The following is a 110,651-nucleotide window of genomic DNA, read 5'->3' as shown; positions in this document are numbered from 1 at the left end:
TCTTCCATTCCACCCGCTATCGGGCCGTTATTGGACCACCCAATTTCTACTATCACGCACAAGATGTCTATACCTCGGCGTGAAGGGGGTGTGTTGGAAGTCCCACATCGACTAGAGATAAGGCCAATTCATAGTTTATAATTTGGTGCAAACCTCACCATACAAGTCGGTTTTGTGGGATTGAATTAGACTTAAACTCACTTTCTAATACTCACCATAGATTCTACTATAGATCAAATCACACACTCTAACACATGTTTAAAAAAAAGATTTTTTTTTAAAATTTTTTTACACTAATTATTTTCTCTTTACTAGAAATATTATTAATATTATGTTGTAACCTGAATTTACAAATCGAAATTGATTTTGAATTAAAATAATTTTAATTCGTATAAACATTTTCCTTTGGTTAAAAGATAAACTTTCTGATAAGATAAACTTTCTGATACTAGGGGTTCATGGAGTATTTTTCGTGTAACTTTTACACCTCCACACATTTTTTTAGTTTTGAGATGAAAAGGTTGAATTTGTATAGATTTTCAATGTGTATCAAAGCATACTACAAATATATTTTTTCATTGAATAGAACAAAAATCAAATATTCTCTGATCATAGAATTATTCTTAAAAAGATTAAATTTTATTTTACAAAATAAAAAAGTTATAACATTAAAACAAAAAAACAACTAAAATATTTGTTTTAAAGTAATCATAAAAGATAATTCTATATATATATATATATATATATTAGACGGAAAAAATACATTTATCATAAATTTTGCAACTGTAACTGAACAAGTGAATGATGTCACTTAACAGGGTGTCAATTCAACTTCAACGGTCCTCTGTAAGGAAAAAACAGTGTAGAAAAAACTTTTTGAGGCTAATATGGTAATTTCATTCAAGTAACATCGATTTTCGAACGACAAGTATGTGTTTGATAGCGTCACTATGTTGCCGTTTGTCAATGTTGCTTGAAATCCCGGTTTTGCCCTCATATTTTTTCCACAGTTCCAAAAAATCCACCCTTTCTTTTGATATTCAAAGAAGAATGATGGTCCTTCCTTCAATGAGTTGGTATCCAAACAACAACAACCTTGGATCCTGTCCCAAAGCACTCACCTGTCTTTGGAAGCCATTGAAGCTCGTCTGCTGAACCCGATTTCTAAGCATTCATTGCAACTTAACCTTTTTTTTCCTTTTGGTCCGTGAAGCCTGTTTTTTCAAGCAAAGCTTGCCTTTTTGAGTCACCAAAGTCTAACCCCACTTTGGAACTTTGCTTTTTCCTTTTTGGGTATGTGAGCTTAGCTTCACTTTAGAGTCTCGTTCGTGATCCCTGAGAAAGCAAAACCCAGTTTCTGGTTTGGTTTTGGTCTCTTAAAATGAACTCTTCTACAAGGTTGGATTCAGTTATGTTTCAGCTCACACCAACTAGAACCAGGTAACAATACTGTTACCTCATTCATCAATATACTTTACCATCTTCTTGTTGTTTCTTTTACCATTCTGTGCCATTTCTTACCCACCCTAAATAGAAAACAAGAACTACGGGGAATAAGTTTGTTGGTTTTGTGTTTTTTAAGCACTTGGGTGTTGACAGTCCCAGTAGTGTTACCCCATTCATCAATATTTTTTACCATTTTATTGTTCTTGTTTTCTTTTTACCACTTGTGACATTTCTCACCCTAAATAGAGAACAAAAACCAATGAATAAGTTTCTTGGTTGTGTTTTTTCAAGTGCATGGGGTATATGACATCTTAATAAGTTTGTTTATTTTGTGTTTTCTTTTCTGCACTTGGGATATTTGATAGTCCTAATAAAATGAATTAAAATGCAAATGACTTGTTGATTACCTTTTTTAGAAGCAATGATAATTTTGGAGGACTGTACTTAGTTTAACAGTCTCATGGATTCAGTTCAGTTTTACCCTTTTTGATTTTTGCAACTGGAGTATTGTCTTGCACTTATTTTGCAAATGTTGTAGCTGATGACTCTGCAGTTTCTTTTGTTTAAATTTGCTGGTTAATTTGTTATGTGATCAAAATTGCTGTCATGGGTTGACGGGTGGTAGGGGATTAGTTTGGTCATGCTTTCTAGTTACTCAGAAACACATGTTGATCGTAAGCTTCAGTACGAGAAGGACCTGATTTTAAGAAGTGGCTATCTACTGAGAGAGTAGTGTCTGTAGTTTTTGCTAGTGATTTTTTGGTTGTTCGAATACATGGTTCATAGAAGATATTTCACGAAAAAGTTTGTGTAAGAGTAGTAGGTCACTAATTGATCTATGCAAATAGTTCATTCAAAACAATGATTGTAGGAATTTCTCTTTTGGTAACATGATTGTAGATATTAGCTGCCTGACTTTTTGCTTTGATTTTTTATCCTCATCTGTAATTCAGATTTGACTTGGTTATAACTGTGAATGGAAAGAAGGAGAAAGTTGCATCAGGGTTGCTCAACCCATTTCTATCCCACTTGAAGGCAGCTCAAGATCAAATAGCAAAGGGTGGTTATTCAATTGTTCTTGTGCCTGGGCTTGACAGTGATGCCTCATGGTTTACCAAGGGAACAATTGAAAGGTGTGGCTTGTTATCATAATATTTTTTTATTAATTATTTTTATCAATGTATGTTCGAATCTGATTTGAAACTGATCAGTCATGCTTATTCAAGGTTATCATTTCTTCCAGTACTCAACTCAACATGGATCTAGTATGCTGTTTTGGAAGTCCTGTTTTTCATGTAATATGTACTCCAAAATTCCATTTATATTTTTTGTGTTCTTACACTTTCGAAAGTAGAGGGAATACTGGGATTCCTTTGAAAGTTAAACACACAGACTACATGAATTGTAACTCTAAGGTTGTAAGCTCAAAGTTTGTCCTCTTACAAATGATTCTAGGTTGACATTTAATTTCACATAGATTTGCATGCTGAACTAATTTCCTCTGCTTCTTTAGGTTTGTTCGCTTTGTGAGCACTCCAGAGATATTGGAACGTGTTTATACTATAGAATCCGAAATTGCACAAATTGAAGAGGCAATTGCAATTCAAGGAAATAATTCTGTAGGGATGAGCTTTGTAAGTAAATATCTAGCAATTTTTAAATTCAATGGCATCAAGTAAAGGTCTGTTTAATTTAACTTGTATATCTGCAGGTAGAGGAAAACCAAATAAAACATGTGGAAAGCACTGAAGGGAATTTTGAAAGAACAGGTACATGTATTTCATATGGTTATCCTTTGAAACTATTAACTAACTTGTATTCAACAAAAATGGATATATATATATATATATATATATATATATATATATATATATATATATATATATATATATATATATATATATATATATATATATATATAAAGCTTTGCTGAAATTTATAATTGCTGTATCTAAGAAGATCTGTTGGCTTTGCTCAGGCAGGAAGACTCAGCAGGATACAAATGAGGACAAAGCTATTGTACTTTACAAGGTTAGGAAAGTCTTGAATATCCTAATCTTATAGATTTATTATTTTCTTATCTGTTTGTGTGGATACATACCAGTCTGATACACAGCCACTTGATACGAATGGAGGCACCAAATCAGAAGGAAACCCAAAGTAAGTTCTAAATACTTTTTTCTTCTTTTCTATGGTCATCCCTCAGTAGGAAACTTTATATGATGATTGCTTCTGATTAATATAAAATGATTTAAGTGCCTATTGCCTGGATATCACTCAAAACAATTTTGTAATATGGTCAGAGCAGATAGAGCAAACTGCTATTGCAGTTAATTTTAGAAACAATTATGAATCAGATAGAACTGATAATTCTGAGTAAAGAAGGAAAGGACTTGTAGGGATCTTATGCCAGCTTGACCATCTATTTTTTTACCCTTTGAGGATAATCCGTTATCCAGTACCATCTCCACCAGTCTATTCATAAATAACAATTTCACATTACAGTCAGTGAATTTTTTAAGAAAATATAGGCTTCTTTTAAATTGTCGGAATGTAGAAGGTTTATTCCAGGAATCTATGGTAAATTAAATTTTTTTAACAGTTGTTTCTACATTGCCATTTTGTACTTGGGATTTGTAACATTTGTTAATGCATGAATTGCAGTTGGAAAAACTGATTTCTTATTGACTAAGTCCTACCCTTGTTTATTTTCCTTGTATTGCCATATAAAGCTGACGATTTTCTAGTAGATTATTCTAATAACTTCTATTGTAAAATTTACATCACCACCCTTCCCCTAGAGTTATGAATATACTGACTAGATAATATGCTATCTAGAAATCTTCAGGTGAAGTCTGATTTTTGTGGATACTATCATTTCCAACTTTTTCTCTGGCAAACATAAGAATTTTCTCTCTTTTTTTGGGATTGACCTTCCACACTAACTTTTCCTCTGAGTTTGTTCACAATTCAGCAAAAAGACTCCTCCTTGTTGAATTTAATGGACTAATGTCCAGACTGTTCTCAACTTATGGTGAATGAAATGACACTTAGTGAATTTTTGTTATAAAATTAAGCTAACACGGAGACCTGATTGTGTGGTGTGCATTATGTATAAGTGGTTCTACTTCAAGTGTTGTTATATTCATTGAACTTTAGTACACTAAAAAATTGTTTGTTAACGTATATCCTACTGTATTTCCTTCTGTATGTATTGTTTTAGAGTTCAGCTTTTGAAAGTCCTGGAGACACGTAAATCTGTGCTGCAGAAAGAGCAAGGAATGGCATTTGCACGTGCTGCTGCTGCTGGTTTTGACATTGACTACATGCCAGCTTTGATGGCATTTGCCGAATGCTTTGAAGCATCACGCTTGATGTAAAAATAATTAACTTAACTATTTTTTAATAGTGAGATTTTGGATACTTGGCCAATTGGCTGATAGCACGCACACACACATGTCTGTATGTGTATGTGTGTGTGATTTCTGGATGATCTTTCTGATTCTAACTTTGTTGCATTTCAGGGATGGTTGTAGAAATTTTATATCTCTATGGAAAAGAAAGCATGAAAGTGGCCAATGGCTTGAAATTGAAGCTACTGAAGTCACACCCAATCGTGCTGACACCTGTGCAATTAATGCTTCTGGCATAGTGATTTCTAATATGGTTACTACATCCCAAACTGAGTTGGACTCAGAAAGTAACGGGAAAACGAATTCAGGTAACTAACATCTTCAGCACATCTTGGACTTGCATATTCATGCACTGTTTTGCCTTAGAGGTCAGTGAAGAGATTATTATTATGGGTTTCTTGGGTGGACTAATAATAGGGTTTTATTAAATCAAATATTTAGTGCTGACTGACTGACAACGGTTCTAGATATGAGAAAAATAGTAAAGTTCCTGATTTCTATTTTCCCTAAATGTACTAACATTATTGTTTACAAATTTATTGATGTGTGTTCAGCGGACAGACAACCAACTGCAGGTTACCAAGATAATGTTCAAGGTCATTTTCCAAATGGTGGCTTCTCCTCTTGGCCTGTTCATTCTCCCCCAGGTGCTTTACCCATGTTTCAGACTTATCCAGTGCAAGGGATACCCTACTATCAGAGTTATCCTGGCAACAGCCCATTTGTGCAGCCAGTTTCCTCACCTATGGATGACTCCAGACTAAATGCTAATCCAAATTTGAATAGAAGGCATTCAATGGATAATGGAAAGTATACTGCATATGAAACTATGAATGAAATGGCTATGGAAAGGGAAGGTTCACTGACTGGAGAACGATGTAAGAAGGATGGCCGATCAGGCAGACACAGATCTGGTATGGTGGTCATTCGGAACATCAATTACATAACAAAGACAGAAAGATCTTCTGGAAGTGGATCATGTTCAGATTATTCCTCTGAAACTGATGAAGATAAAGAGGTTCAGGCATCTGTCAAGACATCAAAAAGAAGAGGATCCAGTGACAAATCCTTGAAACGGCTGAATTTATCTGATAAGGAAGTAACACACTCTGGGAAAGATGCAGATGGAGGACAGTGGCTAGCGTTCCAAAATTGTTTACTGAGAGGCGTAGATGAAGATAGGCATGTTGTTGATCAAGACAAGTTTGATGAAGTGAGAAGAAAAAAACTTGTTGCAAGGAATGATCCTATAGATTTTACTGAGCGTAATATGCATGAAGTTCAAGGTAGTGGAGCCTTAGATATGCAGAGAATTAGCAATGGATTGACCCATATGCCTAGGTCATCATCTAATGATGGTTTCTTGTTATCAAGAAGCTCGGGACAGTCTGTTAATGGTAGGTCTGTGGATGCTATGCAGTCTTTAGAAATAGATGGAAGGATTGGTTGTAGAAGAGGGGCAAATGATAATTTTATTAATGGACTAGGTTATTCAAGCAATAAATTGGAAAGGAAGTTATTTCATGATATGAACGATGACTCCTATGTAGTCAGAGTCAATGATTCAGGAAATCTAGAGAGAAATGCTATTGATATGGACTCAGAGTTCCCAAAGGTACACAAGAAGGAAGAAAATAATTCCAATTATCAGCCAGATGAATTGAGTCTGATGCCTGAACGCCGAGTAGAAAAGGGGTTAATGGATTATGATCGTGCCTTAGACTATGAAATGCAGGCTCAGACAGGGGGTGGTGCTTTGCAAGATAAAAAGAACAAAGGTCTGAAACCAAGATCCAAGATGATGGATAAAGATCTGAAATCAAATCCTACACCAAATAGTTCTTATCTAAAAAAGACTGTTGGGCCAGTAAGGAGAGGAAAGACTAGTAAACCGAGTCCATTGGATGAAGCACGAGCACGTGCTGAAAGACTACGAAACTACAAAGCTGATCTCCAGAAAATGAAGAAAGAGAAGGTATTCTATATTTCCCTTACTAAAATTCGGGTTTCATGTTTGTATTGCACATGCTTAGCATACAATTGAAGCACATTGCATTTAGTAGGTTTAAAATTTTGATTAGTGAGAGATTCATGTTTTCAAGTTTGTTCATCTTTTTCTCAAATCTATTTATTTCTTATTTACAATGCCGATCTCCAAAAAATGAACAAAGAGAAGGTAATCTACATTCCCATAATTACTAAAACTCCCATTTCATGTTTGTATTGCACTTGTTTAACATACAATTGAAGTACATTGCTTTGAGTATGTTTAAATTAGTGAGAGATTCATGTTTTGAAGGTTGTTCATAAGCTTCTCAAATCTATTTATTTCTTCTTTCTTATTTGTGATAATAACTAGGAAGAGGAAGAGGTAAGACGCCTCAATGCTTTAAAGATGGAGAGGCAAAGGAGAATTGCTGCCAAGAGTAATTCAATGGCTACCAAGTCATCCACGCCACCACAGCAAACGAAGAAACAGATTCCCGCAAAGCTTTCTCCTAGTTCTTATAAAGGGTCTAAATTTAGTGATTCGGAGCCAGGTTCATCCTCACCCTTCCAAAGATTTCCACTCAGAACTGCTTCTGTTGGATCCAATGATTCTTCCAAAGCCCCAAAAACCAGCAGATTGAATACGAACAAATTAAGTCGATCGGCGCCTTCTCTGCCTGAATCCAAGCGAGAGAAGGGTGATGGTACCACTGATACTAAGGCATCAATTACTAGAATTAGAAGATTGTCAGAACCTAAAATGAGTACCATTCGTCATACTTCTTCAATATCTGTTAAACCAAGAGGTGCTAGGACAAGTTCAATTACTAAAGCAACTAATGAGACTGATATCAGAAAGATTTCTGCTATTGTGAATCATGATAAAAGCAAGACTACAACTCTCCCTGAACTAAGAATCGGAACATCTAAAACAAGTGACATTGGATCGTCAGTTAAAGAGAGGACACAGAAGCTGAATATTAACAACTCTTTGAATTTAGAAGGCACCTTGCTGAAGAAAAATGAATTTGAAATCTCACCTATTGACGATGAAGATGACAATCCTATTATTGAGAAGACTGTTGTAATGCTTGAACGTGATAAACCCTGTGCTCCCAATAGTAATGATGGCAAGGCAAAAGAAAAAACAAGGATACTGAAGGGACAGTATGAGAATGATAAAGTAATGGAGAAAACTGAAACAGTACCAAGTAATGTTGCTCTTCACACATCAGTTTCGGTAGATACAGAAACCTCAGACAATAAATCACGTGTGAAACCTGGATCATCCAAGGTGTGTTTTCATAAATTTAATAATAGTTAACCGTTGTAATCAGTATGCATGAAAGAAAATAAATGTGAACATGATGATGTAAAGTAGGCAATACATGCCTGCACTCTCCAGGTATAAATTGTAGGAAACATATTAGCAGCAGTTTCAAGCCTCCCACATGATAACATGTTCCTGGAAGGCTAAGTTGATTTTTCTCAAAGATCATACACTGCCAGCCAGACAGAATATTCATAAATGGCGAAGTGCTAACATGTATGGCCTACTTTACATCCTAATTGTTAGTTGTGAATAATAACAACATAAGAAACAGGTACAGATTTGAGAATTTTGCTTTTCCTCAAATGCTAACTTATGGTTTTCAGATCTTCTGTAGGGGAAGATAAGTCTATGTTCAATTATCGGGAAATTTGCGGATATTTGATAATTAATTTGAGGAGTGATGTGTTATTTTACCTGTTGCTTACATGCCTGTGTACTAGTTGTTTATCTGAATTCTCCATGCATGAAAGAACTTCTTATACATCCGTTTTGAATGTATTTTCTTCCAAAATCAGGTTACAATGAATGATATAGAGAAAGAGCCTACAAAATCGTCTAGCATTCATATTACTGATAAAACATATCACTCCCCTCATGTTCGAGTTTCTTCTTTGGAAGATTGTAGTACACAAAGCTCTGAGTTCGGTAAAGCACCTTCTGCAAGCTTTGACAGTGCATCAATTGGTATGGAGACTTTTAGATCACGAGTGTCTGATTCCAGAAATTCAACTCTTGAGAAGATTCCTGAGGTGATTGAGAAGCCTCAGGTAAAGGAATCATCTAAGGGGTTGAGACGGCTGTTAAAATTTGGAAAAAAGAACCATGACTCGCCACCTGCTGCTGGGCGCAACAGTATTGACGGCTCCGAAGCAAATGAGATTGGAAAGAATGGTTCCCCCAATGAAGGTAGCATGATTCTAACAAAACCTTGAGTTCCTATAAGTTTGTTGAAACCTAAAATCTAAAATTATCAAACACAACTTTAATGTGTCTTTTAAGAACTAAACTCAACACAGACACACTCTCCTACCTGCTCACTTTTAGTCAATATATATCAATTTTGGTAGCTCAAGCTATAGCTTTGAAGACTTCCATGGCTTGTTTTCTGATTTTATTTTCAGTGGATGTATTTTCTGTAATAATTACATAATGACCCATTTTAGCTGTTTTGTGTTCAATTTTTTAGAACTTGCATATGAAGCATCATTTAATTGTTCTCATCAGTTCCATTGTTCTTGAAATCGCTGAAACAAAATGAAAATATATTAACCCAAGATGAAAAAGAAAACACAACAGTTCCCAAACTGTTTTATTTTCTTTAACCAGCGTATATAATCCTTATGATGATTGCCTAGTAAATATGAGTGCCATTGGACAATTTGAAAGAAGGCCAAACCATATTTGTATTTCATTTGTAAGATGACTAATATATATACTCAAGCTTATCATGATATTGGTATTTTCTATGCTGTCATAGTTCATACTCTGAAGAATTTGCTCTCTCGAGATGAAACTCCCCCAAGTGCAACTCCTAAAAAGTGTAAGTGACTTTGAATGAACTCTTGCTTCATCTTATCTAGATTCAAATTAATATTAATGAACACATTATTCTTATGCAGCTTCTCGCTCTTTCTCCTTGTTATCACCCTTTCGAAGCAACAAAGGAAAAAAGATAATGATGTCTTGACAGAATTTATACTGTTCTTGCCAATTGATTCTTTCCCTTTTTATCTTATTGTGTTATATTTGTCTTAGCTCAGATTATTTTGTTGATTCTGTTAACCAAAAGGAATTTTGGCCCTCTTTTTGACAGTTCTTTTGAGCTTCAAAACCTCGACAAATTATTTGAAAATCTAAATGGGAAATTGATTCTGAATCCTTAAGGATTTGGTTCAGCATGTGATGATGTAAATTTTGTTTAGATAACAGGAAAATCAATTATTGTATTTTTTTTTTCATGAAAAACAGACATCTCAATGTAACATTATGGGTGACATTAATTTGGAGATACATTTCATTTACTCAATTAATCTTATTCAACTATAAAATAAATGGGTCTTGACATTATTATATCGAATGGAATCATGAATACTTCAGGTGGCATTTGCTCTTAAGCTAATCATCAATCTTTAGTTCAAAGAATACTATTTTTTAGTTAGGCCAAGTACATAACTTTTTATTAAACTTTTGTAATCATTGAAAAAAAAAAAAAACAACTTAGTTAAGATTTTAATTTTGGCACTTTTTTTTTTTAAATTCTCAACTTATTAGAAATCATTATAAACAGAACACCTGGAAAATTACTATAAAATTAAATTATTATCTTAAAAATAGTGAGCCTCTTTGAGCTAACTTTTTCACACAAGAATGTGAAAACAAATAAATTTATCCATAATTGTATAAAAGTTTAAAGAAACTAAGTAAGAAAGTTTCTACAAATTAATTGACCAAATAACCCAATATATATATGAATGTAATTGAATAGTAGTGTGAAAATAATTTATATGTATAGTACATTTTAATTAAATTATTTAATTACTTTCAAAGGCCTCTTGAAGAATTTTTATCAACAAATTCCATCAAGTGATTAATTAATGCAATAACAACAATGTTAAATAAAAGGCACACAATTTGGTCATTATTAAATAAGGGACATTAAATGTTTGTTTCAAGACGTAGTGAGTGTTTAAAATTGAATATTATCAAAGCACAGTTCTAGCTTTAAAAGCTTACTTTATTCAATGTAGTAAATGACTTTATATAGCCAATACAGTAACTAATATAAAAGAAAGAGATAACAGGTAAATAGAGCATAACTCAACGTGGTTGAACATAATTGAACGTAGCTAATTTTATGGAACAGATAAACTAAGCATCTATTTTTAGGGGATAATATTTATTAACAAATAACTAAAAGGATTGAGTCAAAACGTGGCTGACATTCCTCCCTTAAACTGAACTGTTATTTTAGTAAATACAGTCAATTTATCTCCTCAATATGGCATATACCAAGTCTTTCTCTTAACTTCATAAATGCTTCCAACTTCAAGGCTTTGGTCATGATGTCAGCTAGTTGATGCTTAGTTCCGCAGTATACTAATTCAACTTCTCCTTGGTTTGTCAACTTCCGAAGAAAGTGAAATAGAACATGAATATGCTTACTTCGACCATGCATGACTGGATTCTTTGAGAGTTTAATTATTGAGCTGTTATCACAATAAATGATACATTTATTTTGCTTAATCCCCAAATTCTCAAGTACACGCTTCATCCAAATACTCTGAGTAGCACAAGCTGCTGCAGAGATATATTCAGCTTCGGTGGTGGACAATGATACCACAGGTTGCTTCTTAGAACTCCAAGCAACCAATCCATTTGACATCTTAAAAACATACCCTGAGGTACTCCTTCGGTCATCACAATCTCCAACATAGTCACTATCACAGAGTGCTACCAACTTCCCTCTTCCTTCTCTTTTGTAAAACAAACCTAGTTCAGTAGTTCCTCTCAAATAGTGTATGACCTTTTTTATTGCTTGTTGATGCATGGCAGTTGGTGCTTTCATGAAACGAGCCACTTAACTTACACTATACATTAAGTCTGGCCTAGTGACAGTTAAATACATAAGGCTTCCCACCATTTGCTTATATGTAGTAGCATCAACCTTCAATCCTCTAGCATCCTTTATGAGCTTACACCCTGGAACAATTGGATTTTTTTACAGCTGAACAATTTTTGAAACCAAATCTTTCAAGTATTTGGTTAGCATATTTTCTCTGACAAATAAAAATGCCATTTGAAGTATGCGTGACTTCCACACCAAGAAAATATCTCATCCTGCCCAAATTGGTCATCTCAAATTCCTTTTTCATTGAGTTTCTGAATTTTTGGAACATTTTTTCACTATTTCCTGTAAAGATAAGATCATCTACATACACGTTCACAATAAGAACATCTATTGCTCCTTCTTTCTTTGTAAATAACGTGTGATCACTCGTGCTTCTTTCAAAACCTTCCTTGAGGAAGTATGATTCTATCTTTTTTGAACCATGCTCTAGGTGCCTGTCTCAACCCATAGAGAGCTTTCTTCAGTTTATACACCTTGTCTTCTTCACCGATTACCTCATATCCCTTTGGTTGTTCCACATACACATCTTCTGCTAACTCTCCGTGTAGGAATGCACTTTTGACATCTAGTTGATAAACTGTCCAACCTCGACTGGCTGCAATGGATAAAGTCAATCGAATGGTATCCCATCTTGCCACAGGTGCAAATACTTCAGTGTAATCAATTCCAGCTTCTTGAGCATACCCTTTTGCTACAAGACGAGCCTTATATTTGTCTACTTCTCCTTTTTCGTTTATCTTGGTCTTAAATACCCACTTCACACCAATTTTCTTTGCTCCTGTCGGTAATGTTGTTAGTTCCCACGTTCCATTTTTGTTGATTGCTGCAATCTCATTCTCCATTGCATCCCTCTATATCTGACTTTTGGATGCTTCCTTAAAGGTGGTGGGATCAATCAAATCATATGATGTGAACATGGCAAGTTGCTGCATCTCTTGAGTGAGTTGTTCCACTTCCTGTGCCATTCCTTCTTCGTCTTCTTCTTCTGACAGTCCAGCTCCAGATTCATAGTCCCTCATCCATACTGGTGGTTGTCTTCTCCTTTCTGGGAGTTTGGTTCTTTCATCTTCTGTACTTTCTTCTGCATGCTTATTATCTTCTTGATTTGTCACTGCTGAATCTTTATTTCCCTTATTTTCTTCCTCTTCTTCACACTTTATTTCAAGAGAATTAACTCCTTTTGACTTCTTCCAGTCCCACTTTTCCGTTTCATCAAAAACTACATCTCGGCTAATAATAATTCTCTTTGTTTCTGGATCATACATTCGGAAAGCTTTGGACTCTTCACTGACTCCCATATATACACACTTGATGCTTTTTTCATCCAGCTTCTTCCTTGTAGCATCAGGAACGTGAACATATCTTATACATCCAAACACCTTGAGATGTGTGACTGAAGGTTTTCTCTCTTTCCAAGCTTCTTCATGTGTCATATTTGGAAGGACTGAGGTTGGACATCTATTCAAAATATGAGTGGCCAGGTTTGCTGCTTCAGGCCAATATTTCTTTGGAACATCTCGTGCTATGAGCATGCATCTCACCATATTCATCAAGGTTCGGTTTCTTCTTTCTGCCACTCCATTCTGTTGTGGTGAGTAAGGCGCAGTGAGTTGTCTTGTGATTCCATTATTCCTACAATAGTCATTGAATTATGATGAGTTGAACTCTCCTCCTCTATCAGTGCACAAACATGTTATGTTGTATCCTGTTGCTTTTTCAATCAATGATTTAAACCTTTTGAATGTATCAAAGGCTTCATGCTTGGCATGTAAGAAATAAGACCACATTTTTCGACTATAATCATCTATAAAGGTAAGGATATACCTTTTATGACTGTGAGATTCAGGAGTAATTGGACCACATATATATGAATGAATGAGTTGTAGAGGTTTAGAAGCTCTCCAAGTGCTTTTCTATGGAAAGGAAAGTCGTTGTTGTTTTCCAGTCATGCATATGGAGCACAAATTGGATTGATTCTTCAATATTGGCAGGCCTTGAACCATCTTCCTATATGCAAGAGTCCGTAGTCCTTTCATGTTTAGGTGACCAAACCTCTGATGCCACAAGCTTGTAATATTTTCAGAAGTTACATTTAAACATGTTGCCTTTGATATATTAGTATCAACAATAGGGATAGATGCCATAAGTACAAACATACGATTTGCAGATATCATGGTTCTTATAATCAGACCTTCAGTATCATGATAAATGTTACAACATCCATTCTTAATTAGTATAGACAAATTTCGTTCTTGAAGCTCACCAATGCTAAGCAAATTTGTTTTGAGATCAGGAATGTAAAATACCTCTGTGATGGTCACAGTTCGTCCTTCTAACTTCATTCGAACATTGCCTTTTCCCATGACATTCAATTTGAAGTCATTTCCTAGTTTAACACTATGTCTGAATGATTGATCAAGTTCAATAAACCATTTCTTGTCTCCACTCATGTGATTGCTACATCCAGAGTCCAGAAACCACATTTCATCTTGTTTGACTCCTTGCATTTCCACATATGACATAAGTAACATCTCCTTTCCTTCATCCAACTCTGTGTGTTCTGCATAGTTGGCATATGTGGGACATTCATATTGAAAATGTCCCAGTTTGTGACATCGATAACACTCAACTGTAGATTTATCAAAAGCTCTACCTCTGCCTCTTCCTCTACCTTTGTATCTGCCTCGCCCTCTACCTCTATTACTGAGATGTTCAGTAACTTGTGGAGCAGAGTAGTCTCCTGTGACTTTCAATGCTTGTTCAATTATTTCTTGCCTTTTTATCTTATGTTCATGTATAAGTAATGAACTCTGCAACTCATCTATCGTCATTTCATTGATATCCTTAGATTCTTCGATTGAGCATACAATATAATTATATTTTTCAGATAATGTACGCAAAATCTTTTCAACAATATGTTCATCCTCCATGGTCTCTCCTGCTCCTCTCATGTCATTTGCAATGATCATGACTCTAGAAATGTAATCATTCACGCATTCACCATTTTGCATTTCTAGAATTTCAAACTCCCTTCGAAGTCGTTGAAGTTGCGCGCGTTGAACTCGAGCATTCCCTTGATACTTTTGCTTCATTGAATCCCAAAGTGCTTTGGAAGTAGCTTTGTTGGTGATGGTTTTCAAAATATTCTTGTTAATGGATTGAAACAGATAGTTCTTTGCTCGTAGATCGTTCAGTTTCTGCTCTTCCAGAGTTCTACGTTTTGCTCCTGTGAGTGACTCCAGTATTTTGGGTTCTTCATAGCCTTGCTCCACCACGCTCCAATATTCCTTGGATCTCAACAAATTTTCCATTAGCATGGACCAATGATCATAGTCTCCATCAAACTTTGGAATGCTAAGGAAGTTATTGTCGTCAGTCATATGTTTCTGCTCACCTCTTTTCTCTCGTGTTTTGCTAATATATGTATCAGGCCCGTGAGTGAGCTCTGATACCAGTGTTTAAAATTGAATATTATCAAAGCACAGTTCTAGCTTTAAAAACTTACTTTATTCAATGTAGTAAATGACTTTATATAGCCAATACAATAACTAATATAAAAGAAAGAGATACCACGTAAACAGAACATAACTGAACGTGGTTGAACATAATTGAACGTGGCTAATTTTATGGAACAGAAAAACTAAGCATCCTATTTTTAGGGGATAATATTTATTAACAAATAACTAAAAGGATTGAATCAAAACGTGGCTGACAGCGAGGGTAAATGTTGTACATAGGACAACTCAAAGGACGTGTCACGTTAATAAATTTTGCATAACAAAAACTGTAAAAAATTATGTTGAGTACAAAAACATTATGTTCACACTCCTTAGGTTTGTTGATAATTCAAGGAATTTTCCTATTTTTTAATGTTTACAATAGTCTTCTTTTTGTAATCTATAGTTCACTAAAACAATTAAAGGAATTAATAAGATGAACTAGAAATATGAGCTTAATGTTTTTAAATAATTGAAGGATTAATGTAGGGGTAAAATAGAAGTATGAAGAAAAAATATTTGACAAAACTTAATACTATGTTAACGTAGTTTTTCGATTAGTATGAGAAATGAGAATTGTAAATATAAATCATGAATTAATTAATTCATATTTAGATAATCAAAATGAAAAAACAAAATGTAACTGTGAAGTGGTACCCAAGAAGCAATTTTTGTGATATTATAATCTATTTATGGTTGTATGATTCATATTTTGTGAATCTAGAGCATAGAACTATACACAGATATTGTTTGAAAATTAATATTATGTGAGAACTTAAAAGTCATATTGAATGAGAGTCGTACAATTGCAATGTAAACCAAATTAGCTCAGAAAAAAATCAGTGATAGAAAAAGAAATGAACAACCTTTGTGAACATTAGTGCAAATCACTTAGGAATTACAGAATAAAATACTTAATTTTGTCATCACCATGTTGTTCTATTTTTGTTGAGTTTTGGCATGATGAAAGTACAAACAGCTAGATAATCTAGTTGTGTGTTGAACTCATCAAGTTCTCTATCCATATCTTGAAGTCTGATAAGTAAGTTTGTTGGCTACAATTGCTGCAACTAGGACACACCAATTATGGTGGCATGATTCAACAAAGCTCAAGGTTACACCCTTAAGGTGAAGAATCAGTCAAAGCGAATGACTAAGCATGAAATTTTGCTTCTGCTCATCCTGATCAAAGCTTCCTTTGCCAAGCACTCAGCTGCTTCTTGTGGATCTTCTATGTGTCTTATGAGACTCACAGCCTCTTGGTTCTTCATCACCTGCTAACACAATATTAGCAAGTACATTTGTTTGAAAAAAAGAATAAGAAAAAAAAAATGATGAATATTTTTCTTTTGAAACCTTAAGTTTACGTGTTTTCTTTCTTTCTTATACAGTGTTTAATTTTATAAAAATGTGAGATTTAAACTCATACTAATTATTTTCAACAAAATTCATGATTCGTTGTTTTTTCGTGAACAAGCATTAAAAGTTACTCAGTAATGTGGGACTTACCTCCCATATGCCATTGCTTGCAAGGATCAAAAATTCAGTATCACAGTCGATTCTATCACCTCCCACCACAAGTTCTGAGCCTTTAGAATGCTTTGTACCTGTTGTGTTGCCTGATTCACAAGATATCATGCGTACTTTTTGTGCACATGCATAGCATTCATTATGAGATGTGTGAACAAAAACAAGCGAACACTTAAGGATGAAAAACAGAAACAAAAATTGGACACTTGTGCAACTGAAATCTCAATTGAATTCCTAACAGGAAAATATAATGCAGTGATGTGGAACATTTTTACTGTATTAAATGAACTTTAAACCTAATTCAACACTACAAAATCGATTATTAAAGTGAAATTTTCATTTAATAAGGTAATCTGTCTTATTTTTATTTGATGTAAGATCTCTAACATTCTTATTGACGTCTAGATATATCTCGATGTAAAAATAAATATTAATGGACGATCCGATAATGATCTTACCATAAATAACACTAGGTCCAACGAACAATAAATTTTACTACGACAGATTTCAGATGACTCTGATATCATCTTAAGAAATTGACTTTAAATCTAATTTAACTATACAAAATCAGCTAATAAAGTGAATTTGTACTCACTGATTTGTTTTATCTTTAGTTAATGTTTCAAATAATAATGAAAAAAAGATGAGAGTGATTGATACCTGAAAAGAGTCTGCTATACCAATTTCTCTTGGCTGAATGACTGTGTCTGCCAGTTGTCTGATAAGCGACACCATTTCTGCACAAAACAGTTCTGTAATCTCCCATGTTGGCTATCACTAGCTTTTCTCCATTTATCACCATCACTGATGTTGAACCTATTCTGAATATCTCCTCTTCTGGCTTCAGTGCCTCTCTGATCTTTGTTCTTACACCTAGATAAGCTCTCTTCAGTGTTTCTTTGCCTTTTCTCCTCATATGACACTAACATGTAATTGAAACTATCAGAAACACAGAAGAGACCAAAAATATGAATGAAAATAAGGAATTTATGGGATCATTTTAGAACAATTATTTGGCTTAATTGCATATATTACCATCAGTTTTTTTCCACACATTTTACTGGTTGGTTAAGTTTCTCAGGAGTGATGACATGACATGAAAAAAAATTGTAAGCAAAAACAAAACAAGATCAAAAGAATATCATTTGCAAAAGTTGATGATATAAATGACGTGGTTTTACCTTTTCTTGTGATATGCTATCATCACTCCTTTAATAGGTAGACTGTACGAAAGTTGAAAAATTTGACAGTAAAATGCATGAAAAAAAATAGTAATATAATGATAATTGAGTACTAAGTGTAAGATTAAGCCTGGCTGTTTATGATGATCTGCAATCTAAATTGAAGTTTTATCTTGTATGGTCTGTGACAACTTTAATGCACTTTTGTCCATGATGAAATTTCAATTTTAGTAGAAGAACAACATTCAATGTTGCTAGAAGAACAACACTAAAAAATTCATAGCAGTGTATTTAAGTTTTGCTATCTACCTCTCTGACAATGAATTTGTAAATTTGAGAAATGAGAATATGCCAAGGGTGAATTTATGCCTCTAATAAACCATTGATGAGCATTATAACTTTGGTTGAGCAAAGTACAGATTGTAGCTGAGAGAAGTTAACATAACATTGATTTCTGACCTCTTTGAGCTTCTTGCCAAAGAAATGGGACTGCACAAACTTTGTAACTCCATCTCCAACAACAGCATCAAAGATTCCAAAATACCACAGTTCTGTGTGATCCATCTGCTCCCTCTGTATCACAACTGAATCAAACTCTGAGTCATCAGAACCACCTTTGATCACATGATGCTCCACCACATGATGGCCATGTGATATTGGAATCATCCATGAAGGCTTGTTTCCTCTCCATTTGTTTCTCCTTCTTCCAAAGAAAAAACGTTTCACCCTGAATGCCTGCTCAAGTCAATGAAAACATTGGTTATTCATATCAGTTACTATTCATTCATTCATATGAACAAGCATTTACCAAAAGATCAGAACTCAGATACTTTTGGTTTTGTTTCTTCAACCATGATTAGAGCTTCATCTCACTAGTTTGCACTATAAAAGATTCATAGAATATAAAAAAAGAAGAAGAAATATTAACACTGTGAAACCCCGATTCTGATTCAGTAACAGCATGAAAACATACATGGACAACTATATCTAAAGTTTTTTTCTCAGCTGCATGAAAATGTCAAAAGGGTCATGATCAGTTTTTTCCTAGTAACATGTTCTTTACACCCTTGTAATAGCCCTATTATCACATACAAGTCAGATATATGCATTATTTCTGATGAACTTCTAAGAACCTCAATGGAACAGTGAAATAGGGACATACATACCTTAAGCTTGATATGGAAGTCTCTTATTCCCATTTTCTTTGTATAAGGATTTGATCAGATACTATGAAATCAATATTTTCTGAGGGAAAAAAAGATGTGTCTCCATTTATTCTTTTGGCTCTGTGGTTGCATATTCAATAGAGGTGTTGTGTCAGGTAGAAGAAGTAGCTGCTCTATTGAAAAAATTAATTGGTTTTGATTATCTGTTAGGAGAAACTTTTGAATATGAAGTAACCATCCGTTCTACTTTCTTAAGTTTTAAACCAGAACAAAAGACAAAAAACAACTAAAAATATTGTCTTTTCTCCTTAATATTTAGTTTAAAATATGTTACAAAAAGATAATAATACAATATGAAATGTCTTCATTCTTATAGAATAAAGACATTGCTTTCTTTCACTTACACATTTATTCATTTTAGAAGAAGAAAATCTTTATATGATTTATGATTTCTACACTCTGTTTTCTTTATTTGCTGAAACGAAATTAGCATCGGACAACCTTAGCACTGGTAAAAAAGTTCATTATTGATTGTTGCATACTAAGAAATAGTACGAGTTTTGATGCTTTTACTCAGATGCAACCATTCAACATTCATTGTGTGATGTGCTCTTCTTACCTCAACTTTTAATGTACAATGTAACTGATTCTCATAATTATCTTCATGTTACCCATGCAGAAGTTTTGAGATAATCCTCACTTTTTACTTTATACAAAATAAACCAATTAAAAATCTAAGTGTTCATTAAATAAGAACAAGAAAATTATATATATATTTCTAATATCGGTCGTTTTAAGAATTTTTTTTAGTATAAGTTGCTTTAAGATTATAAACTTGGTTTTACCTTCAGCTATACATTTGAGATAAAAGTTAGATTTAAAAAAAAAATATATGAAAATAAAAACTTAAAAACAAGACTCTAAAAAAACAATTGGATTGAATTAATTATGCATTTTATTACTTATAAAATTGAGTTGGGACAGAGACGTACATTTAATTTAATTTTTTTCTTGTGGCGTGGCTGGTGCCATGATTCTTGCCAAAATTAAGAACTTAACAGAGCTTATATCCCTACAAAAATAGAAAAAACAAAATGAAAGGACAGTGGTGTTGAATTATAGTGTTAGCAATTAGAATGACGTGGTACATCAATATTCATGTTTTTTCAGAAACTTATAACAATATACTTTAATATCTACCTATACATACTTTAATTTTTTTAATTATTATTTTAGGTGCAACCATTTCTTTCATTTGTTTTTTTCGAGTTAATACTTAGTTGATCCCACATAATTTCATTCACTGAAAATATTAAGCAAATTTGAGCATAAATAATAATTATTAAATATTAATAAAAAATATAAATAAAATTACCTTCTTTTGTCTTTTATGTTAAATACAAGTTTTTTTATAGCCACCACATTTTCAAATTTCACATAAAACACCAATGAGATTTGTGCAAACACAAAAAATAATAAATAATATAATTAAAAATAAAATAAAACAAATATGCTATTTTAAAAAGTTGTCACAATTTAAAAAAATCAAACACGTAAGAGAGGTAAAAGACTATTGTCATCTAGGTAGAAGTATTTGTTCTAACTACCTACTAAAATTGTCTCCTAACAATTAAATATTTTCCAACCCAATTTAATTAGATTCATAATAGATTAAAAAAATTATAACAAATATATAACTAGTAAACAAAACTTGATTGGCAGTGAATATAAATTTGAAGGTGAAGGTACAATTAGAATTATTAAATATGAAAATGAACATTGTAGAATTATAAAGTTCTTTTTAAGAATTATTTTAATTACTCCTGTTAATAATTTTTCAATTGACAAGTTATCTGTGCATGGGGACAAAAACATTCATACAATGAAAAGATTATTTAAAATTGAAAAAGAAAAACCAAGATTCGTTAAAAATAATTTATATTATTGAAGTGTGACCATGCTAAGACAGAACAAAACTTATATAACTCGGCACAAGTTTGATTTTGAAAGTCTTATCTAAAGATTTTTTTTTTTTAGTTTTGATAGGAAGAAATAGTATTATGTTTTAGTTATCTAACAAAATGACTTAGTGTCATCAATTTGCAAAAGTGAGTGATTAATTGAACGTTTTAGATATTTTATGAAAGCATTTATGAACATACATATTATTTTTAGTTATTCTTGATGTGTTATATTTTCTCAATGCTAGTTTCCATTGTTTGTTTCCATAGTCCAAGAGTTTAGAATTAACCAGCATAATCTTAGTGTATTTCTTTCTCATTAGATGATTTATGCTAAAGAGTTTACTGCTTATACGAAAATGTTTAAATACTCAATTCAATCTCTTTATAAAATTAATAAATCTTAAAGAAATATATTAAATATAAAGTACGAAGAAAATTATAAAAACAAATAAAACAATCAACACATAACAAAAAATAATACAAACAAAGATCAATTACCTTAGTAAAGATAAATCAACATAGAGATTAAAAAAACAAAATATTAAAATAAAAACACTAATTCTGAACCAAAAAGACAAAAAGCTTAAAGGAGACAAAAACTTATAACACTCCAACAACATCAATTTACTGCAAAATATATATAAACGATACAAATATTTAAAAGTATACAAATAATTTACATAATGATAATAGATTTTATTTGTAAAATTAGAGGTTTAAAGTGATTCTGAAAAAAATACATATTTATAAGACTCTTTTTACAAATTCAAATACTAAATCATATGATAATTACCCTATAACATTTTATAATAATTGTTTAACAAACATTACCATATAACAACTACCATATTTGTACATAAAAATATCAATTAATCATGTAGATTGACACTTCACATTAATCACGTTCAAAAAAAAAATTAAATAATGGCAGTAGACAAACAAAAACCAGTCCGAATTGTTCAAGAAAAAGTTAAATTAATGAAAGTAGACAAACAAAAACCAGTCCGAAAAATCATCGAGTACAATTAGCTTGATATTATTGCTACGAAAAATTCACATAATTTCATACAAATCATATTTTTAAGATTAAAATTCATGAACTTTTTATACCAAATTTATTGGCCCAATAGATTTTTCTAAATAGCTCTAATAAACAATAGGCCATGTACAATTCAATAAAAATACATCTTCGTTTTAAAATTATGTTTTGATATCTATAATCGTTAAGCGGACAACATATTTGTGATTTAATTTCACAAAAATGATCTGGAACATTTAATGCATTTGAAATAAAAACCAATCTCCACTTTTTTTGAAGACAATGTTATTCTATTTTGATGGTTGGAAATATTGAATAATTGAAAATTTTGGTAAAAAAATATAATTTTGAATCAATCAAGCTTAACTTCTACAAAGCTCGTTCTAGATACCACAATCATGAATATCTAATTACCAAGGAAAACAGAGACATGAAAATTTAGAACGATACAAGAGAAAATACTAATGAGAAAATTAAAAGAAGTTCCTGCTTACATTTGCATTGTAGCACAAGATTTTTTAATCAAATGTCAAAAAACCAATAATCAAACAAGTGCAAACAAAAAGCAAAAGCAAAAAGAGGCAAACCTCATTCTAACCATGAGATTTGGGAGAACTGGCATCAATTCATCAGTAACACAAGATCTCAAAAATAAACATTTCTAGGAAATCTGTCAATGATACATAATAAAAACTCATGTAATAAAAGTAAACTAAGAAAGAAATTCATAGCAAAATTTGGAAATTGCACATGAAATTAGGTCTAAGAAGCACTCTTTTTCAGCTTGGCAAGCTCTTGCCTAACAACTGCTGCCCTCTGCAGAAGTTGAAAATAAAAAAATTGTAAGTTAACTTCAAAGCCAAAACATAAAACCACTACATCATCATATGTCAACGCACTAGAACAGGCTCCTGGCTTTTCTTATACATAAAAGCCATTTGATATTAGAAGAGTAATACCAAAACTAAAAGTGTGAGAATAGAGATGTAGGATGAAACCAACCTTGATCTTTGCCAACATAATCTTGAACCTGTCAAAGTCATTGAGGGATGCCCTTCTCTTTTGCACAATCAGTTTTCTGCCCCATGAACTTTTCTCCCACCTGTTCTTAACATCTGTTCAGTAAGGAAACAAACTCATCAACAAAAGGAATGCTTTCAATTTAATAAAAAATTGCCCTAAAAAATGAGTACCAACCAGCGGCGTCCATGGCTTGAATGAGATCCTTCTTCTTTGGGACCCTCTTGATATCAATCTTAATGTCAGTGAGTGACAGCCTCTTGAAGTTCACTTGGGACCTCACCATATCGGGAGCATCCACAAGAGCCTATCAACACATGAAGGAAAGTTATGCTAATATTTCAAAGTCCAATATCTAAAAGCTGTAAAAAGCACATCCAATTTATCTTAATGGCCTTTGATTCTATTTCATGCCAAATTGATAACAAGAACCAAAAAGATAGCACATTCTTTCATTTAGTTGACGCTACTCAAACACAGATATACAAAGCCTATATGATCCAATTAAAATGCACACATTAAAGTTACCAGCAGGCTTGACTGTTCTAACTACTCTTAAAAGGAAGTTGATATTGTATATTCTCACAAACCAAACGGATACAAAGACTCCAAATTTAGTTGATGCTACAAAAATACAATATACAACAAAGCCTTAAGTGCTATGACCCAGAGTTTAAATACAATTAAAAAGATAAATAAACTTAACAAAAGAGATAGAAATAAAACAACCAAGAATAAATCATCCATCAAACTAACAGGGTAAAAGACTCTAACCCCTTCGGTAGAATTTGGCATTATCGAATACTAAATTGATACCAAGACCCTAAATTCAGTTGAAGCTCTGAGGCACAAAATAGCGAAAGCCTTGCGACCCAACATAAAACTATGCAGAACAAACAACCTCAACAAAGCAAAAAACCTAAATCCACGGATCAGAACATATATTCCAGCAACGAAATTCAAGCCGAAATTTATCAACACCAAGATCAAAGAATAGAGCTTTTTTTTTTTTTACGCCAAACCTCACAAAAAACCAAAATAAACATTAGGGCACGCACTCCATGAATCTAATCCAACCAAAAAACACCAAATTAAAGAAAGAAAAACAAAAGGACATACTCTGTTCTGGTCAATGACGTCGACAATGACTACTAGCCTCCCATACTCTTTGCCGTAGTTGATCTGAGCAACCCTTCCAATCTCAACGTACCTCTTGAATGGCTGCGACAGAGATCCGAAAAGAAAAACAAAGAAACATTTTTTTCATCAAAACCATAAAACCCAGATGCAGAAATACGCAAGGTAGATAGAAAGTGTTAAAGGGTTGGTCAATGGAAACTCACCATTTTCGGCTACGAGGATTCTGTGACTGCCGAAGTGATGAAAGGAGGAGTGAAGGCTTGGAGTTAGGGTTTTGTTGAATTGCAATTATAAAGAAAGGAACATGTGTTGTGATGAGCGATACGAATGGGCCAAAACCCACATATGTTTCTGTCCTAAAAGAATGCTCGGTTTTGAAAAACAAAAACGGAATGGGCTATGATCGAAGCCCGTATGGCTCTTTAAAATTTCAGGCCTGGGTGTTGCTCCGTTCACCACCCCAAATTTTACTATTTTTTTTATTTTAAAAATACCTTACATCTCTTCACTATTCTCAACTATCTCTCTTTTTCTCTCTTTCTATTGATGGAACATGGCAATTTCACATAACCATTTCCTAGTTATGTGAAAAAATAAATTACATGTATATAGTATAATTAATTATGAAGCAACGAGAGAGACAGAGTTTTTGACATTTCGGTAGCACTAAGAATTTTGTATATTTTTTGAACATGATGTGCTATAGGTTTACCTTTTCGTGGCAATACATTAACCAGAAAGTGGGGTAGGCCACAGATGCCACTGCCTTTTGTGATGTGCTTGCGACTGTTAGTGTTTCAATTCTACAATCCTAACTAAACACAAAAGAGCACCTTATTTGTTTAAGTGTTTCTTTTGTTCATTAGACTTGTTAACATACCAAGTCTTTCAAAACGGGTGCTTGATCAAGAAATTAAACAATGAAAGTGATTGATAGGGAGGAAACATTAATGTTAGGAAAAGTGAAGATTGGTGTATTCTAAGGCGCAAAAGCATAGAAAATGAAACGAAAATGCTTATGGTAAATGAATAAGTGGTGATTGTAATGGTGAGAAGGTGGAGTTAAAGTGAGGATGGCTTCCATTTATGCACAGAAAAAAAGAGAGAGATTGTTGAGAATAATGGAAAAGTGTATGTATTTTTAAAATAAAAGAAAATAGTAGAGAGATGTAAAAGCATTTGGGGTGCTCGAATGAGTAACACTCTCCATAATTTACTAGATTTTATAATTATTATCTATATTTTAAAAATTGAACGAGAAAAAAATATATGTACATGATTTAAAAGATTTTAAACTCGTGCAAGTATTTATTTAAATTAAATTTTTAAATAATTCAATTTAAAGTATATGTATAGATGTAAACTTAATAATAAAATATTCTATAACACATCAATTATAATTATAATTTTTTATTTATACCTATATAGAGATTACATTTTTCTTCCAATTTTGCCTTTTAAATAACAATTATTTTAAAGTAAAATAATCATATTTTCATCCTTACCCTTACAATTAATCTTAATTTAATTATTTTATAAATAAATTAAAATAATTACTTGACCTTTTTATCTTTTTTAATAACTTTTTTTTTCATTTCAAATAATTATTCATACAAAATTATATTTAATAACAAAAAATTATACAAACGATTCATTTTTATAATTATTTTTAATAATAATAATTTTACAATTTAATAAATTTTTGTTAAGAATAAAAAAAATAAAAACGCATGAGTCTAACATGTCCTTCCACTCGTAGTACAATAAAAAGAGTTAATTATCAACTTTCATTATACACTCAATACAATCACTTTATATTTACTTTTTAAGGATAATATAATCATTTAATTAAGTAAAAATTAATATAAATAAAGAAAAAAGAGATGAATGGTGGAAAAGTGAATGTGAGATAGATATAAAAAGTTATAAACGGTAGAACATCTCAGTATTAGTTCGTCTACCATGGTTGTTGTTATGCATAGCAGGTTTAACTACTACATTACAAAGTTGAAGAATAGTGTCAAAGTTAGACAATGAGTTTTGTAGTTTTGTTTTGTTTTTTTACGAGGTTCGATCTCAATCTAATCCCTTCCTTACATTTTAAAATTTCCATCTTTACCTTATTTTGTATTCATTTTCTACCACAGAATGTATTATTGCTGTTTCGAATGTAGGGTTAAGAATTTCTACAAAACACGTCTTCACGTTTTATTTCAAGATAGATTAGACAATCCTATGTGTCTTTATCCAAAATCTTTTTTTATTCGCGTTCCAAATTGTTCGGAATACCTATGAAAGCCACTTTGACACTTAAGTTATAATAATTAATTTGATCTAGTTAGAATGAAGTCTTAAATTCACAATAAACAAATTCACCTACCTTATTACTTTTGACTTTTATAGGTTTCGAGATGGACCTTAGATTAGTGAAATTCTAATCACGACTCAATCATGGCCAAAAATTCACTACGTAATATTTAACCGTAATCTTGATTTGATGTGGTGTTTAGGAATGATGTTAGAGAGCATCCGCTTGGTCTTCCATCCTTCTCGCCGCTCGATTGATGTGAATTGTGATTATTTGACCGATCGAGCTTTTCTAATGATACAGTCGATTTTATCGTATGACCGTGTAGTCATACAATACAATTAGCAATGAGAACTACCATAGAATAAAATAATAAAGACGTTTGTAAAATATACACATGTGAACTAGGAAATTGTTATATTATGTAAATAATATTTAAAGTAATTGCATACCCCGTGCTTTACTCTTACTTAGCGTTTTGATCGACGACTAATTATAATATAATTCAGCTGTAAAACGCATGGGACGTGAAATATACTATTGCATTGTTCAACATTGGATATTTCTTTCAATAGTTTGATATATAATATTGTTATGCAATAATTGATTATAAATTATTAATTAAACTATCATATCGTAGAAGCAATGGAGCCACATCATTATTGAGTATAGGTGTACCAATTAGCAGTTTTAGGTTTATTTATGTCGGTCTTTTCTATAACTTTATATCTAACCATTCAAAGTTTCCAATTGACTGTAAAACACGGTTAATTTGAAATATATATAAATATGCAGTGGTAGATGAAAAGAACAACAACTCATCGTGTTTATGTGATGAGGCAAACAGTAAACGGTTTAAATAATACGGTAAAGTATTAATATATTGGAAGCTGAGATAAGAGTTCAGAAGACAAGAAGCTCATAACATTTGTTTATGTAATGACAAAAGCACATGCACAATTTAGATAACATCTTCTTACGTGTTTCAATTTAGTGGCTTTTAAGGTTACGTGTTACCCCTCGCTTTAACATTATCCCCCTCAGAACGATTAAAAGCATAAAAAAATCTCAACACGTTTGCCATTTAATATTACAATAATAAAGTTAGATGAAGCCAACAGAAAGGACATGCAGCGCCGATAACATTTACAAGGCTGGTTTGTTTTTACATGATAGATGATACTTGTCACGTGCTTTGCGTACAGCTAAGTGTATTCGTGGCAGTTTCCAATACTGAGTAAGGATTCTCACTCCAACAGTATAAATAGGTGCCATGCAGAGGAATGTAAGCATCCCGAAATCAAATCTATCTCTCTCTTGCACTCTTTATACCTACCTTACTCTCTCTTCTGTGTTAAGAAACATGTCAAGCCGTCCTTACATCGATGCTGCATTTCGTTCATCAAGAGAATATGAAGTGTATTTCTTCGCCAAGAACAAGTATGTGCGGTTGCATTACACTCCCGGGCAAACAGAAGATAAGATTTTGACTAATCTGCGTTCGATTAGTAGTGGTTTTCCATCACTTGCAGGAACTCCATTTGCAGAAGCTGGAATAGACTGTTCCTTTGACACTGAAGCGAGTGAAGCATATGTGTTCTCCGGCAACCTCTGTGCCTACATAGACTATGCTCCAGGTACAACAAATGACAAGATACTCGCAGGTCCTACCACAATTGCTGAAATGTTTCCTGTGCTCAGAGACACGGTGTTTGCTGATGGCATAGACTCTGCATTTAGATCAACCAGAGGAAAAGAAGTTTACTTATTCAAGGGCAATAAGTATGTTCGCATAGCCTATGATTCGAAGCAGCTTGTTGGCAACATTCGCAACATAGGTGATGGCTTTCCTGTCCTGAAAGGTACCGTCTTTGAAAGTGGAATTGATGCGTGTTTTGCTTCTCATAAGGAACCTGAAGCTTACCTTTTCAAAGGAGATAAGTATGTGAGAATCAATTTCACCCCAGGTAAAACTGATGACACTCTTGTCGGTGATGTCAGGCCTATCCTTGATGGTTGGCCAGTTCTTCGAGGCATTTTGCCTGTGAGCTAAACTAGCCTTCACTCTCATGCATCAACCACCTTAGCCTCGTCACACTCAATGAGGCTCTCAATAAGGCTTTCGCCTCGTCACATTCAATAAGGCTTTCATTTCCAACTTTTGTTTTCTTTCTCTTTAATGTAACATTAGGATTGGAAGCATGTTTCCTTTCCTAATGTAACAAGTCTGAATGTTTGTCTTTCCTTTCCTGTATGTGGATGTTTCTTTCATATCGTCATGTCATTTGTGCACTTAATAAAAGTGGGTGGTTTAGTTTGATAGAATGATTGTTATAGATTTAGTTCAATCCGTAAAATTATTTATTTTATGACTTTATGGATAATTCTTACCAAAAGGTAAATATTCTTCTGATCTTTGCTACAAAAGGAGAGTCTCTGTAATTGTAAGGACCTCGTATTCTTTTACAAAAGAAATGTAGTGGAGGTGGGCCTCATGTGGACAGCTGATTCACGTGAAGATGGTGTATGGATCAAGGGTATGCTAATAATTGGTGTGGTGGGGGCGTCCTTTGATGATTGGTATGGTAGGGAAGGGCTTCACGAGGGAACATGATTTGCAAATGGTTTGAGAGAAACATTCTTGCTGCTACAGAGTAAAACTCACGGCTGCCACATTTGCTTGGAATTCTTCAAGAAAGAAGATCAAATGGAGAAGAGTGGCCGTGACATCTCGGCATGGCGGCAGTGGCATTGAGGAAGGAGAAGCTACCGAGAGATAGAGAGTGAACAACAGCCACCACTTGCCACTTATTTTGGAGAATGATGGGGATGTGTTGAAGCAGCTCCAGCAGAGTACAGAGAGGGTCACGGATGAAGGCAGCAGAAAGCATGTCCAACAAGCATGTCCAGCAAGCAGAGAACTGGGACGTTTGGGACCAGCTGCAACGTGATTGCACGGTGAAGCAAGGAAGATGAAGTGGTGTCATGATAGAAACTTGACAAATGAAGCTACGGTGGTGATGAATGGAAGAAGATGGCACGCTGATAAGAATGGAGGGCCCTCCTCCATGTACAATGTGGTGATTAATTAATTGAATGAAGTCACTAGAGACAAAACTGTATTGAAGCTGAGTACATTTTATTAAAATATTGGAGCATGGAATGCGGGAAAAGAATGTATCAGAGCATGACCCACACACACATTCTCGTTCCAGTGGGCAACAAAGAAGGAGCGTTGATTGAAGAAAATGTGCTGAAGATAAATGAAGGAGAGGTCACGGGAAGCAATTAGGAAGTCACGAGAGTTGTCTTTTTGGAAGTGGGGAGCAAGAAAACGTCCGTGATACTCTTGTGTTTGGCACCATGCAAGCTTGAAAGATAAAAGGAGGTACTGGTTTCTGAAATGGAGAAGAAGCCTTGCTACCTTGCTGCCATTTTTGTGAGAGAAGGAGAAGTTCAAAGCTTGGTGGAATTGCTTGGAGCTGCAAGTTTTGGAAGAGTTAGACTCAAAGAATTCACAAAGGAAGTCTTCAAGAGGTAAGGGGTGCTAGATTTTTCGTTTTGATTAGTTAATCTTACTGTTTTTGTAGAAATCTAAAAGCTTTAGAGTTAAAAATGGAGGTTTTCTGGTTTTCTGGAAAACCTGCGATTCTGCAGATTCTGCAGAATCGCGTTCGTCCAATTTGGTTTCAAATTGGACGTTCGTCCAATTTGGTTTCAAATTGGACGTTCGTCCAAGACTAGACAGAACGTTCGTTCAAGTTGATTTGAACGCTCGTTTTCTTTAGCCTGACGAGCGTTCGCTCATGCGTTGCTCATGCGTTCATCCATTGTAGCTTGGTTTGGACGAGCGTTGACGAGCGGGGGATTTATAGTGGAAAGGTGTAATTGTGTACGTCTGTGAACGTTCGCCATTTTCCAGGTAAGGGAAGCTTATTTGATTTAATTCATGTGGTGTGCCTAGTATGAACGTTCGTTAATTTACTGCATGAAATTAATGCATGATGTATGATACGTATGAAATGTTTGAACGATCGTTATTTGCTGGATGAATATAATGTATGATGTTAATGTGCTTGAGATGCATGAACGTTCGTTAATTTGGTAAAATGAAATATATGAATTTACGTGATATAAGTCGTATGAAATGTGAAAGTTAATGATGATATGAACTGGAATGAGAATGGATTGTAAGAGAATTTCCCATAAATATGTACGTTCCTACTGCACGGTCATTGACCGTTCGGTTTTCCAGTAAGTAACAGTGAAATGTTGATTCTCTCATTTAAATAGTAATCTAGTGGAGGACGAGCGTCCTCGTGTCAAAATACTCTGATTGAGCGTTCGTCCTTTAGGGTGCTCGGTTTTTATGATGAGCGCTCGTCCTAATTGGTGTTCGGTCTCATACCGAACGTTCGCTTTAATTGGTGCTCACCTTGAGCGTTCGTCCTAATGGTGCTCGGTTTAGAAAGGAGCGTTCGTCCTAAAAATGAGGCTCGGTCTTACACTGAGCGCTCGCTCAAAAAAATGGTGTTTTGTTTTATTGAAAAAGCGTACGTCCAACTTCAGATTTGCCACGTTCGGTTATTGATTTAAAATTCACGAGCGTCCGTTCATTTAACTGATTCCACGTTCGTCCAAATAGCCATTCACGTTCGTCCAAATGAACAGTGTACATTTGAAATTCAGCCAGCGAACGTCATTGAAATTCAGCCGTTCGTACTCTGATTCGAACGAGCGTCCTTTGGTCTCGCTCACAGCGTTCGTCCTCGGTTTTATTGGGGACAGAACGTTCGTTTTGATGGTTTTCTTAAGAATGATGAAAATGATGATGGAATGATGAATAATGAATGATGAATAGTTTATGAGATGAAATGAAAATATGAATACATGATGAAAAATGAATGATGAAGAGTATATGAGATGAATGGAAAGTTATGATTTTTGAAAGAGCGTTCCGGGGAGGAACGACTCAGAATTTGATTATTGAGATTCGTAAAGTATGACTGTGGGAAGTTAATGCTGGCTGTTCGATCCTGATGTTCCGTGAGTGCTTGTCCTCAAGTAGAGGGCGCACGTCATGCGTGGGAACGGCAGGAGGTCGTCGTCCTTAGAGGTACTTTGGACGGACGTACTAACCTCGGGTGGCAGCTGATGAGGATGCCAGTTACCACACCACCCGGGTGCGCGAACGCCTGTAACTACGCAGATTTCATACAGTCCGGACAGTCAGTCGTGTTGAGTTTTATTTAGTGAGTACGTTTAAGTGGGTTGTTATGTAATGAATATGTATGTTGAAATATGCATGTATGATGAATTGTTTACTTGAAATTCTATGTTGATGCATGAGTTAAATTATATAAGCTTACCCTTTCGTTTTCCTTGTGTTGTCCATTGTATTTGTACGTCCGTCTTGTCATTGCAATGATCATCCGTGTGGATGTGAGCAGAGGGAGATGAACGTTTGGAAGATGCGTTAAACGAAGAGAACCTGGTTGATGCCGAAGTGAAGATCGAGCAGTGAGACCGCTCGACCAGCATTGTATTTTGTTGAACTAAGTGGTCGTTCGACCATCTCTTGTTTTCTTTTAAGATTATTTTCGACCGTTCGGTAATTGTTCTGTGTAAACCGTTCGGTCAAGTTTTTATTTGTGCGTTCGACTTCAGATTGTGATTCGTGTTGTAAGGAGTACGGCTTGGCTTTTGTTTTTAGTGAAAAACTGTACTGAATTATTATTAAATGTGATTTTTCTGAATCTATAGTGCTGACTGTATTTTTGGAATGTCACAGTAATCAAATTCTATATAACAGAATAAATAAACTACGTTTTGCAGGAGCAACAAACCATAATATTTCAAGGACTACAATTTATGAAAAAGGTATTTGTGATAAAATCATCAAATCTGAAAGATATATAAACTCTTTCTCTCAATGCGACCCAATTTGCATTCAAAATTTCAACTTAAAATAACTTCTTAAGTTTGAATACCTATTCATTTTTCTAAGCTAGGTTAAATAAAGAAATATAAATTAAATACATTATTTTAACGTGTGAACGTGAATGGAAAAGATAGATGTGATGAAATTTATGAATGTCAATATGAATAAAAAAGACTTATGGGAGAGATTTATATAGAAAGTGGAAAAGAAACTCTGGATTAATAATCTACGGTTCTTTTGTATTGTATTTATGATATGCAACGGTTTGAAATTTATTTTAAGGTTACGATGTTAGTCTCTCTGCACTTTTTATCCGTATCCAGAGTGGGCAATGGTTTAGTCGTTTTGTTATTTTGTTGAGGCTCATAATGTTAGATTTCTTGCATCCCTAATGTATGCGACTATCATATTCTTTTGTAAAAGGATAATAACACTCCCCAATGCTCTACTATATTAATTAATTAATTTTTTGTTGATAACAAAAATATGATTCTTATTCATTGTGATAAATGGAACACGATTATTATTTTATCAGCAACAATAGGCACGAATTCTTAGCATTTTGCATTGTGTTAGAGTTATTCTATTAAGGTCTAATATTAAACGGACTCCACTTCGACACAAATAAAAATATTTTTTTATTAGAAAATTAAAAATAAATTCACATAATGTTTTTTTTCAGAAAAAAAAACATTTTTTTCTTCATGTTAGAGTAAACTAAATAAACCTTAAGAAATTAATTTTTATTTTTCTTGTAATAGAAAGTGATATATTAAGTTATGATACATAAAAGATGATAACGACTAAAACAATTTACAATGTTTGTTTGGCATTTGGAAGGCAGAATCCTAATAATTATAAAGATAAATTTTTTAATCATTTAAAAAGTTGATATATATATATATATATATATATATATATATATATATATATATATATATTGTGGTAACCTAAATCGTGGTAAGATGAAAAAAATATATATAAACAGAAGTTTTTGAAGTTTTGGAGTTGTTATCATTATTTATTCTAATAAATTTTGAAAAAAACTATAAAAAAGTGATCATATTCAACTAAGTTGACCACATAAAGAATTTATTAAACAAACGAAGTCCTGTATCAACTTAGTTACAAATTTGAAAAGTAAAATAATCCAGTTATTTATGGGATCGAAGAGCTAAACACTAAATAGTTACCCTACTTATTTATATAATATTGTTTATTAGAGGAATGTAACAATAAAATTCAGAATATTTTGTTTTATATGTTTCTTCTAATAAAATAGGGACTAGAAATCACGAAAACTAATTTATACCACGTCCATGCCATGTCCTTTTCTTATTTTTATGTCATCTAATCCAATTCGTCTCAACCTAAAATCAGATCATACCAATTGTGACGTAGAGATATGAACCTTCTCACCAATTTTTTTATCTTATTATATTTACACTTAGCATCCTTCACCGGCAATTACTTAGGCTTGAAAACGTAGTTTAAATTATTTTACAGTTCAAGACACAACCTTTTCTTTCTTCCCTCAATTAGTACTACCTTATTTACTTGGATGGTATGTAACCACGTGTTACTACAAGAAAAACAGGTATTATTGATAGTCAAAATCCGTCAAAAAAATTAAATATTTGTTAATAATGACTTTTTTTTTATAGATTAAGACATATCAAAATTCTTTGATAATATTTACTGACAAATATATTCGCCGGTAATTATCAACAGAAATATTCGTTGATAACTATAAAAAATATCTGTTAGTAACTGACGAAAAAATATGTCAGTGAATCCATGGATAAATATCGCGATTTAGTTCATCTTCTTCCTCTATCCCCTCTTCTTTCCTTTATTTTTTCCAATCTACAAAAGCGAATACATTACAAACGAATGTTATATAGATTCATACAATTTTATGCACAAAATTTCATCATCCAACTTTTATTCATTATCATGTTTTGTTTGTTCCATAATTTTATTATCACCCAATTACCAATACAACAATTTCATACAATTTTGTAACCTACACAAAATTATATTCAACTAGCAAATCACTTCACCACAAACACAAAGCAAAAAGAGAAAAAAGAATAAAGGGATTTGGCTAGCTTTAAATCCATCACTGTCCAACGATGATGCGCAATGGAGGGAGTGCATGGCACGACGACAATGATTGCGCCCTTGCATGTGTTAGAGAAAAAGAAGATGGAGCAGAATACCCCAAACTCGACGACGTAAGTGGCGATGGAGACGACGACTTGGCTCAACGAAGATGGAGGGACGTCAAAGAGATATGTAGTTGTGGTGATCTAAGTTGAGATGGAAAAAATGGGAAAGATGAGGACTACCCTCACGAAAGAGAAAAGAAGATGAAGAGGGTTTTGAAAATAGAGAAAAAGTGAAGTTTGAGTATGTAAAACGAGAAGAGAAATAGGCCTAGAATGAGAGAGAGAGAAAGAGTAGGTGGGAAATTTCTCGATTTTTTAACGGATGAAATTTTCTTTTGGTAAATGAAATATGTATTATCTATTGATTTATCGAGTAAATAAAATATGTATTACCTACATATTTATCAAGAAATTTTTCCTTCAATAAATAGAATATGTTTTACCGACGAATTTATTAACCAATTTTTCCATTAAATAAAATATGCATTACTAATAGATATATTCAACGATAATTAAAATTTAAAATTTGTTGATAAAATTCATTATGAAGATTTATTTTTCTTGGTAAAATTATGTCAGTAATTTCAATAATTTTTGTTGTGGTATCGTGGTCCCATGCAAAGGTCAACAAAGCTAGTAAGTAGTAACCGATCAAGGTCCTATATTACGATTACCATATACATCCATAAAAAATAAAATGATGTGATTGTTGTTATTAAAGAAATAATGAACAAGCTAGACTAACAAACTTAAACAGTAGCAAACCACTAAGCTAAAAGGCCCGCGCTTAAGTTGAAGAGAAGAGCACTGGACCAAACAAAAGATCGTTAGTGTAGGAGCAGAGGTATAGTTTATATATCAACCCCTCAAGCTGGAAATAGATGCCTGAAATGTAGATGTTCGTAAATAATGAGAGATAACGATTTCGTGAAAATGTCAGTTACTTGTTTATTGGAAGAAATTGATAAAAGACCTTTTAGAAGACATGATTTTCTTAACCTCAGTTAAGTTTTAAAGGTGTATCCCAAAACCTCATGGAAATATTTTAGACTTATTTCAAAATTTGCAATATCTTTTGGCTCTCTGTTTTAGAACCTTAGATTGTTTGTTTTTGGGTCATATTTATTTAAGAACTTTTGGCTCTCCATTAGCATACAGTCATGGAATATTTAGTTCATAGATTTCTTGATCCTTATCCTTGGCTTGGTGTCCCAACGTTGATGTAAACATTTTGTTACTCTGAGTTCGAATTAAGATTTTTGTGCTTTGCATTTCTATCTTTTCTCAACATCTACGTAAAAAGAATAATATAGATTCGTTAATTATGTTGATAAAATGGTTGCCAAAATTCTTATTTTAAGCTTTGATCATGTTTGGTAAAGTTTGTCAATAATGTCACGTGACTTCATTAGTTTTATTGTTTTAAGTTTATAGAACCAGTCCGTACTGTTCCGCTTTTATTGGTTAGTTGGCATACAACGTGGTTTTGTTTACCACAAAATATGCAGATACATTTCATTCAGTTTATCCATTCTGTTATTCTCCTAGGCTTATATAAGCCACACTCAATGCATTAATAAAATCAGAGTGTGTTGTTTCCTTCAAGCGTGAGTGTCTTTACTGCATTTAACAATTGGTACCAGAGCTCCAAAAGGGGCCTGATACAGGGGTGAGAGCGTAAAGAGTGGAAACACTGTAGTGCAGACAGTGAACCAGCCATGTCGTCTGAAAAGTTTGCTCAGCCAGCCATTCCAAAGTTTGATGGCCATTATGATTTTTGGGCCATGACAATGGAGAACTTCCTAAGGAGTAAGGAAATGTGGCATCTTATTGAAGAAGGTATTCCAGTCTTTGTACCTGGAACTGTATTGACAGAGGCGCAACAGAAGATTATTGAAGAAGCCAAGCTCAAGGACTTGAAAGTCAAGAATTTCTTGTTTCAAGCTATTGACAGAGAAATTCTTGAAACTATTATTAATAAATCAACTTCAAAAGAAATATGGAGCTCCATGCAGACAAAATATCAAGGGTCCACGCGAGTAAAAAGAGCAAACCTTCAAGCACTAAGAAGAGAGTTTGAATTACATACTATGAAAGAAGGAGAATCAGTTGACAACTACATAGGTAGACTCCTCCATATAGTTACCAAGATGAAATCAAATGGTGAAGAAATGAAAGAGAACACCATTGTCAGCAAAATACTCAGATCTTTGACATCGAAATTCAACTATGTTGTATGTTCGATAGAAGAGTCAAATGACTTGGATGTTTTAACCATAGATGAACTACACGGCAGTCTTTTGGTGCATGAACAGCGCATGCAAGACTTTCAAATAGAAGAACACGTTCTGAAGGTCACACATACAAATGACAATGGATCTTCTAGGGGCAGGGGCGGCAGAGGTGCATTTAGAGGAGGAGGCCGCAACAGAACAGGACGTGGAAGAGGTAGACAATCACTGAATAAATCACTCATTGAGTGCTTTAAATGTCACAAACTGGGTCACTTCCAATATGAGTGTCCAGATTGGGAGAGACAGGCTCATTATGCAGAACTTGATGAAGAAGACGAAGAACTTCTATTAGTGGCATATGAAGAACTTCATCACACCACACATGAGGACGTATGGTTTCTAGATTCCGGCTGCAGCAACCATATGACGGGAAGCAAAGAATGGTTTTCTGATTTTGAGGAAGGACTATGCAAAACTGTGAAACTTGGAAATAATACAACAATGAAAGTAGTTGGAAAAGGATGTATCCGAGTAAAAATACATGGTTTTACTCAGGTAATATCAGATGTTTATCTCGTCCCAGAGTTGAAGAATAATTTACTCAGTTTAGGCCAACTTCAAGAGAAGGGTTTATCCATCTTAATCCAGCAAGGCAGCTGTAAGATATTCCATCCAGAGAAAGGTTTGATTATACACTCTAAAATGAAGAGTAATAGAATGTTTTACGTGACAGCATGTGCAACACCCAAAGAGTCAATGTGTATGCAAACGAATAGCAGTTTCGATCAAGAAACACATCTATGGCACTGTCGGTTTTGTCATCTTAGCTATGGAGGGTTAAACACACTTGCAAGCAAAGAGATGGTCACAGGCCTTCCACCACTAAAATTCCAAAACAGAATTTGTGAAACATGTCTCATTGGCAAACAGCAAAGGGAGCCAATACCAAAGAAATGCTTATGGAGAGCTTCAAAACAACTTCAGCTCATTCATGCTGACATTTGCGGTCCTATCACACCATCCTCGAATAGCAACAAGAGGTACATATTAACCTTCATTGATGATTTTTCTCGCAAAACTTGGATCTACTTTTTGCAAGAAAAATCCGAGGCTTTGACTATGTTCAAAAGATTCAAAGCAAGTGTTGAAAAGGAAGCCGATATGTGCATCACGTGTCTGAGGACCGATCGAGGAGGTGAGTTTACATCAATGGAGTTTGAAGAATTTTGCAAAACTCAAGGAATTTCTAGACAATTAACTGCTGCCTACACGCCTCAGCAAAACGGAGTTGCTGAAAGGAAGAACAAGACAATCATGAATGCAGTACGGGCAACACTGAATGGGAAACAAGTTCCTAAAGCGTTTTGGCCTGAAGTAGCTAGATGGTGTGTGCATGTACAAAATAGAAGTCCAACCTCAGCAGTGGAACAGAAAACTCCCGAAGAAGTCTGGTGTGGTAAAAAGCCAAGAGTAGATTATTTTCGAGTCTTTGGTTGTGTAGCTCATGCTCACATACCCAATCAAAAGCGAAGCAAGCTCGACGACAAAAGCAAGCGCTGCGTGTTCTTGGGTGTTAGTGATGAATCCAAAGCTTACAAATTGTTTGATCCTTTAACAAAGAAGGTCATCATAAGTCGAGATGTCATCTTTGAAGAAGACAAAAGCTGGGACTGGGAAGGACCAAAAGAAACGTCTAGCACTGATGTTCTGGACTGGGATGAACAGATGTTTGAAGCTAGAAAAGAAGATTCAAGATCTGCACAACAGGAAGGAAATGGGAGTATCACGATCGCGGTATCCTCGAGCGATCCAAATGACAACTCAAATGAAACTATTCTTCCACTAGGAGAGGACGTTGATGAACGTGCAACACAAGTCCAAGGGAGGGCAACGCGACAGAGAAGAGAACCAGTTTGGATGGCAGATTACACCCATTTTTCTGAAGAAGCTGATCTCATGGCATTAATGTTGGCTGAACATGGAGGTGATCCTCATTCTTACAAGGAAGCTTCTCAAAGTATAAAATGGAGAGAAGCAATGAATGCAGAGATCCAAGCAATTGAGAAAAACAAAACATGGGAACTCACTGATGCTCCAACATGAATCACACCTATTGGGGTCAAATGGGTTTTTAAAACAAAACTCAATGAACATGGGAATATTGAGAAACACAAGGCTCGGTTGGTAGCAAAAGGGTACTCACAGCAGTATGGCGTGGATTACACTGAAGTTTTTGCTCCCGTAGCAAGGCTTGATACCGTGCGAGTACTTTTAGCCATAGCAGCCCAACATAAATGGGAGGTATTTCAACTAGATGTCAAGAGTGCATTTCTTCATGGTGAGCTCAAAGAAGAAGTGTACATACAACAACCCGAAGGTTTTGTTAAGGAAGGCAAAGAAGATAAAGTATATAGATTGAGAAAGGCATTATATGGTCTTAAACAAGCTCCAAGAGCTTGGTACAGCAGAATTGAGGCATACTTTGTCAAAGAACAGTTTGAAAAATGTCCCAGTGAGCACACCTTGTTTACCAAGAAAAGTGGAGACAACATCCTAATAGTTAGTCTTTATGTAGATGATTTGATTTATACTGGAAGTGATAGAAGCATGTGTGAACAATTTAAAGGCTCAATGATGCTGGAGTTTGATATGACGGACTTGGGAAGAATGAGATACTTTCTCGGCATAGAAGTAATTCAGAGTAAAGCTGGTCTCTTTATTTGTCAACGTAGATATGCTCAAACAATATTGGCACGATTCAACATGGCAAATTGCAATTCAGTAAGAAATCCTATTGTTCCTGGGACAAATCTATCAAAAGATGAGGAAGGCACTAGAGTGGATGCCATGCAGTATAGACAAGCAGTAGGTTGCCTCATGTACTTAACTGTAACTCGCCCAGACTTAATGTTTGGAGTAAGTTTGATCAGCAGGTTTATGGCAGATCCAAAAGAGTCACACTGGTCAGCAATAAAACGACTTCTGCGATATGTAAAAGGGACCACAGAGTATGGGATTTTTTATAAAACAGAAACAGGAAACACAAGTCTTATAGCCTATACGGATAGTAATTATGCAGGGGATCTGGATGATCGCAGAAGCACCTCAGGTCTAGTATTGAAGATTGGATCTGGAGCTATATCATGGGCCTCCAAGAAGCAGCCTATTGTCAGCTTATCCACCACAGAAGCTGAATATATTGCTGCAGCTTCTTGTGCTTGCCAATGTATTTGGATAAGAAGAATTCTAGATCAGCTTGGAACAGAAGAACAAGAAGCAACCAGCACAATTATATTTTGTGACAACAGCTCTACCATTCAGCTGTCTAAGAATCCAGTCTTTCATGGGAAAAGCAAACACATTGCAGTGAGATTCCATTTTCTCAGAGATCTTGTAAGGGATGAAGTTGTGAAGTTAAGTTATTGCAAATCAGAAGATCAAGTTGCAGACATCATGACAAAGCCAGTGAAACTTGACAGGTTTGAGAAGCTCCGAGACATGCTTGGAGTAATGCGAGTCAGTGAAATAAACTAGATGCATATGCATCTAGCTTAAGGGAGGGATTGTCACGTGACTTCATTAGTTTTATTGTTTTAAGTTTATAGAACCAGTCCGTACTGTTCCGCTTTTATTGGTTAGTTGGCATACAACGTGGTTTTGTTTACCACAAAATATGCAGATACATTTCATTCAGTTTATCCATTCTGTTATTCTCCTAGGCTTATATAAGCCACACTCAATGCATTAATAAAATCAGAGTGTGTTGTTTCCTTCAAGCGTGAGTGTCTTTACTGCATTTAACAAATAATAGCTTTTTTTAGAATTTGTTAACAAATATGTTAATGATTGAATTATTTGACAATTTATCAATAATTGAGTTTTTGAAAATTTAACAATCGGTAAAATAGATATCAATTTTCTTGTCAAATCTAATAATATATTCAAAATCATATAGAGATATATGGAAATAAGAAGAGGAGAAGAACCAGCATAAAAGAAAGAATAATTGAAATAGACAACTGTAACGAGAACAACAACAAAAAAATAATGAAAAGTAGGAGTCAAAGACAATCATATATAAAAAGATAATGAAAAATAGGAGTCAAAGACAATCATATATAAAAAATAATGAGAAATAGGAGTCAAAGACAATCATATATGATAAACGTGATAATAGTAACGATAATGGAAGAAAGTAAAAGAAAATCAAATTATGATATTTATCTACAAATTTTATTAATAAAAAAAATTAATAAATAAGATTGCTCATCTAATTTTTAGATTATTTTATAAATACTTTTATACATGACATTCTCCTTTATTTGCTAAACATTTACACTTTTAGACTTGTGGAGATTTTGAAAGATTAAAGTAAACTATCTAGGTTATAAGTAAAATTATAAATAGCTTCATTCATGCTATTATAATATATATATATATATATATATATATATATATATATATATATATATATATATATATATATATATAACTTTTGTAAGTGACACTTAATTTGAAAGCTAAGAAATTGGACCACAAACAAATGTTATCACGTTTAGAATTCGAAGTTCGATTTCATTACGATCTTATCACAAAGGAAACAATCGGACAAAAATTGAACGCTGGTCCCAAACACGTGAGAAAATACAGAAAATATAAAATTATATATATTTTGTATAATTAAATGTTATAAAAATACGGCACATGCACAAGTTAGATAACATTTGTTTACGTGTTCGAATTTATTAGCTTTTATGGTTACATGTCAAACCTCTCTTTAGCCTTATCTCCAAGTGCCAGCCCCAACAACCATTAAAAATATCCAAAATTTTTTAAAACGTTTTCACTTTATTTAAGAGAAAATACTAATTTAACAAACTATTTAAAGAGGACACCGAAAGAATGGTCGCTTTTTATTAGGTTATGTGTAAACCGACGCTTAACCTTTTCCGGAAGAGCCATGTTCTGAACAATGATTCAAAAATCTATTTTTTATGTATAATTCAACAGTAATTTTATGTTATTTCTATAAACATATAACATTCCTGTTTATTTCTTGTTTCTTAAAATTGAAATATAAGAGGTGTATAGTATGACCGGTTAGTTGAATTAGTTGTTGTTAATTTAAAGTTAGTTTTGAAATCTGTAGATACATATTTGAGATAAATAAATAAATAATTTTTTAGTTTGATTGAACAGACCAAACGGTAACAAAGAGAAACATTTAGATTTTGAAGATATATCTAAATCTCGTTAAGATAGACTTAAACATTTAAGAAGAATTTTAAGTCTAACAGTCACACAAAACTAACTTATCACATATAACACATTTGTAACATGGTTTATGAATTAATAAGTGTGGTCATCGTAGTTTCCAATACTGAGTAAGGAAAGAAATAAGCGAAGGATGGAACTCCATGACAGTATAAATAGGTGCGTCGGAGAGGAAGGTAAGCATCCTCAAACTAAATCATATCTCTCTCTTCTACTCCATTTATCTACCTTATTGATCCTTTTGTTAAGTTTCTGAAGAAAAATGTCAATCCCTCCACCAAACGATCCATCCAGAGGATGTTCCTCGGAATTCTCACAGCCTCTGGGGCAACAAGATTTTGCTGAAGCTCGAAATTTGTTGGAGAATGTGAACCGAGTCAACGTTGTTCAAGGAAACTTGACAGGAGTTGAATACAGGACAGGTGACCTAGATCTTGATATCCGTCGGCCTGTGTATCGTTGGGACAGAAGGCCTTATCAAGAGATCTTTGCAAATGGGTTCCAAGCATGGCCACAGGGACAAACTCCCAACAACACTTACTATGATTTGCTTGACTTCATTGAACATGCAGGTGCCCCTCTTGATTCAAACAGGCCTCCAACTACAACACATGTCTTTGTCAGCACCACTCTCGACAATGCATGGCAACCAACCCCTTCCACCCAAGTCCTCCCACCAGGCTCTCAGATTCAATTTTATCGCTATGAAGTATATGCTCCCGGTGGCATTTGGGTTGCTGTCACCCTTGGGGATAGATACTCATACGTTTCTCAAGCTGAAGTTTGCTTTGTTGGAGGCATTGCTCCTCAGTACATTCGATCTTGTCTCATATTCACAGCAACACGTGAAGCCGGATCAAGGTTGGAATATTACATATGTCTCTTGGTATTTTTACAATCAAAAACTCATCTTATCCATCAGTAACAGTAATAACTATTATATTTTGCAGGTATCCGAGATTACGGAGAGAAACAAGATTGGTCATAAACAGGAATTTCAATCCAGAGTCCGCTCCTTACAATCAAGTAGTAATTTATATCCCTGTTTACTACTACAGAGATGAGGACGGTACAAACAGATACCTGCCGGAAGAAACTTATCCGCCTATGAGAGAGAAAAGACAGGCCTTGGAAGCTGATAACGATGCTGCTCTTGAGTGGTATACTACTAAAGTTGTAGAGGTACCAAGTTACATAGATTCTGCATTTCGTTCATCAAGACCAAATGAAGTTTATTTCTTCTTGAAAAATAAGTATGTGCGTGTGTATTACACTCCTGGAGACACAAACGATAAGATTCTCACTGATCTTCGTTTGATTTGTGATGGCTTTCCATCACTTGCTGATACGCCGTTTGGAGAATATGGATTAGACTGTGCCTTCGATACTGAAGCTAGCAAAGCATATATCTTCTCCACCAAACTTTGTGCCTACATTGACTATGCTCCAGGAACTACAAATGACAAGATACTCTCGGGTCCTATGACAATTGCAACCATGTTTCCTGTCTTGAAAAACACTGTGTTTGAGAATGGTATAGACTCTGCATTTAGGTCAACTAAAGGCAAAGAAGTTTACTTATTCAAGAACAATAAGTATGGTCGCATAGCTTATGATTCAAAGCAGCTCATTGGCACCATTCGTAACATCACTGATGGATTTCCTGTTCTGAAAGGCACCATCTTTGAAAGTGGAATTGATGCATGTTTTGCTTCTCATAAGGAAGGTCAAGCTTATCTTTTCAAAGGAGAGAAGTATGTAAGGATCAATTTTACCCCAGGTGATACTCATGACACTCTTGTGGGTGATGTGAGGCCTATCCTTGATGGTTGGCCATGTCTTAAGGGTATTCTTCCTCGTGACAATAAAGGACTTGATGCTCATTCTCACTCTGATCATGAACAACCTTATCCTGATCAACATGATGAGCTTTGATATAAAACAAACAGATGTCATAATATCATAAGAATAAGTCTTCCATAGCCAATGTTTGCTTCCATTTCTTTCATAGTCTAAAATTAGGATTTGATGATGCTTGTTTGTAATAAGTGTGGATGTTTGTTTTCCGTTCTTGTATAAGAAGTGTGTTGTTTCGTGTAACAAAGGATTTCAAACCTTTTTCCCTTTGAAAAATTTATATATTATGGCAGTTATTTTTTAAATTCCAACAAATAACAAAATCAAATGCGTCTACTCATATTTTTCCTAGGTAATTAAAGAGAAAATATAAATTTAATATTTATATTAAATTTCCATCACATATATATATATTATTAAACACAAAAAAAGCTGTGCGACTAAAAATTGAAAATATCTTTCTTCTCTTCCTGACGACACCCTTGGTGCTTCTAATGTTTTCCTGTATTTCAAATAAAACCATTAAATCGTCTACCATGGTTGTTGTTATGCATAGCATGTTTAAGTGCTACAATACAAAGTTGAAGAAGAGTGTCACAGTTACTTTACCTTATACTTTATACAGTATATATTACACTCTAATGGCATGTTGTTTTGAGTTCGACAATGAGTTTTGTAGTTTTGCTTTGTTTTTCGAGGAAGTTCGACCTCAATCTAATCCCTTCCTCACGTTTTAAAATTTCCATCTTTACCTCATTCTGATTTTTTTTATCACAGTATTTAAAAATATATCATTAACAATGAGAACTAACATATGAAATAAAATAATACAGACGTTTATACGATATACACATGTGAACTATGAAATCGTTATATTATATAAATAATATTTAAAGTAATTGCCTACTCCATGTTGTACTCTTACTAAGCGTTTTGATCGAGGACAAATTATAAAATAATACCTAATGTGAAATGCATGGGACGTGAAAATATACTACTGCATTGCAGATGAACATTGGATATTTATTTCAATAATTTGATATATAATATTGTTATGCAATAATTGATTCTATATTATTAATTAAACTATCATATCGTAGAAGCAATGGAGCACATTATTATTGTGTATAGGTGTACCAATGAGCAGTTTTAGGTTTATTTATGTCTCTCTGTTCTATAACTTTATAGCCATTCAAAGTTGTTTCCAATTGAATGTAAAACACGGTTAATTTGTAATATATATAAATTATGTTGTGGTAGTATGAATAGAACGACAACTTATGGTGTTTATGTAATGAGGCAAACAGCAAATGTAAGATCCATAGAAAAATATAAAAACTTTTCTATTTTATTTTATTTTCTGGTTGTGATCCTAAATATTTAAGTGTAGTATGTATTGGTTTGTAGAAAGTATTGAGAAAGTGAATAAAAATTAGTTAATATTAGTTTTTATACTTCATTTTCGAAATTTATATTAAATAAGGCTTAAGTAACATTGTTTGCATTAAATTATCAACAAATTTGAAATGGTGTAGTGGTCAGTGAATATATATTGATGTTAGAGAACATGAGTTCGATTCTTATCTAGACACTTCTTAGCTTTACAATTTCCATTTTTTTATGATTGGTTGACATGTGTGGCCCACATGATGTAGGAAAGAGAAAAAAAAAAGAAATGTTGATCTTGTGAACGTGAATTATGCAGAAGGGGTTGTTCTTCTTTGTTTTTTTTCTTTCTTTCTTGTTTCTTCCATGCATAGTTAGATCTAGAAAAAAATTAAAGTGAGAGTAAGTTAGAATTTTTTTGTAACTCTAGGAATGGTTGTTCACGGAGAAGGTAGTGTATTTGTTTTTTACCTCCTTTAAGGAGTTTGGTATTATGTGCTTTTGCATGGGATTGGAGAGGTGGTTTTGTGAAAAAACAAAACCCGTGTCTGATATGTTTGGGTTTGTAGTGAGCAAAGAAATATTTGTAAAGACTTTGGAGGCATAGGAGGGACTCACCTATTGTTGTTTTGTTGTGGGCATTATTTTTTTTAGTCTGAAGTTGATTAGAAAAGAGAGGAGGAGGGGCTTTTAAATTAGCTTAATTTGTGAGTCAGAAAAAAAAAACATTTGCTACTATTCTTACAAAAAAAACAGAACACTAGTAAGAGAGGTGTAGAGACTTTGTTCTTCTACTCTTAGTAGAGTTTCAAAGAGGATCCAAGAGGGTGGAGTGACTTTGGGGTACATCAAGAGGAGAGAAGCTTGTGGTCATTTCATTAACATCAAAGAAAACTCTAGAAAATTTCTACAACAAGAGGTAAGGGGAGCTTGCCTTGCTTTATTTAGTTGTGATTTGGTGAATGGTGGGAATGGGTATATGTTTTCTTGGGGTATAGCATGATATATGTGTTGCATGGGGTATAACTTTGATATATGCTTTCTTGGGGTATAGCATGATATATGTGTTGCATGGAGTATAACTTTGATATATGTTTTCTTGGGGTATAGCTTGATGTATGTTTTGTATGGGGTATAACTTATATATATATATATATTTTCTTGGTTATAACTTGATATATGGGTTGCATGGGGTATAACTTTAATATATGCTTTCTTGGGGTATAGCATGATATATGTGTTGCATGGAGTATAACTTTGATATATGTTTTCTTGGGGTATAGCTTGATGTATGTTTTGTATGGGGTATAACTTATATATATATATTTTCTTGGTTATAACTTGATATATGGGTTGCATGGGGTATAACTTTAATATATGTTTTCTTGGGGTATAGCATGATATATGTGTTGCATGGGGTATAACTTTGATATATGTTTTCTTGGGATATAGCATGATATATGTGTTGCATGGAGTATAACTTTGATATATGTTTTCTTGGGTATAGCTTGATATATGTTTTGCATGGGGTATAACTTTGATATATATTTTTCTTGGTTATAACTTGATATATGGGTTGCATGGGGTATAACTTTGACATATGTTTTCTTGGGGTATAGCTTGATATGTTTTGCATGAGGTATAGTTTTGCTATATGTTTTGCATGGGGTATACCTTTAATATGTGTTTCCTTGTTATATTTGTAATTTTTCAAGTTATGTTTTTATGTTTTCCATGTGGGGTACCTTCTTACACTCTAAATCTAGAGTGTATGAGGTGTGAAGGGGTAAGTTTTCTCTTCCTTTTAGTGGAAGAAATGAGTGAGTAAGTGGGTTAGGAAGAAGACTGAACTTGGTAATTTCAGGGGTGCGCCAGAAATTTTGTTTTCTGGACAAGGGGTATAAACTTAATAATTTCTGGGGGTGCATCAGAAATTCTGTTTTCTGGACAGGGGGTGTAAATGTGGTAATTTCAGGGGGTGCTCCAGACATTTTGTTTTCTGGACACGGGTATAAACTTAATAATTTCTGGTGCACCAGAAATTCTGTTTTCTGGACAGGAGGTGTAAACTTGGTAATTTTAGGGGGTGCGTCAGAAAGTCTGTTTTCTGGACACGGGGTATAAACTTAATAATTTCTGGGGGTGCATCAGAAATTCTGTTTTCTGGGCAGGGGGTGTGAACTTAGTAATTTCAGGAGGTGCGCCAGAAATTTTAATTTCTGGACAGGGATGTGAAATTAGTAAATTTTGGGATTTAAAAAGAAAAAGTATTTTAAAATATGTTTTGAGAATTGTTGGTTATTTTGTGTGGCCTATATTTCGTTGGTTTTATACACGTTATTGAGAACATGTATCAGATTGTGATCGAGCGCGATTAATTAAGTTCATTGGCAATCATATAGTAGATTAAGTTAATTTACTTGTTCTTTTGTAACAAAAGAAAAGAAAAGGTGTGAGAAATTCGATACGATTATAGATTTGAAGATCAGAAATTTGAGTATCACTTCTTCTACGTGAGAAGGTGATTGTCTCGCCCATGACTTCGGCTCGTGCTGAGTATAGTGCATTTGTACGCGTAGTACCAATGTGTTTACTCGTTAGTCCTTGAGGAGTCAGGGAAGACATGTATGAAGTTACGATGGGAAACGATTTTCATCACCGCTATTGAGAGCAGGTTGTGATGACGAAATGTGAAGAAGGATTGGTTTTCCCCAGAGGATAATCGATTGTTATTGAGAACAGGTGGTGAGGACGAAAATATAAAGAAAACGACATTGAATTATGAAAGGATAGATTGTGGTGATATTTTTCACGTCAATATATGTTATTGTGATTTTTTTTTTGTTGTATGATCTGTGTATAATATGATATTTCTGGTTGCTCACCCTTGCATGTTGTGGTTTTGGTTTCCACCTGCAATGATCGTACTTGTACGGGAGCAGATGATATTGCAGATGTTACTGGAATGGAGTAGCTCAACGAGAGTGCTGGGAAATAAAACTTGTCTGGGATTTTCTTTAAGTTGCTATTTATCGGCGTGTTTAATTTTTATCGTTCTAAAAGACAAATAATATGTGTTTTCAATATGATGTAAGAACATATAATAAGTAATGCTTTGCTTCCGCATTTAAAAAAATAAATAAATCTGTATTTGGACAAGAATGTTTTAAACGTTTGTAGTTTGATCTATTTTAAGTAACATCTTATTAAGGGGCGTTACAGCAAACGGTTTAAATAACACTTAAAGTATTAATGTATTGGAAGCTGCGATAAGAGTGCAGAAGACAAGAAGCTCATAACATTTGTTTATGTAATGACAAAAGCACATGCATAATTTAGATAACATCTTCTTACGTGTTTCAATTTGGTGGCTTTTAAGGTTACGTGTCACCCCTCGCTTTAACATTATCCCCCTCAGAAAGATTAAAAGCATAAAAGAATCTCAACACGTTTGCCATTTAATATTACAATAATAAAGTTAGATGAAGCCAACATAAAGGACATGCACCACCGATTACATTTAATAGGCTGGTTTGTTTTGACATGATTGATGATATTTGTCACGTGCTTTGCGTACAACTCAGTGTATTCGTGGCAGTTTCCAATACTAAGTAAAGATTCTCACTCCAACAGTATAAATAAGTGGCATGGAGAGGAATGTAAGCATACCGAAATCAAATCATATATCTCTCTTGCACTCTTTATATCTACCTTAGTCCCTCTTCTTCTGTTAAGAAAAATGTCAAACCCTCCTTACATCGATGATGCATTTCGTTCATCAAGAGAATATGAAGTGTATTTCTTCGCCAAGAACAAGTATATGAGGTTGCATTACACTCCCGGGAAAACAGATGATAAGATTTTGACTAATCTGCGTTTGATTAGTAGTGGTTTTCCATCACTTGCAGGAACACCATTTGCAGAACCTGGAATAGACTGTTCCTTTGACACTGAAGGGAGTGAAGCATATGTGTTCTCTGGCAACAACTGTGCCTACATAGACTATGCTCCAGGTACAACAAATGACAAGATACTTGCAGGTCCTACCACAATTGCTGAAATGTTTCCTGTGCTCAGAGACACGGTGTTTGCGGATGGCATAGACTCTGCATTTAGATCAACCAGAGGAAAAGAAGTTTACTTATTCAAGGGCAATAAGTATGTTCGCATAGCCTATGATTCGAAGCAGCTTGTTGGCAACATTCGCAACATCGGTGATGGCTTTCCTGTCCTGAAAGGTACCATCTTTGAAAGAGGAATTGATGTATGTTTTGCTTCTCATAAGGAGCCTGAAGCTTACCTTTTCAAAGGAGACAAGTATGTGAGAATCAATTTCAGCCCAGGTAAAACTGATGACACTCTTGTCGGTGATGTCAGGCCTATCCTTGATGGTTGGCCAGTTCTTCGAGGCATTTTGCCTGTGAGCTAAACTAGCCTTCACTCTCATGCATCAACCACCTTAGCCTCGTCACACTCAATAAGGCTTTCATTTCCAACTTTTGTTTTCTTTCTCTTTAATGTAACATTAGGATTGGAAGTATGTTTCCTTTCCTAATGTAACAAGTCTGAATTTTGTCTTTCCTTTTCTGTGCCTGCATGTTTCTTTACTATCGTCATGTCATTTGTGCACTTAATAAAACTGGGTGGTTTAGTTCAATAGAATGATTTTTAATCAGTAAAATTATTTTTCACGACTTTATGGATAATTCTTATGAAAATGTAATTTTAGTAAAGATGCCTCTAAAAAGGAAACTCTCTGTAATCACAATCTATAACAGCGCATGATCTTTAGATATCTTGAAAGTCAGAATAAATAAACTAGTTTTTGGAAACAAGCGATACTTTTATCAAGGACTAAAAGTTATGAAAGGTATTTGTGATAAAATCATCAATTATGAAAGATAACCTCTCTTTCTCGTGACACAATTTGCATTCCAAGTTTCAACTTAAAATCACTTATTAAAATACCTATTCTATTTTTTATGTTAGGTGTGATGAAATTTATAAATGTGAATCTGAATAAAAAAAATGAATGTGAGGAGACTTATTAAAAATGAAAATTGTACAAGAAGATTTGTTATCTTTAAATATGAAACTCTAGATTAATAATATATGGTATCACTAAAAAAAACAATTATTATTGACGACGAAAACGTCCAAAATCCGTCGATAATGTCATTTTTTTATGGCTTACCGACGGAGTTTGATCCGTCGATAATAATATTGTCGGTAATATTTATGGACGGATTATTATGGCCGTCGATAATTATCGGAGGCCAAATTCGACGGTAATTACCACAAAATTCGTCAGTAATTACTGAAGGAAAAAGTCGTTGGTAAACATCTTGATCTGGTTCATCTTCTTCCTCTTTCCCCTTCTTCGGTTTCCTTAGATTTTAATTGTGTTTATCAAACTTTCTTCATTCCTAAGTCAAAACAACAATCGATTCATTCCAAAACCAAAACCAAAGGCTCTACTTAGGTTCTCCAATTGTTTTAGAAACCTAAAATTGGGAAAAATCCCCAATTAGTTTTTGAGCATCCCGACAGCAGCACTACTCCGCATGGTTCTCCCACGGTAGTGTTGGCATTCTCCCATGGCAATGGTGGCGCTCCCCAACAACAGTAGTGACGCTCTCTAACGGTAGCGGTGGCGTTCTGCGTGGTTCTCCCACAGCAGCAGTGGCGTTCTCCCACGACAGCGGTGGCGCTCTCCAATGACAGCGGTGGCATTCTCCAACGACAGCGGTGGTAGTGTGGGAAGATGGTTGCACGAGAGAGAAAAATGGTTGCAGAGAAAGTGAGAAATGGTCTTGAGATGAGAGGAAAGTGATGAGTCAATATTTTGTTCACTACACTTAGCTTATTGTGCTAAAATTAGTTAGGGAATTGTGCTTAATTGTCCAGTATTTTCCTATTTTTCATAATTGTGCTTAATTTGACCGGTAATTCTTATTTTGATTAATTTGAATTATTTATGGTTAAATTATTTACGTTATTAATTCTAGGAAAATTATTGGGTAATAATTTGTCATATTTAGAGGGCTTTATGGTCATTTTACTTTTTGAAAGGGGTGTTTCATTATTAGAAAGGGTGACATCTAGCAAAGTAAAAGATGCTGGAAGCATGCAAGGTACACACGTGAAAGGGCTGCTGTCCAACACGTTCATGGCTTGAGAATGAATGAAGAAGCTGTTATGTTGACATGGAAGAGCACCAAAATACAATTGATAATGGAATGAAAAGGTGGACAACACCTTGCTTTCTTTTCATTATTGTGTGGCATGGAGTGCATGACTCTCACGTAGGATGCAACAACATTCAAAGAATTTCTCACGGCTGAAATAACAAAAGTGGAGGGCCCCTTTACTTGATTTTTATTGAAGGAAGTTTTAGAAGAAAGCATGGGAACAACACACTTCACACAACCTTGTTCTTGGTCCACAAGAGGTGCTCACGGTCTTGCTACACATGAGAGAGGAGAAACAGTCCAGCCACCTTAAGAGCAGTTGCAGCAGCACGTTAAAGAGAAGCCACCAGCTGAACTTTGATTGTTCACACTGATTTCACTTTGGAGTAGAAGCAGAAACGGTGACGAGAGAAGAGCTCTTGGAACCTTGGTGCAGCAGACCTTGGTGCAGCAGCAGACAGTGGGAGCGTCCAACTTAGAGAAGTTCACGGGTAAAAGAATTTGGCACTGTGGAGGGGTCATGCACTTAATTTTTTTTAAGAAGCAAAATGGTTTGATTAAGCACCAGCCGCCCTTTTTGTCAATGGAATGCAACATTATATTTTTGTCCTCTTGTGAGAGTGCATCCATTCTGCTGAAGTGAAGAGAAAGTGGAGGGGCCCTCTTGATTTAATTCTGCACTGAGGAAGGAAAATTGGCTTTTAAAAGGGAAGCTGGACAACAAAATAGGGGGGACGGCCTGAAGGCCTGGAGGGGGGAACCGAGGGCTGTGAGAGAGCTCCAGCATGGGGACTAAGTCCAGAACTGGACAGTAGCAGTTGGACAGTTGGCTGGACAATACGAAAAGGGAAAATCAGGGCAGTACCAGGTTTTACGGTTTAGCACCATAGGTTCCAATTTTATTTGCTGTAATATATTTCAGTTTGATTTAATTTTCTGAATTTCCAATTCTGTTACTATTATATTTTGATTCTGTAATTTAATTTCTACTGTTGTATTTTAATGGTGCTGTAATTTAATTTCTGTTATAATTAAATGTGTGAATTATGTTTTCTACATTAATTTCTTTTTGTTAATTATTTCACTTTAAATTATTTACTATAATTTGGTTTTCTACATTTTGGTGCAGTAATTCTGTTTCTGTTTTCATATTTTACAATTTACTGTTTTACGTATTTTACCGTTTTACTGTATTTCTGTATTCCGTTTTTACTGTTTCTGTATTATTGTTATTTAGATTCTGCAATTCTGTAATTATTATTTTGCTATTATTAATTACTGTTATAATTTTATTTTCTAAAATTTACTGATTTACTGTTTTACTGTTTTGACTGTTTTCTGTATTTTTGTTTTCTGTATTTTCAATTATGGTACTGCAGTTTTTCTATTTCAGATTTACTGTTTTTGTTGTAAAAATTTACTGCTGTAATTTATTTTCTAATTCTACTATTTTCTGTATTTACTATGTACTGTATTTTCCTTTTTTCTGTATTTTCGTTTTCTGTATTTTAGTTTTCTGTTCCAGATTTATTTTTTACTGTTTGACCTTGTTGTATTTTCGTTTTACTGTAGCAAATCGTTTTTACTGTTTAATTTCGTTTTACTGTTTTAATTTCAGTTTTACCATTTTAGTTTTATGTTTACGGTTTATTTTTACTGATGCTTTTATTTTTGTGTTTAATGTTTTACGTTTAGTGTTCCCACGTTAATTTTATTTTGGTGTCTTTTACCGTTCGGTTTTTAATGTTTTGAATGTTACTTCACCGTTTTCACGTTTACTGTTTTAAAGTTAATTTTCAGTTTAATTTAATTTTACCGCATCAAAACAAAAATCACAAAACCCCCCATAATGTGTTGATCCGAAACTGAACCAAATTTGGTCCTTGTGAGACGACCTAGGAGTCACATCCTAGCTATACTGCATTCTTTCTATGCACATCAAATTTGTATGACCGCGACAGTCGTACCAAAATTTTGGCGCCGTTGCCGGGGATCAATTGAGGTTCAGTTTTAGATTGTGTAAATATATGTTTTGTTTTCTATTTTTTTAGTATATGTTGTTTGGTATTTTGTTGTTTTCTGTTATGTGCGTTTTTGTATGCGTGTCGTATGTGTTTTGTTTTTAGTTATTTTGTATGAAAAAAAAAATATATAAAAAATAAAAAATAAATAAAAATAAATAAAAACAAAAACTGTAATTATTAGTTTTTCCCATGTTATGTTGCTATATGTTTGGTTTAATCTTTCTTTGAAGTGAAAGTCCAGGTCTGAGATAAGTTTTGAACTAGAATAGAGAAAATGACAGATTCTCAAGACTGGATGTATGAGATAGTCAAGAGTCTTCCCAAATTCCATGGGTTGGCACATGAAGATCCATACAGGCACCTCAAAGAGTTTTGTTTGGTGTGTTTGTCTATGAGGCCTGCTGGTGTTTCAAAGGAGACAATGTTGATAAAAATGTTTCCCATGTCCCTTCAAGATGAAGCAAGAGACTGGTTCATATACCAGTATCCTTTTAATAGTTGGCAGGAAACACAACAAAAATTCCTCAACAAGTTCTTTCCAGCAGCAAAGGTGAGCAGCATTAGAAGGAAAATCACTGCCATTGAGCAGTTTCAAGAAGAAAGCCTGGCAGATTATTGGGAGAGGTTTAACAGGCTCTGCACAACTTGTTCAAACCACCAAATTCCAGAGCATTTGCTCTTGACTTATTTTTATGAAGGGCTCCTCGACAATGAAAGGATACTTGTGGATGTAGCTATTGGTGGATGTTGGATGGATATAACCCCAACAGAAGCGAGGAAGTTGCTTTGCAAGCTAGCTGGTGAAAATCCAATTGAGGTAGCAAAGGAAGAACCTGAGGAGCCTGTTCTGGATTCTGATACTGATAGCCCTGAGGACGCAGCTGATGACTTAGAGATTGGTAAAGAACTTTTCAATGAACAAAAACAGGTTTATTCTGAACCTGATATTCCAAATACTTTACCTAATTTGCAGACACATTCAAATGCATGTGAATTGACGCACACTGATTCTATAGAGTTTATGACTGATACTGATACAAATTTGATTGCTCATTCTAAAACTTTTAATTCAGTGTCAGCCATTGAACCCATTGGTAAAAGTCGCGTCAATATTGATTTTGAAAGAGAAACTGTGCAATCTGATGACTTTATTGAGTTAGGACTAAACTTTGATTTAACACAGTTTTCTGAAAATTTTGAATGTGACTGTGAATCTGGTTCTTGCTCCATTTGTGCTGAAATTGATTATGCGTTACACCCAGACTCTAAGTTTATTACAGATGCTATTAATTGTGAGTTTGATGACAAGGATGCAGAGTTCAAAAAGAATGCAGGTGCTGACATTAAGGAATGCATGATTAATGAAGAAGAGTATACTGCTACTTCTTTGAGCGAGCCAGAGATAGCTATTCCGGTGTCACACACTCAACAAATGCTAGTGGAAGGAGAGATACTGCTGAAACAAATTGCTAAGAGAAAAATACTGATGAAGCAGTTCTTCCTCAAATTTTCTTTGCTGGATCCTGAGGCGAAGAACATCTCCCTGCTTGTCCAAGTTTGGCAACTGCCACCATAACCAGGGGAGTTTTCCTGTTCATTCTTCCCTTAATTTTCTTGGTTTGCGAATTAGGGGAGAATTCTGATTTTCTTAGTTTATGATTTTTTTTTTAAAAAAATAAAATAAAAAAATAAAAAAATTTTGTGTGTTCTCTTTCAGGTGTGTTATTTTGTTAATGTATGTATTGTAAATATGTTTTTTGTCTGCTATTTTTGACATTACGTTTTGTGTGCTTTGATTTTTTGTGTTCGATATTAGGTCTTTTGTTTTGTTAATTTGTGTTCTGTTTTATTTATTTATTTAGTTTTTCTTAAAAAAAAAAAAATCAACACAAGTGCATAATTAATTTGTAATGGCAGTGGAATATAGTTTGAGCATAGATGCTAATTTAAGTGTTTTTATTAATAATAATAAAAAAAACAACAACAAATATAACAAAAATGCATAAAAGCAAAATAAGGTTGTTCAGGGGTCGATCATTTCTGATGTTAATATTACACACCATAATAAATAAAAGCATAAAAACATAAAAAAAAAATAATTGTTCATATTACAGTCCTCATTAATATTCTGGCCACACTCGGCCAACAAAAACATAAAAAAAAAGGCATAAAATATTAAAAATGAAAGAATTCACGAGCTGGTTGTGGCGGTCTAAGGGAGAGCTCCGTTGAGGGAGCTCTGGTTCGGAATGTGAGAAGCATGGGTGGAGGGATTTGTCTCTCATCTCTATCATCGTCAATGATGATCGGGACGGGGAACAGGTCCAACAGCCTCGGTGCCCTCATTATCACCCAGTTGTATTCTTTCAAAAAAAAAAAAAAATTGTGTTAATAATAGAAGAGGAAAGAAAAAAAAAATCAATAAAAATTGAGAGTTGACGAGAGTTCTTACCGTACATATATAGCGGCAGTTGTGAAAACTGAGTGCCAGTGGGGTCTATCTCTGCTTGCCAGCGCCTGACCCGATTGCCGTGGTTGTTGAACCAGCAGTGCACGTTGTATTCGCTGGCATCTCCGAAGATCCTTAGTCGAGACGTGATCTCGACAACTTGCGCTCTGCTTGGGTGTGTGACCCCAAAGTTGTAGATTCTGGTCATCATCTGGGTCTGATCTTCGGTAGGACGCCACCGCTGACTGGTATATCTCTCTGATTCCATCTCACTCGTCATCTTTCCTCTACTAGTATTCTAAAACATAAAAATAAAAAAAAAAGAAAAAAAAAACATAAAAAAAAAATGTATTAGATTCTTAGTTCAGTGTTTTCTTTATTTGTTCTTGTTTCCTTTTTGATTTATTTTGTCCAGTCTGTATGTGATGTTTCAGTGTCTGGTCTCAGATCTGTTTCACGGTCCTTGCAAAAGGGTCCTAAACGGATCTACGTCCAGTTGTCCTTGTCCATGTTGTTCATGTTATTAAGTTTCTGTGTTTTATTTTTAAGTGGGGTACGTGGCGTTGTTCTACCCGATTGTCTCTGCCATACCTTCAATCGAAGGGAGATTAACGTCTGGTTTCCAGCCGATATACCCCTTAAGTTTTTTTTTTTTTGACAGTGGTGTTTTATGTGTTTTTCTTTTGAAAAAAAAAATAAAGCAGGAAAGCAGGAAAGCAAGAAGGTAATAATAGCAGAAAAAGCGGTAAAGGGAGGAAAGAAAGGAAAGAAGATAGATCGGCAGAAGAAGAAAAATAAAGAAAAGCAGGAAAGCAGGATGGTAATAACAGCAGAGAAGCAGAAAAGGAAGAAATAGAGATCCAAGGTGCAGAGAACTTACCTGGAGTAGTAGGCTGGCAGAGGAGCTCCTCGCTGATCTCGCACTCTTCAGATGGCACGGTGACAGAGCTTCCTCGCAGATCCAGACGCTCGAGAAGAGAGCAGAGAGCAGAGAGAGAAGAGAGAAGAGAGAAGAGAGGAGAGCAGAGAGAGAGGCTAGGTCAGGAAATGGCGCTCTGACGCTGAGGAGGTACCCTTTTATAGCCAAATGCTTTCCACTGTAGCAACAGTTCCGGTCGTTGTCACCGAGACTGTTGTCACAGTACCGGTATCCTTTTCAAAAAAAAAAAAAAATTAATTAGCATCTACTGATGGGTGCTAGGTGATTTCGACATCTGCTGATGGATGTCACTGATAACATCTACTGATGGATGTTACTGAAAATTTCTTCCCTATTTTTCCTACTTTTTATTGCACTTGTCTATATTATTTGATTGCTCTGAAATTGATAATCTGATGATTGTTACACACTGAGGACATTGTGTGATTTAAGTGTGGTCTACTGGGAAGAAATTCTGATTATTCTGTTATTTCTGTTAGTTTCTTTTAGTATGTATTTTGTGTGTTAATTTTTTTGTTTTTGAGTGTTAATAAATTTTACATTTTTCTCTTGATTTCTGGATGATGTCTTAGTTGTAGATTTTTCCTTCACTTACTTAATACTTATAGTTTGTAATCCTTGCTTTTCTCTGCCTGGAAAGATGATTATACGTTTGAGAGGTTGATTTGATTGTGACGAATACCCTGTGTGAGATTTGAGCCACTTAATTTTCTTTCTTGTGTGTGATATGTATCTTGAATGCTTGCACATATGCCTTGGCTTGATTCTTTTTGATATACTTGATTGATATGCATGTTCAGACGTGATAAAGACATTTTTGTTCTTGAGCCTCTTTAGCCAAATAAGCCTACCTTGTTATTATCCTTTGATAACCCCTTTGAGCCTATACTGTATATATTTCTTTGTGTTGAAGCTCATACACTGATCCTAAGTGAAAAACAAATGATTACCTTAACCTTAGGAAAGTCTGAAGCTATAGAAATATTTTGAGAATAAGTGTGGTCTCCTTGGGAATTCTGATGAATTGGCTAGTTGGTTGCTCATCATGTTTTGAAATGATAATTTATATCCTGTTATATATAAAAAAAAAAAAAAGAGAAAATTGAAAAATAATTTTGTGAATAATGGAGTCGAGAAGAGGATTGAATTAGAGGTTTGGGTGAGATTTCACTGTGTTTACATTTTTTTCCTAGTGCACCTCTATTTCTTCTGAGCTATAGCTACTTATCCAAATTTATCCTCTCCTGTCCTTGACCCCATTACAACCCAGTAAAGACCTTTTGATCTAAACGTGCATATGTTTTGAGTGTTGATATTAGAAGCTTGCCAAGTCTACTTGTGTTTGCTTTCTTGAGTGCATTGAGTAACATTGATTTACCTTAAACACTTGAGAGAAACACTGTAGTGCATCTGTGAGGTTTCGTTATTTTTGAATCACCTCTTGAACCGATTAATCATTTTGCTATGTATTGAATTGCTTGGATGATTTCTGTAAGTATGTGCTTTTCCATGATTTAGTGTTGGATATTGTCTACATCTTTTCTCTGACCAGACTTCTTAAGAACTGTGTAAATTCTGTTTGTTTTTCTCGTGAGTCTTGGTTTCTGTCTGCTGAGTTTCTGTGTCATACAGCCTAATGTCCTTTGAACTATTCCCTGATTTGTGTCTTAATTTTGCCCAGGAGTGCAAAAGACTAAGTGTGGTCTATTTTGATGAGTCAATATTTTGTTCACTACACTTAGCTTATTGTGCTAAAATTAGTTAGGGAATTGTGCTTAATTGTCCAGTATTTTCCTATTTTTCATAATTGTGCTTAATTTGACCGGTAATTCTTATTTTGATTAATTTGAATTATTTATGGTTAAATTATTTACGTTATTAATTCTAGGAAAATTATTGGGTAATAATTTGTCATATTTAGAGGGCTTTATGGTCATTTTACTTTTTGAAAGGGGTGTTTCATTATTAGAAAGGGTGACATCTAGCAAAGTAAAAGATGCTGGAAGCATGCAAGGTACACACGTGAAAGGGCTGCTGTCCAACACGTTCATGGCTTGAGAATGAATGAAGAAGCTGCTATGTTGACATGGAAGAGCACCAAAATACAATTGATAATGGAATGAAAAGGTGGACAACACCTTGCTTTCTTTTCATTATTGTGTGGCATGGAGTGCATGACTCTCACGTAGGATGCAACAACATTCAAAGAATTTCTCACGGCTGAAATAACAAAAGTGGAGGGCCCCTTTACTTGATTTTTATTGAAGGAAGTTTTAGAAGAAAGCATGGGAACAACACACTTCACACAACCTTGTTCTTGGTCCACAAGAGGTGCTCACGGTCTTGCTACACATGAGAGAGGAGAAACAGTCCAGCCACCTTAAGAGCAGTTGCAGCAGCACGTTAAAGAGAAGCCACCAGCTGAACTTTGATTGTTCACACTGATTTCACTTTGGAGTAGAAGCAGAAACGGTGACGAGAGAAGAGCTCTTGGAACCTTGGTGCAGCATACCTTGGTGCAGCAGCAGACAGTGGGAGCGTCCAACTTAGAGAAGTTCACGGGTAAAAGAATTTGGCACTGTGGAGGGGTCATGCACTTAATTTTTTTTAAGAAGCAAAATGGTTTGATTAAGCACCAGCCGCCCTTTTTGTCAATGGAATGCAACATTATATTTTTGTCCTCTTGTGAGAGTGCATCCATTCTGCTGAAGTGAAGAGAAAGTGGAGGGGCCCTCTTGATTTAATTCTGCACTGAGGAAGGAAAATTGGCTTTTAAAAGGGAAGTTGGACAACAAAATAGGGGGGACGGCCTGAAGGCCTGGAGGGGGGAACCGAGGGCCGTGAGAGAGCTCCAGCATGGGGACTAAGTCCAGAACTGGACAGTAGCAGTTGGACAGTTGGCTGGACAATACGAAAAGGGAAAATCAGGGCAGTACCAGGTTTTACGGTTTAGCACCATAGGTTCCAATTTTATTTGCTGTAATATATTTCAGTTTGATTTAATTTTCTGAATTTCCAATTCTGTTACTATTATATTTTGATTCTGTAATTTAATTTCTACTGTTGTATTTTAATGGTGCTGTAATTTAATTTCTGTTATAATTAAATGTGTGAATTATGTTTTCTACATTAATTTCTTTTTGTTAATTATTTCACTTTAAATTATTTACTATAATTTGGTTTTCTACATTTTGGTGCAGTAATTCTGTTTCTGTTTTCATATTTTACAATTTACTATTTTATGTATTTTACCGTTTTACTGTATTTCTGTATTCCGTTTTTACTGTTTCTGTATTATTGTTATTTAGATTCTGTAATTCTGTAATTATTATTTTGCTATTATTAATTACTGTTATAATTTTATTTTCTAAAATTTACTGATTTACTGTTTTACTGTTTTGACTGTTTTCTGTATTTTTGTTTTCTGTATTTTCAATTATGGTACTGCAATTTTTCTATTTCAGATTTACTGTTTTTGTTGTAAAAATTTACTGCTGTAATTTATTTTCTAATTCTACTATTTTCTGTATTTACTATGTACTGTATTTTCCTTTTTTCTGTATTTTCGTTTTCTGTATTTTAGTTTTCTGTTCCAGATTTATTTTTTACTGTTTGACCTTGCTGTATTTTCGTTTTACTGTAGCAAATCGTTTTTACTGTTTAATTTCGTTTTACTGTTTTAATTTCAGTTTTACCATTTTAGTTTTATGTTTACGGTTTATTTTTACTGATGCTTTTATTTTTGTGTTTAACGTTTTACGTTTAGTGTTCCCACGTTAATTTTATTTTGGTGTCTTTTACCGTTCGGTTTTTAATGTTTTGAATGTTACTTCACCGTTTTCACGTTTACTGTTTTAAAGTTAATTTTCAGTTTAATTTAATTTTACCGCATCAAAACAAAAATCACAAAACCCCCCATAATGTGTTGATCCGAAACTGAACCAAATTTGGTCCTTGTGAGACGACCTAGGAGTCACATCCTAGCTATACTGCATTCTTTCTATGCACATCAAATTTGTATGACCGCGACAGTCGTACCAGAAAGAAAAAATGACGAAAGTGTTTTGTGAGATAGAAAAATATAGTCTTCTTCGCGCAGAGAGAGAAAAAATGGGCGGGAATTTTGCCGCTCTTTTTACCGACGGATTTAGCGATGGAACTTGTGCGTCAGTAATTATCGAAGGCTTTATCGACGGATTTTGGCCGTCGTTAACTAAAATATGTATTATCGACGTAATTACCAACGGATTTGTCCGTCGGTAATTACCGAAGACTTTACCGACAGATTTTGTCCATCGATAATTACCGAAGGACAAATATCCGTCGGTAATTACATTTTTTACATCCGTCGATAAAATACGTCGGTAATGCATCATTTATCGACGAAAATAATTCCGTCAGTGAAATTCCGTCGATAATTCCATGTATTCAGGACGTTTCTTTGTATTGTATTCAGGATGTGTGTAATGGTTTGAAATTTCTTTTGAGGTTATGATGTTAGTCTCTCTGCACTTTTTTTATTATGTATGCAGGATGGACAATGGTTTGTCATCATATTCAATTTTTTTGTTGAGGCTTATATGTTACCTCTTTTGCATTCGACTATCATTAATTAATTCTTTGACAAAAAATATATCTATGGTTTCTAATGTAAAATATTTTGCCCATTTATATATGGAAGAGATTTCAAAATTTTTATAACAATAAATTAAACTTTAAAATGTAGTTGTCATTGTAGATATTTGATATAAGATTCTCTGTTACATTTTTTAGTATTGTATTTTCAAAGTTGATTTTAATATGCTCAAAAAGATTTCAAATTCTATAACTTCATATGGAGCCTTCAATGTAAAATAAACTTCTTCAATATAATTTAACTATTGAAGACATTAACCAGAAATAAAAACCGAAACAGGTTACTCATTGACGCATTGATGTTAGCCAAATTCTCCTACCAGAATTGTTGATCATTGGGGACACATGAATGTAGATTCTCCTGAACCACCTGCGGAGCTTCTCCTGGAAAGATCTACTACTTCACAAAAATATCCCCTCATAAGTTTGTGTTGTTCACTAATGGAGGAGAGCTTGACGGTTATGAATAAACTGTCACATGAAGATAAAAGAGTGACACAAAGTCATGAAAGAGGAGATGAAATCCTGAGAATCACACATTTGAATTGGTGAAGCTTCCTCAAGACAAACGAACACAGAAAAGTAAATGGGTGTTCAAAGTAAAATAATTAGGAGAATAACTTGGTGTTTCTCCATTCAAAACTAGGCTAGCTAACACTAGCTAGAGAGCTCCCATAATAAACCCTACAGTTCAGCCGGATCAACTCAGTTGCATAGTCAGATAAGCTCGACAGTCCAACTAAGAAGCTCGGTAGTCTGACTAAGAAGCTCGGTAGTCTGGCTAAGAAGTCGACAGCCGGACTAAGAAGCTCACTAGTTCGGCTAAACCTGCATTATAGATGAACTTAGTCTAAAAATATATCAAATTAGAAAATTGCTTAAGAGTTGCATCATTTATCTTAAGTTTTATCGCTATAAAAAATACTAAAGTTTACCGATGTTTAAGTGTGAGTAGAGGCTGAGAAGTCATGTTTGGGCACCCATGATTGAGGAAAGGAACAATGTTTATGAGATGAGCAACTTAGGTGAAGTCTTGAAACTTCTGCACCAAAAAACACACTTGTAATCGTTTACAGCTGCTCGGTAAACGATTACACGAACAAAATTTGGGTTTTGTAAAGAAACTTGTACTGCAGGAGCCAACTGTGGTAACCTAGGTGACCTAGGTGACCATAGTCAAAATTTTTAATTTTTTAGCATAAATTCAATGATTTTCACTCGATTTTGTTGTTTAAGTATGAGTAAAGCTGGGAAGTCATGTTTGGGCACCCATGATTGAGGAAAGGAACAATATTTATGAGATGAGCAACTTAGGTGAAGTCTTGAAACTTCTACACCAAAAAACACACTTGTAATCGTTTACAGGTGCTTGGTAAACGATTACACGAACAAAATCTGAGTTTTGTACAGAAACTTGAATTGTAGGAGCCAGTTATGGTAACCTAGGTGACCATAGTAAATTTTTTTAATTTTTTGGCATAAGTGTAGTGGTTTTCACTTGATTTAGTTGTTTAAATGTGAGTAGAGGTTGAGAAGTCTTGTTTGAGCACCCCATGATTGAGGAAAGGAACAATGTTTGGGCACCACCTAGGTTTCAAGTGTGTTTTTTGGTGCAGAAGTTTCAAGATTTCACTTAAGTTGGTAAACCATTGGATTAATTTAAAAGACTTATTAATATTGCGCGTTCCTTTGTCATCAAAACACACACAACGTAAATAAAATAACATTACACATAAAGTAATCATGAAAGCTATGATCTTATTACAATAACAATTTGTACATATATATCATTGTTTGTTACAATTTGTACATATAACAATCTTATTGGAAAAAATCCATCTTCCTCTAAATACAAACAAAATTTGTACAAATGGAAACAATCCTAGACCACCTATTTCTAAACCTGTGGTCATGAACACATCAAAAACAGTAAATGAGATCAATTGTTGACTAACTCTAAAACTAACATCATGCCCAGCCCAGCGTTGGACCATCACCTTCAATAATTTCAAATTCACCTCCAAATGGCTCAGAATATGCAAACACCACCTAAATGGAGTCATCTTAATGTGCTCTACATGAGCGTGTCCTAGTAAACTATTCATTTCAACAATGCTGGATGAATCCATCGAGATACGAAGGCGCCACTACAAAACATTAACAAAAAGTTATTATTAACTAAGATTCAGAGGATAACACATCATCTGTAAAAATAAAAAATTACATGTCATCTTACATTTCCTTTTTGGGCTGCCATTGGACCTCCAGTTATAACATAAACAAAACAACAATGTCGACAACATGGTTAGGGTTCGCGAAAGAAGAAAACGTCAATGGTGGAGAAGATGGTTAGAGTTCGCGCAATTCTACTTACCAAAAAACACCACGACAGCGAGAAGGCACAAGACAAATATGGGAGAGAGCTTCAATGGTGCACAAGTCAGACGTCCAAGACAACGATAAGGTGAGGCTTTAGGGTTTCAACACGAGACAGATCAGAGAACGAGAGAGATGAGAGTACGAGAGAGATGAGAGAACGCGAGAGAGATGACAGAACGCGAGAGAGATGAGAGAGCAAACTGCGAATGAACGATGAATAGGGAAATCGCGAAACGAAAATTCGTATTTTTCCCTTCCAATAATACCCTCGCCTGATGAAAAATCTATTCATTCTTTTTTTTTAAACATTAGCCAATGGACAACCGTTACGTGGCATTGTCAATAAAACGTTGTTAAAGAAGCGTTTTCGTATTTTTTTACCCTTTTATAGAATACTAGAATATGTATTTGACATCTCTTTCACATTTATGCACGAATGTTATTATTATGGGTTATTGCTTTAAATCTTAAAACTGGTTTTCCTAGAGGAACATTGTGAAGTGGTAAAAGACCTATTTTTAGGGATCAAGCGTATGGACTGGAAGTAGAGTGTATAATGACATAACCAATAGCCCTTTAACAAGATCGAGTAGAACAATATAAGTACATAAACCAGATTTTGTTTGAATATTTACTACAAGGAAGTTATAATAGTTATTGGTTTTTTATTAAACAAATTTTATATTGGTGGATGAAATGTGATATTCTATAATTTAACCACTCTTTTCATTTTTACTAATTGCATATGTATTCTTTCTTTAATTTACAGTTGTGAACTTTTGTTACACACATAAATTACGGTGTCTTCAATGTTGAGGTAGTATGAATATTGTTACTATGGGCTTACAGGCTACCGATCGGTCTCGACAACTATTGAGCAGAGTTAACGCACAATGAATGTGATAACAGCTACCGTTAAACAATTAAGGTTTGCATTAATGACCATTAAGAGGTAAATTAATTTGTCAGATTCTTTTACACTCTATAAATAAGGGTTTAGGTTTGAGGTAAAGACAGATTCAACTCATACTACCATACGCCCTATTTACGTCCTATTAGGACTTCAATATTTAACTGTAACAAACAGTTCATAAAACCGCTCCTAACTTGAGCGTCGGAGTGCCTTTTGCAGGTACCTCCCCTCTTTTACAAAGAGGGTGACTGAGCGGTCAAGACTGAAGTTCACCGAGCGGCCAATATTGAAGGTGACCGATCGGTCCAAACTGGAAGCAGACAAGCGGAGCGCACCAGTCGAAGGTTAGTGTCTCGGTCTCACAATCCCTACTGAAACAAATATTATTTTATAGTTTCTATTACAAATGGTGTTAGTTAGAAGAATATAAGTAGGTATGTGAATTTTCCTTAGTTCTCTTTTTTCAGAAAATAAAATTATTAGATTAGGAATAAGTCTATTAGATTACAACTGATCTTGCTAGAAATCAATCTTAAAATAGAAATTGTTTCGGTAGGGATTGTGACACTGAGACACTAACCTTCGACTGGTGTGCTCTGCTTGTCTGCTTCCAGTTTGGACCGATCGGTAGCCTGTGAGCCCATAGTAACATAAGCCCTCCAAGTCTGAGTTAATCGTTCAGCTTTAGCCGAACGGTTAACTATAGGACTTATGAGTTTGAAGGAGGTTGTTCTCGTTGTATTAAGGAGTTTGCTCTCCGTGTGCTTCAAGTCATTATATCCTATTTGTGCCAAACAGTTCCATGTATTGAATCTGGCCGCATGCTTGACACAGTCCTTGTTATCAGAGCTTCCTCATTGATGAGAGTGAGAATCGTTCGGTTGAGAGGGATTTTCTTCTTGGTCTTTGGCTTCATCTTTGACGAGAGGGTTTTACCTCTTGGCCGAGTGGGATTTACCGCTCGGTCTTTGGCTTCGACCTTGACGAGGGTTTTACCTCTCGGCCGAGTGGGATTTACCGTTCGGTCTTTGTTTTCAACTTTGACGAGAGGGATTTACCTCTCGGTTGTGATTTGCAGGATCCTGTTACCTGTACTGAAGAAATATAACAACTCGAAATTTGATATGGTGAGAAAGAGAGTAGCCAAACAAACCAATGTATTAACGTCAGAATAGGTTGTTATAAGACCGGTCGGCCAATCAAATAAGATCGTTCGGTCTTCAATCTTTATAGAGGAATTTACCTCTTCGTCGAGTGGGATTTACCGCTCGGTCTTCAAATCTTTATAGAGGGATTTACCTCTTGGACGAGTGGGTTTTCCCGCTCGGTCTTCAAATCTTTACAGAGGGATTTACCTCTTGGTCTTTAATCTTTATAGAGGGATTTACCTCTTGGACGAGTGGGTTTTACCGCTCGGTCTTCAAATCTTTATAGAGGGATTTACCTCTTGGTCTTTAATCTTTATAGAGAGATTTACCTCTTGGACGAGTGGGTTTTACCGCTCGGTCTTCAAATCTTTATAGAGGGATTTACCTCTTGGTCTTTAATCTTTATAGAGGGATTTACCTCTTAGACGAGTGGGTTTTACCGCTCGGTCTTCAAATCTTTATAGAGGGATTTACCTCTTGGTCTTTAATCTTTATAGAGGGATTTACCTCTTGGACGAGTGAGTTTTCCCGCTCGGTCTTCAAATATTTATAGAGGGATTTACCTCTTGGACGAGTGGGTTTTACCGCTCGGTCTTCAAATCTTTATAGAGGGATTTACCTCTTGGCCGAGCGGAATTTACCGCTCGGTCTTAATCTTCTAGCTCTTTAAGAGACTTTTTCGTTGAATATGATTTTGTTTAGCAACTTTAGGAGCGATTGGTTGGGCCTAAATCGGACTTTATTTACTCTATAATAAGAGCGTAAGTTAATAACAAAAGCATTAATCAAATGAAACTTAATTTAAACATGACACTAGTAGAATTTTGGATGCTTCTCTTCAGTTGATAACTCCACGGAGCGATTGTTCATGATGATGACTTGGACTGCGGCTATAGCTCTGCCTTTGCTGCTTCTCCATGTTTCTCGTGGTCACCATTGGGTTTCTTCAACTTGCTCTCGACCCCACGATGGACGCCAAAATGTTTCGGTAGGGATTGTGAGACCGAGACACTAACCTTCGACTGGTGCGCTCCGCTTGTCTACTTCTAGTTTGGACTGATCGGTAGCCTGTGAGCCTATAATAACAGAAATAATTCATTATTTTGACCTAACGAAAAACATTAATAGAGACAATATTTAAAGAAATTTTTGAAACTGTACAAATATACGTGTGATTCACATATATTTATACATTTAGTTGTATTTTTTTACTTATATATATGCTTTATTTGTATTTATTAACAAGAGTTATACAAACCTACAGAGTTTCAAAGAGGCAAAGTCTAAATTAAACAATATCAAATAAACACGTCTAAGATAAATTATAATTATTTATTTCAATATCAATTGACGTAGTTCATATCAATTATAATAATGTTTTCTATTTTTGTTTTTTTATGGTATTACATTTTTCACTGTAGGAAGAAAATTATCATATATTGTAAAGAAAAAAAATTCTAATAAATGTAAATTATTTTGATTGTATATATAATTCATTTTTATAGAATTTTAACTGATTTATTTTATTTTATTTTTCTTTGATATAGTATTTTTTTTAATTACATATGACAATAATAATATTTTGACAATCATATGATTAGTGTTTTTATCTCATTAATAAATGTTATTATATATTAGTATCTTATGTTGTATATTGCCTTAAATTGTAATTTTTACAAATTTCAACAACTAAAAAAATTAACATATTAAAGACGGTGTTCTATTAACTATATTTTCCTACTTATTTTGTTTTATTACTTTTTTTTATAAGGAAATGTATTTATTATAATAGAAAAATAATAATGATAATAGGAGTTTGATTTGTTATCAGTGTCAACAAGTTAAAAACTAAATTGGTATATTAAAAATATTTTATTGAATTTTCTTTTCTTAGTATTTTCTACAATAGTGAATTATTTAATTAATATAAAATTTAGTTTTTAAATAATTTTAATTGCTATTTCCAATTTTATTGAATAATTTATTCCCTATTAAATTATGTTTCAATTTTAATTTATATTCATCTTAGTAAATATTAGTTGAAGATATTTTAGTCATTTATTTTATTGCATAACTAATTTAACTTGTAACATATCAATCAAATTAACTTTTTCAATTATTTCTCTATTATCTTTATTAAGTTGATTTTTTTTTCTTAATTCATATATAATCTTAATTTTCAATTTCTTTCGCTCTTCCCTCCACCCCAATTTATTTAAACATAGGGAATAAGGGATGAAAGAAAACAAAAGAGGATTAAGATTAATTGTATAGCCACAAAATTTTCATAGTTGGAAAGATGCCCTTATAAATGACAAATAAAAACAAACAATGTTATAAAAAATAATTAATTACACTTTGTAATGTTATTTAAAGGATTAAACTTCACTTCTATAACCATTAATTTCCTTTGATAGTAAATACACGAAAACTTCACGTTATAAATTTTTAATTGTACATTCCTAACAAATTACCATTTAACATAAATCAACTTCGAAATTAAAAGAAAAACCAATTAAAGAGTAATTTTCAAAGCAATAAAATGATTTAAACATTAATAAACAGAAAACGTAAATTTAGATTTTTGAGAACGGGAGAAAGAAAAATATTAGTAAAAGAAAGAAAAAAAAGATAAAGTTAGAATGAAAAAAAAAAATTAAGCTAAAATTCTCTTTTCTAGTAATATTTTTAATAATAGTCCACGTCTTTATCATGTTTTGCCCTGTCTTCTATATTTTCTTCAACCATAGAACCTTTATAGAGAATCTTCAATTTAACTCAGCCAATTTTGTCGGATACCTTCTTTAAGATGTTCTTTATGGATTGCTTCAAAAAGTCGAAAAATCCTATTTTTCTTTATCACTTTGATAAATTTTCTTCTTTCAAGTAATTATCATTTTTCACCATTATATATGAACGAAGTAAATATTTTTAAGTTTAATCATTCTCATAGTATCGATTGTTGGATTTTTTAATTAGTTTTTCTTTTCAATTAAATTTTTAAAATGAAAAATTAAAGCAATTGAGTCTTTGTTATTAAATTGGATTAATAGAGTTAAATTTAAAGTGAATTGTCAGAGTGAGTTGGAATAATTAGATTACCTAACATATGTAGAGTTTTTTAGGTGGAAAATTTATAATTAAAAAATAAAAAGAAAAGTTTCTGAAATGTGAAATTAAACGTCACCAAATTAGTGTTCATCAAAAGCAAATTGGAAACAAGATTGGAAACTCAATAAATCACGAAAGAGAGAGTGCAGAATTTCCTAACGCTCGCTGCATTTGGACTTCCACTTGGTGCATCACCAAAATCGCTTGAGGGAGTAGTTCCATTGCCGCCGCCACCTCTAGAATGCCCAAGCAGAAGATTATTTGCATTATTGAACTTCACTTTGGGTGGGAACTTTGGAACATCACCAGATAGATTGTTATTAGACACATCCATAACCTCAACTGAGCCAAATTAGTCAAGTCTCCCGATATTGATCCCTCAAATGATTGTCGTTGAGATACATGTTTCTCAAATCAGTTAAATTGGCAAATGTAGGTGAAATTGTTTCTATCAAAGTCTGCTTCGCCAAATTCACATTAACAATCTTCCTCGTAGCACACACAATGAAACTTCAATCCCCACAAGGATCATTCACAGACTAGGAATGCGCTAACTGAAGGGGATAGTCGAAAACCTACAACGAACTCAAACAAGCCATGAACGACCTGCATCTCATTTTCCCAAATCGCAAACTCCATGTAACGTGCAACCAAAAAAATCATGAACTCTAAATCGCACAGAAATCCCTAATCCCAAATCGCAGAAAACTAAAATACAAATCGAGATGCTTCATGACCATCATTATTGTAGCAACCCGCCAGCCACCAAAACAGCAACTCGCCAGCCTCCAAAACGTGAAACCCTAATTTTTGCCATAGTAGAAATCGTGCCTTCTTCTTCGTAGTGATAATCGTGATTTCCAATTTCAATTTCTATAAAAAATCCTAAACCAACAATACAAAGAACCCTAATTTCAATTTTTATCAAAAATTCTATTATTTAATTGCTTAATGTAAATTTCAATTTTTATCAAAAAACCTATTATTTAATTGCTTAATGTATCATATTCCACGTACCATGTCATTCATCTGCCACGTAATTTAATAAAATCAGGTCATAACGACAACTCAACCAAACTTTAATCTCATTAATCCAATTTAACGGGAAAGACCTAATTGCACTAGTTTTTCACTTTTAGGGACCCAACAGATAAAAAAAGAGAGGAATCTATTTGAGAAAACTCAATGGACTATCAAAATTATTAAACTATATTTTATTAAATAAGGCATAAGGGTATTTTAGTCAATGAACAAACCATATGGGGTGCAAGAAGAAACTCTGAACATGTGTTGGGTAAGCCCAACATTCACGCTTAACTTTCTTCGGGAATTTCTTTTAACAAAAATATATGGGAAAAGTCTAATTTGTGTATAAATCCGAAACAATGTAATCTTGATTACATAATTAGATATTTCAAAAATACATTTTATATTATATAATTTTTCATATTTTTTCAAATCAGACAGTGTCAAAATGTATTTACATAATAAATTAGAAGTCTAAAATATATTTCCAATAAAAAAATATATTTAAGACTGTTTGATGCAAAATATACAATATTTAGACTTTATAACACCTCCAGGAAAATGTTGGGTGCAAAAAGCAATTGTCAGTTTCTTTTTGGCACAAGTATTTTTGTGGACCAAAATCGCCCTAGAAGAAGATCTTCGCTGTGCTGCCATTGTTGTTTTACTCTCAATGGAGCTATCTTCACCTCCCTCTCTTCCAACATCTCCTTCATCCCTTCTTCTTAAATCTAGGGTTAGGGTTTTCCACTCAATACCCAACCTCACGCGTTCTCCTTTCCAAGCTTCAATCTTTTCACCCAATCAACGCAATCTCACTCCAATCCACCTTCCCAGAAACGTCTCTTCTGCTGTCGTGGTGGGAGACAATGCTTCAGCTATGACGACTTTGCCAATTGATTTAGGTCAATGCGAAGCTCATCATCTGTTCTTCACTGCCTGAAATTTTGGATTTTCCAATGCGTTTGAATGATTTTTCGATCATTTTCAGATGCTAGAGTTGGAGAGGTTAAAAGAGTCACCAAGGAGACCAACGTATCAGTCAAAATAAACTTGGATGGTTCCGGGATTGCTGATAGTAATACTGGAATTCCCTTCCTCGATCACATGCTTGATGTCAGTAATTTCAACTCATTTTTTGTGCCTTTGTGTTGCTGATGCCTTATGTTTTTGTTTTTCATATGTTCTTTTTGCTTCATTTACTTTTTATATTCCTTTATTGCTGTCGCCTTAAAATATAATATTAGATTTCAATAATTGTTCATATAAGTGGATATATCCGTGTACACAAAATAAGTGTTGTGGGAGCTGAAGTAATTAGTTAAAGAATTATTTAGTGAATACTCTTCTATATACTTGATATTAGCTTAGTCAAAGACGTCCCAAATGAGAATGCATATTGTTCTATCAAATTTGTAGCTATAATAGAATAATGAGCTTGGCAATGTGAAATGAAAGAGGTAAAAACTTTGGTGTACGTGAGATGAACTTTGAACTTGTTTATAAAAGAATGTATCTCCTTAGAAGGACTTGCATTGTTAGAATCTGGTCTTGTACCTTGAAGACTAAACATTAAAGGCGTACTAAGGATGTTGAAATTATTTAATTGAGATAATAGTTATGGAAACTAAACTTGATTGTGATTTTTCAGCAACTGGCTTCACACGGGCTGTTTGATGTACACGTAAAAGCCACAGGTGATATACACATTGATGATCATCACACAAATGAAGACGTTGCCCTTGCTATCGGAACAGTATGCAAACCATTTCATGAGCTGGTTCTTTCATTTTTTTTTTGTTTTCTATAATACAAATTACAAATTTTCCTTGAAACTAAAACGTGTTTCAGTATCCTGCATTAAAGATTTGTGTGCAAGTTATATCTTTATATAATTTAATATTTCACATTTTCCTTTCTATGCAATATGGCATTTAAGTAATTACTGGTGATTTCAACGTAAGTCTTTATGTTAAAACTAAGAGTTTTCTGTTACTACGTCTTCAGGCTTTGCTGCAGGCTCTTGGTGATAGGAAGGGTATTAACCGGTTTGGCAACTTCTCTGCTCCACTTGATGAAGCACTGATTCATGTTTCACTGGTAATTTGGGTACTGTTTGTAGAAATAGTGATTAATTGTTAGATAATATTAACATGTGTGTTGGGGGAAAGTGTAATCTTTCCTTGCTTATAAGCATGGTAAATGGATAAACGCATTTAAGAAAATGTTAGGACTTGTTATGTGTTAGCCTTCATAATTTTAGGGATTCATATTTGTAATGTGCATAAAGAAATTCAATTTATCTCCAGGTTGTGTTTGGATGAGGATCCCTAAAATTTCAAAAAAATTGAAATGTTTTAAATTTGAATTACTTTGATTTAAATTTTCCTCATCTTTTAAATGGTTCTTTTGGAGTTCTATTCAAATTCTTAATTTAGATAGAGTAATTTAATTTCTACTATATGTACAAAATAAAAAATATATTTAAAAATTGAAATTTTACTATTAAATATTATGAAAATAAGCATGAGCTAATTTAAATATTGTATGATTAAAAAATAATATAAAATAAAATAATATTAATAATTCAAAAATACAGATATTGACACTTTTTTTATCAATATTGTTATAGAGAAGGTAGATGGAGGAGAGAGAAAGGAGGGAATGAAGAGAGGGAGAGAAAAATAAAACTGAAAAGAGGGGAAGAGAGAACAAAGAGACATGGGAGAGCAGAGAGGAGACATAAAGGCAAGAGAAGAGGGAACATGAAAAATTTTAAATTCATATTTTTTTATATTCTTACCATTTTAAGTAATCAAATTTTTCTGATAAGTTTCTATAATTTCATTTTTTTTTTCTATATTTTCTATCAAAAAACATATTTTACCAAAAACAATTCAAATTCTCACAAAAAAAAGTGAATTACCTTTTTAGAATTCATCATCCAAACACTGGGTTAAAGTTTGTTTACTTTTCAGATATCGAAGTATCACACTACTGACTGAGCTTTTGTTTAGACTCATTCATTATCAGCTCTATAAGACTTGTACTCAATGCTTCGGAGTTGAAATTAGGAAGTTCTAGTGTCCAATCTGATCACTTTTATAAGCTTACTTTTCCACTATAAATAAATATGTTGTTTACTTGATTACTTTAGGATATCTTTTACCTCAGATTCCCCTATGTCAAACAGTTAGTTATATTAGAGCATCACATCATAGTTAATTATAGTAGATAGAGGGACATATTTTTAGCTAGGTAGGAGAAGAAGGAATTGTAATCTAATTTTTTTACAATTGGGTAAATAGAACAATAGATAAGTTTTAAGGAGAAACTCTTAGAGGATAAATCTCTCACTTTTTGTTCATTTTCTCTCATTTCTTCTCAATTCCCCCATCATGTGTTTCTTGCACACTTTTCCAGGATTTGTCTGGTCGACCATATCTAGGTTATAATTTGGACATACCCACTCATAGGGTTGGAACATACGATACTCAGGTAGTGTAACATGTTAAGTTACTTCATTGAAGTTTGGAATTTTATCTATTGAGCTTATGATGTTTCCATAGTTATTTTTATATGAATCTTATTATTTACTAATGAATCCACTGGGTATCCTTATTTATAGTTGGTGGAGCATTTCTTCCAATCATTGGTGAACACGTCTGGTATGACACTTCACATTCGACAGGTATTAATACATAGGTGATAATCAATTATAGTCATAAATTAGCAAATATATTTGTACATATATCACTATGAAAGAAATATACTGAATGTTATTGATGTTTTACCAGGGCTTTTTGATGTTTCTAGTTGATGTTTTTCTATTCCTATTATGAAAACCTTGTAACAGAATGAACATGTATATGCATTCCTCTTACACAGCTTGCTGGAAAAAATTCCCATCATATTATCGAGGCAACCTTTAAAGCTTTTGCTAGGGCTCTTCGACAAGCAACAGAGTATGATCCACGTCGCCGTGGAACCGTACCAAGGTATGTATATTACCAATGGCAAAGCCTTTATTTTTTTTTTTTTTCGCTACTCCTTTTTGTTCTCAATTTTGTTCTTGGTCTCTTGATGTTTTACAGTTTCTAAGTCTCATATCCTTAGTTAAATGCACTATCTGCCATATTTTCTTGTGTTGTAGGATGGATTAATAACTAAAGTTACAGATATTAAGCGAGTGTATTTTAGGCCAAATATACCAAATGCTTTTTTTAGCATTTTTGCAATAAAATTTAGGATTAGAGCAAGTGTATTGTTGGCTGCTAGTTTGAAAACCGTTTATATTTTGACATTTTTTCTCATAAGAAATGATATACTAATCAATTTTGTTTGTTTATATACATGCTTTGCATTTACATTTACTATGTGTGTATGAAAACTATGGGAATTTCCTTGAATGATGTTGTTATCTATCCATCATTTTCTTTGTGCAGTTCGAAAGGAGTTCTGTCTCGTAACTGATATCGTCTTCTGTTGGTGGGACTTGATGTTTCTATTGGCACAAGACTGGCCACTGTAGACAATATTGTATGTATATTCATTTTAGAAATAAAAATAATTTTGAAGTGTATTTCGCTGTACATTTTTAAATAATATTTTTACATAATTTTTAATCTCCAATCAATATTGTGATACAAAAAAGTAATATATATTTGATCATTTGTGACTGAATAACAATATAAATTTCATTTTTGTGTTTTTTCTCATACTTTCATCCTTTTCTTCTTACGTTTTGAAGTCACCATAATTTATCACACGTCTGTATTTCTTTGTATTTCTTTATTCACAAGTGTCAACCAAAATTTAGTCACGATGTATCTTTTGACATAAACCACTAGATCGTGGTAAAAACCCAATCATGATTATCGTTTTCTCAAACAAATTTAAATTGAATTTTACTATCTATTATTGTAATGAAAGACTTGTAATAACATATAGTTAGAGTACGACACTATATAGTTAAGAAATAATAATTAAGGGTTCAAAAAAAGATAATTGATACAATCTACATTAATTTTCTTCTCAGTTATTAGAATGAATAGGGTGAAGTAGTCTCCATAATATGTTGAAAAGGAAACAATTTCAAGGTATCACAATCAATGTTTATGTATTTTACCCTATACATTATTAGAATAAGCATGAAAGTACCTCTTAGAAACATTGTTTTAGTGTTGAAAATCCATTTGGGCCTTTTACTTTTTCTCTTATTTTTTAATTTCTCTTTTGTATTGTCTCATTAAATTGATGTATTCCAAAATTACAGAGAAAGAAAATAGACCAAAAAAATTAAGGAAAAAAATATTATATCATAAAGTTTAATATAAATTTATTTAAATTCTTCATAACTTTACCAACTCTAAAAGGTTTTTTCAATGCTAATTATTGTCCTCAAATATTGCGCATCACAATTTTAGACAAACCAATATATCTTTCATCTACAAGTCAAAACACTAGTGAGAAATCAAACTCTGATCACAAGTTTAAAAGATAATGGATCTATCAACATTGAAGGTAAGCTATACTTGAATAGTTCAAAAAGAAAAAAAGAAGTGATATATATATATATATATATATATATATATATATATATATATATATATATATTTGTGCCCTCTTCATTATTTAAGAAAAATATTATTTAAATGAAAAAAGTTTTAAAAAAAACTAATCGTTTTAAAAGAGATGTCACTATGATATTTTAACGAGTATTCTACACCATAAATGCTATCATTTGTTTTTAATTGAACTTTTTCATAAATATTATTACTATAGATAATATATTTATTTCTATATTGCTAACTCCATTGTGTATCAAGTTCTAGTCTTTCTATGTACCTCAGCAGATGCGCAATTTTTTCTGTTTTAAGAAATTCAAACTAAAAATGTAGTGCATAAGATGTCTTTTCTCTTTGGCTACAGAACCATAAATATATGTTATCACTAAAGACATCATTATTGAGAAGGTTCTCTGGATTCTAGGTGGAATCAATCAAGTTGCAGAAAGCATAATTTATTGAACAGAACTCATTTGAGTGGGGAACTTTGAAAAACATTTTAATGCTTTCAAGACTAATAAGCAAATGTCATGCCTTATTCAATCTTTTGAGTGGAATTTGTATGAAATAAAATAGAATAGTGACAGAGACATTACCATTTCGCCAAACCAAAATGGCCAAAAACACGCCATAGTAATTAATAAAATAAAAGGAGGGTTCTAAAAAATAGTAAGAAAGTGTACCATAAAGATCTTTGGCCAATTCTTATTTGCTGAATTATTAAAATATAACATTTTCTGAACCTAACTCCAACTTCTGCTCCATACATCATTTCTAAGCATTAACTAACAATCCATGAATTTGAAAGCTATTCAACAACGTCAAATTGGCTTATGTCATGAAAACTATCAGCAAAGTTGAAATTAAAATACACATAGATGCAAAGCTTGTGATACACTAAGATCCCACTAAAGGATTAGTGTTGACACATTGAAGTAAAGCATTTGGTAATAGTTACTTAAAAGTAAGAATACTAAATATATTTCTCAACACATTCCGCCAAATTTTAAATTTTTTAATAAATATCAATCAATAAAAGAAAAGATATGCATATACTTTTTCCACTTCCTTTTGGTGGAGCAATCGTGACTCTTAACGAAGAAGTTTGTCAGAAACATGACTTTGCCCTATTAGGAACTATCTTTTCTTTTCTTGTCATGAATTTTCCATAACTTAGCGACTTTGTAGATGTGAATCTAACAGATGTTTCGCTATGTGGATCATCCTACAAGTTTATAGTGTCTAATCACTGTTTTAAACTATTCAGTTATGAAATTTTGATAAACTATGAACCCTGTACCAAGTGTTGCATCATTTAAAATACTATCTTCCATGAATTAAAAATATAAGCGGTTATTTCTATCAATGGAATCTTCTAACTTACAACAGTGTGCATCAATCTATCTGTAAGCATGTCACTCGCAAGAGATATCTTCCAAGATTCTGTGTACCGTAATCGTCAAGTAAATAGTTAGTGAAAGTTTGTATTTTGTTACGGTGACAGAAGGTTAATATGTGAAAGAAACAACACAAAAAAAAAAAAGTATGGCCCTGTGACCAACATCTAAAATAACTACGATACAACAATCAGTTTGTAACGCAACATTAACCATGTACACAAAATATTGCCAAAAACCATGACATCACCATCTCCAAGGCTAACAGCATTTAAAACATTTGGCACGAAATGATAATTTTCATCATGTCTCGTTTGAAAAACAAATCTTTATCAGATGGTCTGCAGCTACAGACTTGATGTATACTAAACTGCATTTTCCTCAAATCCACATTGCTCAGTTAAGCATCAGCAGGGTAAATCAGAAATTTAAAAACTGTTTGCACATTTAACAGCAGGAAGCAGGATGGCATAACCGATCAGTTCAATTAATCCGTTCTTCCACAATCATGCAAAGACAATATTATGTTTCATCATATAACCAAGAGTTACCGTTCGCTTAGAAGTGCTCATTTTGTGAATCTTGCTCTGTATAGTCTCTCAGCAACATACTCCACTGTCACCATTCTGCCATCAAACAGTCGTCCATGCAAAGAATGTGCTGCTGAACAACATGCTTCGGCTCGTCTATACTCAACAAGAACAGAACCCGGTTCAAATACATGATCATTATCATCTTCCGTATCAGTTACCTTTTGGGGACCAACTAATTCGAAACGAGTAACACGTTCAGAAAAGCCTTCCTGAACTGCAGAAACCGTGCCTTTTGAATCCGTGTTTTCCCCCACAATCTTATTTTCAATATCCACACCTGTATCGTTAGCAACCATTTCATCATCCAATTTGGGTACGTCATCGGATGTATCCTGTTGATCAGGATATTCTTGTATGATACTAGAAGGTATGCTCTTACCGCCGACATTTTCAACTGCTGTATCATTCACAAGGTGTTCTTGACATGATTCATCATCAAAAACTTCAGCATTTTTATCAGTATTAACACCGGTACCATCATCAACTTTATATTCTTCCAATTCTTTCGCATCATCAAATTTAACCCAATTTGTTGCTTCAGATTTGGGGTCAGTAGCCCTGTCTGAAAAACTAGATTTTGTACTAACAGAGTTGGTGTCTTGAAAATCTTTAGATTCCACTTCATTTATGACTTCACATTCTTCTAATTTGATTGCTAAATCCTTTTCACTGCTATGCCTGACTACATTAATTGATTTAATAGTCCCAAATCTGCAAGATAAAAGGGATTTCGAACAATAAGTGTTTATACTTTATAAACTTTTAAAATAAGAATAATTCCAGATCAAAAGCAAATACAGGGTTATGACCTTGCACATTCAAATCGTACATCATCTAAAATTTCTTCAATTGTCATGTCAGATAGAGACGAAATAGACTCCGCTGCGAACTATACATATAACACAAACATAAACCAAAAGTAATCATAACGATGTGTAATGTAACTAGAAATATAACTAAAAGGAGAAGCATGTATTTGACCCAAAGCGAGCGAGGCCCTAACAAATATTTGTACTGAGTCCAGAGCTCCCTTTCATATGAAAAAAGATTGGTGGGAAACGGATCAGCCACGGACCACAAGCTATAGACAGAATTAGGAATCTTTTTTGGTGAATTGCTCTCTCAACTTGGCTTTGAATCAGGATGATTTAGATTTAAATATGAAAAGTAACAGCTTTATTACACACAGAGCCTTCCGTCTCCTACCCAATCTTGTAACACAATAACAGACCCTTAACCCCTCTTCTCTGTTACTTATTTCCTCCCATTCAATTATTATCTCTCAACTGACTAATCATCAATTCTGTAAGAACTTTGGTCAATAGTAACAACTGTTCCCTAGTATAAATCCCTTGCTGCCCGCCCCCTCTCCCTTCCTTCTAACATAGACCTTCTGGATAGATGACCAAACAAAAACATTACATAGTGCAGTTTAAATTTTAATACTACAAGCATTTTAAAAATTAAATTCACACCATTCAAAATAATCCTTTCTGACCAGAATTACTTTATCTTTTACAGCTAACAGATACACTTAAAAAAATAGGAATGGAAAAAACCCAACTGAAATTGAATGAAAACATAATAACCTCATAAAAGTTAAGTAAAGGAATTTGTACCACATTTTTAATCTCTAGTACTGGTGTAGGCTTTCTGAGCAGTGGTTTTGCATGTTCTGGAATCCCATAAGACGGTTCACCAGCATTTTCCTGGAGTATTTTTATTTTATGTAAAAATGTGGTTATACTTCAAACAAACCAAGGAATCGTATCCAAGAATTAGAGTGAGACTATAGGGATCACTAGATGATGAGGTTACCAAAGGTGATGATGCATCAGGCATTGCCTGAACAACTGTAAGTACTTCCCCTCCCAGCTTCATACCATTCATACCAGCACAAGCTTTGATGGAAACAGAGTGATCCGAATACTGAACACAGTTTGATCAAATCAATGTTCAATAGAACATATGCAAAAGGAAAGAGAACTAAAGTATATAACAGTACACATTAGCTTTCAGATTTTGCTTCATCTTAGAAATGAAAAAGATACTGAAAAGAAGAAAAAAGTGACAGCTTTCGCATAATGGGTTTTTATCTGCCAAAAAAGAAGCTGCATTTATAAAATTGTGTGCACCTATAATAAATCAACCCAAAGCCAGCAGTTTAATTAGGTTAGTTTAATTTGTCTGAATTACTATGAAAGATAAAAAATATTGATTTGAGGTTTTCAAAACCGTTTAATAGGCTCAGAAAAGGGATGCCTCAATTATCTTCTTAAAATGACAGTGAAGCTTTAAAAAAGATGTTTCAAAAGGAAGAGAGAAATGACTGTCTCAATGGTTGAAGTCCCTTTTCCATGGTGACATCCCACCCTGCAGGGGAAAAAGTATTTCTTCGTTTCTTCACACTTGGGTTGAGACTGAATTTGTAAATATGTTGATGAAAGTACACAACAGATAGAGGATTTTAGAAAATAAAATATAAATAGATAAAGTTGAGAAAAGAAAATTACAAATGAAAAAACCAAATACCTATCACAATTCGTCATTCTAATTTCTAACAGATAAGTATTTATAAATGGACCCTTGAACCACTTGGGCTTCGCTCAGTAAGTGTAAATTATAATACTTCCATTGTACAGAAGGTAAAAAACTATTAAAAGATCAATACGGAAGAAATGCAGCATTACCTCCAGAAAAGCACATGATGCATTGCTGGCGTTGGTTTCAAAGTGGTAAGCCTTCAAAGATCCAAACGCACTAGCAATCTCCATAAGCTGAAAAGAAATTAAAGAAATAAATAGGCCTTAGTCATCAAACGAAAGATAAAGAAAGGACATTTAGTAAATAGATGGAGTTCCAAAAAACTCAGGTCGCCAAGTTAAATTTTGAAAAAGGATTTTTCGTTTCATTTCTTAATTATTACCATCTCAGAAGAAAGAAGGTTTGAAATTCCACCAATGAAGATCTGCCACAACATAAAGGATACAATCATTATACAAACAATTAATTGAGCTATAAAGTAGAAAAAAGGAAAGCACGCATATAGTTCAATTAGAGTACCAGAGTCGAAAAATTAAAAACTTGGATGGGACACTGTGAGCCATTAAAAGAGTCAAAACCAGAATACACTTAAAGCTATTAAGTCAGGAAACAATAACTGAGCAGACAACATAACAGGCTAAGAAGATCCTTCAAATAAAAAAACCAATCCCCAACAAATAGTACCAAGTTATTTTGTCGACATGACAGTTACAAGTTTGATGAAAGCACTAGTTACACAAGTTAGACCAAAAGAAAACAAGATATAAATAAGCTCATTAACACTAAAATGTAAGAACAAATTAATTTATACTAAAACAGTTAGATTAAGAATTATATAGGGTGCTAAGCAAAAAATAACATCCAGATTGACACTTACACATATGAAAGTAAAAATTATTGATTTACATGCATACCTTGTGAGGTGAATCAATTACAACATCACTTATTGTGACAGTAGCATCCATTGATCTCTCTGGTTCACCAGTCTGCATGAAAATAGCAATTGTCTGAAAACCTGCTACATGGATGATAACCACAATATACCTTAGAATTGTAAGGCTAACACAAAGGCATTAGTTTGTAATAATATCTTGAGTGATAGAGAAAAACGAAATTAAGATCAGTTGACATTAATCATACTTTTAAGATGACTGTAAGCAACATAATTAACGTAACCAAAAATATAAACATAAAAGATCATCCAACTACACAAAATACTGCTCAGACCTTCTCAGATCAGAAATTAGCCAAATAAATTAGTACCTGACACCTAAGCAACCAAAATATTGTACATTTAATTTATATTATTCGTTAGAGAAGTTGTTCCACATACATGTACAATAAATATCCAATGCAACACATAAAATGATTCTTCTTTCAGAGGTTAGAATCATCATAAGAGGAGCCCAGAGATCAAAAGATGCCAAATAACATGATATTTCTTTTGTTTTTCCAGGTGATTGAGGTAAAAAAAAGCTAATAAAATTCAAGATGATTTTTCCTTACAAATACTGCCTTAAAAAGTACCAATTAATCAGCATTTCCACATTTCAGATCATTCATACCACCCATAGTAACTTCAAATAGCATACCAAGAAGAAAAAAACATGTTCCAAACACTTGAATATTTTATTCTTTTAATGCAGTTCAGAAGCAAAGACCACCTTCACAGTATCAAAGGGTCATCTACGAAAGAAATTAAGACAAAACTGAGGCCTCAATCTACCAGAACCAAAACATTATAATTTTTTGTCATGCATTTATGTGGCATGGGGAAATACCCTGCAAAACAGCATACTTGATTTGCCATAAAATCAAATGATCTTGGGATCATAACAAAATTAACAGAATTACTATCAAAGCACCCTCCAGCAATGAAGTTACACAAGTATATTCAACCTCCAAAAGGATGCCATGTAAGGGTGGAATACCAGAGGACTGCTTAAAAGTTAGAACATTCTTCATTCCTTTAAGCTTAAGTAATAGATACATGGCATTGATGTATTAAAATTGACAACAATGAGAAAAGAACCATTTAGATTAATATGTAGACACTCTGAATCAATAAAGGTTCTTCTTTAAGCCATATATGTGCTGTGTCAAGTGATAAAAACTAATGCACATAAAATATTATGTGAAAGGGGAGAAGATACTGAATAAAGAATAGATGATGTTTTTACAAAGCAACATAAACCAAATTTTCGAGCCTTGGGATATTCAGTATGATGATAAATCAGGATCCCACGGAAAAGAACAAAGCAGGCACTGGAACCGCGAGTGACATAAGAAAGTCAGAAATAACTTGCAACCCATAGCACTTACATGCTGAACTCGATAGAACAAACAAAGCATGAGATCATAAATAGCATTGTCAGAGCAGCCTAGAACAATAACCCTGAAACATTGGCCAGCTAAATCCTGGTAACGCATCAAACTTGCCAATACACCTGGAAGTCTTCTTAATTAGGAGTCAGCTTCATCACCATCGAGAATGTGTATTACGAAATACCCCATATAAACATCCTATTTAAAAGATTCCAATACTAGGGTCAGAAGATTTCTCATAAAATGGAACAAGCAGATCACTCCATGTGAATTATAAAGCTCTTGAAGCTACAGAAGCAGTTTCTAGCATTTGGTTATGAACAATATGAATTTATTGTCCAAATGTCCAAGAAACCTATCACTAAAAATGTCATGAAACACAATACTAGATTAATAAAGTACACCCTCCCAGCAGTACCCAGAGGACTGGAATTGTGTCTCAGGCAAAGTTGAGATTTAAGCCTTCAAGGCTGAGGACAAGACAGCCTCTAAAGGTTAGCACCTACTGACACAAGATTCTTCAGTGACAACAAAATTAAACTAGGAGGTTTTTTTCTTATGATTATAATTTTTATCATTTTTTTATATATGGAAAAATTAGGATCTAGTACTCGTTATATTTCACACACAAGAAAATTAATTTGCAACCAATACAATATTGCCCACCTCTAATCAGAATAATATTCGTTGAATTCCTGGCAAGCACTGGATATGTCCTTCAACTCTAAGCACCATTTTATCATCTGCTATAAAAATTAGGAAAATTGGGTGTTCAAAATTTTGTGCCATGGTGCTGTTTATGCAGTCATTCGGAGCATTAGATTGGAGTAGAATTCTCAAATTACTGAGAATTTTTTTTTCTCAAAACTTGCCTTGGAATTGGATTAGGTATCATTGGTATTCAGCACACAGCTATTCCAAGGAAATTGATCTTTCTAGCATAGAGATCGATTGGGTAGATTTACTTGTTTATTTATAAGTTTTTTCTATCACAATTAATTCTCCCCTAAACTATTTATTCTGCTACAGAATAGACGTATTAAAAAAACCTTACCTCCAAAAATAATATAGCTTGAGATGGGATATATGGAACAATGGCTTAGCTAAGAGAAAGAATGTAACAAAATTTACCTTTAGAAAGGCAAGCCAATTTGACATAGTTTGCAGGATAGATAAACTAAAACGCAAAATTCTCATGTTTCAGTTTATCTTAAAAGATCTTCATATCCAAGACACAAGAAAAATCAAACAGCTGAAAGGAAAAACTATTTGGGTCCACATTTTAAGCTAAAGAAAATAGAAATAACTTGATAGCTCAAATTAGTTGCATTTCCATAACATAATCCTGAGAAAACATACATTATAATGATTGACTCGTTACTTTTAGATATATATACAAAACATTCAACATAAATTTAGAGCACATAAACGATAAGATGCAATGAAAGTTTATACATGCCCAGCCCAGGTATCTGTTGCTTTGTGGAGAGAAACTAGAATATAAAAACAGGACTGTCTGACTAGTCTAACAGTGTTTCAATTAGAAAATATTAAAATGTTCAGTAACTATGTGCATATTAAACGAGTGGACAGCCTTAGCAGATGCCCAATAACTTGAACCATCCCTACATTCAGTTATGATAGGAAGGTCATTAGAGGGAATAAAAATTATGTTACCTAGGAAGTAATTGGTAGTTGAAAGTGGAAAAGATCAATTACATATTACACGTAGCACATAATCTTCATCAAGGAGATATATCTAGACCTTTCTAAACAAGAAAAGTTTACATAATCTCAAATCATAAAAGTAAATCCTTCTCTAAGAAAACCAAACCATTAATCTGGGTCCATTAAACTACTTCTGGGAACCAATGATGAAAACTGTCTATCAAATTATAAAACCTGCATAGGTCTCTGTCAGTATGACAACATACAATCCAATGATTCATTGATTAAGACAACCTATAACACAAAATATCTAATAGACCCTTCAGTACTAGGGCATATATGAAACAGTTCCTAAGGGATGGGAAGTAGAGAATCAGCTTATATGGAGAAAGGAGAACAGAGTAGTGAATATTCAATTGTAGCATAACAGGATGCCTATCTAGCAGTGACAGCGACAAATGAGTAGGGAAGAGGGATGAAATAAATGAGAGCAGCCACAGGAAGCACTTAGGCAAGTAATTTTGTAATAGTTTAGGTAGAGATGTAGGCAAACCCTCAAAAAATCAGTATATGCTTCTATATTTTCTTTCTTTGGTGATACCAGGTCAGTTTTCCCTATTATAAGGAGCTACACTCCATTGTTTCTAATAAAACATCAGGTCCTATCAATATCAATTTCTGGAGTGGATTCTTCACAGTTTGAAATAGAAAGGCAGAGCCTTTGCAAGAAATTCATGCTGCAAGTCTGGGTCCTCTGAAGATTAATTGAGTGGAAAATGCAGTTTGGTAACAATTGGAAATTTACAAAATTGATTACCATGAAATTACAGAAAACACAATCATATATTTATATTTTATTCAGAAATGCACATACATCTAGGTTTTAATTTTCCGTCATCATACAGACAAACTACCAGTATACCAGATGTCTATAAAAGCAAGTCCAATTAATGTAACATTAATTTGAAATATGGGAAAGAGATAGTGCTGCCTATATTTCATTTCCCTTCTATTGGCAATAGCTTCTAAATATTAAAAACAACCATATATTATTCAGAAAATTACACAAGTTCATTCATTAAAGGATAAATTGTCCAAATACACCCAAAATTGATCATGTCATAAAATTCAAGAAACCTATAGATATAAACAAAAAGTATGGAAGAATGCACAAGCATAATAAATTGAATCTTTTCAAATTGAAACAGCGCTATCATCACAGCATCAATAAGCAAACCAAAATCAAAGGAAAAAGATACAACTCGATTAAAAGCAGGTATAGGTAAGCAAAGAAAGTGGTGGTAAGACCAATTCCATGGTTTGATCCAATAGTTATCTATAAATGGTTGCATAATTTTTTTGAGTAAACTAAGAACATTTTGGTAGAGTAAACATTAAAATGTAATATCTACAATCTACAATGAAGCATATAATAAAAAAATCAATCCAAGAGAAAAATATCAAACACATCAACAGCTATTATATTAACAGTCTTAGTTCTATTATATAAATGAAAGAATGGATGAATGGATAAGGTTTTCAATCTTACTGCAACTTCAACATAGTCTTTGGGTCGTCTAATTTTCACAATGGAGCCAAATAGTGTATTGCCATCAAAAGAAAGAGCAGATGATGCATCCTCAGCGGTAAGGAATTCTACAAGAGCTTGGCCCCTATCTTTATGCAACTGCACAAAAGAAATACAAGAACAAATTCAGACGCATTTTTTCATAAGAAAAGGGAAAACTAAATTTTCATATTTTACACTACAGACTCACAACGCAGCTGATGCAAGGTTGAGCTTGCTGGATAGGATTTACCCGACCAGAGAGTAAGAGGTTATTGAAGCAATCCATCACAGCTTTCTCAGAGGCAGAAGCAGGTAGATTCTCAAGATAAAGCCTTCTAATAGGCCGGGTAGCTTGTGTCAATTGAACAGAATCAATGTTGGAATTTTTCCCTGTTATTACATCATTTGGAAAAGATATTGGTCGACGCTTCACAAGGGCTAGATCAAGAGAATTGGTTGAGACCACTCCATGCATGTTGGACAACACAGCACCATTTGATAATAGAAAACTTGAAGAAACAACAGTGGGAGAAGGATTATTTGCTCCTACAGGGGGTAGATCCCATCCAGCACGTTTCTTCTCAAGAGAGTGCTTAGATGGGGAAGGAGTCTTAACAGCAGCTTCACTTTTCCTCTTCCTCGGAGAATAGCCACCAAGTCCACTTGTAGAGCCACCATGACGATGATGGTGACTACTTGAACCATTAGTTGATACTTTACTTTTATCAGTATCAGGGTGCTTTTTTCTAGAACTATCTTTCAAAGAATGCATAGATGACTCTTTTCGCTCTCCATCTTGATAAGTACGTTTTTGCTGCCTTGGTGGAAAAGAAGGTGAACTATCCTCACGCTCTCGACTTCTTGAACGTCTCCTCTTTGCTATTAATTCTTCATAATGTGACTTGACCTTAGCCCGCCTCTCCTTCCTCTCATAACTGTGCATCTTATGATGTTTCACAGCATCATGTTTCCTCGATGTACTTCTGTCTTGAGTTTCATCATCTCCATTTTGGTATTTTCTCTTGGTTTCCCTTGCATATTTTTCCCTACCACCTGCATGCTTATCCTTATCTGATTCTCTATAATGCTTCTTTTCAGGCACTTCTTCAGAGTTATTGCCTAACCACCTTTTCAATCTCCAGCTATTATCTCTATCATTATCATGCCTCTTTTCGATAACATACTCATTAGGATTCTCATCCTCTCCAACATGGTTTTTTTTCTTTACTTTCCTTTCAGATTTTGGTCTATTTTCTTCCACATAACTCTCCCTATCTCTTGAATGCTTATTTCCAGCTTTATACTCAGAACTTTCATGAATTTTCTCATTTTTTCTATGACCAAACATCTCTTTCTCAGTCTTTTCTTTGGTCATCTTGCCTTTATTATTTAATCCAGCACTTGATTTAGTTTCCAAATTATGGTTAGCCCTACCTTTCACTTCAATTAAATCATCTTCCTTTACATATGTATTTTGAACCTTCTTTCTAGAACTTACTTTCACATATTCCTCAGAAGCATGTTTCTCCCTGCCAAAGGATGAGCTTTTGTCATGTTTATGGATCCTGGCAGACTCAAAATGATCATCAATTTTCTCTAGAGAACATCCAAGTGCGGGGTCTTTAACATTTTCAAGCAGTTCTTTGTTTCTTCTTCTAAGCATAATCTCTTCAAAACTAAATGGCCTTGTACGGGCTGCACTCCCTTCATCACAATTATCCCCAGAAAGCTTATCACTTTTTCCATGCTTATCCTTTGCACGATTAGATTTGCTCATCTTGTATGATGCAAACCAAATATTACAAAAGACATTAATCACATCCCGTCTAAGAGATTAGTAAGGAGAGCGCCAGTGAAGGAGAGTATTGAAAACTTGGAATTAAAACCATCAAATGATAGATTATACTATTCCTGAAGAAGCCAAAAAAGGAAAGACAATGACATCACAACCACAAACATGAAACTATATGTAATAATTCATTCAGCTGAATGGAAAACAGAAAGTCCAGTTCAAGCATTAATATGTTCACCAATTCTGTCCAATAATGTTATGAAGGAACGATTGACTACAAAATGAATATATTATAAATCAGCCTCCTCTAAAGTGAGCAAGTCACATTTGAGAGCAAAATGGGTAATCGCAGTTGTCGATAAGAAAAATAAGAGTTGACGTTCCGCATACATGCATTACATATAAACCAAACATGTGTAACTGAAACTCCTCACTTTACCCTTACTCATTTTAGAGGAGCCAAGTTAGAATAGTCTATAGGCTTGTTCCTTAAATTGATCCAGTCACTAGAGGATATGTTTGTTTGTCAGTAATGCATGGTGCATAATAAATAACAAACTGAAGCTAACTGTAGCAGAATAAAACCATATAAAAGATATACATAATTCACCAGAGTGCAAACTTTTGTAGGTCCTAGGACACAAAAAGCTTAATTTAGTAAATAGCATAAAAGCTTGTTAGGTTTAAAGTTTAATAGAACTGTTTTTTATCAAATGAATTTTGAACCATGAATGGAATTGGGATGTGTGCCCAAATTAATCTCATAGCCAGTGTTGTCAATAGCATATAACAGAAAACTGCAAAAAACTTAAATCCACTATATCATATGGCAGATAGCGACATGGGCAAATAGCAGAAACCAAATAGCCGGCAAATTTTTAGTGTATAAGTGACAATGAGAAAAATAAAAAATAAGAAAAATAATTCAAATTTGGAAGAAGTTGAGGTTAAAGAAAAGATAAAGGGGAAAGAAGGAGGAAAGGATTAAAGGAGAAAGGGAAAGATTTAAGAAAAGAGCGAACAAAAATCACAGAACAAATAATGTTACCTGTAAAAACAGAGGAATAAAAACAGAGGCGTTTCTGGACTGGAGGAGAATTTGAAGTGTTTAGAGTTTTAGAGGAGATAATAGAAATTTTAGTGAGAGAATGACACTCAAAGGTTGCAAGGCCTGGAAATAAAAAAGGATAATGTGGGGGCTTATTTTAGAAGTAAGAAAACCCAAGACAATCAGTAAAAAGTTAACAAATGAATATAATAAAAGAAGAACGAAACCAATAAACAAAAGCACTAAGACTCTTATGTTTAAAAAAGCCAAGTGTGTCTTCGTATTGAGTGCTACCCAAATAAGCACAAAGAAGATGCAACAACATAGCCCAAAGCTTTTCCCCACACAAGATTTAAATCCTTTTAATGGTGTCACTGAGAATTTTCTTGATCTTGTGTAGCAAGTCTTGCAATACAAATTCTTTTACCTTAAGAGACATCTTTTCACAAATACACAGAAATCATTCCTTTATTTCATCCAAGATACCTAAATAGTGTGATGAGTAGATGGTCGCCAATTTTCACCTACAAAACAATGCTAGCACATTTCTTGTTGAACTTGCATTTCATATACTCTATTTTATTTCTTACCCTTAATTCACGGTACATAAGGAATGGTTGTGATTAGCATTACAATAAACAACCGCAAAAGCCTTATCTTATCCCACTAAAAACATCCGATACATAAAATGTACGACACGATTGGACTCAACAAAATAGCTTGGCATTCTAACAAATAAAACTTACTACATTTCTTTGGAATTGTAACAATTAACAAAATCAAGACAAATGTGTGTGATTGACATAGCACTAGTACTACTTTCTTTTTTCATTTAACCTTTTAAAATCAACTTCTCACATTCTCAGGAACCTCAAGTTCCTGCTCTGGAACACCTTGAAATTACCTATTCATACATACTCATAATAAGGGGAAGTCCTATCACAGCGGTAAACTTACGCCTTCCCAAATCCATAAACAGTCTCTTCGCATATGCAACGCTTACAATTACCCTCCCACCGTAATAGCCTCGCTTTTCTAATACATACTCAGCAATCACTAGAATTTATTTTCTCACTTGGAAATTGAAGTTAAACCCATACAAGCATTTTCGTTTTTCCCTTCAATAACCTAATCTATGACCTTAATATGCTGGATTACGATTGCATTCCTCCTCAATCCCATAAACTAGAATTTGTGCTTCCCTCTAAAACACGCGGTACCTTGCGAATCCCGTAACCTAAATAAAAGGTGCTATTGCGAATCCTGTAACTTGCTAAACTTCACCAGCAACGTATAACGGTATAACCAAAACCTAATATTGAAAATTCGAAAAATGCTATGGCGCAAAGAGAGGGAGAAGAGAGAGAACCTGGATAGAGGAGAGTGAAGGCGCCGCTGTCTACGACGGAATAGCGGCGGCGTGGAGAGTGAAAACGAAATGTAAGAGCAGTGGGTTATCTGAAATCACGAAATAGTATTTCCTCGTCTCATCTTCTCCTCTTATTTCGAAAAGTAAAAAAATAAAATAAAATAAAAAATATTATATTATATTATATTTACATATAAATATAAAGAAAATTTACTTCGTATATAAACTTATTAAGAGAGTAATGTTATTATATACCATAATTTTTGTAAAGTTCATCTTTGATTAAAAGTTTTCATTACATATATTACATTTGCCAAATTTTATATCAATTTAGATTGATATTACATCCTTTATGTGATGTGTATTTTAAAAATATACTAAAATAAAAGTTATTTGATCAATTCACTATTATAATACGACTTTTAATAAAATTTAACATAAATAATTATGATGATGTAAAAATTATGTAAAAAACGAATAAATACGTGTAAATAGAGTAAATATATATGTAGTTCTTATAAACGAGTAAATATTTAATTTGGCTCCTTTTTTTTGTATTTTCTTAAATATTATTCATAATATCATATAACCGCATTCAGCAAAATATACTTTATGACTGTTGTCGAAAAAGTTATAAAAATTTATAAAACAAAGATTATTATCTATTATTTATTATAATATTTACTTTATTATTTATTTTTATTTTATTGAAAAGTGTTTAAAATATTATTTTTTAGTTATTTGATTTTATTAATTTATCTTTTTATTTCTTTTTATGTCAAATGTAATTTATTTTTTTATTTATAACTTACATTTAAAGTATTAATGTTTTTATATTATTTTTATGATTTTTAATCACGTGATCATATAATAAAATTAAATATAAAAATATATATTTTTGTTTTATTTTAAAAATTAATATATAAAAAATTATATTTGATAATATAAATTATTTATAATGTTATTTAATAATTTTACCTTAAAAAAGTATCAATAAAATATTATAATTAATTTTTTATTAAATTATGATATTTTTTAATATATATGTAAAAATTAAATTAAAATCTATTATCTATTAAAATAATAGGGAATTTATTTTCTTTTCCGTGTTTTTTTTGTTGAGAACATTAATGTTTTACATTTGACATTACTAATTTTATGTTTTTATTTATTTTAACGTCACATGTTTATGAATATTTAATTTATTTATAACTTATATCTAAAGTATTAATTTTTTTTTATATTTTTTATGATTTTTAATTATAAAGTCATTTAATAAAATTAAATTTAAAAAAATATATTATAATTTTATTTTAAAAAATAATATATATATATGTATTTATAATACAAATTAAAATATAAATAATTTTATTATTGAGTAATATACATTTATAAGTAAAATATTGTATTTAATACATCATTTTAAAAATTTAAAATATATATTTATTGTAACAAAAAATTCACAATTTTTAATATTATAAATTTTATTTTATATTCTTAAAATTTATTGTTTAATGGTTTTAGCGGCACAATACAAAAACTTATGATTTTAGGAAGACCAAAACATAAAATAAAAAGGTTTAATTTCTCATTTTTTTTGTCTCAATTGGATCATTATTTTTGAAAAATTGTAGTAATTAGGTTATTGTCGTTAATTTCATACTAACATTATTAAAGAGGTGACAGTGTCAACTCGTGGATTTTTTGAATTTTTTAAATATTTTTATCTTTATTTTTTATTTTTTTGAACTTTTTTTAGAAATAAAAAAAATTGTCATATGCCAAGCTGACATTGTGCCACGTGATAATGACATTGTGACGTGGCACTAACAGTGTCATGTGTCATTATCAGGCCACGTGTCATTACATTTGTCTCAATTTGGTCCTTTATTTTTATTTTGTTTCAATTTGGTCCCTGTATTTTTATTTTGTTTCAATTTTGTTTCCTGCATTTAATGATTAAAAGAATAAATTAAATATAATTTTTTGCTCGAGAGGGGTTTGAGAAAGTTGACGCACGAATAATTTTAGAATATTTAACTAAATGAAATAATGGTATGTACGTTTTCCAAATTCTTGTCTTTGAATTTGTTTCTGTTAAGTGAGTTTTTAGCGATAATGTATTTCAAGTCTTAATGTTTAACTCCATAAACTTTTTATGAATTGTTGAGGAAGTAGTGAGCACAAAAATATTTGTTATTGAAATAAAATAAAAATACAAGGACCAAATTGAGACAAAGTAAAAATATTGGGATCAAATTGAGATAAATATAATGATATGCGGCTTGACACTGTAGCACTATTAGTGTCATGTCACACTGTCATTGCCACGTGGCACAATATCAGTTTGACACGTGACGAATTTTTTATTTTAAAAGAAAATAAAAATAAAAATAAAAATAAATCAAAATATATTTACAAAATTCAAAAAATAGGGACCCAATTTTGAGACAAAAAAAGTGAGGGACCTAATTAAGAAAAGTCACCGAAAATAACGACTATCTGAATTATTAAAACTTTATATATTCTAAATTAATTTTATCTTTATTTGATTTTAAGTTTTATAACAATATTTAAGTAAATACAAATATCATTGCAAGCTGATTATTTCAAGTTAAATTAAGCTTTAACCTACAACTTTCATGTTATATTAAGAAATATAACATCAACTAGAGATTAAACAAATTGACATGAAAGATATATTAGAGATCCCATGTAAACTAGTACCAGTGCTAAAAATGGCTTTGATGTCGGTGTTTTTTTGCCTTTAACATCCAAAAAAACATCGACATCATAGCGGGAGGTGTTAGTTGACGTCGAAAAATGACAATTTTCAACATCAACCCACGTATTTATTTGCCATTTTCTGATGTCAATCAACCCTTTTGTATTTTTTTTTTAATTTAATCATTCATGAGATTCCTTTTCGGGGTGAGAATCATAAATAGATTACTCTTTTTTTTCGTCTCAATTGGGTCCTTATTTTTCAATTAGACCACTGCCGTTAAATTGGACTAACAGAGTTAGACAAACGTTAACGTGACACATGCCGTTAGCCCAATTTAACGACAAGGGTCTAATTGGATCAATTTTAATAAAACAAAGACTCAATAGAGACGAAAAAAACAAATGGATTTATTTGAGATTCTCACTCTAAAGAGAGACCTCACGAATGATTAAACATATTTTTAATAAATAGTGATCCATTTTTACAACTTTACGATACCTAAAAAACAGAAAACCAACAAATTTAGTCATGTTTTGACATTTTATATATGCAGAATTGAAGTATGAAGTATGAACTATAAACAAAATCTATCAAAGTGAATGGTGTTATAGTGAATAGTAGTGTATATTGACTATTAACTTGTGTTTTTTGGTTTTGATAGCTATAAGTATTAATTTTTTTTAAAAAAAAAAATTTACCACTCGTTAAAACCTTGATTTAAGGGGAAAATCTCAGGAACCCTTACTTTGTGAAGTATAGAAATTATTTGGAAAGTCAATTGTGACAAATTTTTAAACGACCATAACATTTGTTCTAGGATTTGGCAGTATTATATATCGATTTCGGCTAGAAAAAATTTCCAATCACGTGGCATCTAGCGTAGCTGGCTATTCCTCTAAATTTTCAAAAAAAAATGTTGTTTTCTAATTTTCATCATTTTTTTTTTGTTTTTTTCATACTTTAATATTTCACATACATAGACTTTGAATTTTGATCTAAATTTTTTTGTAGGAGTTTCGCATGATATTTTAGCGCTTTGAGCAAATTTTTAGATTATTTGGAGTTGCTTTGAATATTCTATCAGTTTTATCCTAAATTTTGATATATACAGTGCATGAACAATAAACAAGTTTAACAATACCTATATCAACAATAACAACAGGTTCAACCAATTTATAGCCCATAAAAAACGAAAACAAAAATTAAACTAACCTTTTTTAAGGTGAGTTCGCCAAAATAAAGGGTTGCCGCTAGTGAGGAGAAATGACAGTGCGTTTATGCTCGAAAGAGTACCTTTGCACGAAACCAATAGAACAAAACGAAAGAAAAGCATACCTAAAGTAATTAATCAACGTGTATTTGTATGAAATGAAAGAAAGATTACATGTGTTGGTCGCCGAAAACTTCGTTCGAACCGTCAAAGCTTTTTTTAGTAGTATATATATAAACAAATTTAATATATTGATTTATCCATTTTCATAACCACTTAAAGCAAAAACATAAAATTAAACACTTTTATGAGTTAAATTAGTTAACAAAATTTTTGATCGAATTGAGAATATGTGGTAAAGGTAATCCATAAAGTCTGATGTGAAAAATGACGTGATGGTGGCGTCAAGATCCCGTTGATGGTGGCTTTGTAACCTAATATATGATAATGAAACTCCCACATAACATGTCACTACAAATGAATGAACGAGGAAGAAGCCGACCATAGAAGTTGTTTGTAGTTGGATATACAGAACAATAACTGTTTATATTCTTTCAAAGCTCTCCATTCCACTCTTCTCCAATTATATGCATAGTTGACCTTTTTCCTAAATTAATTCATAGTCAAATTCAATAATTGCAACTTCAACAAGAGTTTTACTTACTATCTTTTAATCACACTTTTGCAACTAATCTCAGACTTTTTTAACAGAGGTTTGGTTTGATAGATAGGGTTGTGTGTATAAAACATCGTTCTTATATATGTTCTTCTTAATATATATTTTCTTAAGTTGGGTATCTTGTTCGAAAATTGTAAGAATATCAATCTCTCAAAAGCCTCACGCTCATTCAAAAGATTAACACCTTTTAGTGTATATAACTTTTTTGTAAATAATGTTTAAATAATAAGATTATTACCTCTCTCAATAATTTCATTATTGATGTCATAATTTTGAATGCTCTCACTGTGAACCCTTTAGTGGGACTTAGTGTATCCCATGCTTTACATCAATTTGTCAACAAAATTATAATATATTAATAGTTTTCATGACTTAAGCCAATTTCACATCAAATTATTGGACAAACTTTCCAATTCATGAGGTGTTATATATATATATATATATGGAATTGGAGTTAGGTTGGTGTAAGACCCATGAAAAATATTTATAGTAAATTTTAGTATTTTATTAGTAATAATAATTTTAATGGATAGAAAAATATAAATTTTGGATATAAAATTATAGTAATTTTATAAGGAGAGGTTAAAATTTTTGATAACTTATTTAGTATTTTTTTTTTTAAGAAAATCGAATAGTAAAAAGTGAATAGTGAATAGTAAATAGTAAATAGTAAATAGTAAAAAGTAAATAGTAAAAATAAATTTTCAGCATTTGGATTCCTTAGCATGGAAGAAAGTAGTAGGTAGAAATTAGGATCAGATTTGGTGAGAAAGTGATTGAAATATTATTTTTAAATAATATTAAAATAATAAATAATATTAAAATATTAAGGAATTGTAAATTTTTTTTTACTATAAATAGCCATGGGAGGGAAGGGTATTTGGCACCAAGAGAAGAGGAATCAAGTGAGAGCTTGAGAAATAGAGAAGAAAGAGTTAGGGAGAAATTTTTAGTTGCAAGAAGAGTAGAGGTTCTGAAGGGTTTCGGGGGAAACAAATTCGGAGCAGGAGATTAAGTCTGGAATAGAGGTAGGGGAGCTAATCTTTCTAAGCTTTTATATTATGATTTAGTACTGTTTTATTACTATTCATGTCTTGAAATTATGTATGAATATTGTTAATGCTTACTGTATGTTTATCTATATTGATATTCGGTGTAAATATTATATGCTGTTGTTTTGAATCTGTTAATAAGAAATTTGTTAAAAACTAGTTGAGGAACACTTTGGCTAAGGAAAGACTTGGTACTTAAGTTGTCCATTGTGACGCACCTCTCTTTCCTGGAAGTCTCCTCGACAAGTTTTTAACTTAAATCTTGTGTACAGATTATGTACTGTTAAATTATCATGTAATATATCTTGTTGGAATATATTCAGTTTGTATGATTTCTGAAATGATTGAAGTTTATTTGATTTGAATTTATGCATCTGAACATGTATGAGTATTACAGGGAGATGTCGTAAGGGTATAATATGAGTTGAGGAATGTGAGTATGGTATGAGTCTCGCGGAGAGATTCTGTAATGTCATGGTATGTGTATGAGGATTGTGGTGAGATTTCGTAATGAGTTAAGGAATGTGAGCATGGTATGAGTTTCGTGGAGAGATTCAGTTATGGTATTTATGTATATGTTGATGTTGAGGGTCCCGTAGTTGGAGGTTATCCTGATACTCTAATAATGATTCAGTCTCAAGTAGAGAATGATGAATTATGTGGTGAGAGGGGCAGGAGGTCCTGGTCTATGTGCCGGTTTAGGACATAGTGAGGGGACTAACCTTGTGAATAGTATGGAGGGCAGAATGTCCTGGTCTATGTGCCGGTTTTGGACATAGTGAGGGGACTAAGAATGACATCACAAGTGCGGAACCTCCCGTGATCGCTCATCAACATATCGTTGGGATAAGTGCCTATTGAATATCGTGGGGATAAGTGCCTATTGGGTATTGTGGAATGAGTGTTTATTTGGGTATTGTGGGATGAGTGTTTATTGGGTATTGTGGAATGAGTGTTTATTGGGTATTGTGGGATGAGTGTTTATTGGATATTATGGAATGAATGTCTATTGAGTATTATGGTATTTATTGGGTATTGTGGGACGAGTGTCTAATAGGAATTGGGGTACGATGGTATGAGGGTGTCTGACATAATTATTATATGATGTTTGTATCGAAGTAATTATGCATGTCTTATAAATGATTTGTTGCATGTTAGCTCACCCTACTTGTTTGTGTTTTGTGTTTGGGTATGTGCGATGATCGTATAATTCGTTATACGGGAGCAGATGAAGGAATGTCGCCTCACATAGTACCAAGGAAAGGGAGGAGTAGAAGAACTATAATTAGAATCTTTTTACATGTATAGACTTATATCAACTAGGAAATTTTAAAGGGTGAGATTACGGAATGTTACCGTAAATGTAATGTTAATTATCAAGTGTGAAAATTTGGGATGTTACATTAATGTGAAAAGTTGGGATGTTACATTAATGTGAGAATTTGGGATGTTACATTAATGGTATCAGAGCAGTTCGTCCTTAGGATGACCTTTGTGTCGTGGGTCTGTCGTGTCTTCTCTATGAAGAATTGAGTCTAAATGGTATACTTACCATTTTCTCCAAGTCTAGATAGTAGATTATTGTGTCTAACTACTCATGACTTTTACGAGAGATGATTTTCCTTTCTTAATTCTCAAGGTTTATGAAAGATATTAGAATTAGTTAAAGCCTTCATAGGAAGATATAATACTAGAATTTGAGTTTCAAAGGATAAGTGAAGATGTTGGTGTTTAGAAGTTATGTTTTAAGATGTTTGCAGGACAAAATCAGGAGATTAGATATCTTACGTTTCACAAAAAGGAGTTAAGTTCAAAGGCTAGATTAAGAGAAGCTTTGGATAAGCATGAATGTAGCAAGGTTTGAGAAATCAGTTTGGTTTAGTATATCAGTAATGTTAGAAGTCAGAAGTGAGGGAAGTGTTGGTGAGAAACAGAGTGGCATTGTGTGAGATTGGTAACATGGATCGATGTATCAGTGATGGTTGGAATCTGAAGAAAGAAAATGGTGGAAGATTTGAAGATAAAGTTTAAAATAAAAAGGGATAGGAATACCAAAGTAGATTAAGGATAAATCAAATATTAGACGAAGAAGAGAAGTGGTATAAGGCATAAAGAGGATTGAGAGAAAGTTTAATAGAAGGAGAAATTTGTAAGTTAAGAGAACACGAGGTCTTTAGAGAAGAATGAAGTATTGAATGGATTCTAAGCTAAATGGATGATCAAAAAGAGATGGTTAGATTTTTCCAGTAAATGTATTAGAGATAAAATTTGAGAGTATGTGATTTTGGTATGATGAGTAGTAGAGAAAATCCAGGTACGAAAATTTTGGCTTTCAGCTTATGCAAAGTTTTGGTATTTTTATGAGAGGATTAAAGAGTCCTGATTTATGGTTGAAAATCTTATTGATTTTGGAATATTAAAGTTAGTAGAGGTAGTGTAAGTTGAATTAATATTATGAACATGGCAAGATAAGGAAGAAGAAGAGTTTGGAAATAGATAAAAAGGAGAGTTGCAATACTAATGTGATTAGGGAATTTGGAATAATTAAGAAGTTGTAGGTTGTGATTGGAGCAATTTTCATCAGGTATAGTTATATGGTAGTACTCAAACCTCAATGGTGATGTAAAGGATGGGTAAAGATTTATATGTCGCACATTGATCTCTGACCAATGATGTGTGTGAGTGAACTTATTTATATTTACTTTTAGTTCGCATAAGATAAAAATTTGAGATTTGGTTAACACTAAATATCCTGGGGATATGGTTTTGATCTAGGGAAGCACGTTATAATTGAGGTTGGTTGTGGTTGATTGCCTTGATAATCTCTCTAGATCATTTAACTTATGTGGCATAAGTGGTTTATTTAAACGAGTAGGTGCAGTACTGATAAAGAATATAGTTAAATTCGGCCTTATTGAGATTAAAATAAGTTGTTTCAGAATTTATAACATTGTTGATTGAGTGATCTGCTGAGTCTTATTAGAGATACACAATTGTTAGGTACTGGGTTAGAGACAACGTTAAGTTTGTGGATTTATGTTAGGTTAGGATGTGGGAAGGTATTTTGAGGACAAGGTTTATATTCCTAAGATTTAGAGTTTATAAGTTAATTCTTGGAGAATGTTTTAACTTAGGCTAGTAATGTTTGCTAGGAAAACAATTAGATGAAGGTTGAGGTAATTTGGAGTATAATCTTGAAAGAAGCTTGATTATTCTAGTTTTGTCAAGTATTTCAGAAGTGTTTATCAGGTGAAAAAAAATAGTGGTTCAACATTTAGTGTGGGTTAAATAAAGGATGATGATCAGTATTTTAGGGATATCTGACCAATGCAAGTGAAGGATAGATATTGTAGTCTAGAGTATGATCGAAAGGATGGTTTGGTCATGTTCCAATATGTTTTTAGAAGTTTATGGTCTTCAAGAATTGTGAGTTGATTGTTGAACATTAAGTGTGGTTAAGGGTGAAGGCAGTATTACCGAGAGTCAGATAAGTTCATCAAGGACGAGTGAAGGAAATGATGCATGATCTTAAGTGTGGAAGGGTTTCTATGGATGTTATAAATCATACTAAATATAGGTATTATTTTTGGACAAGTTCTTGTTAAATGGGTATAGAAAAGAAAAACATAAAGGATGAATTGTTTAGTAATAGTGTTTTGGACTCCGTGTAATCATCAGAGTAATTATAAATTTTACGGAGAATAGAAGTAGAGGGTAAGGTGGAACAATCTAGTATAATTTTGGTAAACATAAGTGGCTTTTAGAGGTGTACGATTTCTAGGAGTAGAAATTGTGTTGAGAAAATATAATGGAAGGTTGTTACGGAAAAAGAATAATTCCTAGAGTTTTACAGGGTCATGAAAGTCTTAAATAGGGATCTATAAGGAGAATCACTTTCTGGTTATAGTAGGAATAAAAAGTTTTCTGGAATTTTGTGATTAATAGTTTATGAGTAATGAGTTCTTTTAAAACATTAATGGATTATTTTGAGACTAGTGAGGTATGTGTAATGGTGGTTTTGACGAGGCTAGAAGTGACAAGTGAGAGTGTTTTGAAGGTTTATGATTTTAATTTTTTCGTGAGTACATTTCAATTTGAGATGCTAGAAATTTTATGCACAAAATAAGTAGAGTAAATGAGTTTACAAGGAAACTAGAAGATAAGGTGAAATAATCATAACTTTTTTTTTTTATGTCAAATTTTCGAATTTTCGAGGACGAAAATTTTTGTTGTTGGGGAGAATGTAAGACCCATGAAAAATATTTATAGTAAATTTTAGTATTTTATTAGTAATAATAATTTTAATGGATAGAAAAATATAAATTTTGGATATAAAATTATAGTAATTTTATAAGGAGAGGTTAAAATTTTTGATAACTTATTTAGTATTTTTTTTTTAAGAAAATCGAATAGTAAAAAGTGAATAGTGAATAGTAAATAGTAAATAGTAAATAGTAAAAAGTAAATAGTAAAAATAAATTTTCAGCATTTGGATTCCTTAGCATGGAAGAAAGTAGTAGGTAGAAATTAGGATCAGATTTGGTGAGAAAGTGATTGAAATATTATTTTTAAATAATATTAAAATAATAAATAATATTAAAATATTAAGGAATAGTAAATTTTTTTTTACTATAAATAGCCATGGGAGGGAAGGGTATTTGGCACCAAGAGAAGAGGAATCAAGTGAGAGCTTGAGAAATAGAGAAGAAAGAGTTAGGGAGAAATTTTTAGTTGCAAGAAGAGTAGAGGTTCTGAAGGGTTTCGGGGGAAACAAATTCGGAGCAGGAGATTAAGTCTGGAATAGAGGTAGGGGAGCTAATCTTTCTAAGCTTTTATATTATGATTTAGTACTGTTTTATTACTATTCATGTCTTGAAATTATGTATGAATATTGTTAATGCTTACTGTATGTTTATCTATATTGATATTCGGTGTAAATATTATATGCTGTTGTTTTGAATCTGTTAATAAGAAATTTGTTAAAAACTAGTTGAGGAACACTTTGGCTAAGGAAAGACTTGGTACTTAAGTTGTCCATTGTGACGCACCTCTCTTTCCTGGAAGTCTCCTCGACAAGTTTTTAACTTAAATCTTGTGTACAGATTATGTACTGTTAAATTATCATGTAATATATCTTGTTGGAATATATTCAGTTTGTATGATTTCTGAAATGATTGAAGTTTATTTGATTTGAATTTATGCATCTGAACATGTATGAGTATTACAGGGAGATGTCGTAAGGGTATAATATGAGTTGAGGAATGTGAGTATGGTATGAGTCTCGCGGAGAGATTCTGTAATGTCATGGTATGTGTATGAGGATTGTGGTGAGATTTCGTAATGAGTTAAGGAATGTGAGCATGGTATGAGTTTCGTGGAGAGATTCAGTTATGGTATTTATGTATATGTTGATGTTGAGGGTCCCGTAGTTGGAGGTTATCCTGATACTCTAATAATGATTCAGTCTCAAGTAGAGAATGATGAATTATGTGGTGAGAGGGGCAGGAGGTCCTGGTCTATGTGCCGGTTTAGGACATAGTGAGGGGACTAACCTTGTGAATAGTATGGAGGGCAGAATGTCCTGGTCTATGTGCCGGTTTTGGACATAGTGAGAGGACTAAGAATGACATCACAAGTGCGGAACCTCCCGTGATCGCTCATCAACATATCGTTGGGATAAGTGCCTATTGAATATCGTGGGGATAAGTGCCTATTGGGTATTGTGGAATGAGTGTTTATTTGGGTATTGTGGGATGAGTGTTTATTGGGTATTGTGGAATGAGTGTTTATTGGGTATTGTGGGATGAGTGTTTATTGGATATTATGGAATGAATGTCTATTGAGTATTATGGTATTTATTGGGTATTGTGGGACGAGTGTCTAATAGGAATTGGGGTACGATGGTATGAGGGTGTCTGACATAATTATTATATGATGTTTGTATCGAAGTAATTATGCATGTCTTATAAATGATTTGTTGCATGTTAGCTCACCCTACTTGTTTGTGTTTTGTGTTTGGGTATGTGCGATGATCGTATAATTCGTTATACGGGAGCAGATGAAGGAATGTCGCCTCACATAGTACCAAGGAAAGGGAGGAGTAGAAGAACTATAATTAGAATCTTTTTACATGTATAGACTTATATCAACTAGGAAATTTTAAAGGGTGAGATTACGGAATGTTACCGTAAATGTAATGTTAATTATCAAGTGTGAAAATTTGGGATGTTACATTAATGTGAAAAGTTGGGATGTTACATTAATGTGAGAATTTGGGATGTTACATTAATGGTATCAGAGCAGTTCGTCCTTAGGATGACCTTTGTGTCGTGGGTCTGTCGTGTCTTCTCTATGAAGAATTGAGTCTAAATGGTATACTTACCATTTTCTCCAAGTCTAGATAGTAGATTATTGTGTCTAACTACTCATGACTTTTACGAGAGATGATTTTCCTTTCTTAATTCTCAAGGTTTATGAAAGATATTAGAATTAGTTAAAGCCTTCATAGGAAGATATAATACTAGAATTTGAGTTTCAAAGGATAAGTGAAGATGTTGGTGTTTAGAAGTTATGTTTTAAGATGTTTGCAGGACAAAATCAGGAGATTAGATATCTTACGTTTCACAAAAAGGAGTTAAGTTCAAAGGCTAGATTAAGAGAAGCTTTGGATAAGCATGAATGTAGCAAGGTTTGAGAAATCAGTTTGGTTTAGTATATCAGTAATGTTAGAAGTCAGAAGTGAGGGAAGTGTTGGTGAGAAACAGAGTGGCATTGTGTGAGATTGGTAACATGGATCGATGTATCAGTGATGGTTGGAATCTGAAGAAAGAAAATGGTGGAAGATTTGAAGATAAAGTTTAAAATAAAAAGGGATAGGAATACCAAAGTAGATTAAGGATAAATCAAATATTAGACGAAGAAGAGAAGTGGTATAAGGCATAAAGAGGATTGAGAGAAAGTTTAATAGAAGGAGAAATTTGTAAGTTAAGAGAACACGAGGTCTTTAGAGAAGAATGAAGTATTGAATGGATTCTAAGCTAAATGGATGATCAAAAAGAGATGGTTAGATTTTTCCAGTAAATGTATTAGAGATAAAATTTGAGAGTATGTGATTTTGGTATGATGAGTAGTAGAGAAAATCCAGGTACGAAAATTTTGGCTTTCAGCTTATGCAAAGTTTTGGTATTTTTATGAGAGGATTAAAGAGTCCTGATTTATGGTTGAAAATCTTATTGATTTTGGAATATTAAAGTTAGTAGAGGTAGTGTAAGTTGAATTAATATTATGAACATGGCAAGATAAGGAAGAAGAAGAGTTTGGAAATAGATAAAAAGGAGAGTTGCAATACTAATGTGATTAGGGAATTTGGAATAATTAAGAAGTTGTAGGTTGTGATTGGAGCAATTTTCATCAGGTATAGTTATATGGTAGTACTCAAACCTCAATGGTGATGTAAAGGATGGGTAAAGATTTATATGTCGCACATTGATCTCTGACCAATGATGTGTGTGAGTGAACTTATTTATATTTACTTTTAGTTCGCATAAGATAAAAATTTGAGATTTGGTTAACACTAAATATCCTGGGGATATGGTTTTGATCTAGGGAAGCACGTTATAATTGAGGTTGGTTGTGGTTGATTGCCTTGATAATCTCTCTAGATCATTTAACTTATGTGGCATAAGTGGTTTATTTAAACGAGTAGGTGCAGTACTGATAAAGAATATAGTTAAATTCGGCCTTATTGAGATTAAAATAAGTTGTTTCAGAATTTATAACATTGTTGATTGAGTGATCTGCTGAGTCTTATTAGAGATACACAATTGTTAGGTACTGGGTTAGAGACAACGTTAAGTTTGTGGATTTATGTTAGGTTAGGATGTGGGAAGGTATTTTGAGGACAAGGTTTATATTCCTAAGATTTAGAGTTTATAAGTTAATTCTTGGAGAATGTTTTAACTTAGGCTAGTAATGTTTGCTAGGAAAACAATTAGATGAAGGTTGAGGTAATTTGGAGTATAATCTTGAAAGAAGCTTGATTATTCTAGTTTTGTCAAGTATTTCAGAAGTGTTTATCAGGTGAAAAAAAATAGTGGTTCAACATTTAGTGTGGGTTAAATAAAGGATGATGATCAGTATTTTAGGGATATCTGACCAATGCAAGTGAAGGATAGATATTGTAGTCTAGAGTATGATCGAAAGGATGGTTTGGTCATGTTCCAATATGTTTTTAGAAGTTTATGGTCTTCAAGAATTGTGAGTTGATTGTTGAACATTAAGTGTGGTTAAGGGTGAAGGCAGTATTACCGAGAGTCAGATAAGTTCATCAAGGACGAGTGAAGGAAATGATGCATGATCTTAAGTGTGGAAGGGTTTCTATGGATGTTATAAATCATACTAAATATAGGTATTATTTTTGGACAAGTTCTTGTTAAATGGGTATAGAAAAGAAAAACATAAAGGATGAATTGTTTAGTAATAGTGTTTTGGACTCCGTGTAATCATCAGAGTAATTATAAATTTTACGGAGAATAGAAGTAGAGGGTAAGGTGGAACAATCTAGTATAATTTTGGTAAACATAAGTGGCTTTTAGAGGTGTACGATTTCTAGGAGTAGAAATTGTGTTGAGAAAATATAATGGAAGGTTGTTACGGAAAAAGAATAATTCCTAGAGTTTTACAGGGTCATGAAAGTCTTAAATAGGGATCTATAAGGAGAATCACTTTCTGGTTATAGTAGGAATAAAAAGTTTTCTGGAATTTTGTGATTAATAGTTTATGAGTAATGAGTTCTTTTAAAACATTAATGGATTATTTTGAGACTAGTGAGGTATGTGTAATGGTGGTTTTGACGAGGCTAGAAGTGACAAGTGAGAGTGTTTTGAAGGTTTATGATTTTAATTTTTTCGTGAGTACATTTCAATTTGAGATGCTAGAAATTTTATGCACAAAATAAGTAGAGTAAATGAGTTTACAAGGAAACTAGAAGATAAGGTGAAATAATCATAACTTTTTTTTTTTATGTCAAATTTTCGAATTTTCGAGGACGAAAATTTTTGTTGTTGGGGAGAATGTAAGACCCATGAAAAATATTTATAGTAAATTTTAGTATTTTATTAGTAATAATAATTTTAATGGATAGAAAAATATAAATTTTGGATATAAAATTATAGTAATTTTATAAGGAGAGGTTAAAATTTTTGATAACTTATTTAGTATTTTTTTTTTAAGAAAATCGAATAGTAAAAAGTGAATAGTGAATAGTAAATAGTAAATAGTAAATAGTAAAAAGTAAATAGTAAAAATAAATTTTCAGCATTTGGATTCCTTAGCATGGAAGAAAGTAGTAGGTAGAAATTAGGATCAGATTTGGTGAGAAAGTGATTGAAATATTATTTTTAAATAATATTAAAATAATAAATAATATTAAAATATTAAGGAATAGTAAATTTTTTTTTACTATAAATAGCCATGGGAGGGAAGGGTATTTGGCACCAAGAGAAGAGGAATCAAGTGAGAGCTTGAGAAATAGAGAAGAAAGAGTTAGGGAGAAATTTTTAGTTGCAAGAAGAGTAGAGGTTCTGAAGGGTTTCGGGGGAAACAAATTCGGAGCAGGAGATTAAGTCTGGAATAGAGGTAGGGGAGCTAATCTTTCTAAGCTTTTATATTATGATTTAGTACTGTTTTATTACTATTCATGTCTTGAAATTATGTATGAATATTGTTAATGCTTACTGTATGTTTATCTATATTGATATTCGGTGTAAATATTATATGCTGTTGTTTTGAATCTGTTAATAAGAAATTTGTTAAAAACTAGTTGAGGAACACTTTGGCTAAGGAAAGACTTGGTACTTAAGTTGTCCATTGTGACGCACCTCTCTTTCCTGGAAGTCTCCTCGACAAGTTTTTAACTTAAATCTTGTGTACAGATTATGTACTGTTAAATTATCATGTAATATATCTTGTTGGAATATATTCAGTTTGTATGATTTCTGAAATGATTGAAGTTTATTTGATTTGAATTTATGCATCTGAACATGTATGAGTATTACAGGGAGATGTCGTAAGGGTATAATATGAGTTGAGGAATGTGAGTATGGTATGAGTCTCGCGGAGAGATTCTGTAATGTCATGGTATGTGTATGAGGATTGTGGTGAGATTTCGTAATGAGTTAAGGAATGTGAGCATGGTATGAGTTTCGTGGAGAGATTCAGTTATGGTATTTATGTATATGTTGATGTTGAGGGTCCCGTAGTTGGAGGTTATCCTGATACTCTAATAATGATTCAGTCTCAAGTAGAGAATGATGAATTATGTGGTGAGAGGGGCAGGAGGTCCTGGTCTATGTGCCGGTTTAGGACATAGTGAGGGGACTAACCTTGTGAATAGTATGGAGGGCAGAATGTCCTGGTCTATGTGCCGGTTTTGGACATAGTGAGAGGACTAAGAATGACATCACAAGTGCGGAACCTCCCGTGATCGCTCATCAACATATCGTTGGGATAAGTGCCTATTGAATATCGTGGGGATAAGTGCCTATTGGGTATTGTGGAATGAGTGTTTATTTGGGTATTGTGGGATGAGTGTTTATTGGGTATTGTGGAATGAGTGTTTATTGGGTATTGTGGGATGAGTGTTTATTGGATATTATGGAATGAATGTCTATTGAGTATTATGGTATTTATTGGGTATTGTGGGACGAGTGTCTAATAGGAATTGGGGTACGATGGTATGAGGGTGTCTGACATAATTATTATATGATGTTTGTATCGAAGTAATTATGCATGTCTTATAAATGATTTGTTGCATGTTAGCTCACCCTACTTGTTTGTGTTTTGTGTTTGGGTATGTGCGATGATCGTATAATTCGTTATACGGGAGCAGATGAAGGAATGTCGCCTCACATAGTACCAAGGAAAGGGAGGAGTAGAAGAACTATAATTAGAATCTTTTTACATGTATAGACTTATATCAACTAGGAAATTTTAAAGGGTGAGATTACGGAATGTTACCGTAAATGTAATGTTAATTATCAAGTGTGAAAATTTGGGATGTTACATTAATGTGAAAAGTTGGGATGTTACATTAATGTGAGAATTTGGGATGTTACAGTTGGGGTTAGATTTTAATGATTGAACAAATAAGAATTGGGGAAAGATGTGTATGGTAGATTTTCTTACTATTTTTTAGCATCTCTTTTTATTTTATGTTATTACTTAGTATGGCATGTTTTGGTCATTTTGGTGTGGCCAAATGGCAATGTCTCTATCACAATTTTATTTTATTTCATACAAATTCCACTCAAAAGATAGAATAAGCATGACATTTGCTTATTGGTGTTGAAAACATTAAAATCAATTTCAAAGTTCTCCACTCAAATGATCCCTTCAATAAATTATGCATTCTGCAACTTGATTCATTCCACCCAGAAGAACTTTCTCAATGATGATGTCTTCAGTCACAACATATATTTATGGTTTTGTGGCCAAAGAAAAATAAGAACTAGAAAAAAAAGACATCTTATGCACCATATTTTTAGTTTGAATTTTTTAAACCGAAAAGAAAATAATAATTGTGCATCTGCATGAAAACTTTTATAAACATGAGACTACTATATATATATATATATAATTATTTTATTAAATTTAGTTATTATATTATTTAAACTAACTAAAATATCTATGTAATATATAAATTAAAAACAAAAGAGTTAAACAAACATATGAAAATAACCTAGTGATATATATATATATATATATATATATATATATATATATATATATATATATAAGGATTATAATTTTTTTTTCTTTTTGAATCAAACAATTGTTTTCTTAAGTGATGAGAGATGACGAAATAAAATATACGTATATAATGGATATGTTTTTCTATTTTGGGCAAGTCAAGGTTTTCTTATTGTGTACTTTTGTATAGCCTACCTTTCTAATATATTAATTACGATTTATCAAAGAATTATAAGCTTGTGTACAATGCGATGCACGGATATTAATATAGTATTAACTAAACTTTTCAACTCTTTCATTTCAATAACAAAGAGTAAAAATTGGTTTTAAATTTGCTGCAGAAAAAGATACATCTTAATTTTGATAGCAAAAATAAAATTGCCAGAAAAAAGATAAAATTGTGAAAAAAAGTCTTGTAGAAATTTTATACACATATCCAGTCATATATAAGTATATATTGGAAGTTTGCTAATTTTTTTATATAAAAATAAATCAATGATTTGTGATTAAATAACAATATACTGGATAATATTCATTATGTAGGAATTGTGAAAAGCTAGGCTGTAACTATAAGAGCATTTGTACTAGATCAAATTTTAATTTTCATTCTGAAAATTTCTAAGTTTATTTTTTATTGTTTGGACTCTGTTGATTCGAAAAAAATATATATTCTTTCAATTAGTTTAACTTTTAACTAAAGTCTTGTAATATTTTATCACATAGATTTCTAGGATTTTGAACTTTTTTTACTAATTACTTGGAGTGGAAGTAACTACTAAGCAAGGAAGGCTATCTTATGTTGAATTTGATTTACTTGCCTAAATGTAACTAATTGTGGTTGGGAATGAGTTAATGAATTTATTTGTGCCATTAAATTTGATGAGTTTGGACAGTTATATCAGTTTTGAACTTAATCACGACTTTAAAAAACCAAATTGAGTGTTTATTGCTAAACCAGACAACTTGTGTTTCAATCAAGTTAAAAGGTATTTTTTTTTATCAACAAAAATAAATATAATTAAATGACATAATTGGATTTCCCAGCCCATATATAAAAACTGTAAAAAATATAAAATAAAATTCCCTTACTATATAATATGTAAAAGTTTAAACAACAAAGAATCTTAAAATTGAACAAAAACACATTTTTCCAAAAAAATCATTAATCGAGCATATAAATCCTCGAGACATTCATTATTTCTTTTAATAAATTTGTTATCGTGAGAGAGTGAATGTGAATGATATGTTTGTTTCCTCCATAAAAACTTATGGGTATATGAGAAAGAATATTTGAGAAAGGAGGAAATTCTCTCTCATAAGTTCAAGTAATTTGAAGCGATGAAAACTGCAATTATCAAATTATTTTTTTCTCAATTTTACAACCCTTTTATTTATGATAACTAATATTTATAATAATAATAATCTTAAATATATTGATAGCAAAAAATAATAATACAACGTTTAAATAAAATACTAATAAAAGTTATAATAACAAAAATAATTAATTAATAATAATATTAATATTTTATAACTCAATATTCAATTAAAATTATTTTTAATCAATTACATTATATTTTAAACTAATTACATATATTAACTTTTTTTTGTAAAAAAGTCATCCATAATTTATTTTAAATTAATTTTAACTAATTATATTTTATTTTCTATTAATGTTAATTATAAAATAAATATTTAATTTTATCACTTAATATATTAATATTTCTTGTTACACTCGTCAAAATATTCTTACATTTTTACATATTTTCACTTTCAAATATTTCAACTTTCAGTCAAAATATTTTAAAATAAACAACACTAAGTTGTCTTTTTATTACCTTGAATTCATCCCCTCAATCTTCTTATAAACTTTAATCCTAAACCCTAAAGAAATACAATTTAATGATGCTATTATATAACATACATAAATACAAGTTTAGTTTAAAATTATAAACTTGAGATTATGGGAATTATCCTTTGAAACGAAGTGTCTATCAAAGATTTATGACTTCATTTCACTGAGTGTCTAAAGGATGTAAAAATTCAAATATAGGTAGTGAAAAGTTAAGAAAAAATTCATTATGCACTTGGAACACCGTGTATTTGAATATTGAATGTTTTAAATATATCCTGATTTATGGAGCCATGATGACTAATGTTCTTGAGTTACATTTCAAAGAATATATTTAATATAAATTTTCCGAAAGACATCCATTAATTAAGGAGAAAAAGACTTAAAAAGTAGACGAGGAATTATAGATTATTTCTGAAATTGATCTATTATAACGATCTTATATTTAGTGGTTATGCTTTATATTATATATTTTTTATATTATATTTTTTTATAGTTATCAAGAAGGGTCATCCATTCTAATTAAACTTAATTTATGATTAATCAAACATAAGATTTTATTCACACAAAGATATTATAAAATATCTTCAACAGAATTTTTAGTAGTTTTATAGTAATTTAAAATTATTTTTATATAAAAATTAAATTACTAAGTATACATTTATGCATTTTTCATGTTGCATAATTATTACATACAAAATAATTTCACATAAGCTTCTATTTCAATATTTTGTAAAATGATTAACTCAACAAAATATACTTATTAGAAAAATTATGTGGGTTGGTAAGTCAACCGAACTCACTACGGATTCAATGCAGATGAGTCAGATTCTTAGTAAGTCAGATGTAAAATGAGTCTGTATCAAAATTTTAATTTTTTTTCAACTCAACTCAATCCAAACTCGTGATGGGTTTTGGTTCACGTATTTCAATCTATGTAATAATAATTAAAACTTAGAAAAAATATGTAATACATAATATATATATATATATATATATATATATATTTATATAATATTAATACTGGTAATTTTGTAAATCCTTCTTTGAATTATAATATCGCGGAGATTATAGTTTCATGAGTGTGACATTAAGCATTTGATAAAAAAAAAACTTCTTTTTGTTTCTTTGACAATTTGAGGCTAAGAAAGTACCCTGCTTAGGTTCACACACACACAT

General features: G+C 32.9%; 8 protein-coding genes across 16 annotated transcripts; 5 read left to right on the top strand and 3 right to left on the bottom strand.

Moving 5' to 3' along the window:
• Nucleotides 1-1,066: 1,066 nt before the first annotated feature.
• LOC108326392 (COP1-interacting protein 7) lies at nt 1,067-10,207 on the top strand. Of its 5 annotated transcripts, none has more exons than XM_017559881.2 (13): nt 1,067-1,440; nt 2,400-2,579; nt 2,960-3,080; nt 3,158-3,215; nt 3,425-3,477; nt 3,551-3,606; nt 4,670-4,822; nt 4,971-5,167; nt 5,414-6,834; nt 7,219-8,142; nt 8,697-9,087; nt 9,659-9,721; nt 9,801-10,207. In XM_017559881.2, the coding sequence occupies exons 1-13, from the start codon at nt 1,382-1,384 to the stop codon at nt 9,866-9,868; spliced, it is 3,744 nt and encodes a 1,247-aa protein (XP_017415370.2). In that variant the 5' UTR covers nt 1,067-1,381; the 3' UTR covers nt 9,869-10,207. The 5 variants fall into 5 exon arrangements, with proteins under 5 accessions (XP_017415370.2, XP_052730890.1, XP_017415371.2 ...); XM_052874930.1 differs by lacking the exon at nt 1,067-1,440 and adding an exon at nt 2,673-2,741 and having other exon boundaries at nt 2,510-2,579; XM_017559882.2 differs by lacking the exon at nt 1,067-1,440 and adding an exon at nt 2,690-2,741 and having other exon boundaries at nt 2,522-2,579.
• Nucleotides 10,208-16,160: 5,953 nt separating this feature from the next.
• LOC108325515 (putative protein phosphatase 2C-like protein 44) lies at nt 16,161-20,259 on the bottom strand. 4 transcript variants are annotated; one of them, XM_017558598.2, is made up of 5 exons: nt 20,176-20,259; nt 18,477-18,752; nt 17,497-17,758; nt 16,816-16,949; nt 16,161-16,580 (listed from the first exon to the last, which is right to left on the bottom strand). In XM_017558598.2, exons 2-5 carry the CDS (start codon nt 18,681-18,683, stop codon nt 16,443-16,445), a joined length of 741 nt encoding a protein of 246 aa, XP_017414087.1. In that variant the 5' UTR covers nt 18,684-18,752; nt 20,176-20,259; the 3' UTR covers nt 16,161-16,442. The 4 variants fall into 4 exon arrangements, with proteins under 4 accessions (XP_017414087.1, XP_052730854.1, XP_052730855.1 ...); XM_052874894.1 differs by lacking the exon at nt 20,176-20,259 and adding an exon at nt 19,588-19,843; XM_052874895.1 differs by lacking the exon at nt 20,176-20,259 and adding an exon at nt 19,184-19,504 and having other exon boundaries at nt 16,816-16,925.
• Nucleotides 20,260-22,791: 2,532 nt separating this feature from the next.
• LOC108324925 (probable 60S ribosomal protein L14) lies at nt 22,792-24,708 on the bottom strand. 2 transcript variants are annotated; one of them, XM_017557876.2, is made up of 5 exons: nt 24,550-24,707; nt 24,326-24,427; nt 23,384-23,513; nt 23,189-23,301; nt 22,792-23,002 (listed from the first exon to the last, which is right to left on the bottom strand). In XM_017557876.2, exons 1-5 carry the CDS (start codon nt 24,550-24,552, stop codon nt 22,949-22,951), a joined length of 402 nt encoding a protein of 133 aa, XP_017413365.1. In that variant the 5' UTR covers nt 24,553-24,707; the 3' UTR covers nt 22,792-22,948. The 2 variants fall into 2 exon arrangements, with proteins under 2 accessions (XP_017413365.1, XP_052730663.1); XM_052874703.1 differs by having other exon boundaries at nt 22,792-23,301; nt 24,550-24,708.
• Nucleotides 24,709-27,930: 3,222 nt separating this feature from the next.
• On the top strand, nt 27,931-28,979 carry LOC108325984 (albumin-2-like). The gene has a single exon (XM_017559171.2). It carries the CDS (start codon nt 28,018-28,020, stop codon nt 28,705-28,707), a length of 690 nt encoding a protein of 229 aa, XP_017414660.1. The 5' UTR covers nt 27,931-28,017; the 3' UTR covers nt 28,708-28,979.
• Nucleotides 28,980-42,380: 13,401 nt separating this feature from the next.
• Nucleotides 42,381-44,423, top strand: LOC108325983 (uncharacterized). Its single transcript, XM_017559169.2, has 2 exons — nt 42,381-43,135; nt 43,225-44,423. The coding sequence occupies exons 1-2, from the start codon at nt 42,537-42,539 to the stop codon at nt 44,207-44,209; spliced, it is 1,584 nt and encodes a 527-aa protein (XP_017414658.1). The 5' UTR covers nt 42,381-42,536; the 3' UTR covers nt 44,210-44,423.
• A 4,749-nt stretch (nt 44,424-49,172) lies between these two features.
• Nucleotides 49,173-50,216, top strand: LOC108325985 (albumin-2). The gene has a single exon (XM_017559172.2). The coding sequence runs from the start codon at nt 49,257-49,259 to the stop codon at nt 49,944-49,946; it is 690 nt and encodes a 229-aa protein (XP_017414661.1). The 5' UTR covers nt 49,173-49,256; the 3' UTR covers nt 49,947-50,216.
• A 20,708-nt stretch (nt 50,217-70,924) lies between these two features.
• Nucleotides 70,925-75,054, top strand: LOC108325237 (imidazoleglycerol-phosphate dehydratase, chloroplastic). Its single transcript, XM_017558274.2, has 8 exons — nt 70,925-71,238; nt 71,325-71,449; nt 71,985-72,089; nt 72,341-72,433; nt 73,757-73,831; nt 73,962-74,024; nt 74,222-74,331; nt 74,779-75,054. The coding sequence occupies exons 1-8, from the start codon at nt 71,007-71,009 to the stop codon at nt 74,804-74,806; spliced, it is 831 nt and encodes a 276-aa protein (XP_017413763.1). The 5' UTR covers nt 70,925-71,006; the 3' UTR covers nt 74,807-75,054.
• Nucleotides 75,055-77,358: 2,304 nt separating this feature from the next.
• Nucleotides 77,359-90,310, bottom strand: LOC108325970 (splicing factor U2af large subunit B). The gene is made up of 10 exons (XM_017559147.2): nt 90,207-90,310; nt 86,206-87,908; nt 85,977-86,114; nt 81,349-81,420; nt 80,817-80,858; nt 80,581-80,667; nt 79,709-79,819; nt 79,510-79,599; nt 78,700-78,779; nt 77,359-78,601 (listed from the first exon to the last, which is right to left on the bottom strand). Exons 2-10 carry the CDS (start codon nt 87,772-87,774, stop codon nt 77,866-77,868), a joined length of 2,925 nt encoding a protein of 974 aa, XP_017414636.1. The 5' UTR covers nt 87,775-87,908; nt 90,207-90,310; the 3' UTR covers nt 77,359-77,865.
• Nucleotides 90,311-110,651: the final 20,341 nt, after the last annotated feature.

The sequence above is a fragment of the Vigna angularis genome, chromosome 3, assembly GCF_016808095.1.
Source record: "Vigna angularis cultivar LongXiaoDou No.4 chromosome 3, ASM1680809v1, whole genome shotgun sequence".
NCBI classification, from domain to species: domain Eukaryota; kingdom Viridiplantae; phylum Streptophyta; class Magnoliopsida; order Fabales; family Fabaceae; genus Vigna; species Vigna angularis.
This window is presented reverse-complemented; position numbering and strand designations above follow the sequence as displayed.

Coding starts and splice junctions, on each gene's coding strand:
- LOC108326392 (XM_017559881.2), top strand. CDS start 1,382: ATGAACTCTTCTACAAGGTTGGATTCAGTTATGTTTCAGCTCACACCA. Junction 3,478..3,550: donor AAGCTATTGTACTTTACAAG/GTTAGGAAAGTC, acceptor GATACATACCAG/TCTGATACACAGCCACTTGA. Junction 3,607..4,669: donor AAATCAGAAGGAAACCCAAA/GTAAGTTCTAAA, acceptor GTATTGTTTTAG/AGTTCAGCTTTTGAAAGTCC.
- LOC108325515 (XM_017558597.2), bottom strand. CDS start 19,216: ATGGGAATAAGAGACTTCCATATCAAGCTTAAG. Junction 18,753..19,183: donor ACTTCCATATCAAGCTTAAG/GTATGTATGTCC, acceptor TGACTTGAGCAG/GCATTCAGGGTGAAACGTTT. Junction 16,581..16,815: donor CAAGCAATGGCATATGGGAG/GTAAGTCCCACA, acceptor TTGTGTTAGCAG/GTGATGAAGAACCAAGAGGC.
- LOC108324925 (XM_052874703.1), bottom strand. Junction 23,514..24,325: donor ACGTCATTGACCAGAACAGA/GTATGTCCTTTT, acceptor ATGTGTTGATAG/GCTCTTGTGGATGCTCCCGA. Junction 23,302..23,383: donor TCAAGCCATGGACGCCGCTG/GTTGGTACTCAT, acceptor CTTACTGAACAG/ATGTTAAGAACAGGTGGGAG.
- LOC108325984 (XM_017559171.2), top strand. CDS start 28,018: ATGTCAAGCCGTCCTTACATCGATGCTGCATTTCGTTCATCAAGAGAA.
- LOC108325983 (XM_017559169.2), top strand. CDS start 42,537: ATGTCAATCCCTCCACCAAACGATCCATCCAGAGGATGTTCCTCGGAA. Junction 43,136..43,224: donor ACACGTGAAGCCGGATCAAG/GTTGGAATATTA, acceptor TATATTTTGCAG/GTATCCGAGATTACGGAGAG.
- LOC108325985 (XM_017559172.2), top strand. CDS start 49,257: ATGTCAAACCCTCCTTACATCGATGATGCATTTCGTTCATCAAGAGAA.
- LOC108325237 (XM_017558274.2), top strand. CDS start 71,007: ATGGAGCTATCTTCACCTCCCTCTCTTCCAACATCTCCTTCATCCCTT. Junction 71,239..71,324: donor GACTTTGCCAATTGATTTAG/GTCAATGCGAAG, acceptor GATCATTTTCAG/ATGCTAGAGTTGGAGAGGTT. Junction 74,332..74,778: donor CGCCGTGGAACCGTACCAAG/GTATGTATATTA, acceptor TTCTTTGTGCAG/TTCGAAAGGAGTTCTGTCTC.
- LOC108325970 (XM_017559147.2), bottom strand. CDS start 87,774: ATGAGCAAATCTAATCGTGCAAAGGATAAGCATGGAAAAAGTGATAAG. Junction 86,115..86,205: donor AACCTTGCATCAGCTGCGTT/GTGAGTCTGTAG, acceptor TCTTTTGTGCAG/TTGCATAAAGATAGGGGCCA. Junction 80,859..81,348: donor TAATTGATTCACCTCACAAG/GTATGCATGTAA, acceptor ATGTTGTGGCAG/ATCTTCATTGGTGGAATTTC.